At 38.1% G+C, this 140048-nt stretch overlaps 19 protein-coding genes across 23 annotated transcripts; 9 read left to right on the forward strand and 10 right to left on the reverse strand.

Annotated features, from left to right (window-relative positions):
- Nucleotides 1-14796: 14796 nt before the first annotated feature.
- On the forward strand, nt 14797-18649 carry LOC149385373 (disease resistance protein RPV1-like). Its single transcript, XM_089624983.1, has 5 exons — nt 14797-15539; nt 16008-16593; nt 17037-17114; nt 17250-17315; nt 17396-18649. Exons 1-5 carry the CDS (start codon nt 15064-15066, stop codon nt 17477-17479), a joined length of 1290 nt encoding a protein of 429 aa, XP_089481109.1. The 5' UTR covers nt 14797-15063; the 3' UTR covers nt 17480-18649.
- Nucleotides 18650-18990: 341 nt separating this feature from the next.
- Nucleotides 18991-20670, reverse strand: LOC149385374 (F-box protein CPR1-like). Its single transcript, XM_089626317.1, has 3 exons — nt 19577-20670; nt 19403-19457; nt 18991-19308 (listed from the first exon to the last, which is right to left on the reverse strand). Exons 1-2 carry the CDS (start codon nt 20668-20670, stop codon nt 19418-19420), a joined length of 1134 nt encoding a protein of 377 aa, XP_089482443.1. The 3' UTR covers nt 18991-19308; nt 19403-19417.
- A 7187-nt stretch (nt 20671-27857) lies between these two features.
- LOC149385375 (phosphoenolpyruvate carboxylase, putative (DUF506)) lies at nt 27858-29831 on the reverse strand. The gene is made up of 2 exons (XM_089626717.1): nt 29136-29831; nt 27858-28659 (listed from the first exon to the last, which is right to left on the reverse strand). The coding sequence occupies exons 1-2, from the start codon at nt 29605-29607 to the stop codon at nt 28148-28150; spliced, it is 984 nt and encodes a 327-aa protein (XP_089482843.1). The 5' UTR covers nt 29608-29831; the 3' UTR covers nt 27858-28147.
- A 5793-nt stretch (nt 29832-35624) lies between these two features.
- On the forward strand, nt 35625-36505 carry LOC149385376 (uncharacterized). The gene is made up of 3 exons (XM_089626318.1): nt 35625-35831; nt 36060-36313; nt 36448-36505. The coding sequence occupies exons 1-3, from the start codon at nt 35625-35627 to the stop codon at nt 36503-36505; spliced, it is 519 nt and encodes a 172-aa protein (XP_089482444.1).
- Nucleotides 36506-42034: 5529 nt separating this feature from the next.
- Nucleotides 42035-46677, reverse strand: LOC149385377 (phosphatidate cytidylyltransferase 2-like). Its single transcript, XM_089626756.1, has 12 exons — nt 46328-46677; nt 45849-45964; nt 45379-45632; nt 45142-45293; nt 44746-44887; nt 44222-44378; nt 43758-43805; nt 43579-43665; nt 42982-43110; nt 42834-42890; nt 42580-42663; nt 42035-42490 (listed from the first exon to the last, which is right to left on the reverse strand). The coding sequence occupies exons 2-12, from the start codon at nt 45909-45911 to the stop codon at nt 42401-42403; spliced, it is 1263 nt and encodes a 420-aa protein (XP_089482882.1). The 5' UTR covers nt 45912-45964; nt 46328-46677; the 3' UTR covers nt 42035-42400.
- A 6926-nt stretch (nt 46678-53603) lies between these two features.
- Nucleotides 53604-55487, forward strand: LOC149385378 (uclacyanin 1-like). Its single transcript, XM_089624923.1, has 2 exons — nt 53604-53913; nt 54789-55487. The coding sequence occupies exons 1-2, from the start codon at nt 53742-53744 to the stop codon at nt 55187-55189; spliced, it is 573 nt and encodes a 190-aa protein (XP_089481049.1). The 5' UTR covers nt 53604-53741; the 3' UTR covers nt 55190-55487.
- A 656-nt stretch (nt 55488-56143) lies between these two features.
- On the reverse strand, nt 56144-59828 carry RAP74 (transcription initiation factor IIF subunit alpha RAP74). Of its 4 annotated transcripts, none has more exons than XM_089626625.1 (9): nt 59453-59828; nt 59107-59265; nt 58715-58860; nt 58210-58577; nt 57634-57752; nt 57237-57362; nt 56870-57067; nt 56543-56749; nt 56144-56456 (listed from the first exon to the last, which is right to left on the reverse strand). In XM_089626625.1, the coding sequence occupies exons 1-9, from the start codon at nt 59621-59623 to the stop codon at nt 56367-56369; spliced, it is 1584 nt and encodes a 527-aa protein (XP_089482751.1). In that variant the 5' UTR covers nt 59624-59828; the 3' UTR covers nt 56144-56366. The 4 variants fall into 4 exon arrangements, with proteins under 4 accessions (XP_089482751.1, XP_089482750.1, XP_089482749.1 ...); XM_089626624.1 differs by having other exon boundaries at nt 56543-56755; XM_089626623.1 differs by having other exon boundaries at nt 56855-57067.
- A 4307-nt stretch (nt 59829-64135) lies between these two features.
- Nucleotides 64136-68233, forward strand: LOC149385380 (fumarylacetoacetase). The gene is made up of 14 exons (XM_089625597.1): nt 64136-64422; nt 64560-64638; nt 64724-64782; nt 64871-64995; nt 65103-65177; nt 66305-66380; nt 66474-66573; nt 66651-66710; nt 66792-66862; nt 66966-67028; nt 67119-67183; nt 67418-67514; nt 67605-67730; nt 67968-68233. The coding sequence occupies exons 1-14, from the start codon at nt 64213-64215 to the stop codon at nt 68025-68027; spliced, it is 1266 nt and encodes a 421-aa protein (XP_089481723.1). The 5' UTR covers nt 64136-64212; the 3' UTR covers nt 68028-68233.
- Nucleotides 68234-68582: 349 nt separating this feature from the next.
- On the forward strand, nt 68583-69372 carry BAG5 (BCL-2-associated athanogene 5). Its single transcript, XM_089625598.1, has one exon. The coding sequence runs from the start codon at nt 68653-68655 to the stop codon at nt 69187-69189; it is 537 nt and encodes a 178-aa protein (XP_089481724.1). The 5' UTR covers nt 68583-68652; the 3' UTR covers nt 69190-69372.
- A 558-nt stretch (nt 69373-69930) lies between these two features.
- LOC149385382 (mannan endo-1,4-beta-mannosidase 6-like) lies at nt 69931-72375 on the forward strand. Its single transcript, XM_089627398.1, has 5 exons — nt 69931-70601; nt 70768-70968; nt 71054-71176; nt 71460-71671; nt 71755-72375. Exons 1-5 carry the CDS (start codon nt 70227-70229, stop codon nt 72149-72151), a joined length of 1308 nt encoding a protein of 435 aa, XP_089483524.1. The 5' UTR covers nt 69931-70226; the 3' UTR covers nt 72152-72375.
- Nucleotides 72376-72488: 113 nt separating this feature from the next.
- Nucleotides 72489-73114, reverse strand: LOC149385383 (uncharacterized). The gene has a single exon (XM_089627399.1). It carries the CDS (start codon nt 72822-72824, stop codon nt 72543-72545), a length of 282 nt encoding a protein of 93 aa, XP_089483525.1. The 5' UTR covers nt 72825-73114; the 3' UTR covers nt 72489-72542.
- Nucleotides 73115-73225: 111 nt separating this feature from the next.
- Nucleotides 73226-75032, reverse strand: LOC149385384 (V-type proton ATPase subunit e1). Its single transcript, XM_089627480.1, has 4 exons — nt 74909-75032; nt 74670-74818; nt 73989-74036; nt 73226-73601 (listed from the first exon to the last, which is right to left on the reverse strand). Exons 2-4 carry the CDS (start codon nt 74765-74767, stop codon nt 73535-73537), a joined length of 213 nt encoding a protein of 70 aa, XP_089483606.1. The 5' UTR covers nt 74768-74818; nt 74909-75032; the 3' UTR covers nt 73226-73534.
- A 2770-nt stretch (nt 75033-77802) lies between these two features.
- On the forward strand, nt 77803-79217 carry LOC149385385 (uncharacterized). Its single transcript, XM_089626319.1, has 2 exons — nt 77803-78412; nt 78508-79217. Exons 1-2 carry the CDS (start codon nt 77803-77805, stop codon nt 79215-79217), a joined length of 1320 nt encoding a protein of 439 aa, XP_089482445.1.
- A 9309-nt stretch (nt 79218-88526) lies between these two features.
- On the forward strand, nt 88527-89339 carry LOC149385386 (putative long-chain-alcohol O-fatty-acyltransferase 9). The gene has a single exon (XM_089626320.1). The coding sequence runs from the start codon at nt 88527-88529 to the stop codon at nt 89337-89339; it is 813 nt and encodes a 270-aa protein (XP_089482446.1).
- A 2918-nt stretch (nt 89340-92257) lies between these two features.
- Nucleotides 92258-93765, reverse strand: LOC149385387 (putative long-chain-alcohol O-fatty-acyltransferase 5). The gene is made up of 2 exons (XM_089626915.1): nt 93430-93765; nt 92258-93172 (listed from the first exon to the last, which is right to left on the reverse strand). Exons 1-2 carry the CDS (start codon nt 93751-93753, stop codon nt 92420-92422), a joined length of 1077 nt encoding a protein of 358 aa, XP_089483041.1. The 5' UTR covers nt 93754-93765; the 3' UTR covers nt 92258-92419.
- Nucleotides 93766-100046: 6281 nt separating this feature from the next.
- LOC149385388 (acyl-CoA--sterol O-acyltransferase 1-like) lies at nt 100047-101760 on the reverse strand. Its single transcript, XM_089627484.1, has one exon. The coding sequence runs from the start codon at nt 101497-101499 to the stop codon at nt 100360-100362; it is 1140 nt and encodes a 379-aa protein (XP_089483610.1). The 5' UTR covers nt 101500-101760; the 3' UTR covers nt 100047-100359.
- Nucleotides 101761-108393: 6633 nt separating this feature from the next.
- LOC149385389 (uncharacterized) lies at nt 108394-113724 on the forward strand. Its single transcript, XM_089626321.1, has 4 exons — nt 108394-109231; nt 109538-111633; nt 111730-112620; nt 112738-113724. Exons 1-4 carry the CDS (start codon nt 108394-108396, stop codon nt 113722-113724), a joined length of 4812 nt encoding a protein of 1603 aa, XP_089482447.1.
- Nucleotides 113725-128306: 14582 nt separating this feature from the next.
- Nucleotides 128307-131587, reverse strand: LOC149385390 (uncharacterized). Its single transcript, XM_089627075.1, has 10 exons — nt 131499-131587; nt 131059-131371; nt 130739-130983; nt 130512-130596; nt 130189-130374; nt 129932-130099; nt 129662-129835; nt 128999-129170; nt 128750-128921; nt 128307-128652 (listed from the first exon to the last, which is right to left on the reverse strand). The coding sequence occupies exons 2-10, from the start codon at nt 131356-131358 to the stop codon at nt 128556-128558; spliced, it is 1599 nt and encodes a 532-aa protein (XP_089483201.1). The 5' UTR covers nt 131359-131371; nt 131499-131587; the 3' UTR covers nt 128307-128555.
- Nucleotides 131588-135661: 4074 nt separating this feature from the next.
- On the reverse strand, nt 135662-138233 carry LOC149385391 (rho GDP-dissociation inhibitor 1-like). 2 transcript variants are annotated; one of them, XM_089626587.1, is made up of 6 exons: nt 137830-138233; nt 137387-137680; nt 137238-137304; nt 136739-136957; nt 136530-136654; nt 135662-136298 (listed from the first exon to the last, which is right to left on the reverse strand). In XM_089626587.1, the coding sequence occupies exons 2-6, from the start codon at nt 137648-137650 to the stop codon at nt 136221-136223; spliced, it is 753 nt and encodes a 250-aa protein (XP_089482713.1). In that variant the 5' UTR covers nt 137651-137680; nt 137830-138233; the 3' UTR covers nt 135662-136220. The 2 variants fall into 2 exon arrangements, with proteins under 2 accessions (XP_089482713.1, XP_089482712.1); XM_089626586.1 differs by having other exon boundaries at nt 137387-138233.
- Nucleotides 138234-140048: the final 1815 nt, after the last annotated feature.

Here is a 140048-nt window from a genome sequence, read left to right on the forward strand (position 1 = left end):
GCATACGCTTCCGCAAGCTGGGGGGAGAACCCCTTAGCCAGGAAAAGCGTCTGCGAGGCGATCACCTCTCCGGTGTGGTCTCGAACTATACAACCGACACCAAAGCCTCCACGGTCGTGAGCGAGTGCCGCGTCGACGTTAATCGAGAGGGTCCCGTCCCTAGAGGGGGTCCATCTGGGGGTCGAAGTCACCCTCGTGCTCGTCGGAGTCTCCCCAACCGTAGCCGCTCTGTACTCCTCGAGGAAGCTCACCGTCCACTGGACTAGCTGTGGCTGGCTCCAAGCTGATCTCCCGGCCAAGACATTGTTCCTGTGGTTCCAAATTTCCCGAATAATGGTAATGAAAAGCTCATGGAAACGAACCTCAAGGGTCTCCGTCGCTCTGAGGATAGCGTCGAAAACATCGCCGTCTCTGAAAGGCGGAAGAATGTGGCCGAAGCCCACCTCTTTCCAGACTCTCCTGCTCCACCTGCAACCCCAAAACGCGTGGAAAATAGTCTCTCTTGCCTCCTGACAGACAGGGCAGATGTCGTCAGAGGTGATGCTAAGATTGCTCTGGCCGGAATCTGGCCCAAACAGACTCGCCAACAGAAGAGTTTCACCTTAGGAGGAACTCTCAGCTGCCAGAACTTCGTCCACCACTTTTCCATCACCGTCGGATCTGAAGAGCTGGCGACCGGAGTACTGATTCTCTCCATCGCGACACGGAAGCCGCTCTTGACGAAGTACTCTCTGTTCTCAGTGAATTTCCAGCGACGCACGTCAGGAATGCCCTCACCACCACACGGAATGCTCAGGATCGCCGCAGCGTCTTCCTCCCCGAACATCGATGTAATAAGATCGACGTCCCAGCTACCGTCGAATCTCGTAAGCTCAGCTACCCGCATATCGGGGGGAACCCAAGGGGGATCAGTCCAGGTGGCCGGTCTGTCCCTCGGAATCCAACTGTCGCCCATGACCAACACAGACTCCCCGTCCCCGATCCGCCATCTCGAACCGGACTGAATGATCTCAGGTCCCCAAAGAAGACTGCGCCATATGGAAGAGCTACACGAGCCAGGGAGAGCCGTCATAATATCACCGTCGGGGAAGTAGCTTTGACTATAGATTCGTCCTACCAGACTATCCGGTCTCCTGAGAAGCCTCCAGACACTCTTAGCCAGAAGGGCCTGGTTGGACTTCTCCAAATCTCTGAAGCCCATCCCGCCCTCTGACTTGTGTCGCGTGAGGTCCTCCCACTTGCACCAGTGGATCTTCTTCATCGCCGTTCCACCCCCCACCAGAATCTGGCGATCGCCGAATGGATGTGTCACGACCCGCGAGCGACAGCTCGCCCACGAACCGCGACTGATCAACTCAAATCTATACATAACTCATAATATAAACACATTAATTAAGCATAATATCTCATAAGATTATATAATAAAATAGTTTGCAAAAATTCGGGGAAATTTTTCGCTTTTATAACTTAGAGTCTTATAGCGACTCCTATACAAATATGTTCCGGAACGTTTCAACAGAAGACACTAACCCCCGATTAAGAAACCCCATAGTCCATAGGTCAAGGCTAAACGTGGCTTACCGGTAGCGGGACGGGACGGAATCCCCGCTACCGGTAATGAAGGTAACGGGACGGGAGGTCCCGTTAAGACTAACGGACGGGAGTCCCGTCCCGTTACTGTAGCTAACGGGATCCGCGGATCCCGTTAGCGACCGTTGCTTTTATTTTATTTTTTTTTTTTTTTTTTTTAAATCTCGGCCGTTGGATCAAAGATCCAACGGCCGAAAAAAAAGAGCCGTTCGAATATGAACGTTGGATTTTAGCCGTTGGAGGCGAAAATGAGGTTTTTTTATTTATTTTTTTTTTCCCACTTATTTCTAAAATCTATAAATACCCCCCCATTTCATTCATTTTCTTCACACCTTTCACTCAAACTCTCTCAAACTCTCTCAAATTCTCTCAAATTCTCTCAATCTCTCTCTCTAATTCTCTCAAACTCTCTCAATTTTACTCTCTAAAGCTTTCATTTTCTCATGGCATCATCATCCCACAACCGAGGAGGTCGAAGGGGAAGAACTTCCCGAGGTGAACGAATGCACCGTTTTGAAGAAAATTGGTTGCATTTGTCTCAAAACGCCCCCGACCCAAACACCCAATACTCTTTCGATCCAAATTATGTTGCTCCTACTTTCCACAATACGGAATTCACCGAAATTCCAAACACACAAATGCCATATTATCCTCAAATGGATCCCGAGCAAGCATATCAAGCACAAATACCGCCATCCGAAGCCGCTTTTCAAGAGTTTCAAGTGTTCGAGGAACATTATCATCAATCCCAAAATCCAAATGAAGAAGAAGACGACGACGAAACCCAAGATCCAAATGAACAACATGATGACGAGGAGGAGGAGGATGAAGAAGAAGACGTCCCACCGCCACCACCTCAGCCTCGAACTCAAGTTCCACGACCTCGACAACGTGAGCAACAAGAGGAGACCCGACAAAGACGACGTGCCCGAGAAGAACAACAACAACAACAACCACCTCAACAACAACAACCACCGCAACAACAACAACAACCTCAACAAGCACAAGCATCACGACGTCGAGCGAGGTCTGTTGTCTGGACGTTCTTTGAAGAGGTGGTTGCCAACGGTGAAAAAGCCGGAAAATGTCACGTTTGTGGCAAAATCTTTAGCGCTCATAACACTAGAGTTGGGACGTCGCTATTGTGGAGTCATCACAGACACTGCCAGGGGGGGACACAATCTGGAGCCTCTACAACCCAAGTAAGTAACATCGATCCTTTAAGATTTAGACGTGATTTAGTTGAATATTTTGTATCAACCGATCAATCTTTTAGTCATATCGAATCTCAAGGCTTTGTTAGATTCATTAGTTCTTTTATTCCAAACGTACAACTAATGTCTAGGAAAGCCTTGAGATCCGATATCCTAAAATGGTTTTTAGGAGAAAAGGAACAAATGAAAGACTCAATATCCTCTGGTAGATATAGCGTAGCCTTAACATCGGATATATGGACCGGTCAATCTAAGATGGACTTTATGAGCGTTGTAGTCCATAACATAGACGACGATTGGAACCTGAACAAACGTATCATAGCGTTTAGGAGGATAGAAGGTTCGCACACTGGTGAGAACATCTTAGATATCATAGTTAGTGTTTTAGCTGAGTGGGGTTTGAACAATAGGGTTATATCTGTGACCTTAGATAATGCCACTAGCAACAACGCCATGATTAGGGAGTTGACCCAAAAACTTAACGCAGACGAAACCCTTATACATCAACGTTGTGCTACCCACATCATCAACCTCATAGTTCAAGCCGGAGCCGCTAGTTACGACCCTTCGATAAACAAGATTAGGAATTACATAAGTTGGATAAATAGTTCAACCTCTAGAGTAGATGAGCTTAAGAGACGGCTTAGACTAAACGGCCTTCAAGAACGCACATTTCACCTAGATAACAAAATTAGGTGGAATTCAACCTTTCTTATGCTGACCAACTTCTTATCCGAGCGTTACGTCGATGTTATTGTTTCTTACATTAACAGCGTACATGGCGAAAACGCTATATCTGATTTGGATATTAGGATGGCTGAATCATTTGTTTCTTTTCTCGACATTTTTTATAAAGAAACTTGTTATCTTTCTGCTGTTTACACTCCCACTTCTTTTCTCGGTCTTCATACTATGACCGCAATAGCTGTGCATCTTGATAAAAATAAAAACGAAACTATTTTTCAAGATTCTATTCAAGCAATGACAGCAAAGTTTTTAAAATATTGGGGGGCTGGAAAGGTTCCATTACTATACGGTTTTGGAGCCATTCTAGACGTCCGATGTAAAATTGGAGGTTTAAAAAATTTTTTGAAATACATAAGAAACCATTTTGTGGACCAAGATTACGTTGCACTTGATCTTCCGAGGATCGTGCAAGCTTTTTTTGATCTTTTCAAGGTTTACGAGGCGAAACTTCTACCGCAATACCGAGCGCAACCTTCTCAATCACAGACGCAATATCCGAGAAGACACCAATACACGAATGTCTTCGTCAACGCGCCCGCGTACAGCCCGTCTCCTCAACAACAAGAAGCTGGGACAAGTCAGACGAGGTCAAGCGCAACCGACGCACGGTCCCATCCGGAGATCCAAGAGTACGATAGGAACGATTGGGTCAGGTCGGACGACGAAGCCATCGACCTCTTGGTTTGGTGGAGGCAGAATGCGAGGAGGTTTCCGATCTTGTCATCTATGGCACAAGACATCCTCACCATCCCAGTTTCAACTGTGTCCTCTGAGGCGGCTTTTAGCAGCGCGGGCCGGATCATCGACGATAGAAGATGCAGCCTGAAACCGGAGATGGTCGAAGCATTGACGTGCGGAAAAGATTGGATTCAACATCGAAATCGAGCACAAGAAACATTCATGTGCTTCGATATTCTAGACGATTTTGAAGTTGATTTTGCAAACGTAAACATAAATGGTTAAAGTATCGTGTATAACAAAGGGATATCCCGGCCCTTGTCCGGGATACATTTTCAAACATTTAACGAGGAAAGGGGTGCTCTTTTTCCTCGCCGTCGCACCTTTTTAGGGGTCGGTGAGGTTTTTTAGGAGGCCCATTTTTAATTTCACATTCTTCTTTATTGTTTTTTTTACCCATTTTTATTTATTTAACAACATTCATATTTTTCATTTCTACCCACTTATTCCAAATCTTTTCACTTTAATCCTTTCATTTTATTTATTAAATTCTTTTTTTTAATTTTTTTTTTTTTTTATACTGCCTAACGGGATCCGCGGATCCCGTTAGACATTTACCGCCTCCGTCCCGTTATATAACGGGACGGGACTCCCGTTCGGCGAATTAACGGGAGTCCGGGCGGGGGCGGGACGGGAGGCGCGGGAACTCCCGGTAAGCCAGGTTTAGTCAAGGCAATACGCGCTCGGTCTCGGTCTTCAATCTCGTGTCCCGCTTACCAGCTTTTCCCTTATCTACATTACCAAGGGTCATAAAACTGTGAGTCGATTGACTCAGTAAGTGGGAGTCTATCTATAAAGTAAAACGACTAATGCCATGTGACGTGCAAACAAATATACAAGAATGCAGAATGCAGATACATATGATTCAAGAGCATGCCTAACGCGGGGCCTCGCTCTACGCTATCAATTGCCATTCCACAAGGTTATACAACATCCCCTGCTACAACCCTTGGAATGACAAGAAGCCAACCTCAGACTTCGAGCAGTAGTCATCAGTAGCTTAAGTGTTTTAAGACTGTCTGGGATCCACTAGTGGTACCATCTTCATTTGGGCGCCGGGGCTACGTGTCGTCATGACACAGCAAATGGGCTCGCCGGGGCGACCTTTCCCATTGCTAGAACGGGGTGCTCTCAGCAGCTCCCGTGGAGTACTCAGCGCCATCAGGACCGTCTTAGTCCTCAACACGAGTCGGTACTCGTGGGTACCACCGACAACATTATTTATTGTTTGGATACTCTAGCTTATAGAGTATACAACTAATTACAAACAGGAGAGCGTCTCGGGATAAATCCCGAAAGAATTATGGTTTCCCTTTCATGCTCGTTAAGTGTTTTAGATTGAAGACTCAGGATGTGACTCCCGGTACTTCTACCCTCGGCTCGAATCCGAGAGTCTAACATGCTCTCCTGTCACCTCCGATCTAGCCAAACTCTATGGTTAGCAGAGGGATCTAACAACAACAAAGCAACAACGTGGCTGGTTCAAGTTAGCGTTTGAACCTAACGGGCGTACCCGAACTAAGTTTTCAAGCAAGAGTGGCCGAAGCCTTAACTTTCAAGTTTATTCATTTTAGGGCTCTCAGCTACTCTTGTTTACTAACAAGTAAATGCACAAACAAACAGGGTTATTCCCTTGGTAAGTAGTTGACTTATATCTCCACACTTACCCGGAAAAGATCGTCTGAAAATTGGTTGACTTCTGGAGTTTCCTCGCTTTTCACGCTTCCCGAGACTCTACACATCCTGGAGCGTTATCACGTTCTGAGGCGTCGAGAAACTAAAACCCAAAGTTGAAAACTCATTAGCCAATGATCCGAAAGGTGATGACAAGCTTAAGGTTCGTTATCGGGATTCACTGCGAGTCGGTTCAGGGGTTCGAGAATTTAATTCACTTATTTCCCGGCTTTTCGGAATTTGAACTTATTCAAGACTCGTACGAATTCGTACCAGAGAATGAGTACGAAATAAAATCCAAATCATTATTTAACGAGTCTTAAATAAATTAAATGAATAATCCGAAAATAGTACAAACCGAGAATTCTAAATGAATTAACCAAAAATTAAATTCTCGAACATCTCTTAATAAATAATTAATAATCCTTGAGTACAAATCTCAAATCCAAAATTAAGACTCGAGTCTAACGCTATAAAGCGATAAACGACTCACGAGTGAGATCGAGCATTAAAAATCTGTTCTGAATTCACTACTTTTCCGGCTTCAACGCGTTCAGTTCTGCCGGCTCTCGCTCGATTCTATCCGATCTGTGACTGAGCTGTGAAATTCAGAAATAAACATCGAGTCAATTTACAAATCCAATTCCCGACTCGACTTAGAACCCGAAATCAAACCACTGATAACATAATTTGTCACAAAATCTCTAATCTTGTCAACAAATCACTTTAGTTGACATAAACTTCACATTTCTATCTCAAAAAACCACTCATAAAAACCGAGCCTACATATATCACATTTCAAAACAAGTCTCACGGCCAAGTAAACTCACAGCCACAACAAAGAGCCACACGGCCATCATCAAATTCCAAATCAAACCACATCAATACTGTCAAAATCTCAGTTCATCACAGCCTCATACTTCTAGCACAACAAAGATCATCACCAACTCAGAATTTCAAATCAACATACACGCTGAGCAAGAGAAATTCATTCGGCCAAACTCAATGACACGGTACAAAACCAAATCTCAACAATTCGAGTCCAAACCTCAAAATCAAGCTCAAATAACAACTAAACACAATCAATTTCTCAAAATCCTCATAGAACTCGAAATCCCCAAATCAATCTCATGAAACCCTAATCTTGAATTTCAATTTGGGTAAAAGGAATTTCACCTCGTTTCTGGAGGAATTGAACCCTCCGGTGTCCACCCTCTCACTCTCTGGCGTCTCCTCGTGGCCGGCGTGCTCGGCGACTCGCGGCGGTCGCGCGCGGCGACGCTCAGTCTCGGCTGGATGGCGCGCGCGCGGCTCGGAGCTTCTCGGTGAGGACGCGCGATGAAGGAGAAGGTAGAAGGAGAGGGAGAGAAGATGGCGGTGAGGTAGCGCTCGGTGGCGACGATGCTTTGGAGCTAACGAATTTTTTTTTTTTTTCTCTTTGTTATCCTCTGCAGGTCACGCTGGTGAAGAGAAGAAGAAAGAAAAAGAAGAAGGTCACATGAAGTGAAGAAGGGAAGAAGAAGAGAGTAGAAGATAGAAGAAGATAAGAGAAGAAAAAAAAGAATCCCTTATTTGCTCATAGATCCCTCCCATATCCTCCTCTCCAAACCGACCCCAAACTCAAAAATTCTTATAAATGGGTCCCGAACTTTCATTACAATCACGTCCGTTGTAATGTAATTATTTAATTAAATCCGTGACTGATCGGATTTTAATTAAATAACTAAACCGAGAATTTCCTGTTCATTCTCGATTAATTTAAATATATTTAAGGTTTCTCGGAAATAATTCTCATCCTTGAGAATTTATTTCTTAAATTAAATTCCGGAATATATCATCGGAAAATAATTTATTACTCGAGACGAACTCGATAAATCCTTTATTTATTCCGAGATTTTCCATTACCGTAAAATAATTTAAATTAACTCTCTAAACTTCAACGTCCATAATTCATTCATTAATTTAATTGTAACAAACGGAAGCTCGTAAATTTTACAAACGGCGAGATTCAAAAGTTATCCTTTACAGGATGTCTCTAATCAAACGCAGCGGGATCTTGTGGCATGAGGCCACGTAACTGGGGATCGACTGAAGGACGGATTTAATGAGGACCTCTCTGCCAGCTTGCGAGAGGGAGAGACCATTCCAACTCTTAATCTTAGCCCAGACACGGTCTCTCACAAACCCAAAAAGTTCCGCCTTTCTCCGACCAATGAACGCGGGAAGACCCAGTTATCGCTTATGGCAGTCCGTCCTCCTTACACCTAGGATCTGAGCCAGAACCTCACCCTCCTCGTCGCTAACCTCCGTACCGAAACAAACATCGGACTTTTGAAAGTTCACCATCTGGCCCGAGGCCTCTGAATAAGTCCGTAAAATGTCTGTAACCCTCTCACACTCGTCAGGTATCGCTCGGCAGAAAACCAAGCTATCATCCGCAAAGAGAATGTGAGACACTTGAAGATCCCGGAACCGGACTCCTGAAATCTCTCCAGCATCCTCGCTCGCTCGAAAGAGGCTCGAGAGACCCTCAGAACAGAAAAGGAATAGGAATGGGGAGAGAGGGTCCCCCTGGCGGAGGCCTCTGAAAGGAGTCACACTGCCTCGGATGGAGCCATTGATGTTGAAAGCAAATCTGACTGAGGTAACGCATCTCATGATAAGGTGCACCCACCGCGTGCTGTATCCCAGTCTCAACATCATCGACTCCAGGTAAGCCCACTCGACCCTGTCGAAAGCCTTCGCCATGTCAAGCTTGAAAGATGCGCACATTCCATTTCCGAAGCGTTTCCGCTTCATCGTATGGAGAGCCTCGAAACCAACCATGACATTATCGAAGATCAGTCTACCTCCAACGAAAGCGCTCTGGGACTCAGAAATAGCATCGTCCATAGTAAGTCTTAAGACGGTTGACCAAGCACTTGGCCACTATCTTATAGATCACATTGCATAGGCTAATCGATCTGAAGTCGCTGACTCGTCTCGGGTCCTCGACTTTGGGGATGAGGGTGACCACAGTATCATTAATGGTGGCCACCTCGTCCCCGTCGTTAAGAATCCCAAGGCAGGTCTTCAAGACCGATTCGCCTACTACGTCCCAATATCTCTGGTAGAGAATCGCGGGAAAGCCGTCACTACCCGGGGCCTTGATCGCATCCATCGAGAAAAGCGCCTTTTTCACCTCCCCTGGCTCAAAGGGGTGCTCCAACTCAGCGTTCATCACTTCCGAGATCCTAGGTTGTACGGTCGCATAAACTAACTCAATTCTCTGCGAAGAAGGCCGCGCTGAAGAGAAAATGTCACCAAAGTAACCAGAGACGATCATCTCTATCTCAGTGTCTCCACTATGCCAATCCCCGTGTTCGTCCTCCAGTCCTCTGATAGCGTTCCTCTTCTTCCTAGCAGAAGCCTTGCGGTGAAAAAGCTTCGTATTCTTATCCCCGCACCGCATCCAGGACACTCTGCTCCTCTGTCTCCAGTATTGCTCCTTCTTCTGAACTAAGGTGTCAAGCTGTCTCTCCTCCCGTCTGAAGGACTCCATACAGAAATCCGGGCCCGATCGTCCCGCAAGCTCAACGATCTTCTTCTGCCTCTCAATCCTGTCTCTGATCTCTCTGTTCCTCTCTCCGCCCCAGCAGGAGAGTCTCTGTCTGCACTGACTGATCGCATCAGCTAAGCTCGGCCTTTGATCACCACTCTGGCCCGTCCCCCAAGCTCTACGGATCCGCTCATCACACTCAGGCTCACCTATCCAAGACTCCTCAAAGAAGAAACGCCTCGGCCTCCTGCTCCGTCGGCGATCTCTGAAACCCACAGTAAGCAGAAGTAGTGGTCTATGGTCCGATCTCCAGAACCTCAAGTGTCGAACTGTGGCCGAAGGGAAGAGATCGCTCCACTCGTGACTCGCAAGACATCTATCCAGGCGCTCCTCTATACCTCCTCTGCGCCAGGTGAATGGGTCTCCCTCGAAACCTAAGTCATGGATGTCGCAATCCAAAATCATCTCTCTGAAAGCAGCTAACTGGCCGGGACCTCTGTCTCTACCCCTTCTAATCTCTGAGTTAGAGGCGACTTCGTTCATATCGCCCCCAACTAACCAAGGACCCGTGAAAGAGCTCCGGAGGCGACGAAGAAGCTCCCAAGTATGTCTTCTCTGGGCACTCACTGGATCTCCGTAAATCCCCACAAATCTCCAACTCTCGCCTAACTCGCTAACCAGATCTCCCTCAATGTGATGTCTCGAAAACGTCCCGAGTAGGAATTTCACAGGCTCTTTCCAAAGTAACATCAAGCCTCCACTCCTACCAAGACAGTCCACCGTCATACAACCATCAAAACCCAACAACACTCTCACCCTTTCGGCCCCCTCGCACCGTAGTCTAGTCTCCGAAAGAAAAATAAAATCAAGACTATGATCACGAACGTGAGCAAGGAGGGCTGACCTTGTCCCGGGGTTACCCAACCCCTGGACGTTCCAAATAACGCCTATCATCGCGTTCGGCGACCCTCGCTCTCGAGGGGCGCCGCTCTCTCGTCAGTAACTACTAAGGTCGAATCTAGTGGACTAGAAACTTCCAAAGTACGAGTAACATGAAATAATTCTCTCCTCCCTAGGTCATGTGTGGCAGAAAGTAAGTCTCTATCCCCTAGATCCTTAGTGTCAGAAAAATGGTCTCTATCCCCTAGGGCTAGTGTAGCTGGAAATAAGTCTCTATGTCCTGTATCCAACTGTAAAAAATGAGTATGAGAGGTGATATGTGATCTTACCGAAGGATCCAACGAGGCGTGGAGGGGGAAGCTCGAAGTCCTAGGAGGGTGACCCCCTGAGAGGCGCGCCATTTTCTTCAGGTGTCCCGTTCTGCCCCGATCGATCTCTAAGTTATCATGGGCACCGTGGGAGTCATCGGAGTATATCTCTGGGTCACCATTTGCCTCGCCACCGGCCTCGATGAGTCGCGCCATTCTCTTCACACTTCCAACTCTAAGCCGGTCGTTGGGTTTTCTTTTCCCTGCTCCTCCTTCGACAATTCCCATCGTTCCTAACCTCGTGCCGCTGCCCGAAAGCCCTCTATCGCCACCACAGGGCCCCATCTCATTTTTCCCCTCAGCCTTGTTATACCCATCAGAGCTGGGCTTCTGAAAAGAAAGGCCCCACGTTTTTTGTAGAGTGAGCCCAGAATTGAGTCTGGCCCCATTAGCATTCCGGTCCTGGCCCACCACGGTTTGAGGAAGGGGATTTTGCGTGGGCCCCATCTGATAACCAATCTCCTCACCTTTTTGCGTGGACTCTCCAGTGGCAGAGGAAAAAACAAAGCCATTCCCTTGTTTAGCCTCGCGCCCCACGCCATCAGGCCTGCTCCCACCTATTTTAGTAAAAAATACGGAGGCTTCACCAACTTTCCCTTCAACTAAAGGAAAGCCTTCTCCCAGATCCGGATTTACCCAGACTTTGTCATGCCAAAATGGTGAAGAGCACACAACTCCCATCTCCATCAACGGTCTGATTTCAGCACCTCCAGCCGTGGGCCCACTATCAGCATCGTCCGGCCTAGCCCTATCTCGGGGAGCTTCCGGTCTTGGGCTTGGCGTCAGAAGCATCGTCGCCGGCGTGGTCGTCTTCTCCACGTTCTTCACCGGATTCAGCGTCGAAATCGCATCCCTCTGGGTCGGCACCGATCTCGGCATCTGAGGCTTCGACGGCGCCGTGGTCTTCGTCGCCGGAGAGGTCATCATCACCTGGTTCCTTCCCGAACTCAGCAGCTGAGTCTTCCCCTCCGGCTTGGCCTCCATCCCCTGGATCTTCTCCGATCTCTGCACCTGAGGCATCGTCGCCGGCGTGGACACCCCTGCCTGGGTCCTCACCGAGCTTAGCGGCGGTGGCTCCATCTCCGACGTGGGCCCCTTCCCCTGGTTCTTCTCCGGGTCTGGCGCGTGTGGCTTCGTCGATGGCGGTGTCTCCATCTCCCGGTTCATCTCCGATGTCGATGGTTGGGTCTTCGTCGCCGACGAGCTGTTCTCCTTCGGCCGCCCCTTTTTTTCGTCGGGGAATGGGATTCCCATTACCCAACTTCGAAGAAGAGTGTTTGTTACCCGAGCTCCCCATCTCGAACTCCATCTCCGCGGCGCCACGATTCTCCGAGTTCCCCTGTTGGTTGAGGTCGTCATTATCACTCTGATTGCTGTGCTTAGTTTCCACCGGGGGCTTTCCGGAAGAGTCAACGTTCGCCATAGCCGGCTCGGTCCTCGGGGTCGACGGTTTCGATGCCTCAGCCTTCATCGTCGAGCTTCCCGGTCCAGCCCACCCCGTCATTCTGGACGTTCCCACGCCGCTGAAACGCCTGGTTCCATTGGCGGAAATGGTCGGCACTTCTCCACGGAGCCACGCCCCGAACCGCGGCCTCACAGTTTCGCCCTCCAAGTTAGAATGACAAGGGCATTCAGAGCTGCAGTGACTGAGGCTGCCACAAGAGTAGCAAAAGTCGCCGAGCTTCTCGTACTTAAACGAAACCCAAGTCTTCTCTTCCCCGATCAATATGTGGATCCCATTCACCAAAGATTTCCCGATATCAATGGCCACTCGGACCCGGAGAAAGTCCTCCCTGATATGGTCTCCTTTGTCTTTGTCGACTTTGAGAACACGTCCGAGTCTCTTACCAATCAACTCTCCCATTTTTGCAGACCGGTTTCTCGGAGGAACCCCATGGAGTTGGACCCAGAAGTCCACGTACCGGAATTCCTCTTCTTCGACCCGCTCCGGATCTCCGAGAACAAGCAGCGACTTATCAAAAGTCCAGGGTCCCGAGTCCCACACTCTCTGCTTATCCGCCTCCAACTCGAATTTGAAGCGGAACCCACCTTCATCAAAATCGCTGATTTCCAACTTTCCCGTAGTTCTCCAGATTCTCGCCATAACAGTCTTCAAGGCATTTCTGTTGAACGGTCTCAGCCTGAGGAGCCTTCCCACGAGGCATCGCGAAAGGTTCACTTCGGTACTAATTATCTCATCTTCCTCGGGACCAACACCTCATCTTCCTCTTCTCCAATGTCTAGTTCAGACCACCTATCACACATGTCTTCCATCCCCCCAGAAGAAGAGGAAACCGTCGGTGAAAAACTCTAGCTCCGGGGCTCACCAGGAGCAGAGAGAGAAGACGTACGGAGAGTATTTGGTGTAAATAATGAAAACTTTGTCTTGTGTATGTATGACAAAATTATATATGAAAATCTCATTGTTTGATGCGACAGTTTTTGTCGGTGGATGCTATATGAGAAATTTCATTTTCTAGACCCAAAAGTTATGAAAATATCTCAATTAGACCCGTTAGTTAAAAAATATCCAAAATTGGACTTTTGTACCAATTTTGGACGAAAATACCCTTAATTCAAAATAAATCATCTCTCCATCTCTTTCATTCTCACTCTCACTTTCTCTCCACACCAAAGAATACCAAATCCGGCGTGAGCCCCATTCCGACACCCAACCACACCAAATCCGACGAGTTTCAACGCCCACCACACCAAATTCGACCGAATTGGAGGTGAATTTTTTTATTTTTTTTAAGGTTGATTTGAATGAGATTTGGAGGTGAATTTTTTTTTTTTTTTTAAATCTGGGAATTTCCGATGATCTTCATCGGAAATTCCCAATTTAAAAAAAAAAAAAAAAAATTCACCTCCAAAGATGGATTCCGACACGTTCCGACGAGTTCCGATGGATTCCGACACGTTCCGACGAGTTTCCAAAACCCTAAAAAACTATGGAATTTTTTTCAAAAACGATGCGAAACCCTCAAAATCGAAGCTAAACATATACCCAAATTCCTAAAAAAAAAATGAGAGGAATTGTGATGAAGGTGACAAGACCGAAAAAAATGAGAGTTCGACCACCGAAAGTTCTAATCCTAGCGCAACCAATTCGAATGTGACAAGAATTGTGATGAAGAAGATTTAAAAATGAGATGAATATGGGTTATTTGAATTTCAAGGGCATTTTTGTTCGAAAAGTGTCCAAAAATCTAATTTAAGATATTATTAAACTAATGGGTCTAATCTTGATATTTTCATTGTTTTTATGTCTAGAAAATGAAATTTCACTATGGTAATAATATAGTCAGATTATTAACAATAAAAGAACATGGAACATAATTTTTCACTAATAATTAAAATGCCTTTCTCTAAACTTTGTTCATTATTATAACTTAAAAAATCTCAGTGTACTAAGTCAGTTTTGCCATCTACACACTTCCAATTTGTATTTTAAAAAAGGACGACTTAAATGACAAATTGCATTTAATTAAACTAAAAAAAAACAAAAAAACAAAAGACATGGTCCCAGTTACCTTCAAATACCACTAAAAAAAGACAGAGATTAAAGACTCGGTGAGAATGACTTTTCTATAGTGGGGATATATTAAAAAGCGACATGACTAGTTGACCAAGAATCCTAAAAATAAAATTGCTAAAAAATATCACAAGAATCCAAAGTTTTACCGACCAAGCCACGTGGTTTCGCAGTACTATCACTTACCTTTTAAACTATTCCTTCATTACTCTTTAGTCCCTCAATAAAAAAAAAAACACCTTTAATAATAAAATTTTGAAATTATTAGTCCCTCTAGTCTAGTGTTAGTCATTTTAACATAATTGGGCCTCTAAACTAATCTGTACAACGATTTAACTCAAAAAACTGATAAACGTCACATGTTTTTCACAATTTTTTTTACAAAGAAGAGATTAGACCTTAATGAGAATTTAAAGTTGAGCTGCAAAAAGATTAAAAAAAAAATATTGGTCAAGGGTTCCAAAAGCTTTTAAACTCATAGTTAAATAATTAATCACAGCAAAACAGGAGCTTGCAGGGCAAATAATTCATAATTAAGCGAGTTTTTTAAATGACAGTAGGTGCTAAAAACCCTAAAAAAAAATAAATAAATAAATAAAAAAAAACAAGACTTGGTCCTCCAAAATTTGTATCCAAACAAAGTCTCTAAACAAAACAAAACTTTGTTAAATATGAGAGAGATAGAGAGAGAGAGAAAGAGTTCGCTCTGAGAGATTCACATATAACATAACCTTGGATTTGAAAACAGTACATATATATATGGAAGACATGTATTCATCGCCGCCGGGACAAGAATTCGACGTCTACTTCAGCTTCTGCGAGAAGGACAAGAACAGATACGTGGCGGATTACGTAAGCAAGTCCCTAACATTGAAAGGACTAAGCACGTTCATCGACGACGAACAAGTTCTGGAGAGGCGGGTCCACCAGCTGTCGACCGCACGAAAGCAGTCGATCCTGGCGTCGCGCGTTGCGGTGCTCCTCCTCTCGGAGGACTACTTGGGCTCGGACTTCTGCCTGGAAGAGCTGGTGGTGATCATGAGGTGTAGAGAGAGGCTGGGGATGATTGTGCTGCCGGTTTTCTCGTATCTGAACCCTTCCGACATTAGAAAGACAAGAGGTTTGGTTGAGGCTGCGCTGGGGAGACAGACCGTCGGCGGTTGCTGGTGGCGCAGATGGAAGAATGCTCTCCAACAAGCTTCCGATCTTTGCGGTTGGGATCAAACCAACCATCTGTAAGTAATAATTAACCTAATAACAATGAGCTTTTTAAGTTTTAATTGTTCAGGAAATTATAGTCTTCATTCTTTTACGCAATCACCTTTTATTAATGAAAGACGCAACTCTAATATTGCATGTTATTATGGTAAGTGCACTGCATTTGCATTTTTTTGGGTCAACTTTTACCTGAATAGCTAGATACTGAGAAAAAAAAAAAATTAAGACTATTTACTAAATAAGTGAAACTTAATAAAGTTATTTACTATGAAATCTCAATTAATTTTTTTCCCTCCTGTAACGAAAATAGAATACAATCGAGAGGATGATAAAAATAAATTACTTTTATACTATTTGTAATTTGCGTAATATATATGCCATAATGATGAAATGGTGGTTTTCAAAGGCATTTGAGGCTTATGAATTGTCTGTCTGAGGCTTAAGGGGTGTTTTTGAGTCATTCCTTTTTTGTTGGCAAATTTCAGGAGTCATTCCTATTTTGTTGGCGATATTGCTCGAGATATCTTTGAAAAGCGAATTCCATCAAATTTAAAGATTTCGATCTACCCAATCGGATACGATACATGTTATGAATATCTTAGTCTTTTCTTAGAAATGGGTTCAAATGATGTGTTGATGGTAGGGATTGAAGGGGCAAGTAAAATGGGAAAGACAATGATAGCAAAAGCCATTTATGATGACATATTTCATGCTTTTGATGGGAGTAGCTTTATAAAAGACATCGCTCAGAAATCAAAACAACCAAATGGTCTAGTTTACTTGCAGATGAAGCTTCTCTCAGATGTTTTGAAGGGAGAGAAATTAGATGTAATTACTAGTGTCGAAATCGGCATGAATGAGATAAATGAAAGGCTAAGAAAAAAGAAGATTCTCATTGTTCTTGATGATGTTAGCAATCTAGATCAGTTGTATTCTCTAGTAGGAAATCGAAAATGGTTCGGCAAGGGAAGCAAAATCATCATAACAACAAGGATATTGCCATTGTTGCGCATTTTCGGAGTAGATCAGATATTCATGGCCCAAGGCATTACATTACCTCTTGATATCTTTGTAAGCTTTCTAAATCGCTTTTTGCTATCAATATATTTGGACTAATTGGTTGTAATTATGATTATCCCTTAACTACATCATAAGTTTCATATTAACTTCGGTGGTCGCTAAACTCGATAATTTATTGCAATTTTTCATAATTGTTAAAAGATATTAAATATTTGGATGAAAATCTACACGTGCTAAAGTTTTAAATAAGGAACGAATTGAAAGATTCTCGGCCATTTAATATATTTTGCTTGTGTAATTTTCTATTCAAAAACTTAATATCTGATAGCAATTGAGTTAAATTATAATTAAATATCGAATTCAGCGACCACTAGAGCTAATATGAAAGTTAAGGGACCAAATATCATACCTCGTATCCTTAAAGGATTATTACAGCCAATTATTATTATTATTAGCATTATTATTTTTATTATTATACTAAGTTACATGTATAGGAAATTTGGGAACCATATCATCAAAGTAGTCAGCAAATACTTGGGCTCAAAGGGTATTTGGAGAGCTTTCATTATCTGGTAAGCAACAATAGAAAGAAAAATAATTTACTTACCTCCAGCTTACTAATTAAATTACATATAATCTTTCTTTTTTTTTTTTGAGCCGATTACAATGAATCAAAACTAGACATGTTTACTAAATTTGTTATGTAGACCAATGAGAGGATGAAGTATCTTGAAGACTGCTTGATAAGCGAGCGAAAAAAGACTGAAATCCAGGTTTTGATTTTAGGCATATATTGAAGTTCTTCAATTCTCTAACTCAGATATTAAAGCTAATACCGTGGATCATAATGTAGGGCCAAAGAATTTTTGAATTGAAACATAGCCAGGAAGAAGAAAGTCTATCTCTCACATCAACGGAATGTGAAACTCATTTATGAGTTCAAATCTGCAACAATCCCTTATACTGAAGATGCAGAGACTGATTGCTTTGTGTGAACTTACAACCATTAAACCTTATTTTATCCTCACTACAACGAAAATAATAATGATAATTTGTGATTGCAATTAAATATTCTTCTCTCTAATAATCCTTCCAAATCCGTTCAAAGCTTTCCTCATATCCATCGCACTACCACAGTCCGTACTATTTTCCATCCATACCCTAGTATTCCTTCATCATACCAAAAAAAGTGAAAACATAAATGAAAAAAATAAAATAAGAAAATAAAAGGGAAAAAAATAAATAAATTGAGCTTAAGATAAAGTAGTGTTCATCCAAGAAGTACATTTTTAAGCCCAATCCCTTTAGTGTAAATCTGACCAGATATCATAATGTCTACACAAGAATCTCTTCATCCATCATTTCGTTGACCGCTCATATGCGGTTATGTTTGAGCAGCCTCTACAAATTTATCAAAATTCATTAATCGAAAAAAATAATTAGTCACACCAAAACTGCATATAAATGCTGCAGCATCTTAGCAAGCAAAAGTTAGACAGTATCTTCATTGTTCATTCGTGAGTTGTAGAGAGAGATAAGAATTGAGAGTTTCCAAGAGAGAGTTTCTTAGGGAGAGATGAACAAGATTGGGATATTTTTCATTGGGGAAACACGAGAGACTTGTATACAAGCATTGATCGATCTGTGACCAAGATTTGGGAAATGTTCTTTGGATCTCAGTTCTTTGTACTTGCGTTTAATTGAAGCTTAAAGATAGTGCATCGCAATAGGGTTCTCGTGCCCTGACTGGATTAATTAGATCACATTGATCTAAACCAGGATAAATTCCTCTTGTCATTTATCCTTTTTCTTTTCTTGGCACTCAATTAGTCTATATTGCTTGTGCAGGAAGTTATTTTTGTTCTTGTGTTTGATTGTTGATTTCATGTGTGATTTCTGTTTTCCGTGCTGTTTACTCTAACACTCATTAATAGTCCATTTTAATAAATAAAGGAGTTACAATATTTAGACCCACACTACTACATATTTCCCGGTTTGCACGGTGATATTTAGTTTGTACGACGGTTATAAACCATTGTCCAAAAAAAATCGCGATGACGCAAAAGATGTGGAAACGAGAACTATTTTCAGTGTCGACAATTTACATGTTCTTTAGGTCTCTCTATTCCTTTACTGCTAGGTTATATTGAATCAAAACTCACTAGGAGAAAGAGAGACAGTGTGGAAACCGAAGTGGTGGACAGCGAGTCGGTAGAGAGGAAGGGCCGCGCCGCGTGCAGGAAAGAAACGGCGATCAGAAAAACATAAACAATCTCTTTCAGCTAATTTAAAACCAAAGTGTTATTCTTTCTCATATCAAAACCCTTAAATTGATTGCAAGAAATTAGAAAAAGATACTAACACTGCAATAAAAGCAATATGTTATACAATCGGATATGGATCGGTGGGTATGTTCAGTTGTGGAGCCTAAGAAACAAAAGTGGAAAATTGCAAACGACTCAAAAGTGATTCGAGTACAAACGGTAACAAGCCCCCAACAAAAAATGTTCCCTTTTTCATATTTTTATACATTAGTACCTTACATTTACATAACACTAAAAAAGAGCTTTAGTTTGACGACAACTTGAAATATGGATAATAAAGCTTAACAAAATGGGACAAGTCCAAGTCTCACAGCAAGGAGCAAGACTATTTATCAAAAGCTATTTCACTTGAGGTTTTTTTGGTAATTCGAAAACATTAGGAGAGAACAAACTTCCAGTATATCACCCACTTGGAAACTTTACAAAAGAAAAAAGCGCCAACCTGAAATAAACAGAGGAGCTAAGAGACGTGTTATCGCCATGCTGGTAAGTGAAGCCTGCTAAAAAAATCTCTAAAACAAGCAATAATTACTAACCTCTTTGCGGTTCATTCATAGCTTGAGCTTGAATCCTTTGGATAGAAAATCATCCCTATATTAAAACCAACGAATGAATTAGATTCAATAAGCTATGAACGAGTATCAGATCATGACTACTACTTCAAATCAATCAAATTGAAGCACATAACATTATAGAAAAAGATCAATCACCTCTTTTTTCCACTCCGCTTAGGTTTCTCTTTCACTGAATCGCCACCGTCCCAATCCAGTCTCACCAAGCTCTCAACGCACGCCCCGACCTCATTGAACCCGTCCACCCCCGAAATTCTCACAATCTGGCCACTCTTGCTATAAAGATCATACAGGACTAACACGTCGCCGTCCTTCTCGAGCAAAACCCGATCACCCACGAACGCCACGGGGTCCACGCACCAGAAAGGCCCGCCCATCTCGGTGGGCCCCACGGAGAGCAGCTTCGTCCACGACTCCCTCGCGCCGTACTCCTTCATCATCCACACCGTGCAGTGGCTGCGATCGTGGCGGTGACACACCACGCAGAGACGACCCCTCAGCTCCACCAGCACTGCCCAAACACCCTCTGTCGCGCCGTGCTGATCAGGATGCGCCAGCTGGCGGAACCGCTCGGTGCAGACGTCGAACGCGAAGATGGAGCCGAGTTCGGGTCCGTAGACGACGATCCAGTGGAGGGAGTTTTGGACGAGGGCCGGTCCGCTGCGGAAGCATTTCCCGAAGCTCGGCCCATCCACTCTGTTCCACCTCTTGGCCTTCAGGCTGTACACCGTGAAAACGGATTCGTCCGAGAAGAGGACCATCCTCAGAGCCTTGTAGTCGTCTCTCACGGGGTCGTGGCCAAACCCGACCACCTCGTTCAGGATGGGACTGGGCGAGTTCGGGAACTCCGACTCGGCCCTTGGGATGGGAACCCTCCGGTGCCTCCTCGTGGCGGGGTTCCAGAGAGCCACGTCGCCGAGGAAGTTCTGGAGGACGACCAGGCCGTTGCAGGAGCCGATAACCTCCGTGATTTTGGTAGGGCTAGCTATGGGGTTTGGGAGCTGAGCGGCGGAGCTGGGAGAGCTGAGGTAGATCCAGTACAGCTTCCGGTCTCTGACTCTCACGATGGCGCCGCCATTATTGTGGGAGCGGCTAAGGTGGAGTTGGATGAAATCATGGCCGTCGATCAGGGACCGCCACGCCTTCGACACGCTCCGGTGGCGCAGGAGATCCTTCACCGGTAGTCGACAGAGAATCAAGGGGATGACGTCATCTGGTAAGGTCGGTGACATCTTGCTTTCTCGGCAAGCCAGCGTTAAGAAGAGTAGCAATAAACTTGGGTTTTGTATTTGTTGCCTAATGCCTGGTATTTTGTATATTTTTTTTTTTTAATGAAATATTTTGTTTTGTTTAATATAGAAAATTGGATGTGAAGAGTCGCCAACTGACTGTCGAACTGAAGTATTGCCAAAAAAAAAAAAAAAAAAAAAAAGAGGAAAATGTGTTTTCCAATTTTTTTTTATTTCTCTTTTCTCGTTAGTGTTCTTTCTCTCGAGTCTACTCTCAAGTCCATAAGTTCACTCTCAAAATCCTCGTGTCGACTTTGAAACAAATCCTCAAGTCGACTCTCAAGTCATCGTGCTGACTCTCACTCAAGCCATCAAGTCGACTCTCAAAATCCATGTGTCAACTCTAAATTATGTCCATGAGTCGTCCTCGTTTCGATTCCAAATCAAGTCCACAAATCGACTCTCAAGTCATCACGTCGACTCCGAAATCAAGAAACACTCAAGATGGTCTCTCAAACAAAATCTTGAAGACAAATTATCAAACAAAGTCCTCAAGACAATGTATCGAGCAAACTCTCAAAATAGAATCTCGAACGAAGTCCTCAAGTCAAATTCTTTGACAAACCCTTTGAGTCAAACGCACAACTATAACACTAAAGATAAACTTGCAAGGAATGACTCTTGAAGCTCCTCGAAAGGTCATTACACATACCTCCTCAAGTGGCCGCTGACCCCTCTTGGCGCCAACCTAATGATGCCGCCAACTTTCTATTGCCCCCAATCTAATGACGTCGCCAACTTGATGAGCGTCGCCAACCTGATGACGCTGCCAGCCTACCGAGCTCTGCCAACTTGATGATGCCAACAACCTGAAGATGGCCGCCAACCTCAGCATGCCCCCAACCTAGTTTTGCCTCTACTTTCGCCGCCAATCTATTTTTGCCTCTAACTCATGGCCAAGACAGTGCATTATCATGCCTCAAAGGAAAAACTATAAATACATCATCCATTCACATTCAAGGTAAGTCTCCCTTGAATTAGAAAATCTTTCTCTCTCTCGTCTCACTCTATCAACACTCGAGACAAGATGTAGACCATTTACTTTGACTAATATTGAGCGTCGGAGAGCACGGCAGAGGTACCATTCACGCCCCTAGTTCGTGTTTTTTGCTTCTCAGGTAAAGAACACAAAGAACGTGAAGACTAGAAGGCTCGATTTGAAGAGCATGAGGAACGCGAAGAGTTGAAGACATGAGGAACACGAAGCCCAACCATTGACAATGCGAAGAGGAACCGGAAACCTATTTCCGGCGAGGCAATGATAACAAAGATAGAATACTTCACTACATCTCAACCTACGTACGGTCATAGAATCTGACCATATGCCGAACCACAGACAGTTTTTAAGTGGTGACCCAAAAACGGTGTTAACACTTATTGTATTTGCACTAGCATATTAATTGTTCCACTATGTTTGTTATTTTTGGTGTTAAAGATAAAGGCAAATGTAATGAATAAAGAAGAACTGACTAGCTCTGATCGAAAAAGTTAATACATAGCTTATTGAGCTTATATATTTATGTTAATACATAGCGTAGTTCATTGAGCTTATATATTTATGTTAATATATGGCGGTGTAACTTTTTTTTGTTTCAAGTCCGTATAAACATAAAAGTTTTCATTAAAAAAATTACGTATAAAAGTAGCTCATTACATAAATATTTTTCGCAAGCTAGAAATAAATGCATTTAAAAAAAATGCTTATAAATTTATATATTATTTCCGTAGTTGGGAAAAAGAGAAGTTGACGACCATCTTTAAAACAATGTAAGAAAGTAACTGCTAAGGTACGACCATCACAGGAAGTCTGACCAACAAAACACTGATTCTGACAGGGGAGGCCGAGTAATCAACCCACAACCAAGGTTCATTCTACCGTTATCGTACCGGCACTTCAATTTTGGGGGTAAACCGTTTAACGGAGGGGAAACCGAGAGGTAATTCGCTATTATAGAAGAAACCGACAAAAAATGTAGAAAATCGATGAGTATTCAGACAGATATTTTACAAAAATAAACATACTTTTAATAATTCAAACTTCATAGTTCATACAATGAATATATGATATCAATTCATCATCACAAATCATCATATTAATCATATCATATTCAACTCAAGAACATCATTCATCATCATTAAACATCATAAGTATTATATTTATATCAAGAACATCCACTCAAGAACATCATAATCATCATATTCACATCAAATCATTATACAACATAAAATAAAAAATAAAAAAAACTCACATTCGGAAATAAAAATCAACATTTTAATTTGGATTAAACCTAAAACTACATAGAAAACCATACAAAACAACCGATAAACTCATATTCATTGCTCAAACCCAATTGAAATAATGTATTAAAGTAAAAAAAAATGATAAAAAAAAAATCCAAAAATTTCATAAACCCTCGGAACTTATCTACCGAAAACCAACGAAAGTTGACAAAAAAAAGCGTGTGACGCATGAAAAGCACCGGAAACCTTCGGAAACCACCGGTAAATTGGAACGGAAACGGTAAATGTCGAACCGGTACCGGTACTCTCCGGCAAGGCGGTTTTCGGCCGGTTTCTTGTCGATTTCCCCGAAAAGTCAATCTTTGCCCACAACAACCTGGCTACCTTTTTTTCCCTCTTTATTATGTCCTTTTTATTTAAGTAATTTATATGTCATGTCATTTAAATTAGGGTCTATTAGGAAAATAGTCAACTTAAACGTTTGACATTGTTAAATAGCCAACGTTTCGTAAATCTTAGATATATACCCACAAAGATGACGTGGGCCTATCAGAAAATTTTATGCTTTCTAGGTTTGTCTCTCCTTTTTATTTCCGAATTTTCATTTAAATTTTGATTATTAATTAAACAATTTATTTAAGGTAATTTTTTAAAAAAATTTGAATTTTAAATTCTCTCTTATATTTCCAAAAATATAGAAAGCAGTTATTTCTGTATTATTTTGTGGATTCCTGATAGCATATCAATGCCCAAAATATACGCAACAGTTATTTTTCTGATTTTGTGTTCTTTAAAATCCTAATTCACATTTATACGTATTTACAGATATTTACAGAATATTTACAATTATTGACACATATTAATAGATATTAACACATTTATTCTACGTTTTTTTAATATTTTTATGAGTCATTCATTTAAATTTGAATTGTGTTATATGTTTAAATTTAGAAAATAATTATTTGGTTGACTTAATCGTGTTAAGAGTGGCGAATTATCAAATTCATTTAAATAGTCAACGTTTAGGCGGGAATGATATGTATGGATATTATTGTAAAAGTGTGTTTATAAATATAAAAAAATAGTGGCTATTTACTTAAGATTGACTAAACGTTGACTATTTAGGATGTTTAAGTTGGCTATTTTCCTAATTAAATTATTTAAATTATACGATCGCCCCAACTATAACGCATTCTCTCAGTCAAACTTTAATTTGAGATTAGTCTCCCTAAATTGGAGAGACTTATATGAAAGAAATATACGATGAAAGAAAAAGATGATATAGTCGGTTTGACCACCGATTATGCCGGTCAACGAGATGCGGAGATTGTAATATAAATTTCATTTCGCATAGAAAATTTATAACCCCATAATCACCACCAATAAGAAAAACTAAACAATGACGGGGACAATACAAGTTAGGGATGGCAAATTCGTGTTCGTGTCGTAATCGTGTCGTGTTTATCGTGTTTTTGAAAATATGCGATAGAACCAAATCCGACCATTTATTAATCGTGTTTGAAACTTAGATCCAAATCCGACCATTTATTTTTTTACAAAACCATATCCGTTTAAATTAAACCATTTAATAATCGTGTTAAATGGTTAATTTAATCGTGTTTCAATCGTTTTTAACTATTTAGAGATAATTATCTCTTGATTAGTAAACATCATTAATCATTATATGTAGTTAACTTTTGTAAACAACTTTTGATCAATATGATTAATTTGCAATAATTTCAACAAAATAGAAATAGATATATGTGCAAAATAGTGAATACATACACATTTATAGCAACAACAAAAAAAGACCTAAAACAGGGTCACGGACTCACGGGTATACAAACAGTCACAAAACAACATGATATTGATGGTGCTGTTAATAAAATAACAAAATCAACCTATAAACCAAGTTGGAGTAATCAACTAGCTTTATAAATCAACCTCTAGGCCAAATCGCAACCTTTAAAAAATCAACCTCTAGACCAAGCTCGAGTAATCAACAAATTCAACCTCTAAACTAATCCCTCTCAGCTAGCATTATAAATCTTCACTGCCAGGATCACATATAAACATAATTGACTAATAAAATAAAAATTCATCAACAAACACCACACCGTAAAAGGAATAAAGGGAGGCAAACTTTAACCAGACAAACTAAAATAAACTATAGATAAAAAAATCAGCAAAACTTCATGTTTCCCAAATCATGTGTAACAATGTTGTCGTCCACTGAAATCGAGGCCGAAATCAGCAAGCCGGAACTGAGTACCGATGAAGGACCAAGAGTTTTAAGAAAATGAAAAAAAAAATGCATCCAAACAAAAGAAATAAGTAAGGGTTTTAAGCTCAAACCAAAAATTTGACAACGGTGCGAATCGAAGACGGTGGCGATGCGAATCAAAAATAACAATAGTGACGGCGACCCAAAAGCTAGTACCGCAACGGCGACCCAAAAGCTAGAACATCGACGATGAGCTTCGAGAACGGTGGTGATCGACGGCGCTGCCCCACGTCCATTTTACAACCTGTAAGAAAGAAGAAAAAAAAACACATTTATAGTCTCACTGCCAATTTCCGATGAAACACAACCAATTTCAAGAAACAACCACAAATCGAGTCCTATATTCTATCAAAATGCTTCCAAATAGATTGTGAACAACCACAATCAGCTATTGGTCTGCTCGATTCGACCACAAATCGAGTCCTAAAACAAGTAATCCACGAAAATCAAACGAGAACGAATAACTAATTATGAAACCCTAAATACTGATTCAAAATCAACAATATCAATGTTTTATTTTACCTTGTGATTGAGAGAACAAACGAGGCTTCAACGACTCCGACCACGGCGACGAACACCCAACCTTGAAGAAAACGAAAACCAGAGCCAAACACCAGATTTTAGGCGAGATTGAAGAAGAAAAGAAACAACGAAGAAGGACGAAGAAGAGTGAAGAATAACCTAAAGACGCCGGCAACGAACAACGACTCCGACCACAGTGAATCCTTCGCCACTGTGAGCTGGAGGTCTAGGTCAGCGATCGACGCCACCGAGTGGGAGTGGAGGTGAGGAAGCCGCTCCGAGATGTTCGGCGGAGGAAGCCTCTGCGGTAGATCTTGGATCGAACGGCTGAGATTCACCGCCTTTTGGTCAATCTCGCTGGCTAAGATTCTGCTGGTCCGCTCTCTCTCTCTCTCTCTCTCTCTCTCTCTCTCTCTCAAGAATAGCCGATTTTCTTCTTCCCTTGCTTATCTGCGTCTATGGGGTATGGGCTGACATGTCTTGTATTTACTTTATGCGTTTCATTTTTTTTCCCACAAAAAATTAGGCCAAAAAGGAGGGAAAGTGACGAGGGTACAACAAAATAAAAAAATTAGTTTGAAATTTTATGTAGAAAATGGAGGGAATGTATTGGAGGGATTTTAAATCTCAATATTAATCTTCAAATTTATACTTATATGAAATAATAATAATATAAGTTTATAATTAAATGAAATTATAATAGTTTGTTAATTACATAAAAAAAAATAACATTGGTAAAGTAAAGTGAACTAATTAATTTTTTAGGAGAAATCGAAAACAAATGGAAGTAATAAGTCATTGAAATCAAATAAAATTGAATATGATACGTTATTACGAGACTATCATTATTGTGATTGTGAGTTTTGAATTGTGATTGTTCGATGTGAATTGAATTGAATTGAAATCAAATAAAATTGAATATGATACGTTATTACGAGACTATCATTATTGTGATTGTGATTGTGAGTTTTGAATTGTGATTGTTCGATGTGAATTGAATTGAATTGAAATCAAATAAAATTGAATATGATACGTTATTATGAGACTATAGATATTGTGATTGTTCGATATGAATTGCATTAAAATAACAATCAAATAAAATTGAATATGATACGTTATTATGAGACTATAGTAATTGCGATTATGAATTGTGATTGTTCGATAGGAATTGAATTAAAATTGAATATGATACGTTATTATGAGACTATAGTAATTGTGATTGTTCGATATGAATTGACTAAAATTAAAATCAAATAAATATGAATATGATATGTTATTATGAGACTATTGTTATTGTGATTGTAAATTGTAATGGTTCAATATGAATTGAAATCTAATAAAATTTAATATGATACGTTATTAGCAAACTATTGTTATTGTGATTGTTCAATATGAAATTAAATAAAAGAAAATTTGAATATGATACGTTATTATGGGACCATTGTTATTGTGATTGTAAATTGGTTATGGCTCCTTGAATTATATTAAATTGAATATCGTTCTTTAAAATTGAATATTTATACGAATATACTTTATTTTATTACATCATATTTTCTGATATCAATTTTATGTTTATAATTATAATTTTATGTTTATAGTTATAAATTTATAATTTTACATATATGATATTAATCGTGTTTAAATGGATCGTAATCGTGCTATTACTCGTAATCGTGTTAATTGGATCATATTCGTGCGGGTCGTAATCGTGTTTCGTGTCGACCATTTAATAATCGTGTTAATCGGCTTTTTATCGTGTTACCGTAATCGTGTCGTTTTGAACCATTATTTAATCGTGTTAGCGTGTTCGATCCAATTAAGAACCGACCCATTTATTGAGATCCAAATCCGCTTTAAATCGTGTCGTAACCGTTTCGTGTTTCGTGTCCGGACCAAATTGTCACCCCTAATACAAGTTACAACAAACATTATATATACAGATATTTTGTTATCTTTCATACTTCATTTTCAACCAATCATTCTAAAGATAACTAGCCAAAGAAAATGTGTGGAATTGAACTAAAACAGACCACTATCGGAATCAATCAGTCTAATGGAATATACGGATTTTGAACCAAGAAAGTGTGGCAAATCAAAATATGAGATTTCACACTTCAAAATATTTACATTTACAAACTTTTGCAATACATCAAGCACCACCTAGAACATAAATTGCCTCTGCTTTTTTTTTTTCCTCCTTTCAACAAGCACACCAAGACAAACCTATCAACATCGAAATTCATCAACTCCAAAAATCTCAACAAGAGCATTATAAATAAATCAAAAAGACAAAAAAAAAAAAATTAATAATAATGGACTTCCATACACTACAACGTATTTACTATAAAACAATATCGCAGGGTAGGGTCGGATTCAGCCGTTGAGAGCCGCTGTCAAATTGCTGACTCTGAACCCGACCTTGGTCACGAAACCGTCCCTGCAAATATACCGCAATTCCGGCAAGGAATCAAAGTCGAAACCTACCGACCTACTCTTCGACTCCTCGAAAGCTCGGCGACTGTTTTTACCAGACGGCTTTTTGGACGGCAATGGCTTCGTGGTTCTCTTGTACGAACCGAACCATTTGACTTGCATGTAACAGTTTCTCCTCCAAGGTGGGATCGGCATTTCCTTGGCCTTCAACGACTGCCTCATCGCGCTGCTCATCACTCTCACGATCTGCTTCAGATCGCTCACTTTTCCAACGAATATGGCAGGGAAAATCTCGATCAGCGAAGTGTAGTTCTCCGTCGGCCGAGCGATCTCGAACTCTCCGGCGATATTGGCTTCCACTATGTAACGAGTCCCTTGAACGTTGATGTCGACGTACTCGTAGTCGCCGGCTGGGAATCGTTTCGATTTATCCCACTTTGACTTGCAAAGCCCTGGAATAATATGATACACACCTTTAGAAGATGTTCTCTAGAATATTCTTCTAGTTGTGGTTTTGTTAGTTCCTTGTCTCAAATGGCAATATAATGGCATGAGTATAAATGTAATTAAGAAAAAACATTTCAAGAAACGAATGAAGTTGCTCTATTTTTCTCCCTCAAATTCTCTTTTTTTTCCCTCCAAAACCTATATCTAATACGATCTTCGGTGTGAATGTAGTATCATGTAATTCTGGAATTAATTATAAAACTACATTCCGAACTAATTGATTAAAAAAAATCTAATTTTTTTTTATTAAAATAGTTAAAGTTTCAAACCATGTATGAATATATTGATATGGACACTTAATATTTGTGTTTTAGACAAGCATTGCTATTTTGGTAATTTATTAATTGACTATATTAGCTAAAAACAGCTATTTAAAAAAATAATAAAAAAAAAACTTATTAAGAAGAATATTGAAAGTTACCGGCATCAAAGCCTTTTTGTCTGAGAAGAGTCATTAAACGACGCTTGAAATCAGAAGAGCTAACGCCTCCGTTAATAACTCCACAAGCGACTTCAGCTTCGTCGTGGATTTTCCTCTTCACGTCGTCACCGTTATGACTGAGAAAGTTCCTGAGCAATTCCTTCTTCTCCGAATCAGGCAAACTATCACCGCCCTCTTTATCAGACCCGTCTTGAATAATCTTATCGCTATCAATTTTGACCAGAGCTTCGAGATCGCGATCAATATTGTCAAGCAAAGCCTCCTCGTCGGAAGTAGTTCCGTACTCTCTTTCCATGAACGAATTGACGAGATCGGAGAGATCGGCTGGCTGACTTTCCGGCGAGTGCTCGCTGCCGGAGCTCTCGCAGAGCCTCGCCGCTCCCAGAGCCGCCATCGCCGCCGTGTCGAAAGCCGCCGCCATTCTCTCGAATCTCCCCGGAATTCTGGCCATTGATCGTCTGTATGAATTCAGTAAGAACTCGTGTGTGTATATAAATATATTTTTGCTTTTGTCTTTCTTCCTCTATAGTGTCGTCATACTATGCTCATTGTGTTTTCATTTCGTTTTGGTGGAAAAAGTAAAACAGAATAGAAGAGAGAGAAAAATGGGTTTGGTGTCAGATCATTGAGAAAACTAAAATACTGGTTCTTTAATGTACAAATATTTATAGCCTATGCGGTGGTGTGACTCCAAATAGGTTCTGATTTTAATCGATTTCACTTGGTTTCTTGATCGCTATGTTACTCAATGTATGTGGTCCTTCGTCATGTCCCGGTTCGTTTCGTTCTAATCACGTTTTTACTGTCGTAGTTATTTGTTATGACGTGTAATTTTGCGTGCGCTAATAAGATAATACTCGTGGATATTCTTCGCCTTTACTAACCCATGAGAAAAAAAAAAACCTGTATTAATCAGTTTTCATTTTTCTTATTTTCGAATTTATTTTAGGTATTATTATTTGCTATTATTGGTATGTAGAGATAAGGATCTCGAATATAAATATGGCACCAAAGGATTATACCGTTTTCGCATTCTTATCGCTTTAGTTATTATTGATGGAGTACTCTCTAATAAAGCAAATTGTTAAATTTACCTGTTCTTGTACGTTGACCCACAACGAAATCAGCGGTCTCAATTGAAACTTTAGAAACTGAAGTACATATCTTTCAGTATTTTTATTCTCTTTATTTTTGCAATTTATTTTTGCTCATAAATATCAGGAAAACTTTATCACCTCAAGACATCAACTATTTTCCATTGACATTTCAGATATAGTAGTAAAAATGCAGCTAAGGAGTGGTTATTTAATTTGTGATTTTTAAAGAATCTACGAAACAATTAATAACAATTTGTTCAAGAGAAGTTATGTATATTCAATACAAATAAAAAACCAAAAACTTTTTTTTTTTTTTTTGTCTAAAAAATCTAATAATAAACTGATAATGATGAATTGTATGTAATATTGGAACGGAGTTTATGTCAACACTGATTAGTGACCGTCAGATATATTTCATGTACCGTACAACGGCTGCGATCATGACCTTGTTAATCAGCTACATTTGGATTTATTTGACTGAGTGGCACGTTAACCAAGCACATAATGCCACGTGATTAATATAGACTCTCTTGTGCGTCCCTCGTGGACCATAACCTCCACGTGTGTCACTTTTAATCAGACATGGGACTCCAACGGATGGCCGCGTGTCACTTTGCTAGGTGCCGCCACGTCAGATGAAGTGGAAAATAGACGCGGATTTTTTAAGTTGTCCAGGTTCATTGAACCCGTTAAAGAGGTTATATACCAATATTATGTACGTGTCTAGGTGCATTGAACCTACAATTTCAGACAAGAAAAATAGTTAAGATTTTGGTTGCAAGGAAATCACTAACAGCCGCCAATTTTTTGTTGTTGTTCAATTTTTAAACTATTTTTATAATTCGAACGTCCTTTCTCTTCTCTTCTCTCATTTTTTAAGTGATAGTAGTGAAGCCAAGAAGTTATGCGTAGTTGTTTCACTATGTCATATCAGAATATCATAAATTATCTTCAATAAACATGCAATTTGACCCTTTTCCGGCTAATATGACTAGTATAGTAGATTCTAAAAAGACACTTGCTTCACGAAGCTTAGCATATGATTATTTTTTGTTGAAACTTGGAACTGATCAAAACTATATTTAACTTATAATACTATATCCCAAGTCAAAGGGTTTGTGATGTTTACTCAGGGAAAGAAAAATGAACCGTACGTAAGTGAACGGTTGTCCACAAATGAGTATGTGCATTTTTGTCACATTGCAAAATAGATTTGCCTGTTTTTTTAGTCATTTAATTAATTATATATTTTTCTATTCCATTTTCAGGTTAATGATTGATTTACAAATGAGAGAGAGAGAGAGAGAGAGAGAGAGAGAGAGAGAGAGAGAGAGAGATGATCATCATCATCATGCAACTTAAAAGGATCTACCCGGATTTATGGTCACATGCGTTGAAACCTCTCTTTATTCATGTCGGCCTGACGTTTCCCAAATATAATGCTAATTAACTATATATGCCAATTAATTTTTATATAAAAAGAATTTAGCATGTGTGCGAGTGATAACTTCAAATCGAAAAAAGACACAAATTTGGTAATTATAAAAAGGGGAAAAAAATCGTTGTAATTACACTATATGATTTAACCCTTTATATGGATTCTTTTGAAATAATTACTCTTTATTTTTTTTATAATATATTATTGTTTTAATCGGATATGATGAAAGGGGAAAATTGCCACACTTATATTATTAGACTTAGTGACTATTTATTTTTAGTTTCTTTTTTTTTTTTTTGAAAATCAAAAGGTGGAGACGGAAGTGGTGACCTTGCCTCCCCCGCTGGCTCATGTTCGGATTTTCTAGGTCGTCCATATCGGCATTTGGCGCAATCCACTAGAGCGACCTACCAGCGCAAGCACTGGCCCCGTCAAAGCAGCCCCACCGAATGCCTAGTATAGTTCCAAAAGTCGGAGGTCACCCAGTCTCAAGCGATTCTCACCCCTCACAATGTCACACAAACAATTATTGATTTTTGGGGGAATCGAACTCGGGACCAAGCCCTCCAAACCCTTAGGAGTTAGCTTGGAACCACTAGACCACAACACTCGGTGGTATTTATTTTTAGTTTCATGTACAATAACTTTATTTTGCTACACTTTGTAAATTAATAAAATATAAAAAAAAAAAACAAAAGTCAACTTTCGACTACAATTTTAATTTTTAAAAAATAACTACTATCCAGCCAACAACGACCAATATTGCTTACCTTTGAATCGTAAGCTTACAAATATTTGCATTTTGGTTACAGTTATTCGGGACATATAATCTCCTCTCAAGTAAACTTCAAGAAAAAGATTATTAAACATTATTTATTTCAAATATATATCTATTTAACCTTGTTGTTTCAAGCAAGGTTTGAAATTCCGGGGAAACCGGACGGAAACCGGTCCGGAAACCGTTTTTTTCAAAGTCCCGGTACCGGAATGTACAAAACCGTTCACTTTCCGTTTTTTTCTTGGATTCCGGGGAAACTGTTCCGGTTTCCGGGGAAACCTTCCACTTACCGACAGTCTTTAGGCAATTTTTACGCATACCGACGAAAACTTACCGGTAAGTGGTCAAATACCGACAATTCTTAAAATCTGATGATATTTAGTGTTCTTCACGAAATTTATCGTTATTTTTTGATGATTTAGTTCAAATTATTTATTTTATGTTGAATTTGAACTATGGTATTTAGTGGATTGTGTTGAATTTTATCATTTTTGTTTGTACTAATGAACTTTGTCATTTTTGTTTGTACTATTGAACTTTGTGTTTGTAATTTGGTAATGTATTGAAATATTGTACACTATTTTTAATTTTATGAATTTTATCCTACGTACTATGTATGTTTTTTGTATATTTTTTTCTGGATTCCTCTCGGTAAATACGGTATTTGACGGTATTCCTCAACGGTAACGGTAAGTTCAACGGTAACGGTTTCCTTTTTTTTCCTGCTTCCCCCGGTATTCCTTTACGGTACAAGCCGTTACCAGTAAATTTTAAACTTCGGAACGGTAACGGTAATGATATTTAAATCCCTGGTTTCAGGTATCTTGCAGATCTCAGAATACATAGGGTCAAAAAACCAACTCAAATTGTACAAGAATGGAGAGTAAAGCAGCATCAGTGCTTTGTAGCCTACAGTTCTTCCACAGAGGTAAAGGAAGGCAACTAGTACTTTGACAGTGGTTGTTCAGGGCCACATGATCGGTGAAAAAGATTGCCTAGTAAGTATCAAGCCATGCAAGATTTAGAATGTGACATTTGGAGATGGAGTAAAAGAAAGAATTGTTGGGAAAGGAATGCTAAAGAAAGAAGGACTTCCACAACTTAAGATTGTACTTCTTATAGATGGCTTGAAGGCAAACTTGATCAGTGTGAGTCAACTGTGTGATGCAATCAATCATGTAACCTAGACTGTTAGGTGTTCGATAATAAGAATCAGTGTGTGTTGGAAGGGGAGAGATCCTCAAATAACTGTTATCTTCTAGGAGTTGGTCAAACAACTTCTCGAACAATCTACCTAATGAGCAAGTCGAATGAGATTGATCTTTGGCACAAGAGGATGGGTTATCTCAATATGAGAACATGAAGAAAGTTGCTTCAAGAGGACTTGTCAGAGGACTTCATTTACTTCAAGGAGATCTTAGCATTTGTGTGTAAAGATTGCAAGATGGGTAAACAGACCAAGGCAGTTCACAAGAACACTACCCAAATCAACACTAGGAGACCTCTAGAACTCCTACACATGGACTTGATGGGCTCTATGCAAGTCGAAAGCATTGGTGGTAAGAAATATTTATTTGTGTGTGTTGATGATTATACTCAATATTTTTAGGTGAATTTTCTCAGGGATAAGTCAGATGCTATCAAAGTATTCACTACATAATGCATAAAGCTTCAGATAGAGAAGAAAATCAGTGCTGAACATATCATGGCAATCCGAAGTGATCATGGAAGAGAGTTCGAGAATAATGGGTTCACTGAATTTTGTGAAGCTCAAGGGATTGCACATCAATTTTCATCCCCCATTACTCCATAGCAAAATGGAGTGGTTGAGAGGAAGAACAGAACTATCCAAAAGATGGCCAGAGTAATTATCATAGCTAAGAAGATGCCACTGAAATTCTGGGCCGAAGCAGTGAATACAACATGCTACATCATCAATGGAGTATCCATCTGATTCGGAAATGAGAAGGCCTGCTATGAACTGTGGAATGGAAAGAAGCCTACTATCAAATACTTTCATGTATTTGGCAGTACATGTTACAATGACAGAGACTACATGAAGAAGTTGGATCCAAAGAGTGATGATGGAATATTCCTTGGATACTCCACCACCAGCAGAGCTTATAGAGTATAACAAGCAAACTAACACCGTCATAGAGTCCATAAATGTCTCAGACATAGATGATGAAGGAAGAAGGGAAGTTGAAGATGAAGAAATTGTTGATCTAATTAGCCCTCTTTAGTTTGTTTTTGAAGTTGGTCAACTAGACTCTTCGAAGGATATTCAAGATAAATTTCCTAGCTCATCCGATGATGAACTTGTTCAGGACTTGAATACAGTTGCTCCACATACTCCTTTACTTTTAACCTTTTTCCATAATTCAGAAGAAGCATCCAATCTCACCAATCATCAGTAATCCTCTAGAAGGAAGAAGAACTAGAGATAAGCTTCGGCTTAACTATTGCTATGATTAATCGGTCATGTTTTATCGTTAGTGTTGAACCAAAAAACATCAAAGAAGTTATCATTGATGAATATTGGGTTGGCAGGAAGAACATGGTGAGTTTGAAAGAAACGATGTATGGGATCTACTTCCCTGTCCACCTGATGTCAACGTCATCGACACAAAATAGATCTTCAAGAATAAATCCGACGAGAAAGGAAACATTACCATAAATAAAAGCTCGCCTTGTGGCCCAAGGATACTCCCAAATTGAAGGTGTAGATTTTGAAAAGATGTTTGCTCCAGTTGCGCATCTGGAGGCAATACATTTACTGCTCGCCCTTGCGTGTCATCTCGACTTCAAGCTTCATCAAATTTATGTGAAGAGTATGTATATTTCTCACTGAAGAAGTCTACGTAGCACAACCTAATAGTTTCAAAGATCCAAATCACCCTAAACACGTCTACAAGTTTAAGAAAGCTCTATATAGGTTGAAGCAGGCGCCTAGGGCCTGGTGTGAAAGGTTGATTGTGTTTCTGGTCGATCATGGCTATTCTCGTGGGAGAGTAGACAAAACATTGTTTATGAAACACACGAGGTCATACTTCATCATTGCTCAAATTTACATTGATGACATTGTATTTTGTTCAAGTTCGCAGAAGATGGTTGAACAAATGCAATGAGAATTCAAGATAAGTATGGTAGGTGCAATGTCTTACTTTCTTGGGCTTCAAGTCAAGAAAAAATCAGAAGGTATCTTCATCTCCCATAGCAAATATGCCAGAAATTGGATGAAGAAGTTTAAATTAGAGAAAGCTGCACACAAGAGAACTCCGGCAGCGACTCACATCAAGGTCACCAAAGATGACGATGATGTTCCAGTGGATCAAACTCTCTACAGAAGCATGATTGGGAGTGTACACGAGATATCAAGCTAATCAGGAAAAAAAACCATTTATCTAACGTCAAAAGAATAATTAAGTATGTGTGCGAGACAATTGATTATGGAATTTGATATACCAAACAAACTAGCCCTTTCTAGTGGGCTATTGTGATGCAGACTGGGCAGGGAGTACTGAAGATCGAAAAAGTACATCAAGAGGGTGCTTCTTTTGGGAAATAATCTTGTGTCACGGTTTAGCAAGAAGCAGAACAGCATCTCATTCTCTACAGCTGAAGAAAAATACATTGTTGTTGGGAGCAGCTATACTCATATGATCTGGATGAAACGGATGTTGTGCGAGTATGGTGTTCAACAAGATGTTATGCCATTATACTGCGCCAACATGAGTGCTATAAGCATTTCAAAAATTCCAGTGCAACATTCTAGAACAAAGCAAATTGATATAAGGCATCACTTCATCAGAGAATTAGTGGAAAATAAGGTGATTGAGCTGAAGTACATATCCATAAAGCAGTTGGCCGATATTTTCGCAAAACCTCTTGAAAGTGTGCAATTTGAGACACTTAGATCCGCCTTGGGTCTATGTGTTATATTGAGAATTAATTTCTCTAATTGTGTCCATCAACCAGGTTCTCATTGACTATATTCCTTAAGGTTGACGTGTATTTCAGGGGGAGTGACAGCTGAAAAAGCCACATGTCTTTTTTTTGAAGATTTTTGGGATAATTGTTTAGAGAAAGTAGGTTTTAATGTGTCTTGAAATGGGTCAACCGTGCTTTAACGTGGCAGATGTGAAAGAAGCGAATTGCAACCGTTCTCGTTTCCTAGAGAAAATAGAGTTTACTCATACACTCACATTACGTTACCTCACTTATTCAAGAAAGTATACAAGAAAAACCCTAGTCTTTATTTGTCTCTAAAAAATCAGACAAGAAATTTCATAATTCACTTCTCCGATTCGCATGAAAATGATGGCAACACGCGCAAGAAGAGCTTTTTCGACTCAAGCCCCCACTCCGATTGAGTCTCAACCTAACACAGACGTCATTGTCACACCTCTCAGCATCATCGCCGATGTCACGAGCATGGAAAATATCGAGAAGACGATCCAGAATCACCCAAACCTAGTAGAGGATTCCAATAAAGCCACAACTCATGTTAGCCCCAACCTTGTTTCCATTAATGTTTGTGAGACCTCAAAACCTGTAATGGATTCTCAAACCTCGATAGAAGTGCCCGATGAGGAGCATGCAACTCGAGGGGGGATTCCAGAAATCCCTAGCCATGTTGAAGCTAATTAATCAACATTGAGAATGATTATGAAGAAATTGAGAAAGAAGACCAGCAATATCTTAGTTTCTCCATGGAATAGGGTTGAACAAGAACATGAAGAAGAGGAAGTTTCAGTTGCTGAAAGCGAAGGCATCATCACCACTCCTAATATAACAGAGATTCAAAATGAAGAAGAAGGTGATCACGCCATGGAAGCTTTAGAGAGCAAAGTTGTTAGGCCCGTGTACACAAGTGATGAACAAGTGTATATTCTTGATCAACCTAAGAACAAGAGTACGAAGAAGAAGGCTAAGAAGAGTTCAGAAGATGGTGAAGCAACTTTGAGTGAGGAAGAGCCTCACAAAATGAAGATGGACTACCCATCTAGGAAGAAGAAAGTTGTTGGTGCTCTATAGAAGAAGAAGAAGAAGAAGAAGAAGAAGAAGACTCAAGACTCGAATCCAGATGTGTCTAAAGCGGTTCCAGAAGATGTACGAGGAGATGTACCAGAAGATGTTCCATAAATTGTTCAGGAAGCAGCAGCTACAACAGTTTTACAAGAAGTTATAGCAGCAGTAAGCCTCTGAACCTACCTCGAGCAAGAGCAAGAAAAAGAAGAGCCCGGATAAGAAGAATATTGATGAAGAGAAGTACGCAGTCCTTGAGATTGTCACTGCTGAAAGAGCCCAAATTATGGAGTGGTTAAGATCACAGAAAAGAAGTTGTCCATCACTCCTGATTTGATTAATGAGTTTATGGATCTGTGATTGCTAAAGAAGAAGCTGACTTGGATAAGGTTGCTAGATATCTCACTGGGCGAAAGAGAACAGTGTGGGTTGATCAGGATATGTCATCCACATACTTGACAACTAATTTCTCATTGTTGTATGGAATAACGATCAAGAACTGGCTTCTTTCTCTGCACAGAGTAAGCTCTATGGCTTAGCTGCTGTATGCTATTGGAAACAAAGAGTTTGTTGATATTGGACAAATCATCTTTAACCAGATTGTTGCTCACGGTATTTTTGAGAAGGTAAACCCCCATATTGGTTTTCCATCTCTCATATATGAGCTGGTGTTGAAGCAGCGCTCATGGTTGAAGTTGAGTCAGAAGAATCTCTCCCTAAATGCCAAGTTCATCTAAGTAGATCCGTAGCTGTTCACAGGGAATCACAAGAATGACATCGAGGGGGAGAAACCAGCTCCAAATAATTTATGCTAGGGTTCATAATTCCGATAAAAGAACTATGAGAATCAATACGCTCATAGACAAGCATGAGTGTGGAATAGTTTTTCTATAACAAGCATGTGACCAGTATGTGGTTAGCCAATCACTTCCTCGGCCACTTTAGATCTAACCCAAATTTGGACTACCAAAACTTCAAAGAACTGAGTGTTGCATCAAAGTTTACAAATGTCTTGAAGATTTTACAGAGCCGAGAAAAGGGCAAGACGGGCTTTAGAAGGTTCTGTTAAAGACCAACATGCAATTCTTGAAGATTATTGCTAGCAATTAATAGCAACAGATCCAGGTTCAATGGCTATAATGGGAAAAAAACATGGACAATGGCAAAAAAGTGTTTGAAAGGGTCTACATTTGCATGAATGCTTGTATAGAGGGATTCAATAGAGGGTTGCATAACCTTGGTTGGGATTTGATGGGTGCTTTCTTAAAGGCTATTGCAAGATGTTACTAGCTGATGTGGGTATTGTTCTAAACAATACACAATACTTGGTTGCATATCTAGTGGTTGAGAAGGATAATACAGAGACCTGGACATGGTTCATGATGTTGTTGAGTAAAGATCTTGGCATTCACAACCCGGGTAAATTTACTATGATTAGTGATAGAAAGAAGAGGCTAGAGAAACCCTTGGGAGATGTGTTCCCTGGTGTAGAAATAATATTATGTGTTGGGCATCTGCATTCGAAATTCAAGAAGGAACACAGTGGATTGCTTCTCAAACAGATGTTGTGGGCATGTGCTAGAGCTTTTATAGATGCTGAATTTAAGCAGAGAATGAGTGAGCTCATGAAAGATGAAGTGTGAAAGCCTATGAATGGCTTTTGCAAAATAACCCCAAGGAGTAGAGCATGTCACATTTCAAAAGTAATGTCAAATGTGACATGCTCTCGAACAACCTCTGTAAGAGCTCTAACTCATCAATATTACTTGCAAGAGACATACCAATTATGATTCTATTGGAGAAGATCAGATTTTGGCAGATGTGTAAGTTTGCAACAAAGAGGCATTCTGTTGAGAACTGGATTCATCCAGTCAGCCACAGAGTCATGGCACAAATTGAGAAGTACAAGAATGTTGCTAGATACTGTCAGTCAACAATAGCTAGAAATGCCAAGTTCTAGGTGATGTGTCTAGGTTATGAGTCATTTGTAGTTTACTTGAGACTTAAGGTGTGCACTTGTAGAATATTTTAGTTATCTAGAATACCATGTCCACATGCCTTAGCATATATTTGGACATCGAGACTTGATGTCATGAACTATATTGATGACTGGTACAAGAAATAGGCCTATGTAGTATGTTACAGTGGGATCATTGAACCCATGACAAGTCCATATAAATGGCCAAAATCTGGTCTCAATCCCATTATGCCACCTCCTGAAAATGCATTACCCGGAAGACCCAAGAAGAAAAGGAAAGAAGTATTGATGAGCCAGCTCCCGAGTTTGGTCCATTTCCATATTATGCCACAAAGCATTCTGGGAAGGGGCAAGAAAATTATTGCAGCAATTGTGGGCAAACAGGGCATTCCAAAGTCACATGTTCTAATCTAGCTTCAAGTCAGGTATAGATATGTTCAAACTGCCAAAGTAAATTATATGCTTTATGTAATTTTTTCTAATTTATATGTGTGCATTTTATTGACAGCTCAAGTCAAAAAGAAGAGATGCAGACCTGTTAAAGTCAGGAAAGTAGAGAGGCAGACATATCAAGTCTAACCCAACACCTGAGAAAATCAAGAAAGGAGAAAGAAAGAAGAAACAGAATGCAAAAAAGCATCTTCTTCTCATCCAAGTCAAGGCTTCGTCAAAACACATAGACAGTGGTCATTTTGATACTGCTATTTTGGTTTAACTTAGTTTAGATTTAAACATCTTTTGTGTGGTACCATCAACCAATTTGTTATTTTGGAACTGCTCTTTAGTTTTATAACTGCTCTTTATGCAAAAATATATGTACTGGCTCAGATAATGCATGTTGCTGTATTGGTACCATTATCAAATGTAATATGCTTTTGGAACTGTTTTATGACATTTTGCATCACTTTCATATTGCTATTAACACACATTTAACACCACTGATCATGTTGCTATTAACACTCAAAATAACACCTTCATTCCATTTAACATTATGAACCAATATAGCACTGCGATCAAACACAGATAAATATGATCAATAAGCACGTAAAAATAACCATTACAACAATAACATAAGACATCATATTCCTAAAGCCTTTGATTATCGAAGCTTGAGTTGTGAATTGGCCATTCTCCATTTCCAACAGATTAATTCTTCTCAGCAGACCGGAAATCACTTGTTTTGACTTTGCGCACATTTTTGGGTCAACCCACATAAAGCAGTTGCAGCCACCATCTAACTGTATAACATAAACAACGAAAACCACAAAATTCTCATATACACAATACCCCCAAAACAGTCACCAAAATGACATAAAAAACTTACTCTTTTCTTGTGACATCCGACGAACTTTCGACAAGGGTTTGAATCCGCCCACGGCGTCCTTTGAACCACTGCGACACCACATTTGCAAACTTCAAGAGCTAAACCCGCAGAGTTTCCTCACGTCGACGCTCGTAGTGATTTGCTACCGAACGACGATGATGTATGTTCATCACCAATTTGATGTTTGTGAGTAAGAATGGTAACGGGTACGGGTATGAAGGGATGCACATAAACCGGTACTCGACCTGTTAATCCGTTTTATCATACGGGTCGGGTAACGGCTAATACCCGTTGGGTAGCGAGTATGAAATTTCAATACTAACAATAAAAAAAAAATTAAATACTCAATAAATCTAAATATAAATTATAAACTACAAGTTAGAGTCAAAATATAATTTAAAGTGGGAACACTAAAGCAAGTTAAAATTCATACAAAACAAACAATTTAGATTTATATTTAGATTTATTGAGTATTTAATTTTTTTTTATTGTTAGTATTGAAATTTCATAAAATAAAAACTTGTAACGGGCCGGGTTAACGAGTTAGCGGGTCGGGTAAAACTATACATGTACCCTTACTCATTTAAATGTTAACGGGTATTACCTGTTAACCCGTTTCAAACGGGTATTACCCAACCCGTTTAGACCGGGTAACGGGCGGGTTAACGGGTATCGGATAATAATGTCATCCTTATTCGTGAGTAGGTGATAAACCAGAAGAAGAAAGACAAAGTTTAAGGCTTTCGATTTGGGAATTTCTTTTCTTCGTCGATTTTCCTTCTTTTTTCCCGGTTTAAATGAATAATAATTCACTCTCTCTATTAAACCCATTAATATATTATTTAGTATTTATAAATAAATAAATAAAAACATCTTATTATCATAAGATGCTTACACGTGGGTTCCCGTTTGCAATTAACGTGTTCATCTGTATTAGGGATTTACGGCGACTCTAAAAACAAAGATTAAAGATTTTACCCGACAAAAAATAAATGGGTACTAAATCGTTTCCAAAGAAAAATATTAAGAATGTATGCCGCCAATGTCCCCATTGTTTCCTTTGAAAGAAAGCAAACATAAATGTGGCTATGAAACTTAAGCCCATGCTTTGCTCGAAGTATAGGGCCTCACTCTGCTATCTGAATCGCTCAAGGAAACCCGTTTGAGTACTAACTTCTAGAAGGATTTTTACTCTCTATGCAATCCAAGTCCCAAGATCAAGATAATATTCGTAGTAAATATGGTCGAATTAAAAATAAATAAATAAACGTTATATTTTGGGTGCATGAAAATAAAATAAAAAATAAACAAAAGTAATCCCTATCTATCTCATGTGGGAATGTTCACATAAATCCCAATCAACGCATGAAGGAAACAATTTTCCAAGTGCAACTAAAGTCATGCAATAGGAAAGCTACCAGGATAAATAATTACTATACACAGCATGCATGCACGCAGAAAATAAAATCGTCTCCACCTAAAATAATCAATTACTTGAGACATTATGCCAATATACACTTCTACAAAGACATTTTCTGGATATCTTTTTCTTCATGTCTTCTTCTACCCAATTTGAACGATTATTATTATTATTTCGGCATCTACGACTTCCCGAGCAACCTCTCCTGCAAGATGTCTCCAAGCTTTGCGTATAGGGCTTGTTGCTCTTGGATACTTAGATTCATCAGTACCTAGACACAATGCAGAAACACAAATTATATTTTAACATTCATTATCATCATCATCAAATGAGGTACAATTAGCTGTGCCTAGTACTAACCTGAGCAAATATCGTATCAACCGACATGCTTTGGGGCACGACAAAGGTCTGGTGATACGTGTACGCGAATACGGCCATAACCATCTACAAATAGAAATGGACACATCAGTTTAAGGGGTTCAGCATAATCGCCTGTGAAATTTTACCCACCTCTCCTAAGTGAAGTGCTGATTTTCACAGAACTAATTTTAAAGAAGATTAAATATGTACTATGTAAGGATTTCATGAAGTTCATTTGCGGAAAATAGACAGACCTGACAGTCCATTCTGTCAGTTATGCCTCCATGCCCAGGAATACTATCCCCAAAATCCTGTAGCAAATGGAAACCAAGCATTATTGTTTACTTCATTGAAGCTCGTGAGCTGAAAATAATAAATTAACAGTAGGGCTAATTAGCAAACCTTGATTTTGAAAGCTCTCTTGAATCCACTAGCAAAGAAGCCTCCGAAGGGTGCTATTATTGATGCAAATAAACCAATACACAGGGCATGCCATTGAACGGGCAATACTGAGAATTCTTTCCAAGGAAACTGCACATCAATGACACGTTGATCAGCACTAGTTTTTACTGTTTCTACACAAATCACTCCACAGGGAGTCAAAAGTTCAACAAATATCCCACACGAGCAATACTTCTTTTAAAATAAAAATTAAGGGAAAAAAAAAAAAAAAAAAAAAAAAAAACAGACCATATTTATAGATTTCCTACAGCCGGCTTTTTACATAGACAAGCATGTAGCATTTTTTACGGGTAGCAATGCAAGATCTAAAGACTCCAAAGGCATAAATTAAAATGCAAGTAGGTAGTATCTTTGTTTGATTACCAAAGATAGGGTATTTTTAAATAACACATGTGTTCTTATGAGAGCTAGAAATTAAAAAAGATAAAAATTAAAAAAAAATGTGTTTAATACTTTAATTTTAATAATCTAATAATTTTTTATTAATAAAAAAATCTTTATGTATAAACAAACTAGATAGAATGTAACTTTGCGCACCCATTGAGGAACCCACGCAGAGAGCGTGAAGGGATATGGCTTAAACAGTGGACCCGGATCACATTGAAGCCACCCAGTTGATAAATCCTGCAAATATATAAATTTTAAGTTCCTTCTGAATAAAATACGGTGGCCCCCAATTCATCTGTAAGCAATAGTATTCGTTCTGGTAAAGTTACCTTTCTTGGGCAAGTCAACCACGGATATTGACCCATGATATTTGCTAACTGCAAACAAACAAGTGTTAATACATTAGAAAAACTCAGCCTGCAAATTAAACCAAGCCTTTCTAGAAACCATGAGTCAAAGTTGCAAACAAACATAAAGTAATCAGTCTATGAGAAAAACACTAAAAACAGAAAATAAACATGCACAAAATGTTACGTAAACATCACGTACAACTTATGTAAGCACAGCCACAAACACACAATTCATATCCTTACAACCCATGAAAGAACTTTGCACCAGAGTCAGGTCCAAATGGCGTATCTTGTTTTAGTGGATTTTCAAACCTATTCTGAAACTTAACAGACAACTTCTTTTACTCAATTCACTAACAGAAATTGTATCTTCAAGGCATGAGCTCAGCTAGAGAAACAAAGCTATTTCATTACAGCAACCACACTGGACAGAGCATGCTTACCAGAAACGCAGAGATGATAGTTGTAACAGAAGCTCCAATAAATCCCTCCCAAGTTTTCTTTGGAGATAGTTTGATTAAAGGAGTCTTTCCAAAGAAGAAACCAAAGATATACGCAGCAATATCATTGATAGCAATCAGTGTTGCTGGAAGAAGAAACCTGAATTCACATTTGAAAATTGGTCAAGTAATGATATAAATGAAAGAAAATATTCAAAGGGGCTGGAACATCCTGGAAGAGAAAACACTGTCCACATAAAAGAGTACCAAAGACAATTTCTAGTCCTAGCTTAAGATCTTACTTTTATTTAATTACTTGCCTTAAAAAAAGAAAATAAAAAATAACAACTTATTTAAGTGGCAGTTAATTCATCTTAGAATTAAAGAAATATATCATTAATTCACGTGCCGTGAAAGTCTATGTTTAAGCTTCCAACTCTGGAAAGCATCAAAGGTCTGATTCATAGAGTCCATAAATTACTTAGTGAGATCCTACAAAGATTTAATTCCAAAGTACGCTGTTTTACCAGATAATTCCTTCAAAGATGCTGGCTACAGTAAAAGAGGACTGTGTAAACACCACAATCAGAATCATGTGTGTCCATGCATACTGGCCAAATTGATATTTATACATCCTCTTCTTTAGTGTAAGGATGAACCACACAAAACCTGGGTCAAACAACAAAAGTAAGTCAAAACTTCTAAGCTACGCGCTGGAAGAAAAAAGATCATGGAGAACACACCAAAAGGAAACAAGCTCACAATAGAAGATTTCAATAACCAGCTAGAGTATGAAACAAAAGCAATTAGCCCTTTTAAAAGTATTTTGTACAATACACAAACACTAGCGAAGTGAAGGAACCAAAATCACATCTAAAACTCAGACCAAAGCATCTATAATAAGAATTACAAACGCGGCTGACCTGTGATATATAAAGAGTAGCAGATAACCATCTGGTACTTATTAAAGTTGCTGACAACATGGTAAAGAAGCTTGTCCGAAGATACGGTGTTGACAAGTCGTTGACCGAGAATTCGACCATAGACGAACAACATTGCGGTGAAGAAGAAGTGCCTAGTCCAACAAGTCAAGGGTAACTACAGGTTTGACTTTATCCAACAACGAAACTATTGAAAATGACAAAACAAGAGTGTCTAACCAATTTAACAGCCTGAATCCCGGGAGATGCCTATCTTCATGTGCTTTCCTTAGTAGGTTGAAAAGCTCCTTTGCCATAAAAATTTGGATAACCACAACCATGGTAGTAATGGCGAGATGTCCTAAGTAAATAATCAATACAAACCCGCCGATCATCCAAACAGAAGAGTATGCACGGATCAACATGGACTTGTACTTGTTACGGTCATTAACGAGTAATTTGCCTCCATTTTCTTTACTTTCATCCTGACCAGCCTGAGAGTCCAAGAGAATATCAAACCATTACTGATTCTTGCTCCACTATCACTTTAGAATATTAGTATTACAAAAACAAAGTTTCACGATCTTCTACAGAGTACCATATACTATAATGCCAGAGGAATAAATTACCATATAAAATCGCATAATTAGACCTCTCGTATAAGTACTTTGTTTTTATTTGAACATCAAACTTTTAACTAACAAACCAACCTCACTCGAGCGCCTACGATGCCTGAGCCGAGGAGTTGAAGAACTAGAATTTTCCCTCTGCATGACTCCCTGATTTTATTTTTCACTCATACGCATAGATATTGCAATTCCCACACCTAAAACACAAAATCAACTTTAATCGACCGGTCAAAAGAAAGCCGTACCAAACTTACAGTATTATTAAAGTCAAATCAAATAAATAAACATTCAAAAAGAAAAACACACAAGCGCACTCAAAAACAAAAACTTGTCCCCTATAATTACAGATTTTCATTCATACTCAGATTCAAAAAACGCTTATAGAGAAAACGCCACATCCAAATTCAATAAACCATATATCGAACAACTTCGACAAAAGCAGCCAAAGCACAAACTTGAACTGGACAGCATTCAAGAGCATGAAATTTCATTCCGACGCTCAAATCCAAATAGCAGAACTTAATTGAAATCGATAACGAAATATTAGAAGAGATTTTTACACTCAAATCTGAAGCGATAACCGAAGGCGCGAGCGAACGAGCTAGCGAACCAGAGAGAGCTTTCTTGTTGCGTGTGGTTGAGTGAGAGAGATAGGTAGGTTCGAAAGCCAAAAGAAAGCAGCGAAGAAAAGGGAAACGAATAAGAATTTCACGCCGAGAGGGATTTCGAATATAGCGAAAGAAAGAAAGAACAAAGGGAAAAAAATAGCCGACCTTTAATTATTTTAAGTTACTAATATATTAAGGAAAAACAGAGAAATTGAAAAAATATTCGCTATATTTTTTCGTGTGTTTGTGTGCTGTAGTAGTATTATATGATTATCGTTCTGGAGGGTTGCTTCCTGATTCCTCCAGGATTACAGGTAGATCTATTGATGCCAAAGATACAGCGACCGTCTGATTAGTGTTATATGGGTCTCTGGATTATACGTGGGAGAATCTAAACCCTACACGTGGAAAACGTTGGTTTGTATAGTATTTTGAGGTTTCATTGATAGTTTTTGGGAGAATTTTTAAATAATCGGCTAAGTTACTAAAGGCACACTTTTGAGTGTCTTGGCATTTTTAAGGTGTCAAAATCAAGGGGAATTTATTATAAACAAAAAGAGGAACATGAGAATAAAAAGTGGAATTTATTTGAATGGAAAATATCTATAAGATTATATGGTTAAATTATACACATATGTGTCTCTCTTAAATTTTGAACTTTTCTTAGACATAGATGGAAAACTACAACGAATAAATTATATTTTTGACCTTGCTAAAAAATAGGTATGCGACATAAGATTCCCATATTTGTTAATTTTATTTTTCTGTAAACTTTGATATTTTTTATAGTTTGTGTACATAGAATATCAAGGTAAGGGAAAATGACGCATATATACTCGATGTTTAAGTTAACTATTTTGGTTAACTTTTTTATTTTTAAAATGTCGAGTTTGTATTCTATATTTAATTAAAATGACGAAATCATACTCTAAAATAAATGATTGTGTCACAAATATTCATTTTATTGATTTTTCATTAATATTGACTTTGATATGTATATGTAAATCTCATTTCACCCTTATTCATTTGCTCCTTATAGACCTATATATAATTCATTGTAAAATAAAACAAATTAAAAAAACAATGATCTCTGAACTCTGAAATCTGAAATATCGTGAAGAACACAGATAGAGAAAAATATAAAAATCAACATTCGAAAATCATCAAAATCACTAATTCGAGCGTGAAATCCAAGAATCAATGTCGCAGTTTGAGATGTAGGAATTTTATTAGTCTATTTTGATTTAGTTCGATTTCAAAATTTGGGATTGGGGGTTGTTTTTTAATTTTAAATATATAACATATAGGACTATAAGGCACGAATGAAAAAAATGGTAAAATGGTGTTTACATATAAATATCGGAATCAACATTAATGAAAAGTCAATAAAAGGATGATTTGTAGCACAAGTATCTATTTTATGGTATAATTTCGTCATTTTAGTTAAACAGAAGGTACAAACTCTACATTTTTTAAAACTAAAGGTTACACTCGACATTTCACATAAACACAGTATATATTTGTGTCATTTTCCGAAAGATCAGACCGATTAATTGACAATTTGGTTAATGATTTTGTTAGAGAAAACTATTATATAATAATTGTTTCGCGAAGAAAAACTTAAATGAACTTGGCATAATTGACCGTAAATACAAAAGAATCTAAATTAAAGAGGAAATTAATTGAGGGTCGTGAACAATAGGTTAAGTTTATGGCGTGGGTTGTTGTGCAAAAATTGTTCTATCCTTCCTCATTCTTTTTCTTACCATTTATAGGTGTTGGACTTGTGTTTTTGGGTTTATCAGACCCAACGATCTGGCAATTATCTCGTAGCCTCTTATATGTATCAGGAGTGGATTGTTAGGTGAGATAACTGATGAATAAGTTTGTTTGGGGTGATTGTCCAATCTCGTGCTCTTGGACAGTTATTTTAATAGCGTGGCCGCATTATATTTGACTTGACTAGTGTTTAATTTTCTACCTTCTCTTCTTTTCGAATTTCTCCTCGGAAGGGTGGACTCTTATCATACGAGCAATTAGTTCCTCTATTTTACGATCCTAGAGTCTACTTTACTCGATATGTGTGATTTGGGGAGTAACTAATTTATTAGTGTTCAATCTCCATGCTACTTAGCACTACAATAAATATAGATATGTAAAAATAAAATACGTAGGAGTATATAAAAATAAATATCATCTTAATAAAATGTAAAAGCAACGTTAGTTGCCCTCACTTTTAAAATAATAAGCTTATATGCCATTTTTTATATTTTCTCATAATAATGTTTTATATCCACATATATTTTTATACTAAAAATGATAGCTTTGGTTAATAAACTTAAAATGGACATGTCCACCACAAAAATATAAGACAACCATGTGCCAATCTGTGTAATACATGACGGTCTTAATATCTCAATGTTGCCATCCTAGTAAAATCAAACGATAATATATGACCATACAAATCTAGTTTAAAATGTGGTTAAAAATCATCGTCTAAACTTTACACGACAGTCGTTTTCCGTCATGGAGAGTTTGCACGATGGTCTTTAAAAACCGTCGTGGAAAGTCCGTTGTGTAAGCGGGCATTTGTACTAGTGAGAACGAAATTGCCTTTGAAAAAAATTGCATATCCATCTTTATTTTCTTAGCCTTTTTTCTTGGATTATGTTGTAAACCGTGTGGCTGCTTTGGACGAAATTTACTTTAGCTTGGTTCTTTAAGAGTCTGTAATGGTGTGCCATATTGTATTAGTTATTTGGCTCTCACGAAAAACTTATGGCATGTTTAGTCCTAGAAATTTCGTTTTTGCTTTATGAACATTCCCACAGTAATGTTTAGTGTTTATGTTTACGGTGTTATGTATGTCTGGTCCCTAAATAAAACCTGTTTTTTTTTCTTTCTAAATTAGTAGGACTGCATATGTTTTGTCCATAACTGCTCTTTAAGTCATATCATAACGCTTTGATAGTTCAAAAATTCAAGTCGGGTCAAAATTTAATGTGTGTTAATGTCGATTTTTGGATTTAACACTTAGAATCCACGTGTTTCGATCTAGGGCTGGTCCCTATGACCGTGCGTGGGTCAGATGGTGGTAGAATTCTCTCGCTCATTATTCACGTTTCATCATAAGGAGGTTTTCGACCTCTCATCACCTTAGAAATTAGAGAAACATGATCTCAGAGGGCGCGAAGGGGTTTTTCTCAGTGCACACTCCGACGCTCAACATTAGTCCAGTAAGTTAAGTGAGGTGGGGGATCTAAGTATTGTCTCTAAATTTACAGCGAAGAAGTATGTTTAGTGAAAGAAAGTGAGATGAAAGAGAATGAGAGAGAGATAGGGAGTTTTCCCACGTCTATAGAATTTTCATTCACCTTATGCAAAGGTAGATGATGTATTTATAAAGGAGCCACGAGACTCGGTCGGCCTACTTCAATGAGTGGACTTGTTGTCGGACCCAAGGTCAAGGAAATGATGGGCCCTTGAGGTTGGTCTCCCGTTCAAGGGGCCCCTTAAGGTCGGTCTCCCACCGAGGATAGGACCGACCCTTGAGGGCTAGTCTCTTGCCTGATGGTCAAGACCGGGCGTTGAGGCTGGTCTCCCGCTCAATGACAGGTTTGGCCCTTGAAGTCGATTTTCTGCTCTAGAGACTATGACCTTTTTTGAATTCTTGACTTCATTTCTAGTTTAAGATATTAAAATATTTTTACGTTCACTAAAATGTCCTTTTAAGTAAGAGTGTCGGTTTTTTTTCCCAATGATAAAACAATGCTATAACATAACGTTCTGCTATAAGATAGCAAAGATTCTTACGTTCACTATTATATATTAATACACTGGAAATAAATGTAAGATAGTTAAAGCCAAATTATGTAAAATAAAAATGTTAAGTATCGGATATCCCGCAGTTTTGGAATCCTTAGATTTTGTTCACTTCCCTACAAAAATTAGGCTAGCTTGTCCAATTTGACTAGGCATATGGCATATGAAGGAGCTATCGGTTATCTTTAGAAAGGTTACAATCTTTTTTGGTTCTTTCCCACCACAATACTCGTGGAATCTGTCTTATCTCCAATACTAAACAACTTTCACATTTTGTCATGAAAATGGATTCAATGTCTTTTTTAATATAGAAAATTAAAAAATAGCCAATTTAAACGTTTGACACTGCTAAATAGCCAACGTTTGATAAATCTTAATTAAATAGTCGTAAATAAAGACGTAGCCTAATATATGGAGGTGACTATTTATCTAAGATTTACGTATCTAAATACATAAAAATGACTATTTGCCTAAGATTTACCAAACGTTGACTACTTAGCAATATCAAACGTTTAAGTTGGTTATTTTCCTAATGAACACTTTTTAATATTAGAATTGCCTTCGGTTATCAACATTGGCAAGGTATTTCTTTTAGTAATCACGAGTTTTGTAACCCGCCCTATCGCCGCGGCTTAATTAAAAAACAAAGTATTATCTTAATATTTTTTTGAAGTTTTATAAAGATAATAACATCTAGATGTATAATAATTAATAAATATATAATTTTTGACAGAGTCCTTTTTTTAGCTTAACTTTACGCAATGTAGACGCTTAGCAACAAATTCCTTTTTTTTTTTTTTGAGGATCCACTATAATAATGAAAAATAATTCTGCATATACGCGCAAATCGTATATATATATATATATATATATATATATATATATATATATATATTATATTGCAGTTTAAACATATACAATGTACGGGTTCATGAAAATTCCTTTTTCATATATATATTGCACATACCATGTTTTTATTATTTCTATTATATTTTCAAATGTAAACCAAAATGTTGTTAGCACATAAATTTTATCTATTTATTTGGCTGTAAAAGGGAGTTATTTAACACTTAAAAATTATAGGGCGCTCTAACTTACTAACCTTTTTAAAATTAAGAATTGTGAAATAGCCAACGTTTTAGTAATATTTGGTAATTAGCCTATCTTTAATGCAATAAGACAAAATTACCCTTATTAATTACCCTTATTTTTTTTATCCTCATTCTTTGTCAAAAATTAAATGAAAATAATTTATCTATACCTAAACTCTCTCTCTCTCTCTCTCTCTCTCTCTCTCTCTCTCTCTCTCTCTCTCTCTCTCTTCATTACATTTTTAGCCATGACGGAGGTAAAAAAATAACAATATCGCAGTCAATAGTCGGTAATAGGTTTCTGGTAAAAACTTATTAACAGTTATTACCGACTATTAGTTAAAGCAAAAACCTATTAACCGTTAGGAAAAATGGTACGAAGTAGCCAATTCAAATTATGACTTTTGCAAAATAGCCATAGTTTCATTAAGTATAGCAAAATAACCAATTGAGAGTACTATGACTTTTAATCATGTCTCGATTAATTTTAATCCAGTCTTCATAAAGCTTACATTCTGTCGTTATAGTTCGTTGGGATTAAATTTAATTCAGCCTAGATTAATCTTACTTTGGCTAGTTTACTTATAATTGGCAAACTATGGCTATTTTGCAAAAGCTTAAGTTCTATTTGGCTATATAGCCGCTTGACCCTAACAGTTATTAACGATTATTAATTGCGCTTTTAATGTTTTTGACATTTGTCCATGGCTAGAGAGATAGAGAGTAAACGTGAAAATATAGAGATATATATATATATATATATATATATATATATATAACTGAGATCCTAATAATTAGGGATTTTGAATAATAAATTAGATTTTATTGATTACGAAAATAAATTATATTAACTGATTAATAAGGGTAAAAATGGTATAAACAATGTGCCACATAAGTAGAATGACTAAAAATAAAAATAAAAAAAATCTTAAATGGGTGACAAAATGAAATTTTTAAGTTTAGTCAATTACAAATTCCAAAATTATATTTTAAGATTTTACTGACGTCGAGTGACAATTAAGAGATCATTCTCTCTATGGCGGTTGATTATTTAATAGTGTCTTTTGCATATTAATGGAAATAAACTACTGGGATAACTATTATATAAGATATAATATAATAATATGTTTCAAACAATCCAAAAAATGGGCTGCGTTTGCGATGTGAAAGGAGAAATCCTCAATGTGATGACCTCGCGATGTGAGTGTTGTGTCGAAAGTCTTCTTGACAATGATGATGGTCAGACGGCGTGTCCCGTTGGTGTCAAACGGTGGTACAAGATGATTTCGTTGGAAGTGAGATCGTGTGTACGTTGTTCTTAGTTTGAGGGGAGGATTCTTTGGGTACCCAAGTTCCACATCGCGGAAGAGTAGACAAGAATTTTCTTAGATATAAAAGTGCCACAAACTCTATTAGTAAGAGGTACTTTGGGAAGGTGGTAAAAAACAAAACCGTGTGAGCTTGGGTCCAAAGTGGACAATATCATACTAATGTGGAATCATGATGAAGTAGCAGTCCAACGAGATGGAAAAACGAGAGCCTAAAAATTAACTATCTAAACTCTATACTTGGACGAGTTATCGAAATAACGGAGAATGTGAAATACTCACTCGTACCGATGCGAAGATGCTGGTAGAGGGGAATCATGTCACTTGGGCTAGATAATTTAGATAACTAATATATTGCATTAATGCCATATTCACATAATGTCGATGTTCAAGATCGCGGATCTTTGATGTTTCTCGAAGACATATCATAACCAACATTAAAGAAGGTTATAATTGACAATAAGATAAATAATTTATACATATCTTTGTTGAAGCTAGTGGATTAACAAATAGGACTCTCGAACCCTGACTTGGATTATAATTCGAATATGAACCAAGGATAAAAACACGTATTTTTTCTTTCTATTTTTAGTTATTTATGTTCCTCTCGCTAAAACCTACAATAACTCCATGTGCAAGGCTTTTTTTTTTTTTATGTTTGACTTGATATGCTTCGAAAACGTATTTTCCTCTAAAGATCTCAACACGCTGTAATGATTTTATGAGAAGCACATGCTCGAAGGTGAGCTTTTAGGCCGGACGAGCCTGAAGTCACGGTGCTTTAATTATGTATACGTATAATCATATTAGTCTACGTCCATCCCATTTTATTGGTCCACCAGTGGGTAGGAGAAATGGCAAAAACGCACACGTGTGAGCCACCAAATTAGCGAATGTGGAAATTGTGGGTGGGCCCGGGAAAGAGCAGTAGAAACTAAAAACCTACCAGTCTCACTTGGACCCTTTTTGTAGGAAGTTGCGTGGAAAGTAATACATTCTACTATCGCCCAAAACCAAGCGCCTTTCGCCTTTGGCCTGTTATTACCACCCACTCTCCGTCTCGCGAATATAATAACGTAGCGAGAGAGACCAGTGAGTGAACGCAAAGGGTTTCGTTTCATTGACATGACGGGAATAATGAAGGCAGTGGCGGTATTTGCGGCGGTGGTGGCGGCGGTGGCGGCGGTGGGAGAGGCCCAAATCCAGCACGTGGTGGGCGGGGACCGCGGGTGGGACCCCTCTTCTGGCGTCGCTTCTTGGTCCTCCCGGAAAGTCTTCAGGGTCGGAGATCGTATCTGTGAGTCTATTCACTCCAACTCTAGTCGAGTACCCAAATTATAGAAACTAAAAGAGGGCGTATAGGAAACGGACATTTCTAAATCCAGAAGAATCAAGGGTTGGGAAAGTAATACAAAATATGTGTGTGTGTGTTTTTTTTTTTTTTTTTTTTTTTTTTTCAATTAGGTGAGTTGGTTAATTTCCAAGAGATATTTTGGAAAATTTTGGCTTGTTGTAACTATTGACATTGAATGCTTTACTCAATATTAAAAAATCGAAAAGATATGACTTATTGGACCAAAATATCCTGGAAGATCAAACAAATTAAGACAATTAAGATTCTATATGATTTGCCTTGTATTTCTCAAATTTATGACATTTTTCGGCTACAAACTAAATATTTTTTTGAAAAAAAATTGTACAAAATAATCATTTGAAATTTATTTATTAGCGAAATAATCAAAGTTTTAACTTTTCAGTAAAGTAACCAAATTTACGTTTTCAAAATTTTTTTGACGGTCAAGATTAAATTTTTTTACGATTATTATAAATAATTTATCGTTTTAAAAAAATTAATCTTGGGATTAAAAAAATGAAATCTGCACATTTTGTCTATTTCATTAAATTAAGAAAAAAAACTTAACTATTTTGCAAATTCACAACACTTTAAATTGACTATTTAACTACATGACCCATGATATAATGAGAAGAAAGCTGCTTTCCGAGCCTAAATTAAATGATCCTCATTTCTTGATTGGAATACTTCTATGACTTCTATGAACTAAGTATTGGAGTATCCATAGGAAGAAATTTTTTCCGTTCAAAGTAGAATTAAAACTAATACAATTGGTCCCTCAAAAAAAAAAAAAAACACTAATACAATTGGGGGAGCAGGGTTTGCATACTCTGCAGCGCAGGGCAGCATAGCGGAGGTGAGGACGAGGGAGGAGTACGAGGCGTGCAATGTGAGCCACCCGATCAAAATGTACACCGACGGTATGGATCACGTCCCTCTCGAGGCAGAAGGGACTCGCTTCTTTGCCAGCACAAACCCCGACCACTGCAAGGATGGCCTCAAGCTCAACGTCCAGGTTCTTCCACGGATGAACAAACCGACCTATCCCGGCCCTGGGATCCTCCAGGTCACTGCATCGGACGATCGCGAGCCGATCATCATCGACGCCGTCGCTGCTTCCGGGCCCACGTCTCCTTCTGCTTCCGGAAGGCTCGGGACCAACACCGGCGTTTTCGCCTTTGCATTTCTTCTAGCTGTTGTTATCAACGGTCTCAACTAGAGACGTACGCGTATATGCCTGCTTTGATTGTTTTTTGATTTTTTTTTTTTTTTGAAAGCCATTGTGGTAAGTGTTTTACCGTGTTATGTTGCAACTTTTAAGAATTTCTTTGGGTTTCCCATTGCTCATGTAAAATATGTTTTTTTTTTCTTCTTCTTCTTCCCTCTCTTCGTCTGTTTCGACGTGTAAGTGTTAACATGTAATAATCATGACCCGAAGAGTGTAATCTGAGAGCTCAAAATGGAATGAGTAAAACTCTCATTTGGAAAATTAATCCATGCGAATGCCCGACTGAATATTTGGCACGACTCAAGCTGTTATTAGCGTTGTAAAATAAACGCGATTTTACCCTTTACCCAACAACCACCAAAAAAACACGATTTTCCCTCCAAAATAAACACGGATCCTTGCCGATTGTGGTGTAACTGTCAGTGATCGATCACCCCAATATATTATTTAAAAAAAAAAAAAAAAAAAAAAAAAAAAAAAAACAACAACTACTAAAATGATGCTGCGGAATCAAACCCTGGTGGTTAAGGATAATTAAAGACCTTTAGAGCATGATTGTCCTACAATCTGTTCATTGACATATTTGTTTCCCCGTTGTCAAACAACAGATAATATTTTTTTAAAAAAAGTAATACATTTTAATGTGTAATTATGAACGAAACTATGTACTAATTTTTTTTTTTTCTTTCACGTGCAATACAGATCTATGGATGACCATAGGAAGTCGAGAGAGAGAGAGAGAGGCGTGCCTTATATATGCATGCTTCGATTGTTTTCCTGGTGGAGTTTTTTCACATGCTTTAAACATAATGGAAATTGTTTTATGCTATGATGCAACTTGATAGATTTCGTTTGGATTTCATATGAAAGATCTAACGTTTCCACGACTAAGTTTTACCATATCAACGATCATGACCTGAAGAGTTATGAGAGCTAAGACTGGAATGCGTAAAACAGTCATCTGGAAATTTAATCCATGCAACTGACTGACTATATATCTTCGTTATAGGCACGACTCAAGCTTACAGGATTTAGAGTAGCATGGTAGGTATACACGAATTTACCGTCCAAATAAAAACGGTCCTGTTATTCCATACTTGCCAATTGTGGTGTCTGTCAATCACCCCAATCTAACAACCGGAAAAGTTTGAGCATATGTATATGAGAATCACTTTTCCCTCAACACAACAAAATTAGATCCGCTTATCCTCTGAATCTTGGATATTCTCCTGAGGATCTCAGCAAAAGCATTCTTCTCCTGCAGAGTATAAAGAAACAAAGGATGAATTATCCTTCCAATAAAAGCATAATAGTGTTAGTGAGCAAGGGCAAGTGAATCACTACCTCAGAACACCTTAATCTGGCCTTGAACCTAGCAACAAGATCCTGCGTAGTCACCGGAGTCTGTTGCAGAAAAACAGCTCTGATCTCTGCTTCCGTGACTGGACCAGTGGACGATGACGCCGGCGCCGCCGGCTTAGCCGAAGACTGTATTGTACCCTTCACAGAAGACGTGATGCTTTTCGAGGAGGATTGAGGCTCCGAAGTCTTCTGTTCCTGATTAAGTCGTATAACATATTCCAAGAAATATAACTTGATGGGAACTGACAAAATAGACCGGAACTGAGCGAGGACAAGAAAAATAAAATGGCATACATTTTCAGTTTTCACCTTCTTCGGAGGTGCACCGTTGTTGGATGGCTTGGTATCATCGCCGTTATTCTTGCGCTTTCCTTTTGCCGATTTGGAGGCTGGTGGGGTCCCCTTAGCAGACGACGAAGTGGGTTTCGAGGGAGTGGTTTCGGTGGGTTCGTCTTTTGGGGTCTCCTTCTTCACAGCCACCGGAGGAGTAAGAGCAATGTCCTCTTCCTGTACACAAACCAGAAAACCACCTCTTCAGAAGATTCACAACAAATCAGATATTTATGAAGTTATATAGATCATATGGCGGGTGATATACTACATAATACACGCGTGCTTGCCATGGTGGGAGATTCTATCATTACGCATAAAAATCTCCACAAATTAGACAACTTACATCATCATCATCGTCGTCGTTTTCTGCATCTGATTCAGACATCCCACTAGAACGGCCCAGCAGCTTCTTCAGCTCTTTTCCTGATTTACTTAGTTCTTCATTTTCACCATCCTCGTCCTCTTCATCCTGAAATTAACATATGTGAAAATGGACACCTGAGGAAACATATCCTAATTCAGTAAAGTTCTTGCTTCTCTATTTTTTTTTTATAAAAATTGCAGCCACATGATGTGCATAGCAAGGCTGAGATATGTCGGCACTTCTTGTTTAATGTACAGAATCCTAAATGATCTGATTATCGAGGTATACGTCTTCTATCGTGTACAGTTTATTAAAAACGGAGGCGCTACCCTTTTAATCTCTTTCTTTCCAAAAACAAATATTGTATCTAGCAAACCTGCTTAATTTCAGGAGGTGCTGGAACTTCTGGTGCGAATAGATCTTCCCTTTCTTCCGGGTCATTACCAACTTGTTCGTCGTCATCTGTAAAAATCTCTTCATGTTCCCAATCATCACCTAGAACAGATTGACACATTTGAATAAGCAATAGTATGCATAACTTATTGCATATATCTAAGAAACGATTGTGTACTCAATGCACTTCTGAAATAGAGATATCTTGGAGCTTCACAACGATCAAGGCGGTGATAAGTCTTAAAGGTATTATTGCAAGGGGGGGCAACATAGGAGCAAATGGAATAAATTATACAGAACACGATTAAGATCTTTGGTTAAAACTTGGTGTTAATGGCCGAAGGTGGGTAGCTTGTCCATAAAAAGAGGGGAATAGTGGGAAATGGAACTGTTTTTCCACATTGCAGAGATGAAGAGTTATTTAAAAGTGACAATTGTAGATCAAGTTTAAACATTGATTTTGATTTACTAACAATTCGATCCACTAGGCATGGAAGTCGAAGCGAATCAATAGCCTTCTATCTACAGCAAAGCCTAAACAAGTATAAAATCAATGTACCTTTCTCAACATCATCATCAAAATCAAAATCCTCTCCCTTTGGACCTTCTTCATCATCGTCATCGCCGCCTTTTTTGTTCAAGCCAAGCCTGCTCTTTCTTGCTGCCTCATCTTCGTCATCCTCGTCCCCTTTGTCCGACACATTCCCTTCACCCTCGTCCCCTGATGCTTTCTTCCGCCCCCTCCCGCCACCTGTCCCACTCTCTTTGTCCTCTCTCTCCACTTCACCAAACGCGGCCGCTCCGTTGTTCGCAGCTTTCATCATCCACCGTTGATACCCGTCCGCGGTCTTTTTCCTGTTCTTCATTTTCTCTTCCGCTTCCTCTAAAGTAAGTTGCTTGTACTGCGCAACCTTATTGAAATTGTACCTAAAAAACCATACGAATAATCTTTTTGAGACGATAGCGCAGTAACACCGGAATCGGGAGGTAAAGAACTTCAAAATACGGAGCTGCGAGCATTTCTACCAAACCAATGAATGTATTACATGGTCAGATATATTTACCATGAGCCGGCAGGAATAGCAGCAAACTCTTTCCCTTGCATCACAAGCAAGTAGTAAGTTGCTGATTGTGCGCCTTCAAGATGACCCTGGAACTGGAACTGACCCGTTTCATCTTCCAAGTTCCAAGGCCTATTCTTGAACTTCTCCTATTAGAAATCACCAAAAAATAATTAATTTGATTTCAAGATGAAATGCGATGCTTAGACATACTTGATATTATTTATAACTTCCGAGTAGAAACTGTCCAAAATGAACCATAATGGAAGGCCTCTGTAAACCCTCTGGTTAGTACCATTAGTTCCATGATACCAACTCACTGTTCAGTCACTACTATCTAAGAAAGGCTTAAGTTGTAATGATACCACAAATAAACAGAGAATAAAAATGTATACCCTCAAGGTATCAGTTACTTGGCGTCCTTGCAATCCCTCTTTATGCAGAGACCACCGATTCTCGGCATTTTTCTTCCTCGAAAAACTTGGCAGACCCGACACAAACCGGCCTATAAAGTAGTTCTTGTCGTGGCTTGAGCTCGCACGAACGTTGTATTCCTGGAACCATAATAGCCAAGAAACCGATAAATTCACAATCACGCAGTAAGACTAGCGTGGTTCAACATAAAAAATGATCGAATGACTTTGAATTGACGATACGCGGAAAAAAAAAAGCCAGATACAATCATTTGATGGAATGAAATCCCAATTCCTTAGAGCGAATGAAGAGGGAAAGAAGACGAACCCGAATCAAGCGCGTGACTATGGCACCGCAATCGTAGCACTTTCCACGCTTCTCGGCCATGTTCTTGCCACATGTCAAGCAGAGAGTCATGTGCTTACAATTGCTACCGTACAGCTCGGTGGTGGATCCACAGCCACTGCACGACGGCTTCAAAACCAAATCCATCGACATCTTCGTTCCTCCTCCGAGGTCCGACCTAGCCTAGGGTTTGACGATTAATCTTGAGAATCCGAAACAAGAAAGCCGATCCAGAGGGGAAAATGGAAATGGTATTTCTCAGCTTTGGTTGGGCTTTAATCACATCAATGATCGCCGTCGTAAAATTAAATAATTAACCCGGTCACCTCATTTCGTATCTACGGGTTTTTTGTGAACTTAAATACAGAACTGAATTGCATAAAAATTTCGTGATCATTATTCATTAACTTTATATATATTTTTGCTTCAAATTCATTAAAGGTCATTAAATTTTGAAAAAATGGTACAAAATAATCATTTGAAACTTATTGATTAGCAAAATATCCAAAGTTTCAATTTTTCAGCAAAATAATCAAATTTACGTTTTCGAAATTTTTTTGACAGTCAAGATTAAATTTTTTTACGAATATTATAAGAAATTTATCACTTTAAAAATAATTAATCTTTTGATAAAAAAAAATTTTAAAACCAGATTATTGCACATTTTGGTTATTTCATTATATTAAGACAAATCTTTACTATTTTGTAAATTCATAATTTTAAATTGGTATTTAGCTACATCATCCTTAAATTTATATAAAGAGAGATATTTCTTAGAAATTTGTAATGGACTAAGCATATTCAAACTTAAAAAATTTCATTTTATCATCAATTTCAATTTTTTTTATTTCTAATCATTTTATTTACGTGACACATGATTTATACTATTTTTACCCTTATTGATTAGTTGATATAATTTAATTTCAAAATTAATAAAATCCAATTTATTATTCAAAATCACTAATTATTAAGATCTCAGTTATCTCTCTCTCTCTCTCGTCACAATTTTTGCTATGGACAGAAGTCAAAAACATTAAAAATTATTAACAGTTAATAGTCGTTAATATCTGTGAATAAATTTTTGCTTTAACAAATAGTCGATAATAAATTTTAATACATTTCTAGTTCCAAAAACCTATCAATAGTTATTTTCGGCTATTAACTGTGATGCTATTATTTTTTTACCTTCGTCATGGTTAAAAATACAACGAAGAGAGAGAGAGAGTATGTATAGATACATTATTTTCATTAAACTTATTTTTGGCAAAGAATGAGGGAAAAAAATAAGGGTAATTTTGTCTTATTGTAATAGAGATTGACTAATTACCAAATATTACTAAAACGTTTGATTTTGCTCACAGTTTTAAGTTTTAAAAAGATTAATAAGCTAGAGTACCCTATTTCTTATCATTCTCGAAGTTATATTTCATATTTAATGCTAATTTCATCACTAACGTAGCTACTAGCATAATAATCATACAAATTTAAGCAACGATAAAATAGTCCAAAATTATTCAATAGAAAGTTTTCCTATTAGACACCAAATTTTCTTAAGGATGAAATACAGTGAATAATATCTTAGAAACAATACGAATTTAGATCGGAATGAATTTAATACTAAATATACGTGTTCGCTTATTTTATACATACTATAATATGGGACTATTTTGCTCAATAGCCTAATTGACCCACCAAAATTAAGGGACTAGCCCAAGTTTCAATTTATTAAGTAAATAGCCCAACATTTAGACACTTCTTAAACTACTCCTAACTAAAACTCGTTCAATTCGCTAAAAAAAACTCTGTTCTTCACCTACGTTCTTTCTTCTCCCGGTGAACATCGGGTCTCTACGTGGTAATCGCGATCTTCTCTCTCTCCCTCATCGGAGCCCTAGCCCTAGTAGTTCTCCTTTGCGCTCGCTCCCGGAGCTGGAAAACCAGGGTGAAGCACAGCTCCAGATTGCCGGAATCGCCGCCTCCGTCTCCGACGACGCGAAGCTAGGCGCCGGAGCGACGGCGACGATCGAGGAGAGGAATATCGCAGTCCTCCAAGGCCGTGATGTCAGAGTCGAGTTTCCGGCGGGGAAGAGAGGATTTCGGCGAGGGATTCGATGATTATTTGGGAATCGCGATAAGTTAATTTAATTAACTCACGGAATTGAGTTAGGTTAATTAAATTAACTTATTGGTTGAAAAAATTAGATTAGGTTATGAATTTTTTTGTGAGTAAATTTAATTTACTAAATGATTGAATTAGGAATTAGGTTAATTAATTGAATGCTTTGAATATCAATTGACTTAAGTTATGATTTTTGTAATTTTTTTTAGAATTTCAAATGGATCAGTTAATTAATTAACCTAACTCACTCAAGTAGGTTAATTCAATTAACTTATCGCGAATTTACCAAGGGCATTATGGTCTGAGCAAAAAATGTGGACTATTTACTTAATGGAATGAAACTTGGACTATTCCCCCAATAAGAATGACAAACTTGACTAGTTACAACAAATTTTCTTATATAAGGACATTAAATTGGAGCACTCATTTAGCAATTTCGATCGGTGGAATTACGAAGCGGAGGATACAACAAAGCTATGAAAAGGGTGGCGATGGAGGATCCGGGGCGGCGACCAGCCGTGGAAATGCCAAAGCTCCCTCCGAATGAAGAATGGATGTGGATCCAAGTGGATGCTAGCTTCAGCTGCGTCCCCTCTGGAGGCGGAATTGGCGGCGTTGATTTTGGTTTGGCCGAGCGATAGAGGACGACATAAAGTTTGGATTCAGGTGGATGCTCGAGGGCTGGTCGAAGCTTAATGCAGGGCAAACTGGGCTATAGTTTCAAGAATGTTGAGATCATCGAAATGAACAAAAGACTAGTGTTTTCTGAGTGAAATCGACCTAGTAAACAAGACCCACAAAGTGGGATCTCGGGATTTAAGCCGAATTCTGACGTTTAGGCTTTCAAAATGACGTTTTGTGTTCTTCTCAATTAATTTAATTATAGCTTTTATTATTGTGTTTAAGTAGATTTAATTTATGCATTAATATTCAGTTTTGGATTATGAAAAGTCTCTTGATGAATCTATAAATCATGAGCACCTATTTTGTAATGGATAGATTATGAATGAACATTTGTGAAAACACTTTTGTGAGAAAATACTATCTAATTTCTTAGGTTCTAAATCGTTGAACTTATCAAGACAAATAACTTTGTGGCGTTCTTCGAGTTCTAGACTTATCAATAGTTTCATTCCATAGACTATTGTGGCGTCTTTCATTCCCCCCTCAATCTTATCAATAGTTCAAATTACAAACTATTGTGGCGATTATCACTCCACCCAAAACACCAAACCGACCCTTCCTTTTAACCTATCCAAAAACCACCAAAAATTTCCTACAACAACAAAACCGCAAACCTTCATCCAAATTGAAGCAAAGACTTATTGAGGCAACCCACGTAATTCCGCAACGATTTGAGCTTCGTTCATCGCAAAGGCAGCGAGGTTCTCATCAAAGCTTGCAGCGGAGCTTCTCCTTGTCTAGATTGGATAGCGTCGGGAAGATTTGAATATTGTTGCAATTTATTTTCTGCTTTTGAAGATTTTTACTTATTTTGGATTTCCAAAAATGTTAATGAGCTAGCTCATTTGGGTTGTAAGTGAGCTATGCTGAACAAGTTGTTTGAGGTTTTTCAAGCTCATGATTTCTCAACTGAGTTTGAGAATACTAATTTTTTTTATTGAATGAAGCTCATCATGGCTATCGGTACGAAAGATAACGGGAGTAAGGACTTCCATTTGCTCAAATTGCCTCACGAAAATTGTCATTTTCCGTGCTTGCGGAAGTGACAGGAAGAATTTCGATACATGTCGGTAATGGTAGTTGACCCAAACGGAAGAAATGGTTTCTGCAGGTTCGGCTTTTTTTTTATTATTATTAAATCTGGGCCGTCGGATGTAAAATTCAATGGTCCACATTCAATCTACCATTAACAGTATCTGTAATTTTTTTTCTTCTCAATTTTTCTTTGATTTCCGATAAGACTTTTATGGTATCGAAAATCACCACTTCTGATAATACATAAGTTCCGATCTTAGCATAAAAAATTTCGTTTTCGTAAGCACCGAAAATATAGATCATCGGAAACGGTTTTTTCGTTACCGTCCAACAGCCATGATGAAATGAAGCTACTACTTTTTGAGGGGAAAAAAAATTCCCAATTTAGAAAAAGTAACAAAATAGCGAACGATTTCCCGGTTAAAAGCCAGATTTGATGTAAAATGGCTAAATTGTGACAAAAGAAGCGTTGACGAATAGATGACACGTGCATCAGTTTCAAAAAAGAATAGATGACGCGTGCATGAGAATCACCGGTACACCAGTAACCACAATTTTCATACAAAGTGATGTTTTCGGACTTTCTTTCTTCATCAATTTATGTCCCACGAGCATCAACCACTTTCGACTAGACAACCTCACAATTTAGAACTTAATCATAAATTATTACCATAAAAAATTTAATAATCATCATGAGATGTACTTCAGTCCATTTAGATAAGTTTAAAATTAAATAAATTACTTTACTAATTATGATATGTATAAAATAATAATTATTCACTTTATTTTTACACTGATTCGGACAGTTTGCTAGACATTATCTATTTATACCCAGACCAGAGTCGTCATTTTCTACGCACACTCTTACCGTTTCCCTCTCTGTTTTAGCACCTTCCGAGCGTCCATGGCTTCTCTCAAGTCCTTCGTCGAAGTCGGTCCAGACTCTCACTTCCCTATCCAGAACCTTCCGTACGGAGTGGTCAAGCCTGACTCGGCCTCGCCTCCTCGGCCGGCCGTCGCGATCGGTGACTATGTCCTCGACCTCTCTGAGATCGCCTCCGCTGGGCTATTCGACGGTCCGATCCTCAAAAAATCCTCCGACTGCTTTCATCAGGTTTGGTTCGGACTCTCGCATGGAAATCTACGAGTGACGTTTAGGCTTTTCGATTCTCTTGCAATTTTTATTTTCCGTCGGAGAAGTTAGGATTCGGTTCAATTTTTTTTTTTTTTTTGTTTTATTTTTTATTTCAGCCTAATCTGAACAAATTTTTGGCGCTGGGAAGGCCGGCGTGGAAGGAAGCTCGAAGCACTCTCCAAAAGCTCTTGTCATGTAATCCGTGACTATTCTAAGTTAAATTTATTCTCTGTGTATTGTTACAGGCCTTGAATCGTTGTTGTTTGTTTGTGGTATGAAGCTACTGAACCAACATTGCGCGATAATGCAAATCTGAGGCAGAAATCATTGATTCCGATGGTAAGAGGAGCTTAATGGTGTTTGATTAGATTTATATAAGGATATTTTATTTTGATTTTATTTGATTAAAAATAGTAAATATGACCAGAGCAAGGTGGAGTTGCTAATTCCCATGGCTATAGGCGACTATACTGATTTCTTTTCCTCTAAGCATCATGCTAAGAATTGTGGGACCATATTTCGTGGACCAGAGAATCCGATGCCACAAAATTGGTATGTTTGTTTGATGTTTATGTTGGATGAATTAAACACTTCACTATTTTGTTTCTTTCTATTTTGTGCTATTTTTCTTGTTTCTGAGAGTTTTCTTTGGTGCACAGGTTTCACCTTCCTATCGCATATCACGGACGAGCATCATCGGTTGTGATTTCTGGAACGGACATTGTTCGGCCAAGGTCTGTATTTGTTAATCTATTTTCTTATAGTTCTCTAGATCTTGTTTTCGCACTGCATTCTTAGGATGTAGAAGAATATAGATACTTAGATTGATAGGTTAGAACTTTGGTATTGCTCTAAATACCTGTGCTGTATTTTGCTCATTCAATGATTGCTATAATTAGCAACAATACTGTTCTTTACATCCTGAAATTATATATCCAGTGTACTTTAGACATTGATAGACAGGTCATAACTACGGTATTGCTCTCAAAGCATGTGATATATTACCTTTTTAAATGATTCTTATCTTTATTAACAACAATGTACTGATATGATCTCGTGTTCTTAACCATTTTTCAATTTTGTGATTTAAATTACAAATTAGGCATCCTTATGAATTCTATAAACTTAACGCATTTTGGGAATAGTGATACGTCCTGCTTCTGGTTGTATCGAGTGAGGGTGGACTAAACCAGAGATAACACAGATATCATTCAGGAAGAAAAGAGCTGGAAATTTTTTATTTGCATAACCGTTGTTCAGAACTTTTGTGCAACACATAACATTCCTTCATCCCTCTTCTAACCGCTAACAGAAAAAGCAACATTTTCCAATCCCATTCTGATAACATGGTACAATAAACTTAAAAGGAAAATGGTAATTTATTGAATTCGTATAATATCTAGTAGTCTTCCTGAAGAAATTCTCCAGCATCGGCATACGAAGCCTGCCATCCAAAATGAATTTTTCGAATGGCATTTCACGCGGTCTATTTGAGCCTCTTCTTTATCTTCAATGTGACTATCTTCTTGGGCTTCCTCCATTCTATCCTATCCCTTTTGGCCGGGGTCTTATCAAAAGCAATTATGTCACTGTGTAGGAAGCACCTGCACCTTGAAAAGCATTTTGTTTTAGATCATTTGTGGAGTTTATTCATTTTCTTTTTATCTGAGTATTTATAGTTTGATTATGGTCAACGCTACATTCAAGCACCAAGAGAATGATGGATACGCTTTTTTTTTTTGTTACTGACTGACTAGAATTTATCTAGACGAAATTTAGATGGAAATATATACTCTTAGTCAGCATTCACATGGTTTTTTGTAGTAATAAATCCAAGTTATGACCTTTGGTTTTGTGACAGAGGTCAAGGTCATCCGGGCAGCAACCCCCGGCCATATTTTGGTCCATCTTTGAAGCTGGACTTCGAACTGGAGATGGTAAAGCTTGTTCGTCATTTCTACATTTGGCGTATTTTCTTCTCCGAGTTTGAAATGCGTTTATGATATTATCCTGAGTTGTGTTATTTGTAGGCAGCTGTAGTTGGTCCAGGAAATGAACTAGGAAAATCAGTGGATGTTGATGAGGCTGCAGATCACATCTTTGGACTTGTGTTGTTGAATGACTGGAGCGGTACTCATGCTCCGTTTATCTTGAAAGTCATAGATATTATAAACCATGCTCATTCAAGACATTTTTGTTTTTGACAGCCAGAGATATCCAGGCATGGGAATATGTTCCTCTCGGGCCGTTCCTAGGAAAAAGCTTCAGTAAGAACTGAATCAGTAGGCTTTAAATCTAGCGGCAGAGTAGCAGGACTGGGCTAATTAGTTCTTATGTAATTATCACAGGCACTACAATATCCCCTTGGATTGTGACCCTTGACGCTTTGGAACCTTTTTCGTGCAATGCTCCCACACAGGTGATTAGCCATTTCAGAACACCATAGACCATTAAGCCATATAATCCCTGAGTTTCTTTGTGTTACATTCAGTGTGCTAAATAGATGATGGTATATTTTTCAGGATCCCGCTCCATTGCCCTACCTTGCTGAAAGGGTATCGAAAAACTATGACATTTCGTTAGAGGTACCCAGTAATTTTATGGTTCCAAACCCAAACTTCAATAATGCCCAATGGTAATCTGAGGGTATACAATTAACGGTTTCTTTCTGTCAGGTTGAGATTAAACCGGCTGGAGCAAAAGATTCAAGTGTGGTCACCAGGAGTAACTTCAACCACTTGTAAGCAACTGTTTGTTCTTTCATTGCCAATATTTATTAGACTACCATGAGCCAATCTAATTTATTACACTGTTTTTTAGATCTGGATTTCCCGTAGGTTATGGTTTTTTTTTTTATTTACTCATGTTGGGTATGATTGGAAGTAATGCTTGTATATAATTCTCGGCACTATGTTTCACAAACGTGACAGCTCATTATTATCTTTTTATATGATTTTACGAATTCGTATTACAGGTATTGGACATTGACTCAGCAGGTAGCGCATCACACCATTAATGGCTGCAACTTACGGCCAGGCGATCTCCTGGGAACGGGCACTATCAGTGGACCTGTATGGTTTTGTTACACTTCAGTATTTTATTTATTTATAATTTAGATGTTTGATAAAGAAAGATAACGAGGACTGTGTATCTCGAAATAGGAGCCTGAATCTTACGGATGCTTGCTGGAGTTGACATGGAATGGACAGAAGCCGCTGTCTTTGAATGGCGTTGTCCGTAAATTCCTCGAAGACGGAGACGAGGTCGTCTTCACTGGCTTTTCCAAGGTTTGTTTCTGATCTCGAAGCAATAAATTATTTTCTCCAAGGGAGTGTTTCCAGAATCGAAACGCAGATGACTGAAAATTATGGACCCTCTATTTATCAAGCACGCGTCCACAATTGAAGCAATAAGAAATCGTTTCAGTTTCTGTATCAAGATATCATCATGTTGTGTGCCATATATATATATATATATACATATAAACATTTTTATTGACCTCTGACACGTTTTGACCATTGCAGGGTGATGGATACAAAGTCGGATTCGGGACATGCGCGGGGAAGATTGTTCCTTCGCCCTGAGGGTGTTGCTTTAGCTCTGCATTACTGGAGAGTTTAGTGGAGGAATAACTAATCACCCAGCAACGAATAAAAAAAGAAGGGAAAAAAAAAAGACTAATCACATAACATTAGTATTCTAGTGCGATTCTTCGTATGGATTTTATGGTCCCATTTATCTGCTCGTTTCATGTATACGCAATTACGTAATGGGAACTGATTTCTGTCTAGTCTCGAGCTTTTATGTCTGTGTGTCCAACCAAATCAGCCAAAAGGCATTTTGTAGTCTATAGAATCGAAGAGAAACTTAAAACTGAAACAAGAAGAGTGTGTCCAAAGAACGACACTTCGAACTTCAGTGGATTTTGGCGACTCTGTCCCATATTTGAGCCTGACTGGTCCGAGGCAACATACCTTTATCCATTCCAAACCCCGAGTCTTGCATTACTTTTCAGCTTTACTTTTGTTTTCTTTGAATATGCCAAAAGCAATCGCTCCGTCAAAAAAAAAAAAATGTCCGTTACCCGCCAAGACAATTCAAGAAACCTCTAAACAGTCCGCTAAAAACAACCATTCCCATTTAAAAAAACAGAAAAGAGAAAACCCACTAGATATCTCAGCCTCATGATCTCATCTCACTAAAAAGATAATGAAGTCCTCCGTCAGATTCACCTTTGCCTCGTCCTCAACAACCCACCGAATGGACCAAACTACCCCTTCCTCCGACCCCGCCGCAGCGGCTTCCAAAATCCAGTCGGCCTACAGAGCCCATGCGTCTCGCGGCCTCTACGAGAAAATCGCCGCCGCGGACTCCGCCGCCGACGAGCTCGAGCGCGCGATCCAGCGCCAGGAGACTGTTGACGCGGTGAGAAGCGACGCGCGTGAGCGCGTGAGGATGAACGAGGCTCTGATGGCTTTGCTTCTGAATCTCGACGCCGTCCCCGGCCGCGATCCGGCGGTGAGGGACGCCCGGAGGAAGGTCAGCCGTCGGATCGTAGGCCTTCAGGAGATCCTCGACGCCGTCTCCGAGGCCGATATCAGAGATTTCGCCGCCGGCGACTGGAGCGACTTTATGGCGGAGATTGAGGAGCAGGTTTGTTTGGAGAGAGGAGGCAAAGAGTTAGAGGCTTTCTGCGATCAATATCTCGGGTTTCGCTGTCTCAGTAGGTTTCTCAGCCAGCCTTGAATCGTGTGCTTCTTCTTCTTCATAATTCATAATTCATATCCATCTACTTCTAGTCTGTGCTCTTCAATGCGAGGACACGTGGCATGCGCGCGTGCTTTATCTTGTACATATGCCATAGCAGTATTCAGATTCAGAACGAAGGCCATAAGGCATAATATAGAGATAATAAATGCTTGTTTTATTTCTCGTTCACTCGCTATAACTCGAGAGACAGCTTGTCTCTTACGAGTCATGACTCATGCACTAATCATACAAGATACCATCTGTTGATTGATTATGATTTGCCATTTTTTTAACCCGTCCTTCGTTTTCCTATAAAGACGTCTGGTCTGGTCTGGTACATACGGCACTTAGATTTTATGTATGTAAACGCAATTCGGGTGTTCAATACACAGAAAAAGGAAATTAAAGAAAGAAACACAATGAAATTTACAGTGATGCCCTCAACCATGGTAGGTGACTCGTAAACCTAATTAACTATTTGTTTTACAGATTTTATCAAACTTCTCCTTTCTCTTCAATGTCTCAATCACTCACTGACTTACTGTTGATAATGCTTTTCCTTTTTCTTTCTCTAACTTATGAACCGTTGAAAATGTTTTGACTGCATATAGACCACTTTTTATTTTTTATTTTTTTTATAATGGAAACTATTAACACAACACGCCAACGTTTTTAAGCAACTAAACTAATTCAGCACGTCATTTGACCACAATTGACTATGAATCGAAGCCACGTGGCACGCAGCGAGTGGCTGAACTGCGTAAGGTGAGTAGACCAGCACGTACCTGAAATCAGGATTCAGAACTTGTCGGCAGGCGCGTACGTAACATAACACAACAATAATATTACCGCCATTAATACGCTCGCTTTCAAAACAGTCGCACGCCAGAAAAGCTGTTGAGAAAGAAGGAAAGACACGCAGAGAAAAGAAGAAGGAAAAAAAAAAACAAAAAACACAGACGACAAATCTCGGTTCGGTTCTAAGTTCTAAGTTCTAACGTAAGCCTAAAGCAACAAAGAAGAAAAAAAAAAAGATGGAGAGAGAGTGGAGAGACAGAGTTGTGTATCCACTTCTGGGAATGATCTCAATAACATCTCTTCTGTACTTCAACTTCAACGACCACGTCAGCTTGCCGGTGATGTGGCAGCCGTCGATGGGCTTCGTCGGCGTAAAAGAGACCCACTTCGTGGTCTCCGGCGAAGAGACGCCGATGTACGTCAACGGGTGGAACTCGTACTGGCTGATGGAGAAGAGCATTTGGGCTTCGTCGCGGCCCAAAGTGGCTAAGATGCTCAAAATGGGCTCCAAGATGGGCCTCACCGTCTGCCGGACTTGGGCTTTCAGCGACGGCGCTCAGCCCTCCTCTCTCCAGACCTCCCCCGGAGTCTTCAACCACAAAGTCTTTCGAGTAAGTAAAGCAATAATAAAAATTTGGACTCTTTTGCTTCCACAACTCTTTGGCTTTCATTATCAACCTGACAGAAAATGCTTGGCTTTTGCTATAAATAATTTTTTTAAATGTGAGCATGGAAAATTTATGGGTTGACTTTTTTTTCCTTTTTGGGAAAACTCAGGCGTTGGACTACGTGATCGTGGAAGCGAGGAAGAACAAGGTGAGGCTGATTCTGAGCCTGGTCAACAATCTGAACGCCTATGGCGGGAAAGACCAGTACGTCCGGTGGGCGGAGGAGACCGGAGCCGGTGACGTGTCATCTTCTGACGACTCTTTCTTCTCTCACCCTGTCATCAAAGACTTCTACAAGGCCTATATCAAGGTAGGAATAGAAGAGAAGAGAATAGTGTATTATATCAAGTAATTATTAGAAGTAATCCAAGCCGATTGGTTTGTGAACTGTGCAGGCGATTTTAACGCGTAAGAATTCATTCACGGGAGTGAAGTACTCGGAAGAACCGGCCATCTTTGCTTGGGAGCTTATCAACGAGCCCAGGTGTTCTTCCAATTCATCCGCTCCGGTTCTTCAGGTCAATATCTATCCATCATTGAGCACAAGAAAAATTGAAAATAATCCCCAAGCGTTCATAATATGTTTGGAACCTGAAAAATTGATAATTCATTCTACTTTTTCTTGTGTTAGTTTGGATTATGGAAAAACGCAAACGATACTAAAATTAAGATTTCAATTTTTTTTTAAATGTGTGGAAAATGAAGACCCAAACAAATCAACACACTGTGGATTTTGAGTCAAATCGTAAAATCCGAGTTTCGACGTAGCCAAAGTCTCAAGGGTATTCTGTTCTTGGACAGGCATGGATTGCAGAGATGGCTGGTTATGTGAAAAGCCTGGACAAGAACCACCTCCTAACTGTTGGGCTTGAAGGCTTTTACGGCACGAAAACCACCGAGAAGTCCACCGTGAATCCCGGAGAATGGGCCGCCAAACTCGGCTCCGATTTCATTCAAAACTCTGCGATCGAGAACATCGATTTCGCCTCTGTTCACGCCTACCCCGACAGCTGGTCAGAAAAAAAAAACTCTCCCAACTCTCTCTCGTAATGCATATTTCTTATACCAACAACTGATTATTTTGCCTTTGGTTTAGGATTCAAGAAGGTGACTTGGAGAGCAAGGCAAAGTTTCTTTCGCACTGGGTCGACTCTCACATCAGCGACGGAGAGACTTCGCTGAAGAAGCCGGTTCTGTTCACTGAGGTCGGATCGTCTCTACGCACAAACAACAAAGTAGAAGACATGAACGTTCTGTTAAAGACGGTCTACGACAGAGTGTATGAGTCGGCGAAAAACGGCAGAGCCGGGGCCGGAGCTCTGATCTGGCAGCTCTTGGTCGAAGGCGTCGAAGAGTATTCCGACCAGTTTTCGATCGTGGCTTGGCGTTTTCCTTCCACGTATGAGTTGATAAAGAGACAATCTTGCAGACTAAGAAATCTTTTCTCCGGCGACCAAGTTGTTGGAGAAGATCCTTGTGGATTTAGGGCATAAGATGGGATTGAAAAAATGATACATAGTGTGAGTGAATGTAAACTTTTTTTTTTTTTTGCATAGCTTAAAAACAGGTCTTGTTGCTTGATTCCATAGAATTTTTTTTTATCGACGATGGAAATACAAGTTCAATAATCCAAGCTAAAAGCTAAACAATGGGTGTAATAGTAATAGTGAAAACTTTCTCAAACAGGTAATGAAGTGTGTGAATTCTTGCAGTACAAGTTCAATATTGCACATCTCTTCGGCTTCATCCTTTATTCATGCGTTACACTAACTTCATTTAGTTTCCACATATATTTCAAGAAGCTAAAACCCAAGTACACAAGATTTCCAAGCAACTCAAATCTCAGCAGAAATAAAAAAAGGAGCAAATTCAAAGACAACATATCTAGGAAACCATGCAGCTACACTTGCACTTGGAGATGCACTTTTTGCAGTCTGAGAGCTTGGGTTTGGAGTGAGCACAGTCACATCTCTTGACACAGACGGGCTTGGAAGTGCCGGCCCAGAGGCACCGCGCCACGCACTGGAGCAGCGGCGAGCACGCCGGACACTCACACTTCATCTGCTTCGCTATGCAGTCTCGGCATTTGCTTCCTTCGTTAGGACACGCCATTATTATCGCTGGAGACACTATTAGCCACAACACCATCATCATCATTCTCGCCATGCCTGTGGTTTTTGCATTTCTTGTCTTGCTAGTTTCACCAGTGTTTTATAAGCGTGATGTGAGAAAGAGAAGCATCGTTTTAGTTCTTCTCTGCCTTCTCATTTAATGACATATTCAATGCCACTTCTCTCGGGTTGCACAAATATTATCATCTTCTCGTGGACTTTCTTACCATTTCTGCTTCTTTACAAGGGGTGTGTGAACACCTCAAAGTCATACGCACAGAGTCGTCTTAAATGGGTGAGACAAAATGGAATTCTCCAGGGGTGTTTTTGTCATTTGATCGATCCTTGCTTGATGTTTCCGAGGTCATTCACTCGTGAAGTAGATAAGAACAGATAATAAATAATTAAGGGGAAGAAATAATACTGCAACGCTTATTTTTTAATCATACACAAAGCTCCAGGATCAATCTTTTTTTATTTCACTCAGATGCTCAAAGGCACATAGTTTACATACAAAGGCACATAGTGATCGACTTGTTTCCAAGAATAAACTGAACGAATAGTGATATTATAGGGAGGCAAAAAATAAATTATGAAAAGCTAATAAGCTGATATGGCATGGCAATCCAATTCTCTTCCGGAAAATACACACCTAAACCCGAAATGGACTTTGAATAAACATTATAAATGGTTTCCCTGGAGTATCTCAATGAAACATCATATCAATTGAACATAAACTTGAGGTGTATTCCTTCATTTACGACTTTATTCTCCTTCGCTCAAGATCGGTACAATTAGTGGATTCATTTGCGCAATGTAAACAATCGCCCACCTAATGGAAAAAAAATAGATGCAACAGTGAGTACATAATCTAAAAACACACTAATCTGGGAATTAGAGTTTTCATGAGCTCAAAATTCCTCTGTTTTATTTCAACAATGCTCAATCCTATAGTTTAAACAGCATGATCATACTTTCGGAAAGAATGGTCTATAAAATATAGTTCCGGAAATCCTTATATAAGATCAAGAAAATTCTCTCTAGGGTGATTTATAATACCATTGCAGCCAATTGTTGTCAAGTTTATGCTATCAGGTATTAAATTGCATTTGTGTTATTGAAATCAAAATGTGCCCTTATATCCTTATTGGATGTCAAATTTGAACAGCAAAGTGTCAAAAATCAATGCAAAAAGGAGAAGCAAACAAACACAACTTACATCATCCAACAGCACACTACAGCTGTGACAACCAGTGTCAAGTGAAGCCTGTCAAAAAAAAAAAAAAAAAAGTTACGAGTTTAGATCATAGATATACAGAATATTGGAAGTCCTAAAACCAGAGCTTCCTTCTCATTCATGTTTACATCAACACAGATTCGATAACCCCATAGGAATATCGTTAGCAACATGATAGGGCCGTGATATTTAAGAGCTCAATTTGACTATACTATTGAAGATTACGCAAACTAGAGTGGCTGACCAATGTTTCTCTCTAACAAAACTCCTAATTTGTCTTAATCGGGAACACCTACACAGCTACAGATCATCTGGCATTAGATATACAGCGACGGAATCGATTCACACATATTACCGAGTCTCAAAACCAAAATCAAGAACCGCCCAAAACAGGAAACGATAAACCCTAAAGTTCAACAGTTCTTAGACCACCCACTTCAATTCACGGACCTAGTTTCTGACCGGTCATATTATATTAATCTGCCTAAGAATTCACTCTATCTACAACCGTACTAGAGAGCGTAACACCAATCTGATCAGGCGCATAACTGTGATCAAAATCACATCGCAATCAAACATTGTACGAGTGGAAAAATATTAGATCTTTGATTAGGATCGTTAAAAAAATTAACACGCATTATTTATATATACTCTTATACGTACAAATTAGTGGACGCTCCTCTGCTGAAGCAGATTCTGACCAAAAGAGAAGCGATTATTCCCACGACAGCAAAGATTAGGGTTGTCACGACGAAACCCATCGCCTCCTCTCTTATCTGGTTCTAATCCCTTACTTGCCCCAATTAGCTGATCTGCTCATTCGAATCCTCGTATTTTATCAGTGAATTCAACGAGATTCCGATCAGACGATGAAATTTCAAGATAAATCGCGGAAGACGTACCTGGACTTTGACACTACGATCGTCGTCTTCGTCGTTCAGGGACCAAGTTTCTGGTTCAATGTGATGATATTATGATTATGAAGTAGATCTTGCCATGTTGCCATTCATGATCAATGTTGGGCCAACTTCTAATAAGGCCCATTTGGTTCCCCTGCCAGCCTGCTCGGTAAAAACAACTAAACCCCAAACTCTCGCTTCTTCTCTTGTTGTTCGTCTTAGATTTTTATTTTATTTTGGGATTATTCCTATTCTATGACTTGTACCATGATTTTGGACAAAAATCTACTAAACTCAAATAAATCCTAAACTATGACTTAATGAAATGAGTAATTACATATTTATCCTTCATATTTAGTTTATTTTTATTAGTTAATTAATAAAACAAAAACAATTATTTAGTTTATATTATGAAAACAAACATCATTACAAAAACCCGGAGAGCAGCCCTGGGAATCTCCAACGCTGAAGCTCTTGGGAACGACGGTCATGGCCGTCGGAGAGCAGTCCATGGTCATCCCGACGGCGGCGACCTCGAAGTGTCCACCGAAACAGCCCGCCATGGATTCCACGTAGAATTTTTGTGGTTTTTAAAGTTAAAAAACAAAGAAAAAATGATTCTCGGGATTCTGGATAATTTTGAAAATTTTTTGAAAATTTCTGGGTTTTCGTTGAAGATTTATTGACGTTGATGTCAATAAAAATGCATATTTATTGACATCAATGTCAATAAATCTTCAAAGGAATTTTCCAGAAACGTTGAAGATTTATTGACATTACATTAATGTAAATAAATCTTCAACGTAATGTCAATAAATCTTCAAAGGAATTTCCCAGAATCGTTGAAGATTTATTGACATAAATGTCAATAAAAATGCATATTTATTGACATCAATGTCAATAAATCTTCAACGAATACCCAGAAATTTTCAGAAACCTTCAAAATTTTCCAAAATCGCGAGAATCGTTTTTTTCTTTGTTTTTTAACTTCAAAAAACACAGAAATTCAACGACTTAAAAAAAGATGAACTCAAACAAAGATGACGAACTGAAAAACGAAAAGAGAGAGTGGAAGAGAGTTGAATCCAAACCTTATTTTCTTGAGTTGAAGCAAAGAGAGAGACATGAGAGAAAACATGGAGATATGAAATGCGCAGGAAAAGAGAGGGAAGAGAGAGTGACGTGAATAACTCATCCTATTAATGCACAAATAAAAAAAGAAAGTCAAATAATTAAATAAGAAAGAAAATCAAATGTTATTAAAAGTAAGGGTATTTTTGTATTTAGTGAAAAGAGGTTGTCATAATTTAGGATTTATTTGGGTTTAGTAGATTTTGGTCCAAAATCTTGGTATAAGTCATAGAATAGGAATAATCCCTTTTATTTTTATTTAAATTTGGGTACTTTAGCATATAGTTATATAAATAAAAACAGTAAACTAACTTAGGTCTAGCAAGCTATAAATAATTGGAGAAATTGCATCTAGTATTATTTTTTGAAAACCAATCGCAAGAATAATATGGTTAAAACATTTATTACGATAATATTTTTTTAAGTTATAATTAATAACTTTTCTTGATATTTACATAATTTTTTTAATTTTTTTTATTGTGTTTGACTTCATTTAAATTTTGTATATTGTTTACAAAATTATTTATGATAAAAAAATACTATAGAAAAAATTACATCAATTACTAAAAACAAAATTTTGAAAATATATATTGTAATGATAAAAAGGGAAAAAATTGACTATGTGAGATAATAAAGAATAGAATTATATCGGACTAGTGTTTTTGCATATGATTAACTGTGCGAATAAACACATAAATGTAAGGATGGTTACCGAGGAATTCCAGTACCACCAACTAGTATTAGCCAAGGATTTAAATCCCGGGGGAATCGGACGGGAACAGGTCCGGTTCCCCCTTTTTGAAGCTACTCGGCACCGGAATCACCAAAATCGGAGTTTTCCGGTGGTTCCGGGGGAACCGGACCGGGATCCGAGTAGGAATCCGGTTCCCACTTCCCGGTCGGGTCCAGCTAAAAAAAAAAAAAAACCGGGTATAAATACCCGGTTAACCTAAAAAAAAATCATTTGGACGGTAAGCTCGAGACCAAATCCCGGCGCGACCCAGAGCAAATTTTCCAGCTTCCCGGCCGGATCCCGCCGTCTCGCCCATTTCCCGACACGCCGAAGGCCAAAGCTGCCCAGATCCCCCCGGTAAACGACTTCCCGACCAATTTTTTTTTTATTTATTTATTTATGATTTTGAGTTTAAACCTTGGAAATTTCTTGATAATTTTTGAAGATTAAGTATAAATTGATAGTTGTGAGCATTGATATAGTGTTGATTTAATTTTGTGTTGATGTTTGTAATTTTTTTGGATTTAATCCGAATTATTTGGTAATTTTGTGATTAGGTAGTGATGATTAATGTTATGATGAACTTGTTTATTTATTTATGAAGAAATTTTGTGACTTGTTTTTAATTTTAGAATTTTTGTGTTGATGTTTGTAATTTTTTTTGGATTTAATCCGAATTATTTGGTAATTTTGTGATTAGTTAGTGATGATTAAGGTTATGATGAACTTGTTTATTGATTTATGAAGAAATTTTGTGACTTGTTTTTAATTTTAGAGTTTTTGTGTTGATGTTTGTAATTTTTTTTGGATTTAATCCGAATTATTAGGTAATTTTGTGATTAGTTAGTGATTAAGGTTATGTTAACTTGTTTCTTGATTTATGAAGAAATTTTGTGACTTGTTTTTAATTTTATTTATTTATGGTATATTGTTATGAATTGTTTTTAATTTTAGAGTTTGTGTTCATGTTTATAATTAATCCGAATTATGTTGTAAATGTTATTTGTTAATTTGTAGATTACAAGTTGCAAGAATGTCGGCCCTCGACCCAGCTAGGAAGTATTGCACACCCATTCCCGGAAAACGTAGCGGCCACCAGAGCATATTTTGCGAGCACATTATGGGAGGTGGCGGCATCATGAGAGTGAAAAACCACCTAGCCCATGTAGACCCAACGAGGAGTGTCAAATTCTGTGAGAAAGTCCCTCCTGAAGTGAAAACAAAGATGCAAGCTTTACTTCAAGGCAATGTCGTAAAAAAGAAGAGCAAACAGTCGTTGGATTCTACGCTTCACAAGACATTGACTAAAAATGTTGGCGTGGAAGAATCAGAAGAAGAAGACTACGAAGCGCAATTACGAGCAGTTATGAAGAGGTCAAGAAAAGAGGCAGCTAAGACGGAATGGGAGGCTCGGATGATGTCGGGACCCGGCAGTGGTTCTACGGCAAAATCTCCACCAGCTGCTCCATCATTATATAAGTCAGCGAGCGCGAAGCAAACAAAAATTGATGAGATAGTTGATCCGAAGAAGAAAACGTGGCTCGGAAGACACATAACAAAATTTTTTGTTCACCAACATGTGCCGGCGAGTAAGGCCGCCTCGCATGAGTTCAAAAACATGATAGCGTCCGCTCAATATCTAGGTAATCCTTAATTCGTGATAAGTAATTGTACTTTTATATTGTCGAATCGCATGTGTTCTTGAAACGTTAACATGATGTATATTGGCATATTGCAGGTCCAGGCGTTTCTATACCAACTCCGTATGAAATTCATAACAAGTACCTTGATATGGAGGTTGCAGACGCGGAGAACTACCTTGAAGAACAAAAGAAGCGGTGGGTAAAATACGGATGCACCATACTCACTGATGGTTGGACGGGGCCGACCAGACTGAGCATCATAAACATTATGGTTTATTGTGCTGGTGCAACGGTGTTCTTAAAGTCCGTTGATGCGTCAAAGCATACGAAAACATGGGACTACATCTACGGAATATTGAGGACAGTGCTCAAAGAAATCGGAAAACACAATGTCGTCCAAGTTGTGACCGACAACGGTTCGAACTACAAGAGTGCCGGGTTGAAATTACAACGAAAGTACCATGTGTACTGGACACCTTGCGCCGCACATTGTCTAGATCTTATGTTTGAAGATATTGGGAAGAGAGATAGTGTTAAGCATACTATCAAAGCTGCGAGGGATGCGACTAAGTTCATCTACAACCACATCACTGTGTTGTCCAAGTTACGGGAGACATCGCCAGGTGAAATCATCCGTCCCGGTGCAACAAGATTTGCCACGAACTATCTAGCTCTCAAAAGTCTCCGAGAGAAGAGAGCTGCGTTGAGGACGATGTTCAGTAGTCAATGGTGGGATGATTCCAAATTGAGTGCAACTCCTACAGGTAGATCCGTATATGAGACTTGTTTAAATTCCAGATTCTAGCATTCGGTGGACGAAGTGTGTGCCATATTCGAGCCGATGTACACCACTCTTCGATTAGTGGACACTGAGGTGCATCCCACGATGGGATTACTATACTACTGTCGGGGATGATTCCCCCATATAACCATATTAATGCGGAAAAGTGATTAATTACGCTAATCATGAGCTAATTAATTCAATGATTATATGACAAGATCTAGATTTACATTAATTAAAAATTATACGAGAGCATATATGTCAAGCAACCGAAATAAGAGTAAACGAGTACTTACATGGGAAAATAACACATTTATACCCTGTGTTTTAGTGAAATGTCGAGTTTAACCCTCAGTTTTCAAAAATGTCGAGTTCATACCCTCTGTTTAACTAAAATGACGAAATTATACCCTGAAATGAATAACAGCGTCACAAATCTCCCTTTCATTGATATTAACTCTTATATAAGAAAAATCGAATCAAATCTAAATCAGTACCCTAATTTCCAAATTCTCAATTTTGAAATAAAAATAGCCTTAAATTGAAATTAAATAATAAAACTCATACCGCCTAAGAAATGACTTCATTCCGTGTTCGAATTGTAACTCTAAATCTTGGATTCTCTGTTCGAATATGCGATTTTGATGACTATCAACTATCGATGTTTACCCCTTTGCCTCTTTCTGTGTTCTTCACGATTAAGAAACTGTTGTTTATTTTTTAGTTTTTAAATAAATTACATATATGACGCGAATGAATAAAGATAATTGGTGTTTATATTATAAATATTATAGTCAACGTCAATGAAAAGTCAATAAAAAGAATATTTGTGACACTGTTGTCTATTTCAGGGTATAATTTCGTCATTTTAGTTAAACAAATTGTATAATTTCGTCATTTTAGTTAAACAGAGGGTATGAACTCGACATTTTTGAAAACTGAGGGTTAAACTCGACATTTCACTAAAACACAGGGTATAAATGTGTTATTTTCCCTACTTACATTGATTTTCGGTTCACGAACTGAAAGCTTTCACAATCCGTCTTCGTCTTGAACGTACAAGCCTCCACACGATCAAATAAGGGACTCTACTTCAAGGACTCGATGTGATGACATCTTAGTCTTTCGAAACGTAATCTCCGAGACGAATAAGAAAGATGAATGGGCACAGTCTTTATCTCACTAAATCACGAAACTATGTGTTTCGAGATCTCTCTCTTATTTTACTAAGAATGGAAACGAATTTCCGAGGGGAGGGAGAGGCAGATGCACGGCCAAGGAGAGGCTAGGATGCACGAAATTTTCACCAAATAATTGCTTATTTTTGTCTTCTTATGAACCCCTATTTATAGTAGTAAAAAGAGATATTAATGGAATCTTCAAGAATATTTTATTTCCTTTTATTGTGTTCACACTAGTGGATTAAATCTAGGCCATTGAATCTCAACAAGTGAATCATACTTTTTCTCTCATCCATCAGATCAATATCTATGGGATATTATTCTCTATTTAAATAGAGAATATTTTATTTAGTGAGAGAATAAATGGGAATATATTATTTCCCTTTAAATATATTCTCATATATTCTCCTAAATACTTTCCTTTAAATAAGGAGAAAATATAGGACAATATCTTATATTATTCTATCTCCTTTATTTAAACAACTAAAGAGAAAATATTGGTAAATACCAATATTGAAAAAGTCGAATTTTAGGCACACGGCCAAGGGGGATTTGCGCAACTCCTATGCCGAAATTCCCAAATCCGATTTTCATATTTTGTGCAAGGCCCAATTGTTTAAAACTCAATTAATCATTTATTTACTTGGTCCAACAATAAACAAATAATTAATAATTGTTTATTTACTTGATCAAACAATAAATAAACAATTCTACCATAAATATTTATTTAATTCTGCGAATACCTGTTTTCCAGAATTAATGTTGTCAATCACAATTACAGCAAGTGAGATTAATAATGATAAACATTATTATACAAAAGTTCTTATCCGCCTTTATCAGAGTCGAATCGGGGACTATGGACCTAGTAATAGAAGCTTAACAAATCCGATGAAAAAGACGAAATAGTCCTTTATCTTTTTCCATCGATTCGTTTAATCTTGGTCAAATACTCCACCTTGTAAGCCAAGACTGAACTCTCCTTTATACTAGAATTATATTTACTCATCGTGACGAGTGTCCACTGATATAGTCAGTTCGTGATCAAGATCCTCCAGGTTCAACCCGTGTCAAGAGAAGTCAATTTTTCCGTTATACTTCTCTTGATACATATCAGCCCTAAGCATTGTTGCTTCCCCAGCGAAAGATTATTTCGAACGTTACTTACTTCGAAAGTGCGCGCAATCTATCGGTTCTGGAATCAACCCTTAGGTGAGAGAACATTAACCTTCTTTCAGGAAGACTGGATTCCGTATCTGTAAATTATTTCTCACTCGAATTATGCTCTGAGAAAACTCCCAAGACATAAGCTGTGATTAGCATGAATAGCCTTTTAGCGAATGAGTCAAAGAGCTCAGTAACATAACCCAGTGTCCATGATCACTTCAGGATTTAGATCAAGTCTCATTGTGACCATCATAGTGGCCTCGGTTAGTGTGTCGTAACGGTCCTTAAACGACACATCTACACCAAGACCTGTCCGGGTCGTACACTTACCACAAGTGTAGAATGCTTCCACATAGTGATCAGCCTTCACACATGTGTTCCACATAGATGACTTTAGATATAGTTTTCCAGGCGTATATCAGTCATCGACCATGTTTTAGCACACTGCCCGAACTCAGTTGCCCAGCACGTGACTCAATTAGATACGGAGGCTATGGAATAATGAATGTTTAATAAATCTCATTAAATAAGAAATAACGCTTTCAATTCAAATAGATAATAAATGTCAAACTTTATTTTATTAATAATTTCAACAAGAATTTACATAAGTATCTTCTCGTGGGCAAGAATTCCTAACAACTACGTCTTCCACGAGATGAAAAAGAAGTTGGAAGCGATGAGTGGGAAGAAATGGGTTGTCGACATCGTGAACCACAGATAGAGTACTCAAATGGAACATCCACTACACATTGAAGCTTTCTTCCTAAATCCAAAGTTGCTGTTTAACCCCGATATAACCATGAACAATACTCACATGGCCTCTGTCACAAAGGTTTTCGACTTCTTGCATCCGGATCTTGATGGGTCAACTCTTGGGAGAGAGGTATAAAACTATAAATTGTTACAAGCTATATCACATTATGAATATATGAGTCTTATTTGATTTTCTAATTACAGTTAATCGCATTTTGAGACGCTCGAGGGGACTTCTCACAAAGAAGTGTTGTTTCGGCACGAGGCACCCTTTGTGCAAGTAAGCTTGTGAGATGAATTGTATGCATTAACTATGTCATGGAATGGTAAGAAAGGACATGATATGATTTATGTCACATGACTGCATGTGAGTGGTGGGAGCTTTACGGAAATTGGACCCCGACTTTACAGACGTTGGTCATTCGAATTTTGTCACAAACTTCATCCGCCTCCGCTTGTGAGAGGAATTGGAGTACATTTGCCCTCGTCCACACAAAACAAAGGAACCGTCTAGCGTACAGCAGACTCGAGAAGCTTGTTTTCTGCTCATACAACATGAAGTTGCAGCTACGTGAAGCAACTCGGATTCACGACAACAACCTCAACCCGATAGATCCTTTGGATATCATTGAACGAGCTTTCGAACGCTCGGGGAATGACAATGAGGGAGACGACGAAATGCTCCACTGGATTGACGAAGTTCACATGGACGACGTCAACCAGAACCCGGATCCGACAGTAGCTGAAGCGGCTCGAGAGCATGGAGTTGATCCGGAGTGAGTGCTGAACGAGGACGTCCAACCTCAACGCGGATCCGGAGACAGTTCGGATTCAGATGGCGGAGGTTTAAGCCGTAGATCAAGCGGAGCAGGTGGAGGTGCAGGTGATGGTGGATCAGGGGGAGGTGATGGAGGTTCCTATCGGTCTGGGGGTTCCTTTACTGCTGGAGGCATCTCATTTGGTGATGTCAGCGGTGCTCAACTTGGATACGCACCATCGCAAGAAGATTTTGATCGTCTTCATCACCCTGCTTTTTTTGATTCAGGATACGGGCGCGGAGGTCAGGGCGGAGGTATGAATGATGCCATGTCATTTACGTCTAGCAATGACGTTGATGACTTGTCCTACAACTTTGGATCGGTATCAATTAGTCCTTAAGGCACAGAGTCATCTTATGATGACGGATCTTCCAGTTACAACCAGGACGCCTATGCATCAACTCACGCTCCCGAAACGGTGCGACCATATCCAGGTTATCCAATCTACTCCATGTCTGTTGTTCATCTCAGTATGAGTACGACTATCACTTGGACAGGTACTTTCGTGCATGTGCTCATTATATGACTTGGTATGATTACTGTATGACCGGTGCATACGGTCGCTTTGAGTAGTCATTTGTATTCCTCCTTTGTTGAATTTGTTGAACTATAGTATTTGATGGATTGTGTTGAACTTTATCATTTTGGTTTGTACTATTGAACGTACTTTTTGTTGTGTTTGTAATTTGATACTGTGTTGAAACAGTCTACACTATTTTTAATTTTATGAATTTTATCCTACGTACTTTGTATGTTTTTTTTTTTGTATATTTCTTTTCTGAATTCCCCTCGGTAAATATGGTATTTGACGGTATTCCTCTACGGTAACGGTAAGTTCAACGGTACCGGTTCCCTTTTTTTTCCCCGCTTCCCCCGGTATTCCTTTACGGTACGGGGGGTTACCAGTAAATTCGAAAACTTGGAACGGTAACGGTAACGGTATTTCGATCCTTGGTATTAGCAAGCCAACAAAATAAAAATAAAAAATAGTATAACATGGATAAAATAAATTTTGCGAATCCGCATCCATTTTGTGAATGGTAAAGCGTGACATGCATACAAAAAATAATAAAATAAGAAAAATAGTAAACTTAAACGTTTGATATTGCTAAATAGCCAAAGTTTGTTAAATATTAGGTAAATAGCCATAAATGATGACGTGACTTAATATGACAGTGGCTATTTACTTAATATTTACGACTGTAAATATATAAAATTGTTTATTTACCTAATATTTACCAAACTTTAGCTATTTAGCAATTCCCAACGTTCAAGTTGACTATTTTGCTAAATTACAAAAAAAAAAAAAAAAAATTTGTCATTGTCATATATGTTAATAAAATTTTAGCCTCCCCTAAACAAATTTTTTGGCTTCGTCCTTAGATATTCTAATTAAGTAAGACCTCATGAAGCTCTTCTGGTATGTCGCATCTCAGACGATCAAGAAGGTCAAAGTACGCCACGCTCAGGAGGTTACCTTGAACAGCCTCGCTATAGTTACTCCGAGAACTAACCCACTCTTAAAGGAAGAAATGAAGGAAGAAATATACGTTCAGCAAACTACTAATTTGTGTTGTGATATTAAGGAGCTGAAGCTTATTTGCTATACTTAATAACTGAATTTTGTAAAGTTTGATTTTAAGTGGGTAATACATGTACATTGTAGAACAGATTGTGTAATGGAAGAGCCAACATTTTACAATAAAAAAGGCGTTGTAACATTAGAAAGAGCTGCCTACAGAAGAGTTTGAGCTTCAACTTGTAGCTGCAATTTTTCACCTTGATGGTGTTTGTACCTGAACGATCATGCTATGACCTCGATCGGTCAGTTTTTATGCAAAAGTTTAATAAGATAGTTAGACATTAAAAGAGACTTAAAAAGTATTTCAGGTTTGTAATTTGCATCTTGTTTGTGCAGGGTTAAAAAGATTTGATATATTTGTTGAACAATTTGACATGCATTTTAGTTAATGTAATGATTCGCGAATGAAGACTTAAAGAGCACAGCGCATAACACAGTTTGATATATGACCGGACTTTATGACTACAATTGAACTATAAGATATGACGATGTTTTAGTACAAGCCAAAGTTTGGTTAATTTGGTGTGTTTTGTCCCATTTAATTGTTGAAATTGTATACATGGAGCGTACTAGGTTCGAGAATGGTTTAAAGGCTCGAGTTAAGAGACAAATGATTGCTTAATACGGAGATTCGTGAGTATCTTAGACTCGGGTCGACACCTTACGTGTTGTTTCCTCAATTTTTCTTGCATGCCTCGTCTAAAAGTGATTTCCGATTCCTTTTCATTGAGAGAAGGAAAGGAAGTGAACTATGAGGCCATTGAGAGATGTTCTCTGAGCACTCCGATGTTCAAAATTAATCTTTTTGTTAAATGTGAAGTCGGGGGTGTAATCTCGTCTTTACGGTTAGAGATAGATAGTGAGGTGAGAGAGGAATACTTTTGAATTGGAAAGGCATTTTTGACAAAGTGCGCTTAAGTAAGAACGAACTTACCTTAAACTTTGGACGTGGAGTGATTTATTTATAGACTAGATGAGTGTAAGAACGAACTTACTTTAAATTTGGTGGAGTGATTTATTTATAGACTAGATGAGTGAGACCGAAGGATGACGCATGATGAGAGGGCCAATGTCAAGGCCTATCAAGAATTCGGGGCAAGCACAGATGTAGTACTTTTGAATTCGACTCGAATTTCATTGACTGCTACAGGATTAATAGATTAAAAATATATAAACAAAAAAAATCATGTTCTTTAAAATTATTGATGTAAAATACAAAACTACAATATATATATATATATATATATATATATATATATATCACACTAATTTGAAATTGAATGAATTTTAAAGATATGAAAAGAAAGAGAGAAAGAAAAAAAAAAATGTATGGAACAATATTAGAAATTCAAACAAAGCCAAATGTAATCCGACCTACCTTTTTATTTATTTATTATTCTTGATATTTGAAAGTTATTTAACAGAAAAAATTATAAACCAACTATAATCCAAACGATTTGGTTAAGAAGAAACATAAAACTAGAAAAATTAAATTTTGAAAGCAGTGTTGGAAGTTTTCTAGTGGCAAGAAAATCTAGTTGGATTTATGGGTAATTTGATACAATTACTAATTTATTGACTAGTTTAGTTTACTCTAAGTTAGGGTCAGTAGCTAAAATTGAGCATTTAAAAATCCGAGTCTGCATTATCAGCGCGAAACGTCGACTGAGGAGCGCGTCGGTGGTTGACGCATTGTGTCACCTCAATTTTTTAGCTTTCTCTTCAAATAATTTCTGAATGACTTCAAATTGTTTCACTAAAACCTTCAACACCTGAAATATCACTAAAACCTACAAAATATAATCAAATTACTTGGAAGCTAGTAATAAGTGTAAATAAATCACACTTATCAACATCTTGTAAATAAAATTTCATGTAATATTACACATGCTTAATGAAAATTCATTTTTATTGAACCAGCTGTGACATTTTAAATTATCAACTACTTTTGAACAAAATATTCATTAAATCATTGATAATTGTATTTGAACAGTTAAAACATATTTATAACCATCCCGAGTTAGTTTTTATTGGGGTTAATAGTACGACTTCACGTGTACATACTAACATGGCACTGATTATTATTTAATATTTTTAATTTAAAAAATATTAAAAGACGATAAATGTAAATTGGGAATTTGTGATGTTCACCATTCTCGTTCCTTCTTTCCAATTTGTTAATTCTTCTTTTTTTTTTTTTTTTTTTTTTTTTTTTTTTTTTTTTTTTACAAACATCTCAGATTTTTCATCCTTAATGAAGAAAACTCCACACGAAAAATATTATTGTATCCCTTCAATTTCTTTTTTGTTTACTTCCCAAAAAATACTCCGATTTTCATATTTAAAGTTTAAACAACCAACCAAACTTTTTGAAATGAATAACTTGTTATTCTGGCTGGCTATAGATTTTGGTTTGAATGATTTGTGCTAGTCTTATTTAGTCTAGCCGTGGTGGTTTTATGTTTTTTTTTTTTTTTTTAAAGTTCTGCTTGCTTTTTTTTTCTTCCAAAAATGGTGAATTAAGAAGCTAAGCAGTACAAAAAGATGGGGATATTTAATGAAGAGATAGAAAATTTATTTTGAAAAATAAATAATAATTATGATATAACAGGTGTCGTATTATAAATGGATCGTTATACACCAAAATTACTCAAGCTGAATAGCATTCCTCTATTTATAAACCTCATCAATGGGAAATATATCATTATTTGCGTTCGAAGTTAAGAAAACATATTCCAAAAGTTTCACAAGCAAACCTGTAAAACCCAATTTTTTATTTTTATTTTAGTTGTTTATGGTCATGCTTTGATCATTTGTTTGAATTGACCAGGCTGGCTGAGGTGGTTCCCTCACTCCCACATCACTCTCTCTCTTCTAACTTTTTTTTTTTTTTACTCTTTCTCTTTCCGGCGGTTTTCCAACCAAACCAACGGAAGGTGAAATACGCTCCACCACCATCACCATCACCAAGTCCTAATCATATGGATCATTTTGAGTATAAATTTTACCCGTGGAGTCGCAGCCGTCCGCCGAAAAAGCTCGGCCAAAGTCGGAGAAAGGTGAATTCGGGATTGAAACTTCTTTTCGATATATCTCCTCCGTCCGAGCCTCAAATGACATGATTCTTTTTGCATTAGCTTTGTTTTGAAAAGGTCTACGGATCTAGAGAATTTCATTTTTCAAATCGGACCGAAATTCGTTTTTCGGAGCATCGCCGGTAAAACAGTGAGAGAAGTTGATTTGTAGACTCAAGCTCACTTGTTTGGCTTCATTGTATAAGTGGTGAGTTAATATGTGAATTGCTTGACCATTTTGACATAGATTCTTCGATGATATTGTTGTCTTGTGTCTATTTTGACGTGATACTATACTAAACTGTAGTCTTATTTTGAGGGGTTGTTATCGTATTTCTTTTTGTGGATGTTGAAGTTGTGACGTGTCTTTGTTATATTTTGAAACGTGTTTACATCACATAAGTGAAATTTTTGTTAACTTTTGAAACTATGTCCGATTTGTCTATTTATTTTGTCGTTTTGTTATGAAATTGTCAATGAGTTTGTTTTATTTTATTATTCTACTAGACAGTGTTACAAAACCTCAAAGTAATATAGTAGTGAACGTTATGAATTAAAAATTGTTTATTAGGTTACAAAACTATTCATGCAATTCAAATGACTAATTAACGTGTCTTCTTTAATGGCATCACGAGGTACGTGCTGCAGCTGAAATTCAGTTCACCCAATCCACACCAAGAAACTCCATTGCCGTTGTACAAAGCTAGCAGATCAAGTGAAGGCCCAACGAAAATAACATTATTGTGAAGCGTAAAATTAGGATGGACCCAATACTAATGCTCATAGCCTCGCTAAGCTATTGCTATTACTTGGCCAAAAAAATCCCAAAGGGCAAACCAAGGCTCGCGTCTCTCATTCCCGTATTCTATGTCTTTTCACGTTTTCCATGGACTTTCTCGTCGGCTTTCGGCCGAGGAATGTCTTCCTTCTTCGTCACGTGGATCACTTCCTTCAAGCTCATCCTCTTCTGCTTCGACCGCGGTCCTCTCGCTGCCGTCGACGCCTTCCCCGACTTCGCGTTAATCTCGATTTTGCCACTCAGGCTCAGAAAAACCGATCACCACAATCACGCGGACGATCACCCTCGGAATCCGCTTCTCTCTCTGTGCTCGCGGTACGAGGCCGTGCCTCTCATGAACCGTCCGTACTTGGCCACGTCGCTGAAGGACTTCTGGGGCCGGAGGTGGAACCGGATGTCCTCCGACATTCTGCGCCAGACCGTTTACGACCCGGCCCGGGAGGGCTTGTCGGGCCTTGCGGGCCCGGGCCTGGCGGGCCCGCTGGCGATGGTGGCCACGCTGGCGGTTTCCGGAGCCATGCATGAGATTGTGTTCTTCTACATCACGTGCGGAGGGAAGCCCACGTGGGAGGTGGGACTGCTCTTCGTGTTGCATGGGATTTGCATGGTGTTGGAAGCCGGGTTTAAGCGGGTGGGTCGGGTCAGGAAGTGGGGCCCGATACACCCGGGTTTTTCCGTCGTTTTGACGCTTGGGTTTGTGGTGGGGACTTGCTATTGGCTCTTGGTTTTGCCCGTGTGGAGGAGCGCCCGAAGCCAATATGAATGCGTATTCTAAGTATGAAGATAGTTTAAGAGTTGACATCGAATGATGTTGTTACGTTAATTGTTAAGCATGGTTTTTTTTTTTTTTTTTGGCATATTCCAATTTCTCTACTCACAATCAAAGGACGGATCCAAGTAGGCTAATAACAAAAAAAAAAAAAAAAAAAAAAATCTTAAAGGGCTAATATAAAATAAATGTAAAATAGTTAAATAATAAGAAATGCTCACAATAATAAAATTATAATAAATTACATAGCAGATATTTTTTCCTAAATTAAACGGAACATTTTATTAAAAAAAAAAAAAAAGTGATTCCGGCATAGATATATACATTTTGAGCATCTATTTTAACTCTTCTAAAATATTAATAATTAATTGTTAAGGAACCGCAGTTAGATTATTATTAAAATAAAAAATATATATATATAATTAAAAAGTATTATTACACTTGTATATTCAACAATCTAGATGACTAACAAAATACTATTAAACGACTAATTTGTCTTCAATCTAGAACAAATTATTTCAAACACAACACTCATTTTAACCTGGAATTTTATGCATATTTTTGCCAAAATATATTTGAATTAACCTGGAATTTATCATAGATACATAGGGATAACGAACATACAATTTTTAAGAATAAACTATATCAAATAGAAATGGCTATCTTAAATTAAAATTATAATCCATCTATTGAAATATTAAAGATATAGCTTAATTTACGTCTATGTGTCAGTACTGTATTTTGTCTTAATTTTGACTATTTTTTATTTATTTATTATATACTTAAACTCAAACTTTTAACATAAGGTCTAAAGTGGCCATACTCTCTGTTTTTTAAAATAAGGATCTACAAAATAAAAAAAAAATCACACAGATTAGAATACTCAAAACGTTAGATTTGCAATTTAACTAGCCAACGATTTGAACATGTTTAGAATCTAGGCAAGTTTGATGAAGTGGCCTCAATAATCAGATAGTATTTGTACATGGTTCTCCCTAGTTAGTATTTTCATATGTTAATTTTGGTGAATGACTGTTTATAAAAATAAACAAAAAGTTAACTAATTCTTTAAAATCAAGTTTGAAATCGACAAAATAGCTAAGGCGCCCTACAAAATAACTATTTGAAACTAATTATTAGAAAAATAATCAAAATTACATCATCAAACTTTTATTTTTTTTATAATGTAACTACCATTTTTGACTATTTATATAAACAATTCATCACTTTAAAAAAAAAAAATTAATCATCGAGTTAAAAAAATATTAAAATATAATACTTCCACAGTTGAGCTATTTTCTAATTTTAGACAAATTTTAAATATCTTAAAAATCTATTAATTTCGATATACTAATTAGTCAAAACACTTTTTTTAGGGATTGGCGAAAATATAATTAGCTGTGCACTATATTAAATGGCAAACTAATTAAAGTACAATAATTAAGAGTTTCAAATTAGAAAAATTGACAACAATAAAATCAATTGATTATCACTTATTAAAAATCAACAAAAAAAAAAAAACTAAATATTGGCACATTTAGTACCAAATGTGTCACATCGTGACAAATGTGTCACAGAATAAACTAATTCGTGACCGATTTAGTATTAAATGTGTCAATATTTGAGTTTTGGTTTATTTTTTTATAAGTGTTAAGCAATTGATATTATTGTTGTCAATATTCGTTCGGATTAATGATATTAATTATTTATCAAAAAATAATAATTAATGTAATTAATCTGAAACTGATAATCATATCACACTAACTAAATTTTATGTAACTAAATCTTTTTCACTCTGTTCCGCTAACAATAATTATTTATTTTGTCGTGCAATAATTATTTATAGAAAAATTACACGGACTAAGCTAGTTGAAACATTGGTATTACAATCTAACCAACGTTTCATTTAAGTTTCAAATGTAGCCAGATGATGTGGCTTATTAGTCATTTAACAAAGTACTACATTAATCTTTATTAAAAGAGATTTGTACGTAACTAATTAGGCCACTTTAAACATGTGATTTTAGATCTAGCCTACGTTTGACAATTTTTAGGGATATAGTCAAATGACTTATGTGACAATAATTAAGGTCTGATTTGCCCTTATTTATTAACAAATTCGTCACTTTCTCTCTCCTTTTTTTTTCAAATAATTTTTTTTGCATCAAAACTTCAAAAATTCGTATCTTTCTCATACAAACTTGAAATTGAGTGATTTCAGATCCTACAAATTCGTGACGTCGAGATCTTCAAAAATAGACTTATTGTGTTTGATAAAAAATTATGTTTAATGCTTCATATTTACGCTTCCATTTATATTTTTTTATAATTTCAAAAAATTTCAGTTATTTCCATATTTAAGGTAGTAACGTGATTTTTCATCAAACATAGTAGATCTATTTTTGAAGATCACGGCGTCACGAATCCGTGGGATTTGGAATCACTCAATTTCGAGTGCATATGAGATAGATATGGTTTCTTGAAGTTTTTATGTAAAAAAAAGTGTATGAAAAAAGTAGGAGAGAGAAAATGATGAATTTGTTAATAAATAAGGGCAAATCAGACCTTGATTATTGTCACATAAATCTGTTGGCTATTTCACTAAAAGTTGTGAAACGTAGGTTAAAAACAAATTTTATAGTTTCATTTTGACTATTTTACTACACTGCCCTTATTAAAATTGGTTGAACATAAACATGTAACCAACGTTTTGATCGCATCGAAATAATGCAGTTTCAATACACGTTAACTTAATTGTTCCATAATATTTTCTTTCTTTTTTAGTAGTTCAATTAATTGCGATATCAAGTTTTTTTTTTGTGAACTTCAGTTAATTTCTGTTTATTTTGTTTCTATAATTTACTTATGGATATTTTCAATATTTTATAATCGTTTATTTCTATAAAATGACTAGATTATAAAAGTTATCAAACGTTGACTATATCTTTATAACCATATTTTAAATTGACTATATTGCTATATTACCCTTATTTATATTTGGCAAAGGGATCGAACATCCGGCAGCCCAAGGCCTAATTAGCTCATAGATCGCAATAATTAAGCTATACATATCATCATGAATACCATTACTTTTGCAAAGTCGATAGAGAGAAGGCAATGGGCCGGTCCAAAGTTAGGCAAGAGGCGAGACCTTTCACAAACTCAACAAACGCCACGATCTCTCTATGAGCCATGACGTCAGCCCGGCACCTCATCACGAGCGCCGGCAGAAACAGCCACACCGCCGTCGCCGCCACAAACCCCACCGCCGCCGGCCCCCAAACCTTCGCCGGAATCCCCCTCAGTCCCCTCTCCGCCGCCACCTTCTTCGCCGCCACCTCGGCCGCCACGCAAACCCCGTGCAGCGCGAAGAACGCGGTCACGGCGCCGTCCGGCCTCGCCCGCCCGATGTTGTACATCACGAGCTCGTGCATGGCGCCGGAGACCAAGAACGCCGCCACCACGGCCGGGATCGGGGCCCACCTCCGGCCGAGGAGCCCAGCGGCGAGGCCCCGCACGGGGACGTAGACGGCGGGGCGGAGGACCCTGCTGGCCGCGAGGTTCCACCGCCGGCCCCAGAAGTCTTGCAGCGACGAGGCCATGTAGGGCTCGTCGAACTGAGGCTCGAGATCTACGCCGAGGATGGCGTGAGAGGCCGCGGCGAAGGCCGCGAGGATGAGCTCGAGGCCGGCGTAGGTGTAGACTGCGTAGAGGAGGAGGAACGCCCTCGGGTGGATCGCCGACTTGTTCAGATAAGCCGGGACCACCGTCGCAAAGATCGCCGCCTTGGCCGTGTAATTCGCTACCGATTTCCCTTTCTTCTTCGTCTTCTTCTCCGGCTGTTCAGGACAAAATATGAATTTCAAGATAAAGTTTTAGAATTCTTTTAAAATACAATACGTAAAAACAAAAATAAAAACACTTCCCTCTTTTTCTTCATCTGAAAAACAAGGACAAAAAATTAGGATAAGAGGGACCAAATATTAAGTGCACATAATTTTTTTAGATTTTTTCCATAATTAATGTTCTTAAATATTGGTTAAGAGGAGGATTATTAATTCTATTACACAAAAAAGGTTAGGGGTGGATCAGCAACCTCGGGATGGTTGATTTGGATGGGGAAGCAGGCTAAGGCGAGGAAGCGCGGGAGAGAGAGGTCGGCGGATGAGAGGGGACCGAGTGCGAATGAGAAGAGGAGGAGCTTGAATGTGGCGAGCCATGAGACGAAGAAGGAAGTTGGGCCACCGAGGAAGATGGTTCGGAGGCTGAGCGGAAGAACGAGGAACAGAACCACCACCGGGAAGACAAGGAGGAGCCTCGTGGGGCCGGGCTTCGTGATCTTTCCGATGACGTGGCAGTAGTAGAGCGACGCAGCCACTACGGTCCACACCATTGCAAAGTTCCTCATCTCTCCCTCCATTTTCTGTGTAGGATTTATATCACTCTCAAGCTTTGTAGCGTAGCACCACCGGGGTGTGTCTTATTTTATTGTTGTGATATGGGAACCTTCTTCCGTTAGTGCTCGTTTCATCAATTGGCGGCTATATACGTACACGTACGGGTGGATCACATTATAGAAAGTAGAAAAATGAATTTAGTTATACGTCAGTTGTAGAGCTAGAGTACGTAACGACTATATATGTCATGTAATTATGTAAACATGCTCTTTTCTTGGCCTCATTAATCATTGGTCAAAGTTATTTATATATACACACGCGAAGAGTGGCTTATTATACTAGCTGATCTAAGTGGACATTTGGACCAGTTAAAATTAATCGTTCATTTTTACCGTGTTTTCATTTCAGTGTCTTAAGTAATACCGTGCGATCGATGTATAAGATATATCTATTAAAAAGGTGTCACAAATACAGAACATTAATACGTGAAATTATGAAAACATGCGTGGATATAATAAAAAACAAAGCAAACAAAATTATAGTGGGACAACTAAGAATCACAAAAGCAAAATTTGATCGGTCCACACACACAGTAACTTCAAATGTGTCACGTTGCGTTCACGTACGACCAGTCACATCAGATCTAATATTGTTTTTGAGGAGACAGTGGTAGTAAGTTAAAAGTCTCTAAATGAGTCACTAAGTTGATATTGTTTTATAATATAATAGATCTATATTTTCTTTGGTTTGTTCTAGATATTTCAACGTTCTAGATTATGTACAGTACTCCCACTTTTTCCTGATGATCAGATGAATTTTGAGTGCCACGGAAATGTGTTGGAAATGACAAATATTCGAATGGGATCTATTCAATTGATTATGAAAAGTTTGCAGATTCTTATTAGGTCATGTTTGGTTCTTATCTCAAAAACAGTTTTTGAGTTGAAAATTTTGAAAACAAAAAGTGAAAATGTGTTTGTTTTTCAAAAAATTTTGAAGTTGTTTTGTAAAAAAGTAAAAAAAACTGAAAACAAATAAAATGTGTTTTTGGAAAAAAAAAATTTCTCTTCTCTCCTCCTTCTCCTCATCTTCTCTTTTCATTTCTTCAAAAACAAAAATGAAAACTGTACCAAACACTTTTTTCAGTTTTTTCACTTTCTCAAAAACAAAAATGAAAACTGTACCAAACAGTTTTTTGAAAACAACTCCAAAATAATTTTTCAGTACAACTACAAAAATTAGAAAATAGAAAACAAAAACTTTTTGAGTTAAGTACCAAACACTTAATCTTCGATATAGTCGAAAAAAAACTAAAATTGTATGAAGCAATCTATACACATAGCTTTAATTTGAGCTGCGAATACTCTAGAAACAGAAATATCCACATTAATCGCGGGTTTGATTCCAAAATAAAATCTCACAAAAGTAAAAAAAAAAAAAAAAAAAAAAAAAAAAAAAAAAAAAAACTCACTTTGTAGAATTTATATAAAATTACTTTGAATAAGCTTTTAGACTCTCTAAAAGTCACTCGATTTTGTAAAAAAATTAGGATGCACCATATTATCCTTCCTAATAGTGTCGTGTATCAGAATTTAGACTCTCACGTACATTTAGATATTCATCGAAGATCTAAAAATCAACAAAACAATTAGAAAAATAGTCAACCTAAACGTTTGACATTGTGACGTGTCATAATATATGGAAGTTTTATCTAAAGATTTACGTCTGTAAATACATGAACATAGCTATTTACTTAAGATTTATCAAACGTTGACTATTTAGCAATATCAAACGTTTAAGTTGGTTATTTTCCTAATGAACCCAAAAATCAAATTAGGATATCAACATATGAAAACAAAAACTTAACTAACTGATAATACATCTTAGTTAGACGTTGGCAATGCTAGCTTTCTCCTTTTAAACTCGACATTCATTAAACAAGTTTTCATCTCTTTGACTTTGCCTCAATGCGTTGTTTAAAATAAAGGTTAATAATGTTATAAATACCTACTGCTTTCGATTTGATACACGTAAATATCAATTATTTTTTCAACAACAAATACCGAACGTTATGTTTTAGGATCACTGTTAGCATTCTTGTTGTTAAAGGACATGTGAAAGTGAGATTTTAAAAGAATGATTACACGTGTATAAACCAAAAAAAAAATCACTATTTATAAGACAACGTGATCTCAGCTACAACAATAAGATAAAGCCCATTAATTGCAAAAGGCCCAAAATTTCCATCAGCCACAAAAAGTCAGCAATAAAGCAGCCTATTAGGCTGCAGTTACAATTTTAAGGCTGATAATAGCTTTTTAACGTTAAAAAATACTAAGAAACCAAACGTTTTTTTACAACATTTAAAGCTATATTTTATCCTCCTATTTATACATTCCTGATTATATTTATTTTAGAAAAAATGGCATGAACTAGCCAATTCAAACTATGGCTTTTGTAAAATAGTCATAGTTTCATTAGGTTAGGCAAAATAGCCACCTCTAATAGGAAGAAAAAAAATAATCCACAGTACGAAGAAGAACGCCGGCACCACCGCCAGATTTTTCCAAGAGCTCTTCTCTGCAACTTCGGACTCATCACTCCGAAGAAGAACGCCGGCACCGCCGTCGGAGGCAAAGTCCGACGAACCTTTCCAGCGAGGAAGCCCTCCTCGTCGCTGTAGCGTGACGGAGAGTCCCGAATCTCCGTCGATCTCCTCGCCTTCGCCGCCGTGACGGAGAGTCCGACGGGAGGTAAGATCGACGGAGCGATCGGGACCATCGCGAGCGTCGAGGACGCAAGAATCGCGTCGCCGAAAAAGGAGATGTTTCGGTTCTGCTTCAGATCCTCGATTTCCAGATTGTCATTAAATTTAATCCTGCCTCGATTAATTTTAATCCAGCCCTCATAAACCTTACATTATGTCTTTATAGTTCGTTGGGATTAAATTTAATCCAACCTAGATTAATCTTACTTTGGCTAGTTTGTTTATAGTTGACAAACTATGGCTATTTTGCAAAAGCTTAAGTTCTATTTGGCTATATAGCCGCTTGACCCTTTATTTTATAATATCCAAATAACAAAAAAAAAGTGATTAAAAGTCCAAAGAAAGATATAAAGTAATTTAAATAAAATTGAAATAGGCCGCATTTTTTGTCTCTCACCCAAGACTCCCGATTTTTTTGATCCGGCTCTGCCAAGAACGTTGTTGCGGCCGTTGGGGCAAATGACGTAGATCATGAAGCATTTCGTTGCTTTGCGAAGCGCAGCCATGGATTCTTGTCATCTTTCGATATGTGCAACCTCACGATGAGGAGATGAGTAGGAGGGCGGTGTTACTACGAGGTAGGTGAGCCCGATAGTAACGTATGATTTAGCACTCTATATTGATATACATGAATGTTAGTTACATTGATATAATATATACAATTTCTTATGGACTATGATTCTCTTAAAAAGAAGTGATTTGCAAATTACGAAATACGGATTATTCAAAATAGAAATAATTTTAGAAAACTAAATAAAGGCTTAGTTAAATAATAAATTAATACGTAGTTATTTTTTATGGGTCCATTATATTTACACTTTGAAATTGCTATTTAGCCAATGTTTAGTAAATATTTGGTAAATAGTCACATTCATGTATTTACACGTTTAAAGTGACGTAAATAAATTACCATTTTATTTTAATGAAATGAAAAATAAAAATGTCGCGTCATGTTTGTAACTATTTATCTAATATTTATCGAATGTTGGCTATATAACAATTCTAAACGTCTAATTAAACTAACTAGTTACCTAATTTTTTGTTTTTTTATTCACCGCGGTTAATTTAAAATATACTATGTATGAGTAAGTGTCAAAAGAATCGTGTCGAGTCCTTCATGTCGATACCAAGTGTAACAAAATGGTAGCAAAGATCAAGATTTGTGTAATTTTTAGACTCAATGGAGAGCATTTATTTAATTTATTAAGACCTTGATTATTAACTTTCGTATAAAGAGAGAATTGGACTTATCTCTAAATTTATGAAATATGTGATTCAGATTAAAGACTACAATTGGTTACTAACGTAATCTGTAATTATGTTAAGTAAAAAAAAAAAGGGTTATGTTGCTATACAGCAAACGTCAAAACCTTAAAATTTATAAATAACCAAAGTTAACTTAAACCAAAAAAAAAAAAAAAAACCAAACATAGCGCACATCAAGAAGTAAATCTTAAAAACACACAAACAAAAACATTACGTAATATTCAAAAACAACCAATAAAAAAAAATAAGAAAGAAAGAAAAAACAGAGTTCAACGCTTGACTACAATAAAAACAAAACCTAACATTTAATAGTTGTTAATTGTGATTAATATGCATTACAAACATAAAAACGAATAAAATAGAAGGAGCAAAGATAAAATAGATGTCATAATTAACAGTTAGTACATGTAAATAGTCGTTAATATGCATAGTAATGCTTTCTCCATAATAATAATAAAAAAATAAAAAAATAAAAAAAAACTTATGCAGAGAAATAGAAGAAATGATAAACGTACGCTGATTTTTTTTAATAAGAATTAAAAGCTGCAAATGGTTGTTAAAAACATGAATATGCATTAGGATCATAAAAGCGCAAAAAAATGACGAACGAACACATAAACATATTTATTTGAATCTGAAACTTATAGATGAAGCGGGATTCGCTTCATCTGTCAAGGGGTCAAAATTATAATTTCTATCTTATTTAGATTTGTTGGTGGAGAAAAAAGAACGGGTCTCGATCTCGTCAATGGATTTGAATGTAATGAATTGAAACAAGTGAAAATAATTCATGAAGCCTTATTGATAATAACTTGATAATGCAAAGAGAAGTGACTATGGAGACGTGAATAAATGTAACCAAGTGTGCTTCAGAGATGAATGTGTGTGCGATTTTCGGAGATTGAGGCTCTATTTATAGCCATTATCACGTTTCACGTCATCCCCTGTCTTCGCTGCCACGTCCCCATGATCTCCCTTGGTCGCTGGATCACGTTACACATGGTTTTGAACGGGCATTCACGTGTGAGATGAAGGTAACGTCTCTTTTTCAATTTGTAACCTCCTCCACGTGGTTCCACTTCGTACGAGCATGATTGGTAATACGTCTTCGAGCGTTGAACTTGTCGAGCCTTGTCGAACTACGTCATTGGCTTCAGTCAGGTGTTTGTCACCTCGTCGTGTCTTCGTAAGCTTTTCGAGATGGCATTCAATCAGGTGTCATCGATTTAAAATGACTAAGTGCTATTTCACAAACCTTCGAGGTCCAAGGACTAGTGATTTCGAGGTGGACTTAAGCTCTTTAGGCCCACGTGTGTGACTTGACCCAAATAAGACGAAGTTCCACATCAACACTTATAATCATTGACCATATTCGACAAAGAGAGAAAGATGATTCCGCCATGCTATTACACAGCAAAAAACGATTGTGAAAAACAAAGATATCAAAACAATAGAGAATGTTGCTAAAAGTTGAAAGAATAAATGATTGCTATAATTTTGGAAATAAATAATCAATTAACACGTAATTAGTCAATTAAATAATTAATTTTCAAACTATTAAATGCACAATCGACTTACATTTAAACTATATTATAGAAGGGGCAGTAATGAAATATTAAAAATGTGTAAATGTTGTCACATTATCCTAGTGACAATTTTTCGTTAAAAAATGAAAGGTGAGTTATTTAGCAATTCACATAATTTTAGTGGCTTAGTTATTTACAAATTAAAAAAAATAAGAGCTGCTTTTTTTTTTTAATAAAAACGAATCTTAATTATATTTTCTATTTACGTTAGTTTTCATAAAACACAATTTAGTTTTTACACACACAAAATTGATATTAAATTGTTCAACTCAGCTTCAACCAAATAATCTACTACAAGATAATATAAATACTAACGGGTTCAACTCAAATAGTCAAATCTCTCTCCCTCGCAAAGAACCCACGTTTTGTGTCTAACCAGAGAAATCTTGCCCTTTGATTGGTCATACAGATACCAAAAATATAGTCTTTTTCGGAATCCAAGCAGACAAAAATAAGGTTAAGTAGGTGAGAAAAGTTTCTATACATACTTGGTTTGGTTGCAGAAACGTGTATGCATTGTGATTGGACAGCGAATAAACTAGAATCACGATATTTAAAACTATTTTTGCCATTAGAGAAGAAGACAGAAAATCCACTTTCCCACCCACCTGCATAAGGACACGTATTTTTATCATGTATCAATAGTTTGAGTTCCAAAACAAACAAAGATTTGAATCCAGATTACGTACAAAGAAGGGGAATGAAAACTTCATGTACACGGTATTATTATTGCTTCACCATGTGACAGCACAAGTTCACGGTACAAGTTGATCAAAAATCCATGGAATTTTAGCCTAAAATCCTACAACATTCTCAAAAATCACTAGTTATTATGAATCCACATGAACAAAAGTAGCAAAACGACAAAAGAAGAGCTGTCAAGTGAAGTCTATGATTAGCCAGGGCCTCCACGCAGCCCAAGCCCATTTAGGCCCATTCAAACGTCAAACGACGCTCTCTCTCTCTCTCTCTCTCTCTCACACATACAACACACAGTTCGGAACTGAATATCAGAAAAGCTGTGATTCAACGCGCGGCAACCGAGATCCCGTAAAATTAAAGGCAGCATCGCCAAGACCCTTAAAGAAAGCTCCCATGGCGGCGTACTCCTCAAACGCCCTGACGTCAGCCTGAAACCGGAGGAATGGCGGGAAGAAGAACCAGAACCCGGTGGTGAACACGAACACGACGGTCAACGCCCCGGAAACAACCCTCGGAAACGCAAACCTCCCGGCAACGACGCGCTTGACCTCGATCTCCACCGCGAGGCAGAACCCATGAAGGAAGAAGAAGCGCGTGACCTCCCACGTGGGCCTGAGCCGTCCCATGTAGAAGAATATGAGCTCGTGCATCAACCCCGACACCGCAAAAGTCCCCATCACGGCCAAAAGCCCCGCCAACTTTTTTCCGACGACCCGATCCGCCGCGGCGAGAACCGGGTCGTACACGGTGGGTCGTAGAATCCGCGTCACGGTCAGGTTCCACCTCCGACCCCAAAAATCCTGAAGCGACGTGGACATGAAGGGCTGGTCAAACTGCGGCTCGAGCTCGGCGCCGAGCACGGCTCGCGCCGAGAAGGCGGCGGCGGCGAGGGCGAGGTCCAGGAAGAGGTAGATGTGGATACTGTATAGGATGAGCACCACGGTCACGCCCATGGCCTCGCTGTAGTCGTAGGCTCGGATCATCGCCCCTAGGGCTAGGGCTTTCAGCGCGTAGTAGTGGCGGTGGTGGCTTCGCCTCTTCTCATTTTTGTTGCTGCCGATCTTGATGGGAAGGCAAGCGACGGCGAGGAAGTGGAGGAGAGAGAGGTCCGGCGAGGAGAGGGGACCGCGGCCGAAGGAGAAGAGGAGGAGCTTGAAGGTGGCGAGCCAGGCGAGGAAGAAGGCGGTGATGCCGCAGAGGTGGACGGAGGTCAGGCTCAGAGGGAGAGCTAGGAATAGGGACACCACTGGGATTACACACAAAAGTCTACGGACACCTTTTCCGACGAGCTTCCCGACGGCGTAGCAGTAGATTAGACACGCGTACGCCGTCACCCATACTTTGATGCAGATCATTATTTGGTTCTCGCTTTCCATTTTTTCTTTTCTTTTCTTGCTTGATTTCGTCTTCGCTGTGCTGTGACATTTATGTATAAAACATACAAACATCTCTTTCACATGGTCTCTGATGTAAAGCTGTCGATTGGGCCTTGGCCCAACCCGGCCCAATAATAAAGGGGTCCGGGTCGGCCCAACCTAAAGTAGAGAACCATCAGGACCAGCCCGGGCCCAGGCACAAGGCTCTCTGGGTCACGGGCCGGGCTTGGTCCTGGGCCGAGTCTGGGCCTGGTCTAGGCTTGGTCCTGGGCTTGGTTCGAGCATGGTCTTGGGTCTTGTTTGGGGTTTATTTTTGGGAGATTTGCACCAAAGTCACTTCTTATGGACAAAATTGCATCTATGTCACCACCAAAAAATGTGTTGCAAGTACGCCACTTTTATTTATTATTAGACCAAAATACCCTTAAAGTAGAACCATAGTTAAATATTTACAAAACAAAAGTAGACTAGAAGAAGAAAGTAGAACCACAGTTAAATATTTATAAAACAAAAGTAGACTAGAAAAAAAAAGTAGAACCACAGTTAAATATTTACAAAACAAAAGTAGACTAGAAAGTTGAATCTGTGATTTCGGCGAGAGCTCTGGCGAGGGTTACGGCGGCGGTGGCCTCGTCGGAGCGGCGATCGGCGCGGTAGTCGGAGCTTAAGCTAGAGATATTAGAGTTTGGGAGGGAATTTGATGAGAGATTAGGGTTTGAGTGTGGATATGAATTCTTGTTGGATATAAAATAGAAGGGTAATTAAGACATTGTATATGTGACAAATATGCAAAAAATGACGCGAATGCAATTTAGACTCATTTGTGATACAAATGAAATAATGTGCTGTTGTTGTGACTTCAACAGCAAATTCCACTTTATTTTTGGCATGTTTGAGTTGTTTTGGGCTTTTTTAACGGTCCTGTTTTGGGTTCTTTGTTTTTTTTTTAATTGTTTTGACAACTTAAAGGCCTATTTTGAGATTGTGATTGATTATATGTGACTGCTTAAAGAAGCAGAAACTTCATCCTCTAATATTGTAAAGTACGTCGCAATCGAATCTTCATCTCTGTTTTGTTATCGCCTTCTTACATCCTCTCAATCCTTTAAAACACATTAGGTCTTCTAGAATATCCGGACTCATTGTTGATCTTCTGTCGTCGAGTACACGGTTACTTGCACTAAATGCTTGCTCTGACGCAACACTTGATACCAGAGTGACAAGAATGTCTTGGGCAATTAAAGACAGTGTTGGATAATGCCCTTGTTTGTTATTCCACCATTCTAGAATATCAAATTCGTCTAGATTCTCTGTGTAAAATTCAGTTTCCAAATATTTAACAAGCTTAGAAAATGATGTTTGAGAAGATGACGACGACGAATGATGTCTCGAATTATGAATCAAATTTTTGGCAATATCTTTTATTTAACCATCAGTGCTAACTAATAATTGACATCTAGGAACTAATGAAGTTGCAATGACATATAAAAACGGTACTCCTTCTCAATAATTTGTAAATTTTTGTTCATAGGTAAAATAATTAGCTTAATAGATCGTATGGTCTATAAGTAACAAAAACGTTTGAAATATTAAATAATTCATGTAACGCAAGATGAGCAGTTGGATAGTATACACCTGATAATACTTATGTGCATTTGCAAAATACTTCAAAAAATCCATGGAAGTAATAAGCCGGATCCTACTCGTAGTTCTTGAGAAATTAAGATGTACAATAGTATCAAATAAATCTCTTGAGTTTATATAGAGAATATTACATAGAAAATGAACGAGTTAGAGAATTAAACACTAGGAGCTAGAATATTTAAAAAAGTACTTAATGTTAAGCAAGTACAAGTGTTATAGATAATATTATATGTATAATACATATATTTAGAGATTAAAAAAAATTGGGCCTTAAACGGGCTTGTGCCTGGGCCGTGCCTGGTCCGTGCTTAAGCCGTGCCGGTTCTGTGCCTGGGCCGTGCCGGTTATGTGCTTTTCAAGAGCTTCGGGCCGGGCTCGGATTTTGGGCTTAAAACGAAGGCCCAAACCAGGACCAATTTAAAAACCGGACCGGCCCGACCCTTCTTTAATCTGGGCTGGGCCGACCCAAAACCAATTAAAATAAGGGCCAGGCCGGGTGGCCCGGCCCAATTGACAGCTTTACTCTGATGTGTATCATATTACTTTATAATTTAAAAAGTCTTCCGTTTAAAGCGGGTCTACCAATTTTGAAGATGTGAAAGGAAAGGAAGCGGGACAAACAAATATAAAGAAGTGGCTTCTAACTGATTCTGCACAAAACTCTGTTTTTGTTTTTAGAAAAAAAAAAACTAAACTGCTTATCTAGTATTTGGAAAAACTGTTTTTACATACAACTTCAAAAGCGATTTTAGATTTTGTACATAAGATGGAAAAGTTAGGATTCTTAGCTTTTAGAAAAAAAAAATTTAAGTTTGGTATATAAATTACTGTAATACACTCGTACAAAATATTATTCATATATATGTATATAAATAAACATATTAATAATTATTATTTAATTATTAAGAACATATCTATTTTAGTCTTTTTACTATAATATATTTATTTTACCAAACGCTAAATCATTTTTTATTACCAGCAACAACTGTTTTATAAACAGTTTACCAAACACCTTGTCAGTTTTCAAAAAACAGTTTTTTTTCAAAAACTGAATCCAAAAGTACTGTTGAAATTTAGATAGCAGAAAAAAATCAAAATATAAATGGCGGAAATAATAAATAAACATCAGAGTTGATAACCCAGTTCGACAAGTCGTGTCTATGCTTGGAGAGCCTTTGCCCAGTGGAAAGAAAGTTATTATGATTACGTAATACAATAAGGATTTACACTTAACAACTCTCTCGCTAACTACTCGACTTAAGTATATCCTCTTCAATAGCTATTTAGACTCCTCCTAAATACAAGATCCCCTCGATTCCCATAGCAAATCTCGGGAGAGACTTCTAAATGTGTTTCCCAAAAATTTCAATGAAAAAACCTAACCTCGTGCTTCTAATATAATCACTCGAATATAGGCAACAAAAATAGGTAAAATACACCTTAAGAGTTTGAGCACAATTCATTATAAGCTTTTTTTTAATCACTCAAGTAAATCTCTAAAAAGGCGTGAGTGAATACGGTATGGTTTTGTCCTATTTATAGAGAGCGGTAGGTCAAAACGATTCTTGAAGTTGGATTAGGAGTACCAGCCTATTATCTTATCAATCCACGATGTAATACTACTTCAATTCGGAATAGCTAAGCCCAAAAGTGAATGGGCAATAACTATTGCACAAAACAACAGAAGCTGCAACGCTTCCATAAAATAATTGAAATAAGGCTCAATAATATCCAAAATTAGATTTCACGATTCTTTAATTATTTCTCCAACATTAAATTGTTGTCAATGACACCCACAAGAAGAGTTGTAGTCTTTATTTTGTACATTTGATGTAATAAAGTCTCACGAAGACTCTTGCTTGTAATTGCTTATTCATTTAATAAAAAGTTGAAACATTCATTCATTCTTCCTTGTCTGTTTGAAGCTTTATGATAAAACATTAGTCTTTAGTCCATAAACAAACTTAACAACTTACGAAGAGACAAATGTAGATTTGCATTAACAAACTCTTCGTAGTTTGCTTAAAACGATATATTCGCAATCTAAGGGTCAAAGGACTATTGACCTCAGTACGATTGCTAGGAGAATCTATGATGTCTGGTTTTGGGACATTGAGAGTTGGAGACTCTATAGTTCTTCTAGGTATCTTTCGAAGGTACTGAATTGACCAGTGCACTTCTAGAGACAAGATAAGAACAAACCATTTAACCTCTTACGTCTCGAAGTCACTACGTATGAATTGCATCGTGCTTACCTCAATCCTGAAATGAGACATGCCATTTCACAGCTTACGTATTCTCATTTGAGAAAGTCAGAGTTTGGACTCACTATATGATTTTGAACAGGACCTATTGGTGAAGTACTAAGTTGTGAAGATGTCATGAGTAACTTTATGAAGTTCTCATAGATATGGAATTCATGTACAAGATTGCTGAAATGCAATGTATATCACCTCATGCTTTGTTCCTTGGAATGTGAATAAATGAACTGGGCAGTGTCCAAATTGAGTCTTGACTCTTTTGGATGAAACAATGTGACTTGTTAGCTCCTCGTCAATACATTTTTTCTAACTTATTCACAAGCGACAAAGGAGTTTAGGAAATAACAGCTAGAAGGGTAAAATGGTAATTTTGTAAATCCCGACTAGCTGATGATATTCATGAAGGGTAAACATAGATAATATTCGGTGGATCCACTCATTACAATTAAGTTGAATTCTTGAGTAGAAAATAAATTCATTTGAACCGAGAGATTTTCAATGTCAACTCCTTAGTGGAGTCAGTTGACATTAAGCTAAACTTAGAAAATGTTTGTAAACTTTTGAGTCCAAGTATTTAGCTCAAGCTTTGTTTATTTGGATCCATGAGGTCACTGTCACAAATCATATCGAGTATGAATAGTTAAACTAGAAGCTAAGTCAAAACAAGAACGATACAAGTTTTACGAAAATTGTCGAAAGGGTAATTTTGTCTTTTTGGACATGGCATGAAATGAATGTCAATAAATTTTTTGACATTGTCATATGATGACTTAAATCATTCGGCCATGATGTGTTCATTGAGCCTTGAGAATTAATTTCATTTCATAGAATTTTACTTAAAAATTCTTAATGGGATTTTCTTATGTTGTCATGAACAACTGAAGAAAAATCTAGAAAGCCTTTCTAGAAGCCTTTTGGCCGTCTAACCCAAGGGAATGGGAGATAAAATTTCGTGTAGCCCTAGTTGAAAGAGAGATTATTTTGTGCATTAATGTATGAAGATACTTGCCAAAAGAAAAAGAGGAAACAAATTACCTTTAAGAGGAATGAGGGATTTCGGCCAAGGCTTAAGGGAAGCAAAAGAGAAAACAAATACAAAGCTTCTAGAAGCCTTGTTTGGCCGCCCAAATTAAAGATAGAAAAAGGGAAATATTTGCTCATGAATATGTGATATTCTATAGAAGAGGAAACTACTGATAAGTGAGATTCATTCACACTTATCTATGACTCTTAGATAAGAATCGAAGCTTGTTCTTAATGTTTTTGATATTATTTTGTAGTTTTCATTGCATTTTCAGGTTTGAGAGAGTATGAGAAGGTGGTGGTGCGAAAACGGGCTGAATCGGAGCTAAATCGAGCAAGTTATGGTCATTTGAAGTCAAGTCAACAAAAGTCAACGGCGGTCAACAAGAAGTCAGCTTCTCAAGGCTGGCGCGCCGCGCCTATTTATTGGAGCGCCGCGCCCCTGGTGACCAAATTTTCACCCGAGAGCTCGAGCGGCCAACGCGCAAGAGAGGCGCGGCGCGCCTGTTATGTGGCGCGCCGCGCCAGGTGCTTTTTCAGAATTCTTGGAGCTCGTCTTTTAAATTATTTTTGGCCTTTGGATCTCATCCAAGGGTCCATATTTGCTCCGAAAACCTCTTCTAAACCCTCATATACACTTATTCAAAAAAAAGAAAGAGGAGGCTTTAGCATAGAACACTTTAGTTTTTGTTTTGAAACCTTGAGAGAGAAAGTGAGAGAGAGAAAGCTAGGGTTGACACTCATTTTTGTTCTTGAGCTTGGAAGTGAAGAAGAAGAGGGAGAAGTGACAACCTCCATCATCCTCATCATCTCCATTTGTTCATCTTTAACTCTATCTCTTTTATTTATTGTTATTTACTTATTTACTCCACTTAATGCTTTGTTGAACATATTTTAAGCTTTCAAGCATTCTATTGAGTTTTGTTGATTATTTTTATCTATTGAGCATTGAGTATTGTGATTACTTTATTGTTTTATCTTAGTGGACTATTGAAGTAGTGCTTGAGTTAATGAAAGCTTTGTTTGGTTGTTGAGATTAGCATTCAATGTCTTATTTCTTTATTGTTTTGTTTCTTTTACTTATTTCAATTTTACTTTGTTTATTCTTAATTATGAGTAGCTAAATAGATTTGGGGTGCGATGTAGTTGAGTAGTTGAGTTGGTTAGTCAAACCTTTAGATTAGATTTTGTGCTTCATGGTTGGGTTGAGAGTGAAATATTATGGGTATGGGTTGTGTGTTAACGCTAATTAGAGTAGCTAACTAATTAGTGAACCTTAGACGAGTTTAGAAACCGAGAGGTAATAAACGAGTGAGCTCTACCCGTCCCATCATTAACCTTCCTAGAGCTATAGAAAGACTAGGGGGTAGATGTAGTTGATTGAAATCCCGGGCTAAATGCGGTTTTGTGTTTTAGTAGGACCCAAACCGAGAGGTGTAAGTTCGACACGTAACTAGATTCCTAAAGACTCGAGAGAGATTAGTGAATGTTTTAAGAGGGATTGAGACTAAATTTTACAACTCTAAACCCGAGCTTAGAATCGTACCAAGACCGACCGACTCGATGAAATAACGAAATCGCGCCCCTTCCTTTTAACTTGTGTTTAAATAGTGTTTTCACTTTTGTTTACATTTCATCTTGTTCTCAAAACAATCAAAAACCCCCCATTTTTCATTTTCCATAACTCGAAAAAGAAAGCTAGTGAGTTTGCTTCGGAAATAGTCTAGAGTCCTTGTGGGATCGATATCCGTGCTTTTGCACTTTATTACTTGACGACACGTTCGCTTGCGTCGTGTAGAATTTTTCTTTAGTTAAGAAAATTCACATCAAGTTTTTGGCGCCGTTGCCGGGGACTTCGGTTCTATTTTCGATTGAATTATCTAGTTTAATTTTTGAGTTTGTTTGTTATTTTTGTGCTTATTGTGTGCCTCTTATGTTTTAAAGGTGTATGCGACGACGTAACCCTCCGCTCATTCCTATCAATCACGAGATCGAACGGACTTGCCGACGGAACCGAGCGGAGGCAAGGCGAGCCGCCATGGAAGGAGGCAATGAAGCACAACATCATGCTCGTCGAAACGCGGAACATGGAGAAGAACGAAGGACCATACTCGACTATGGTCAACCTACTTTCGACGAGCACCAATCGGCAATACGAATTCCGGAGATGGAAGGGAACCCAAACTTCGAGATTAAAACCTCGATCATCCACATGGTGCAAAACAACCAATTTGCCGGTTCCCCCTCCGAAGATCCGCAAGACCACATCAACAACTTCTTGCGGATTTGCAACACGTTCAATCTCCCTCACTTATCCAAGGAGGCCGTGTGTCTACGACTCTTCCCGTTCTCCATCCGAGACCGCGCACATGGGTGGTTATCCTCTCTTGCTCCGGGTTCGATCACCACATGGGATGACTTATGCTCGAAGTTCATCTCACGATTCTTCACTTTTGAGAAGATGACCCGGAGGAGAAACGAAATCCATAACTTTGGACAATACGACGGAGAGTCCCTTTACGAAGCGTGGGCTCGCTTCAAGGACATGATTCGGAAGTGTCCGGGCCACGGTATTGCGGAGTGGGTGCAACTCCAAATCTTCTATAGCGGGCTTATGGCCTCGACGCAAGACCGAGTCAACACCGCATCGGGGGGCTCACTTCTCGACAACACCACCACCGATGCATTTGCACTACTCGAGAAGATGGCCCAAGTGAACGATCAATGCCCGGTCGAGAGAAGAATTGCCGCGAGAGAGCCGATAACTCCGGAGATGGAGCTCCTCAAATCGTTGACAATTGAGGTAGCCAAACTCGCGAAGACCGTCCACGGAAAAGAAGCGGTGAAGGCGGTGGGAACATCTCACCACAAGTGTGGTTTGTGTGCGGGTCCTCATCCGACGGACGAATGTGGCGAGATAGAGGAGTCCAAGTTTGTGGGAAACCACAACAATCGTCCCACGTACCAAAACTCGGGGAATTATTACACGGGAGCGAGGAACAATCATCCAAACTTCTCATGGAGAAATCCTCAAGACCAAGTGGCGATGCAACCGGCTCCACCTCAACACCAACAACCATACCTTCCACCACATCATCAACAACATCAACACCCACCGCCTCAACAACAACATCAACAACACCATGGGAGCTCACAATACCGGAATAATCCTCCTCCTCAAGACAAGAGACCAAATCTTGAAGATTTAATTGCCCAAATGGCAATTGAAAACACCAAGTTCATGACGAACACCACGGCCGCACTCGAACGCCAAGAAGCGGTCCTCAAAAGCAACTCGGCCCAAATAAGAACTCTTGAAGTTCAAATGGGTCACTTCGCTAAAGCCATGAGCGAGAGACCGCAAGGGTCCCTTCCAAGCAATACCGATGTCAACCCCCGATCACAATGTAACGCCATCACTTTGAGAAGTGGTAATGTGGTTGACAACTCGACCGAGAGCCAAGAGAAAAAGAAAGGAAAGGGGCATGTAGACGAGTCTTCACCGACGGATCAAGCTTCACCGACGCGACTTCCGATTGCTCCACCAACCACCAAGGTTCCCGTTCAAGTCCCGTTCCCTCAATGCCTCAAGAAAAACAACATCGACAAGCAATTTGGTAAGTTTCTTGACATCTTCAAGAAACTAGAGATCAATATACCATTTGCCGATGCGATAGAGCAAATGCCGAAATACGCGAAATTCCTAAAGGAGATCATTTCCCACAAGAGACGGATAAGCGAAGAGTGCGATACTATAGCTCTCACCGAGGAGTGTAGCGCGATTATCCAACGGAGGCTACCCACGAAGTTGAAAGATCCGGGGAGCTTCACCGTTCCTTGTGATATTGGAGGCTCGAATCTTGGGAGGGCGTTATGTGACTTGGGAGCTAGCATCAACTTGATGCCGTACTCAATCTTCCTCAAGCTTGGAATCGGAGAAATCAAACCGACTCGCATCACGCTTCAAATGGCGGACCGGTCAATCAAGTATCCTCGTGGAGTGATTGAAGATGTACTCGTCAAGGTTGATAAGTTCATCCTCCCCGCGGATTTTGTTGTGCTCGACATGGAGGAAGATCGGAACATTCCGATCATTTTGGGGAGACCTTTCTTAGCGACCGCCGGTGCGCTCATCGATGTGCAAAAAGGAGAATTGAAGTTGCGGGTCAATGGCGAAGAAGCTCATTTCAACGTCTTCGACTCGGTGAAGTATTCGAGAGCTAGCGATGACGTGTTCCGAGTCGATATGTGCAACGCCATCATCAATGATTATGCTCACCAATCCACCGACTCACTCGAGGTATGTCTTCTAAACTCAATGGATTTTGCTAATGAGTTGTTGAGATGTGAAGCTTTAGGTGAAGCAAATTACATGGATAGCTTTGAGCCAAACCGAAAGAAGTATTTTGAAAGTTTGGGAGAGAGACCACCACGAGTCCTTCCATCCATCGAGAAGCCACCCGAGCTAGAGCTCAAGGAGTTGCCATCGCACCTCCGATATTCCTACCTAGGAGACGAGTCCACACTCCCGGTGATCATTTCCGCTCACTTGAGCAAAATGGAGGAAGAGAAAATCTTGGAGGTGTTGCGGAGACACAAGACCGCTTTAGGATGGACTTTGTCCGACATCAAAGGCATTAGTTCATCCTATTGCACGCACCGAATCCTCATGGAAGACGACCACCGCCCCTCGATCGAGCATCAAAGACGACTCAACCCGGCGATGAAGGAAGTGGTGAGAAAGGAGATTTTGAAGTGGCTCGACGCCGGAGTCATTTACGCCATCTCCGATAGCCCTTGGGTGAGCCCGGTTCAATGTGTGCCGAAGAAAGGAGGCATAACGGTGGTGAAGAACGCCAACAACGAGCTCATTCCGACTCGAACGGTGACCGGTCACCGCATTTGCATGGACTACCGAAAGCTCAACAACGCAACTCGGAAAGACCATTTTCCGTTGCCATTCATTGATCAAATGCTCGACCGTCTCGCCGGCCACAACTACTATTGCTTCCTCGACGGCTATTCCGGGTATAATCAAATCGCCATCGCCCCCGAAGATCAAGAGAAGACCACTTTCACGTGTCCCTACGGCACGTTTGCTTTCCGGAGAATGCCATTTGGGCTATGCAACGCACCGGCGACTTTCCAACGGTGCATGATGGCGATCTTCTCCGACATGGTGGAGCGTACCATCGAGGTATTCATGGACGATTTCTCGGTGTTTGGTTCCGACTTTGACCAATGCCTTGAACATTTGTCCATGGTGCTTTCGAGGTGTGTTGAGACCAACCTTGTGCTAAATTGGGAGAAGTGTCACTTTATGGTGAAAGAAGGCATTGTGTTGGGTCATCGAATCTCGGCGAAAGGATTGGAGGTTGACCGAGCAAAGATAGAGACGATTTCTAAGTTACCTCCTCCAATATCGGTGAAGGGAGTCCGAAGCTTTCTCGGCCATGCGGGTTTCTATAGGCGCTTCATCAAAGATTTTTCAAAGATCACTAAGCCTCTTTGTGGCTTGCTCGAGAAGGACGCGAAGTTTGTTTTCACTTTGGAGTGTTTGGAAGCTTTCAACACTCTAAAGAAGATGTTAAGCACGGCCCCGATCATCACCGCCCCGAATTGGGACTTGCCTTTTGAGTTGATGTGTGACGCGAGTGACTTCGCGGTTGGAGCGGTTCTCGGTCAAAGGAAGGACAAGGTCTTCCACACCATCTACTACGCAAGCCGAACTCTCAACGAAGCTCAACTCAACTACACCACCACCGAAAAGGAGCTCTTAGCCGTGGTGTTTGCCTTCGACAAGTTCCGGCCGTACGTCATCGGAAACAAGGTGGTAGTCTACACCGATCACGCCGCGATACGATATTTAATGACGAAGAAAGATGCCAAGCCTCGGCTTATTCGGTGGGTTCTCTTGCTTCAAGAATTTGATGTGGAGATCAAGGACAAGAAAGGAACGGAGAATTTGGTAGCCGACCATCTCTCGCGTCTCGAGACCTTTGAGCACGTCCATGATCGTGCCAAGCCCATTGACGACTTATTCCCCGACGAGAAACTCATGGCGGTTCAAGGAGTCGCACTACCATGGTATGCCGACTATGTCAACTATTTAGTCGGCGAGGTGATTCCGGAAGACCTCAAGTCGTACCAAAAGAAGAAGTTTCTCTCGGATGTTCGAAGGTACTATTGGGAAGAGCCGATTCTCTATCGGCAATGTGCGGATCAAATCATTCGTCGGTGCGTTCCGGAAGATGAGATGGACTCGGTGATGAGGCATTGCCACAAGTTGGAATGTGGAGGGCACTTCGGCCCGACACGCACCGCGGCTAAGATTCTCCAAAGCGGTTTTTATTGGCCGTCGATCTTCAAGGATTGCCGAGAGTTCATCATGGCGTGCGATCGATGTCAACGGACGGGAAACATCTCCAACCGAAACGAGATGCCATTGACAAATGTTCAAGAGATCGAGCCGTTTGATGTGTGGGGGATCGACTTCATGGGCCCATTTCCATCGTCCTATAACAACAAGTATATCCTCCTCGCGGTGGATTATGTAACGAAGTGGGTCGAAGCTAAAGCGACACCGATGAGTGACGGGAAAGCGGTCCTAAACTTCCTCAAGAAGAACATCTTCTCTCGATTCGGTACCCCTCGAGCCATCATAAGCGACGGTGGGTCTCACTTTTGCAACCGCCAATTTGAAGCGCTTCTCACCAAGTATAGCGTTACCCATCGGAAAGCGTTGGCTTATCATCCTCAAGCCAATGGCCAAGCGGAAGTGTCGAATCGAGAAATCAAGCAAATTCTCGAAAAGACGGTGGGTAGTTCGTTGAAAGATTGGTCTAACAAGCTCGACGACGCTCTTTGGGCTTACCGAACCGCATTCAAAACGCCCTTAGGTATGTCTCCGTATCGACTTGTTTATGGAAAAGCTTGTCATTTACCTGTTGAGCTTGAGCACAAGGCCTTGTGGGCGATGAAAAAGCTAAACTTCGACTACCAAGCGGCGGGGCAACAACGACTCCTTCACCTCAACGCCCTCGACGAGCTAAGAACCGACGCGTATGAGAACGCAAAGATCTACAAAGAAAAGACCAAGGCGTGGCATGACAAACATATCGTGCGCAAGGAGTTCGTAGTGGGTCAACGAGTTCTTCTCTTCAACTCTAGGTTGAAACTCTTTCCCGGGAAGCTGAAATCTCGATGGTCCGGACCGTTCGAAGTCACTCAAGTGTTCCCGTACGGCTCGGTGGAACTCAAGGCCGCAAATGGATCGGTATTCAAAGTGAATGGACAACGTGTGAAGCCTTACTACGGTAGAGTATTCGAGAGTGAGCGGGTAGTCACTCTCCTCGATCCCGAACGATGAACATCAAAACGGTACCCCGTCGAGCTCTAGACGTTAAATTAAGCGCTTATGGGAGGCAACCCACAAATTTCTTTCATTGAATTTTCATTTGATTTTCTTCAATTTTATTTTCTTTAAATATTCTGTGTGAAGTTTTCTTTCTTAGTTTTTATTCTGTTCTTTTTTTTTGTATTTCAAAAAAAAAAAAAAAAAAAAAAAACGAGCTACAGGGAGCGGCGCGCTTGACAAGTGGCGCGCCGCGCCTAAAGAAAAAAAAACTTACCGAGAGCAGGCGCGTTGAGGCGCGCTCAAGGGCGCGGCGCGCCATTGCTTTTCTGGACATTGGCGCGGCGCGCTTGATAAGTGGCGCGGCGCGCCTACGCGTTTTAATAACCCCGATTTGGCTCAAAACACCTCATTTTCAAAATTTTCACAAACTCTCTCCTCTTCTCTCCGACCCATACTCATTTTTGCTCGAAAATTTCTCATTCCAAACACAAAATTTCTTCAAAATCTTGCATCCAACATCATCATTTGTGCGTTTACTCCGGATTTCATCGTCGATTTCAACTCCTTTTGGCATTTTTTCACCCGAATTTCAACTTTTGAGGTGAGTTTGATTTCGAATTTTTATGAGTTGTTTGCACATTTTGAGCTTGGATATTGGTATAATAATGTGTTTAGGATGTTTTTAGATGTGTTTGGGTGATCAAAACTCTAGTTTAGTGTGGTGTTCTTAGGAAAATCTCATGCACGCTAGGTGTTCGTAAAAATGTCCGAGAGAGAAATTTTGTGATTTTTGTGTGTTTTAGGCCGAATTTGAACTTGTTGTTGACTTCATATAAGGTGGTAGTGTGGTGCATAAGTGTTGATTTGACAATTTTGAACATAGGGTCGATTTTTAATTTTTTCCATATTGTGACCCGTTTTCCCGGACGCCGCGTCCCGGCGTCGGGAGTCTAATGCCGTGTCGAGTTGTGATTTTCAGGAATGGCACCAAAGCGAGCGAGGGCGGCGTCAGCCCGTGGAACTCCGTTGTCGAGGCTCATCGTAGGAGCCGACGCTAAATGGGCAAAAATCGTAGAAAAGAACTTCATCCCGGAGAGGAAATTCATACCGAGCCCCGACAACGGCAACCTCATGGCTCAAATCGAAGAGCGCGGGTGGACAAAATTAGCGACCATCGAGACCCGCGCTATCATGGACCTCGTTCGTGAATTTTACGCGAACCTTGGGGCCACCGAAGAAACGAGCCCTTCGGTAACGGTTCGGGGGGTTTTCGTGAGCATAACGTCGAGGGCAATCAACGAGCATCTCGGCCTCCCTAATATACCCGACGACGACTACCACAACTTAGCCCTCAACCCTCCATTCGACGATATTTTGACCACGTTGTGCGGCCCCGGAGCGTCGTGGAAGCGCAATCAAGCGGGAGAACCGCTCGAGCTCAAGACAACGCACATGAGCAAGTACGCAAAGACTTGGGCTCATTTCATAAGCTCGAACATCATGCCGAGCACGCACGCCCACGGCCTCCCGATCTCCAAAGTGGTGCTCTTGTATTGCATCGTCACCGGGCGTAGTGTCAACGTCGGGAAAATAATTCGAGCAAAGATGTTCGATGCGGCAAAGTGTTCTACAACCGGCGGTCTCGGTTTTGGCGGGCTTATCACGAAGATGTGTGAGACGGCCAATGTGAAGACGTATGACGACGAAGAGAGGGCGCCGAAAGGGAAGAAGATCGACTCCGCCTTCATCAACGGTCTTCCTCAAATGGCCGGGCTAGCGGAGGCGAATGGAAGAGGCTTCCTCAACATGGCTCCCGACCTCGAGGAACCCACCCGCTACCGACACGCGGCTCCGGAAGCGCCTATGCCCGAGCCCGACATCAATGAGCCACAATACGCTCAAGTGCTCGCAATGATGGGGAACCTAGGTGTCGCCTCTCAAGAGCGATACCAAATCGAGGACCGAAGGTGGGATGACTTCATGCGTCAAGAAGCCGAGCGGCGCTAACAAGACGATCAAAGATGGGAGTACACCTCCCAATTCATGCGCGAGGAGACGGAACGACGCCGTGTCGAAGACCAAAGATGGGAGCAATCGGAGGCTCGACTTGGGCAACTCGAGAGGAGCATCGATCAACTCGGTGCGGCGCACAACTCGCTCGCCACCTTTGTCGAGAATCAACACTCGTGGTTCTCGACCACGGCGGAGTTCGGCTACAATGCTTACAACCAATGGGCTCCCGGAGGCGCCTCGGCAAGCTACCCCGACACTAGTGGATCCGGCGCATCGTCAAGTCTCCCCGACGGTTTCTTCGACCCATTCCCGCCATGTTACCGATACCAAAGCTACTACGACGCACCTCCACCACCGCCGGACAATGATGGCGACACCGCCATGTGATCTCCTAGCTCCGCCCCCCTCCAATGCGCGCCATCGAGGACAATGTCGAGTTCAAGTTTGGGGGGGTGTTTCCACAAATTGCGGGGGCTTGTTGGTACTCTATTTTCTCTCTTTTCTCATTTTTCATGGATAATTTAAGTTTTATTGCTTTATTTTCGTTTTCGTAGCATATGTTGTTTTGGATAATTTAAGTTTGTTTGTTGTGTTATGTGTGTTTTTGGTTTAATCTAGTTTTTTTTTTTCTTTTTAGGTTTTCCATAATTTGTGTGATTTGATCTTAAGTAGCTTAATTTCATAATTTATTTATTTTCTTTCTTTTTTTAGTGTTTGGATGTGTGAAATGCCTTGGTTTTGCTTGTGGAATATGAATGTTGATGACCCGTAGAGTCTTGAGACTTAGGAGTAATAGCAATGTATCTTTCTTGCGCTACAAGTCTTGTGCTTGGCCAAAACTCTATGGTGGCTTTGCTTAGCTTTTAGTGACCCGATGAATCTTCATCTCACGTTGCACGTTTCGAGTCCATAGAGAGTATTTAGGAGTTTTGAAAATCTAACCTTAGCAAGAATGCATCTCGGAACACTAGAACCGTTTGATCCTTCCTCGAGGCTCAATGGTAATAGGAGAGAAGCGTTAGGATGAAAAAGGCATAGGAATAGCCAATCGAGCCAAAAGCCAACCCGTTCTACTTCCACTTAGAACCATTTTCACAAAAAGCCGAACGTAAATCAACTCTTGATACATAGTCACAAAGAAGCCTAGCCAATGAATTGAAATTCCCACAAAGAACCCCGTGAGCTAGCGACTCTTGAGTGACTCTTTGAGCTTGTGTGTTATATCTTGTAGAATATGTGCTCTTCTTGCTTGTCGAAATTTGTGCCGCGCCGGCTTTTGTTAGATCCATGTAATTATTATTTTCCTTTATTTATTCAAGTTAGCATCTAAAGTAAAAAAAAAAAAAAAAAAAAAAAAAATGAAAAAAAAAAAAAAAAAAAGCACAATCTTGTCTAGTAAAGAGATGTACATATTCATATACCCTTTTGCATTTTATTTTATTTTGTTTGTATTTGGCGTGGTGCAACATTTTTTTTTAGACGAGCAAGCACATAATCTAGACTAGAGTTTGAAAAGTCTAAGTTTGGGGGTATTGGTGAAGTTTAATGTCAACGAAGAAATGAATGTAAAAGAAAGTTTTGAATATTGCTCTTTTGGTGAGTATGAGTCGCTAGGGTAGCGTGTTAGTCACTTAAAAACTCCATATCCTACCCTTGACCTAAGCCTAACGTTACAAGCCTTGAAAGACCTTTGGACTAGCGCTTACTCTCCTAAACCGAGTGGAGAGTGTTTGGTGAAAGCCTTATGGTGTTCCTATTTCATCATTGAGTATCCATTTTGAGTTTGCATGCTAGGAAAAGGTGGAAAGAACTCCGAAGATACTTGACTTGGACTCGATGAAAACTTTTACACGGGAAGCCTCAAGCTAGGTGAAGCCACACGAGAATTGGTTGAACACTTGTATTAATTGAGCTTTACATGTGATTGTTCTTACTCTTGAGTCGATTTTGTCTAGGAGAGATGTTCATGCGAAACCAAGGCCATAGCACTTTCAACACTCATTTTTTTTTAGTTTAGCGTAGCATAACTTCTTTCATTCTTCGGTATAGCTTTGTGACTTTGTTAAGTTTTGTGTGGTTGTGTTGTATATATTTTTGTTTTGTTACTTGAGGACAAGTAACGGTTCAAGTTTGGGGGTTTGATAAGTGAGATTCATTCACACTTATCTATGACTCTTAGATAAGAATCGAAGCTTGTTCTTAATGTTTTTTATATTATTTTGTAGTTTTCATTGCATTTTCAGGTTTGAGAGAGTATGAGAAGGTGGTGGTGCGAAAACGGGCTGAATCGGAGCTAAATCGAGCAAGTTATGGTCATTTGAAGTCAAGTCAACAAAAGTCAACGGCGGTCAACAAGAAGTCAGCTTCTCAAGGCTGGCGCGCCGCGCCCCTGGTGACCAAATTTTCACCCGAGAGCTCGAGCGGCCAACGCGCAAGAGAGGCGCGGCGCGCCTTCAGAAATTCAAGAGTGGCGCGGCGCGCCTGTTATGTGGCGCGCCGCGCCAGGTGCTTTTTCAGAATTCTTGGAGCTCGTCTTTTAAATCATTTTTGGCCTTTGGATCTCATCCAAGGGTCCATATTTGCTCCGAAAACCTCTTCTAAACCCTCATATACACTTATTCAAAAAAAAGAAAGAGGAGGCTTTAGCATAGAACACTTTAGTTTTTGTTTTGAAACCTTGAGAGAGAAAGTGAGAGAGAGAAAGCTAGGGTTGACACTCATTTTTGTTCTTGAGCTTGGAAGTGAAGAAGAAGAGGGAGAAGTGACAACCTCCATCATCCTCATCATCTCCATTTGTTCATCCTTAACTCTATCTCTTTTATTTATTGTTATTTACTTATTTACTCCACTTAATGCTTTGTTGAACATATTTTAAGCTTTCAAGCATTCTATTGAGTTTTGTTGATTATTTTTATCTATTGAGCATTGAGTATTGTGATTACTTTATTGTTTTATCTTAGTGGACTATTGAAGTAGTGCTTGAGTTAATGAAAGCTTTGTTTGGTTGTTGAGATTAGCATTCAATGTCTTGTTTCTTTATTGTTTTGTTTCTTTTACTTATTTCAATTTTACTTTGTTTATTCTTAATTATGAGTAGCTAAATAGATTTGGGGTGCGATGTAGTTGAGTAGTTGAGTTGGTTAGTCAAACCTTTAGATTAGATTTTGTGCTTCATGGTTGGGTTGAGAGTGAAATATTATGGGTATGGGTTGTGTGTTAACGCTAATTAGAGTAGCTAACTAATTAGTGAACCTTAGACGAGTTTAGAAACCGAGAGGTAATAAACGAGTGAGCTCTACCCGTCCCATCATTAACCTTCCTAGAGCTATAGAAAGACTAGGGGGTAGATGTAGTTGATTGAAATCCCGGGCTAAATGCGGTTTTGTGTTTTAGTAGGACCCAAACCGAGAGGTGTAAGTTCGACACGTAACTAGATTCCTAAAGACTCGAGAGAGATTAGTGAATGTTTTAAGAGGGATTGAGACTAAATTTTACAACTCTAAACCCGAGCTTAGAATCGTACCAAGACCGACCGACTCGATGAAATAACGAAATCGCGCCCCTTCCTTTTAACTTGTGTTTAAATAGTGTTTTCACTTTTGTTTACATTTCATCTTGTTCTCAAAACAATCAAAAACCCCCCATTTTTCATTTTCCATAACTCGAAAAAGAAAGCTAGTGAGTTTGCTTCGGAAATAGTCTAGAGTCCTTGTGGGATCGATATCCGTGCTTTTGCACTTTATTACTTGACGACACGTTCGCTTGCGTCGTGTAGAATTTTTCTTTAGTTAAGAAAATTCACATCAACTACCTTATTGAAGGTAAAACCTCTCCTATAAATAGAGCATTCATTCCTCTCATTTTATTCATTCCACATAAGTTAGAGATTGAGAGCTTCTCTCTCTAGACCTTGTGGTGGCCGACTTCTCCTCTCTCTCTCTCCTCTCTCTCTCTCTCTCTCTCTCTCTCTCTCTCTCTCTCTCTAGTTTTCTTTCGTTTTTGTTTTGGCACCTAGGTCCTCATTTGACCTAGCATTTTTAGCTCTTCGACTTTGAGACTTGTTCTCGAGCCGACGTGTTTAAAAGTGCTCACTCACTAATTCCTTTTCTCTCTAGTGATTCTTGTGATAGAAACTATCGTGGTTGCTCGTGTTGCCGAGGAAAGAAGAGAGACGTGCTGCAAGGGGAGACGAACATTGCAACTTTCCAAAAGCTTCTCAACGTTCAAGCTTCTAAAAAGGTTAGTAAATTTATAATGCTCATAATAGTTTTATTTACGTGTACTTGCTCTTTGTCTAGGTTAGTAAAATTGTTTTACTAATCAAAAGAAAATTTTTAAAATTCCGCCGCTTACCCGAAGCGTTAAACTTTTTCTTAAACCCTAGATCAATTCCAACATAAATCGCCCAGAAATGTAACACACACACACACACTCTCTCTCTCTCTCTCTCTCTCTCTCTCTCTCTCTCTCTGAGGTAAAGAATAACTTTATTAACTTCTAAACAGTGGCACAATCAGCCATTAACAAAGAGTTGATACAATGATGGAGTTTTGAGACTCGAGTGTTCGATACAGGTGTAGCCAAACCAGCAACAAGGAGAGAATGAGCCACGCTGTTACCTTTTCTTTTAATGAAGCTAAAGGAAAAACCAGCCTTTGCTGTTCTTGATGTCATCCACAATGAGGCCTTCTTTGAGATTGAATGATCTAGTGTTGTTCATGAGCGCTATAGCTTGTTTGGAATTGAACTCTATTTCACACGGAACAAAGCCAAAATGCTTTGCAAAAAGAACACCTTCTCTTATCGCAATAAAGTTTAACTCTGAGGACCGAGTTAATTTGTTGACAATTCCTATTGAAACACGCTACAAACGCCCAGTGATGGTCCCAAGCACATCCTCCAATGCCGAACGGGCTGATGGAGTTACGAAACCTGGCATCGGTGTTGATTTTCCACGGTGAGTTAGTTGTAGCGTATATTGAAACACGCTACAAATGCCCTGTGATGGTCTCAAGCACATCCTCCAATGCCGAACGGGCTGATGGAGTTACGAAACCTGGCATCGGTGTTGATTTTCCACAGTGAGTTAGTTGGAGGAGGCCATCTCTCTTTGTCTGCAGAGCACCTTGACATCACGGTAGTAGTGTTGAAGAGGTTGTAGTCTTTTGTTAGAGATACAGCTCACCTAAAAGCACCATGAAATCAAGACTCCTATTTTCATGGATGGTTTTGTTCCGACAATTCCAGATTTCCCATATCAACACAATTACGAGACAGAATTCATGGCAAGATAGGGTTACCTCCGCCTAAAAATAATGCCCCATAGATTCCTTTGTCGGTGAGACTCTCGAATTCTTTCAAAAGGCGATTTCGCCAAACCTCCTTGACAAAATGGCAGAAGATAATGGCATAAGCTGAGGACTCCACCATGGCACCGCATAAATTGTAACGAGCAGAGATCGGGACGTGATGAGCCTCTATATTACAGTGAATAGGGATAGTATCCTTGCAAGCCCTCCATGCAAAGATCCGGATCTTAGGAGAGATTTTCAGATTCTGTAGATATTTAGAGAGAGAGGGAGAGAGTCGAATCTGAGAAATATTCTGCTTATATTGATATGAAATTGTATCACCTATTTATACATATGGTGGATACAATAAACTAGGCTAGATACATGATCAGTGTAATAAATATGCGTAATAACTACTTCTAGGAAATATAGAATAATAAATACTACACAGAGAACAAGACATAGAAAATATAATGAAAAATAAATGAAACAGGATGAGTTCCAAGAAGTGAGGGTTCCCGAGACACGCCTGTCAGGAGGAAAGGCGAAGTGACGGCGCGACGAGGTGAAGCTTAGGTGAGGTGACAGGCTAGCGAGGTGACGAAGTGAAAAGAGAGAGCGAACTGCCGAGCTAAATTTCAACAGATTCCATAACGTAAGCCATTTATAGCGGTGAGCATTGGGAGAAGAGCGTGTTGCCTTGTGATAACCACTACTCACTGTGTATTTACCTTTGGCATCAAAATGCCAAATAATTTGATCATGTCAGGTACAAAAAGGCCTAGGCATAGCAAGAGTTAAATCCACTTCAAAAGGAAGAAAAATACTCACAAACCTTTCGCCGATTCCAATATCCAAAAATGAGAAGACGGTCACTGACCTTTGCGTCCAGCTGGAGTGTTCTAGGAGATTTTACCTTGAAGCTCGACGGCGATGGAATCCATTTGTCGTTGTAGATGGAAATCCCCCGGTCCGAGCCCACATACTACCTCCAACCAATATCCAGAAGTTCTTTATCCCGCAATAGACTTTGCCAAACGTAAGAGCTATTGTATTTCGAACCCACTGCAAGTATGTTATCGCCTGGGAAATATTTACCCACCAATATGCAGGAAGCCAGAGAGTTTGGGACAGAAAGGAATATTTATTTAATTATGTAATGTGTTTATATGATAGCATAATAGATTCTTATATTTGTTCAATCCCTCATATTTGATGAAAAAGTAAAATAATCCGTAACCCAAACATAGTCCTCTAAATTTTCTTTCATTGGAACAGAAGGTTTATGTGTTTTTCTAAATTGTAACAAAACAAACGTTATAATAAATGGATCATGTGTAAAAGGAATAAGAATTTTGTTTTTTGTTTCCGTACTGTTTGATTTTTGTTTACTAATACAAAAACTAAACGTTGATTGTTACAAACCTTCAGTTTTATGCTCATTAATAAAATAACTTAAAGTTGTTAGTTGTGTTAAAAATAAAATTAATGTTGTTTGTTAAAAGACTGATTTTAATTTTTTTTGTTAATACACTAACAAAACGAAATTTGTTAAAAAAAAATGACTGCTTTTTTGTTTATTAGTAAGCTTTGTTTTTATAATACAAATTGGCTATAGACTAACAACTTAACGTATAGTAGCTAGAAAAAAAGGAAATACTAACCACTAATTCTACAATAAGTATGATTTAAAAAAAAACGTATAGAAACTTAAGACCTGTAAATTAAGAAAATCAACACTTAAAAAAATTATGAACGGTGAGACTTAAAGGCGTGCATATACATATATATATATATATATATATATATATATATATATATATATGTTAGTGTTTTATTTAGTAAAAATGGAATAAAAAAATTATTATAAAATACTTTTGAACGAGAAATAACTAATTATTAATTAGTGCCCTAGAATCCTTTGAAATAGAAAAATCAACTAATTAAATCAGATTAAAATTAAAACAAAAAACAAAAAATAATAGAAAGACAAAAATGGAAAGCATTTTAATAAAAATTGCCTAAATAACTCATATTGCAGTACTGCAAATTTCATTTTCTGGTGCAGAAGGGTATTCGGTGCGACATGTCGCACCTAATAATATTAGGTTAAAATTATAAACTACCGCTCAGGAAAGTGCTACTGAGGAAACTCATTAATATTCATTACCTCTTCTCTTGCATTCAATGTTAATAACATAAGATTTGTTTCCTGATTTCAATGCTTGTCAAGTCTATATCTTTTCCCACCCAATTCAAATAGAGAGACATGTTCCCGTACATTCATCTGTTCATGAAATTTATAGTTATGTATTTTTTTCCTGTCTTGTTATAGGCTCCTCTTTCTTCTCCTTTTATGCTTGGGTTCATGTATTATCGTTATTCATTGTTATAACTCTTCAATCTCATGAACTTGTTATTGTTGGTATGAAAAACCAACTCATGACATGACCTCATTAAAGAATTCTATGCCCGGTCGATGATAGTTCAATTATCTTATCTCACATTCTCTTTTATGTCCGTCATTTCGATACCTTCAATTATTGAATGTTGTTATTAACTATGAATTATCTACATTCTCTTTTATGTATGTCATTATCTCACTTTGTCGTTCAAGAAATGAATACCATTATTGTTGAATGCTGTTGAATGTCGTTGTTATTCATGCAAGTCTGTGTTGGTTTATATATGAGTTAGTTCTTGGCGTTATGAACCGTACTAACTAGGAGAAGCATCCGACTGCACACTTAGAACTTATAGCCAATGATTTATGAGAAGAAAGTAGCAACAATGCCAATTAAAGAGAACATAAGATGATGAATAGAATAATGTTTTTGGTCAATAGTTCATGTTAGAATAGGTATTGTATTCTGTATTCTTGTTATCATCCATCGTTACTGTTGATAATTCTTTCTTCTGTTACTTTCTTTTGTTAATGCTGGTACACGGTCTCAGCGAAGAGGTATCAAAAGCCTCGAAGTCTTTGAAGAGGTATCAAATCTCTTGATCAAGAGATATGTGGTATCAATTCTTATCGTGAAGACAACTTGATCAAGACTTTCTTCTTCTTCTTCTTCACATAGTCTCTCTCTCTCTCTCTCTCTCTCTCTCTCTCTCTCTCTCTCTCTCTCTCTCTCTCTCTCTCTCTCTCTCTCTCTCGTCCCTCTGCTCGCCGCCCATCCGGAGCTCTCTGTTCCCGCGTTGTCAAACACGATCTCCTCCTTCGACCACTTCCGCCGAGCTCCTCCTTCGAAACCTTCGCGCGCCGAGCACCTCTGCGTCTCACCTCCGCCACCCAAGACCGCGACCTCTTTTGCTCTCCGCCCTCCAACAGAGCACCTACGCCATCCAAGACCGCGACGGCCGTGTCTGCCCCATCACAGCGCCAGTCTCGCCCTCGCCGCCCCTCCTCTCTCGCGCTCACCGGCCTCGCCTTCGCCAGCCTCAGCCCTCACCGGCCTCAGCCTTCGCCGGTCTCGCCCTCGTCGGCCAGCTCAGCTTTCGCTGTAAATTTGTAAAAAAAATTAATTAAAATAACGTATTAGGTGCGACATGTCGCACCTAGTACTCGTTTTTTGAGATTTTCTGAAGTCAAATAGGTGCGACTTCGGGTGCGACATGTCGCACCTAATGTGCGACATTTTTATGTGTGACATGTCGCACCTGAAGCCTTTAGCGACGGAGTTTTGGGTGCGACAATGTCGCACCTAAAGTCGCACCCTATGCGTATATTTATAGTAGTGTTGGCTAGTTATTTAAAAATATATAAACTTTGGTTATTTATTAATAGCCATAGCTTCAAGTGGCTTAGTTTGTGCAATTTCTCTTTATTTTATTTGTAATTTAAAAATTATGTGGATTTTACTAAGAAAAAAATTATATCCAATAACCTAATGGTTATTCTCATTTAATACTATAGCTAATTTATTCAAATATTAAGAATACAGCTCAACTCATACCTTGTATTACATGATGTGCCGCATGCATCTTATATTAATTTGACTTTTTTATTATTATTTGATAGTTAAGCTAGAATTTAATGTAGAATGCTTAAAGAGGCCATCTAATAACTATCTGTTACTAAATTACTTTTTTTTTTTAAGGGATTACTAAATTACTTTTGAAATTAGTAAAACTCTCTCATTGCACCGCAAGACACCTCATGATACCACACTATGATAAAAAAAAATAAAAAAATAAAAAAAAGTTACATGAAGTGCTGTGCGGTGCAATCACGTGAGGTTGTCATGAGGTGTCGTGTCGTCTAATGATTTTATTAGTTTTAAGGGTAATTTAGTACAAATGAGCATAAAATGCATATAGTCTTGGACATCAAAACTTAATTAGACCTATTTTTACACATATAAAGTAAAATTTCATATAGGAAAGGGACAAGTTACGGCTATGGATATAAATCGGTTATTTACCAAAAGTTTGCCAATTTACAATTCATATAGTTTAGGTCGCTTACGTAGCCAATTTTTTGTATATATATATACAAACTAAATTGAATACGTGGGTGGGTGTGGGTGTGGGTGTGTGTGTTAAACACTTAAACATAAACATCTTATAAATAAAAAAAATGTACATTTATAAAACAATAAATAATAACAATATCAATACATAATAATATAATATAATAGTTTAAAAGAAACGATTATATAAATATAATATAATAGCGGTTCTACCGTTATGCTTAATGGAAATTAGCATTTCCGCTAATTTCCGTTAATTTAATTAAAAAATAGTAAAAAAATCAATTTTAAATGGTAATTCAAAAGGATTAAAATGTATAACTTTCCATAAAGAGAGTAATGTGTAAAATTTTGAATCGTAGATGGTACCACACAAATTTTATTAACTGTCCTCACTTGTGGCGGAGGAAAACCGTGATTACAATAATTATAAAAAAAATAAAAGAAAAATATTATAACAAGATTATGATAAATAAATAAAAAAACATTACAATAAGATTATGAAATACTCATGTCTTGGAAGTTTAGATAAAAATTATCAACAAGATCAAAACTATATAACATAAATTGTAATAAAAACTTTAAGTATATAATTTTTAGAAAATCAAAACTATATAATACAAATTGTAATAAATACTTAAGTACATAATTTTTTTTAAAATCAAAGTATATAATATAAATTGTATAACAAAATTTAAGTATATAAATTATATACAGAGATTTGGTTGTAGAGAAATGTAGAGGTAATTGTAGAGAGAATTGATGGAGAGTGTTGTGAAAAGGTATTATTCATATTCTATGACTTGTACCGTGATTTTGGACCAAAATCTACTAAACCCAAATAAATCCTAAACTATGACATAATGAAATGAGTAATTACATATTTATCCTTCATATTTAGTTTATTTTTATTAGTTAATTAATAAAATAAAAACAATTATTTAGTTTATATTATGAAAACAAACATCATTACAAAAACCCGGAGATCAGCCCTGAGAATCTCCGACGCTAAAGCTCCTGGGAACGACGATCATGGCCGCCGGAGAGCAACCCATGGCCATCTCGGCGGCGGCGACCTCGAAGTGTCCGCCGAAACAGCCCGCCATGGATTCCGTGAGAATTTCTGTAGTTTTTAAAGTTAAAAAACAAAGAAAAAACGATTCTCGGGATTCTGGATAATTTTGAAAAGTTTCTGAAATTTTTTTGATTTTCGTTGAAGATTTATTGACGTTGATGTCAATAAAAATGCATATTTATTGACATCAATGTCAATAAATCTTCAAATGAATTTTCCAGAAACGTTGAAGATTTATTGATATTGATGTCAATAAATATGCATTTTTATTGACATTAATGTCAATAAATCTTCAACGTAATGTCAATAAATCTTCAAAGGAATTTCTCATAATCGTTGAAGATTTATTGACATTAATGTCAATAAAAATGCATATTTATTGACATCAATGTCAATAAATCTTCAACGAAAACCCAGAAACGTTGAAGATTTATTGACATTAACGTCAATAAAAATGCATATTTATTGACATCAATGTCAATAAATCTTCAACGAAAACCCAGAAATTTTCAGAAACTTTCAAAATTTTCCAGAATCGCGAGAATCGTTTTTTCTTTGTTTTTTAACTTCAAAAACCACAGAAATTCAACGACTTAAAAAAAGATGAACCCAAACAAAGATGACGAACTGAAAAAAGAAAAGAGAGAGTGGAAGAGAGTTGAACCCAAACCTTATTTTCTTGAGTTGAAGCAAAGAGAGAGACGTGAGAGAAGACACAGAGACATGAAATGCGCAGGAAAAGAGAGGGAAGAGAGAGTGACGTGAATAACCCATCCCATTAATACACAAATAAAAAAAGAAAGTCAAATAATTAAATAAGAAAGAAAATCAAATGTTATTAAAAGTAAGGGTAAAGTCAAATAATTAAATAAGAAAGAAAATCAAATGTTATTAAAAGTAAGGGTATTTTTGTATTTAGTGAAAATAAGTAGTCATAGTTTAGGATTTATTTGGGTTTAGTAGATTTTGGTCCAAAATCTTGGTACAAGTCATAGAATAGGAATAATCCCTTGTGAAAATTGTACTGAAATGAGTTGTATTTATAGAGTTGGAGGATGAAAGTGCTTGGAGGATGAAAGTGCAAAAAAAAGTTGTTATTTCCGAGCTCAAATGGTAAAAAACAGCCATATATTTTCATCCATTGATTTTAAAAACGGTAACATTATGGACGCCTGAGATTGAAAGAAGAAAAATAAATTAAAACCCATCTCACCAACGGTAGGAAACGGCTACCATTTCCACATGTGCCTCGTCTATTACTCGCCCGACACACGGTAGAGTAATTTCCGCTACCGTCTTCATGGCATAAGGGTAGCTAACAGTACACTAAGCAGCGGACGGTAGCCATGCGTACAGTTACCGTCCGTCTGTCCAGGTTGAGTCAAGAGGGAGGTAAGAGTTCCAACATACATTATCATCTAAAAGAAGGCTCTTACTAACAAATTTATGAGCCAGACTATCACAAGCTTCAGAATGAACAATATGCCAATGAAAGTTGAAACTTTGCTTGCCACTAAACTCGGACGGATTTCACATTGGCTCCGACTCTAATAAATACGTCATAATATTCCAATATTCTTAGTATGGCACCGGCACCGGCACGTACATTCCATCAACGCATCAATCATAATCGGCTCTTGTCATGTCTGGGTTTTGGAAAACAAGCAAGCTCGTGATTTATTATTATTATTATCTCTAATAGCATGTAAACAATTTGGGTATCATCACGAACATTCAATATGAAAGAATGAAACATTCTAATATTAAAAGACCTCTAGTTCTAACAAAACTTTAGAAGATCACTATGGCATTTCCATCAATGTACACCATAAACTCCACACATCCGAACCTGCTCGTATCTATAATATTCAGTAGAAGAGTGACCACAGACCAAATCGAGGAATAAGCTGTGTCTATTACCGTCAAAAATATGTATTGTAAGAGTTAAATCTACTAAAATCAGAACAATATGAGCAGAACTCTTCATTGTTAGTGCTGATGCTGTTCATATATCTGTACATAAGCCTCGGAGAGAGCAACCATTTGAGGAAGAGTATCTGCAACATGCAGATCTTGCATCTCATACCTGCAAAGAATTGGACACAATAAGTTACCCCAAGCAGTCATATATAATTGCAACAACAAAAAGTTAAACAAGTCATGCTAAGAATGGCATTAATTACCATTGTTCCTCCGACTTTCTCTGGACAAATACCCTGTAGGAGCCCTTGTCGGGTTCACCGTCGTGAACTATGTTTGCAATCAAATCATACTTCGTCTGTGATTTCTCGCTTTCCTCGGTGGCTGGCAAAGGAATGTAGTCCTTCAGCTCCAGATTCTTTACAGGAAAGTTCACTACAGCAAAGCTAAATATGAGATCCCGTGATAGTACAGCCGTAATAAAGTGCATTTTGAGGAACAAGTGGTCTCACCTAGAGTTGGATTCTTCTCGAGAAAGAAGTTGTTCTTCGTGAATCGACGCATGTGAAGGATCATGTACTTCGGTAACTTGGTGATTCGGTACCTCATTCTGGCTAGTCGTGGACGCACTACCTCTGTCACCATCTCCCCATCGAATTTCTTCAGGATGTTGAACAAGGGGACCTACAAATTTAATCACATTTATCGTATACTGATGTGAGCGAGCAAACAGTAACGAAAGCAAGACAAAACTAGACAGACCACATTTTTTTTTTTTTTAAACAAGAATCTTATATTAACAGGCTAAAAATGCCAATTTACAAAAATTGGCATTTTTATCCTGTTAATATAAGATTTTAAATTTTAAAAAAATGACCACATTTTAAAAAAATGACTATCTCCATGGTTGCAAAGGATTTAAATTCGTATTTCTCTTGGACTAAAATCTTGCTTTAATTGCCAAAGGGGAAAAAAAAATGACGTATCATAAACTAGCTTGATGTTACGAATGAATAAGTACACAAGGCAAACTTAACTCGGGTATTACATCTGCAAGAGTTTTTCAGAATCATATTACCGTTTTTGCACAACTTATATTATTACCAAGCACAACTTAAATCAAACTCCTTACACATAAAAAGAGAATAAACAGTATTAATATCATTCTAATTTACCTGTGGTATGATGTTCTTCTCCATAACATCTTGGAAAAGAGGAGGCGGTGGCAAATCAAGCCCGAGCATTAAGAACGGCATCCGGTGACTTTCTGCCGTATCCTTATTCCCACCATTTTCTCTCCTTTCAGCAATAGCCTTGTTAGGATTCTCATTAAAAACCTCCAGCTCTCCCTACAACCACATACAACTTCATATAAATCCAGAGAGAAGCGCATTAGCAAAGCAAGCAATACAATTCGAACACGTAAATTGGATGAGAGACAAGACCTGAAAGCACTCGTATATAATGCTGTTGCCTTTCTTTGAGCTTTTAAGGTCAGAGTGCAGGGTGTTAAGAAGCCACGATATGAATTCAACCGGGTCAGATCGTGCCCCTATTCTGAATCGCTTTTTACTGGATTTCATCACTGCCTGGAGAAACTCGTGCGGGCTCACCTACAGGGAATTGGGAATCATAAAATCATCAATTTCGGTATTATCGAAAAATAGTACAACTTTCAATGTAAACTCGTCAACATTCAGACCTGTCCTTTGAAGTTACGTGAGTGCCAAATCTTTCGTGTGAGCTCTCCGTATCGTTGAACAAGTGGAGATTTGCAATGCTGATAGTTCTCGGGAATGAGGAAGAAATTTCTCAGGGGTGTTACTCTCATCAGCGACTGAATCGTAACATTCACAAAGTCGGTTTCTTTGATGTTGTTAAGCCCCACCTGCAAATTTGCAAAACCAGGAGCAAAGATTAATTTCTTTTCCAAAATATTTCCATAACAAAACTAGCATATAGTTTCACATACAATAGAAACAGCCACAAACATATAAAAACTATATCTGTATGTATACTCCGTACCATTCCCGGAAGATAATCTGAACCATCGAAAGCCCTAGCCCAATGCCTAATTTTGTCAAGTTGTTCAACTTGCTCGCCAGAGAACCTGAAATCATAAACAAAACAAATATCGCTCCCGAGCTCACACGTTTATAAGCACACACACACATTCCAAAAAGAGAGGGAACCGAAATTCGTCAAATCAATGTGAACAGCAATAGCAATAAAAAAAAAAAAAAAAAACTAACCTCGGGTTTAGAACATGTCGAATATCTTCCAAAGACGGGTCGCTAATCTCGTACCCATCAGGGAGGCAATAAACTTTCTCAGTCCGGAGATTTATATAGACATGGTGACCCGCCTCCAAGCTATGAGTGTAGGCATGCGATTTCTTCCCTCTTCCTTGGTAATACTTACCACAAACCAGGCACGCATAAACGTTCAAGTTGGATAACGAAACTGAACAGAATTTTTCGAAATCGAAGTCCAAAACCTGTACCGAAAATATCACAAACAGATAAAGAACACAACACAAAGAGGCATCCAAAGACCTAAGACAATAATATACCTGGCGATTGACCGTATCCAAGTACGGACAGTCCCTTCTAATCTCCACGGCGCGCTTTACCAGGGCTAGGTCTTGCTCCGACGAGCGGTCATCTTCATCTTCATCCTCAACTTCTTGTTCATGACTCCCAATTTTCCCATTGATAGTCAATCTTTTCGCAGCTTCATCGTCTTCCTCATCGTCTCCGTAGCTGAAACCGGGAAGAGCGTTGTCGGAATCTGGTTGCTCCGAAATCGTCTTCTTCCTTTTCGGGTCAGAATCGAGCTCAGCATCGCCATCGCGCCGTCTCTTGGAATTCATGTTGTCCGAAAAACTTCAAAAGAGGTGATTAGATAGTGACTATAATGTGCAGAGTGCAAATCAACAGCGTAATTTCACGGAAAGAAAGATGAAATGCAAGTTAAAGAAAAACTTCGAAGGTTGGGGAGGAGATTTCTAACCTGTACTAAACAGACTTGCGAATTCTCTCTCTGGTCCGAAAGGAGGGAGTGAAGTGAAACGAAAAAACGCCCACATCAAATGTTCGGATTCGGGCTCTTCTAAAGTCATCTCAGCCGTGGGCTTTTATGGCCCAGCACTTTGACAAGCTAATTCCCAAATTCAATTTCCTAAACTACGACCACCTCCATATTTTTTTAACCAAAATTCAATATGTCAAAATCAACTAAAAGTATGACTTTTTCATATTTTTTATTACAAAAATACCATCAATAAAATATTATATTTTTTATATTTCATCTGTGTAATTTATTTACACAATCGTCAATAATCTACATGATTTATTGACATTGTCGACGTTACGATTTCTTTTTTTCGAAACTTGAAAAATCTGGAAAAAAAAATATTCAAACTAAACAAATGAGAATCAACAACTACACATCCGAAATCAATTTAGTTCCGAACTTCTCTCCATTTACCGCGATGATTTAGGTTTATTTGTCATGACTTTAACTTTAAGGTTTGGGTTTTGGTATTTCTTTGTCATTTTGGGTGAAGAAGAAGAAGAAGAAGAAGAAGAAGAAGAAGAAGAAGAAATCATGACGGAGAAGAAGATGAATTCATGTGAAGGCAGAGAGAGAGAGAGAGAGAGAGAGAGATTTATGTCCTTAAATGTGATTTACGATTCCACTCCCTCCAAAGCCTCGTATATACCTAATAATTTGTAAAATTTGAAAAAAAAAATGGTTGTAAGAATCTGGAAGTTTGTTAGAAGATTTATTGATATTTTGTCTTTTTATTGACGTCAATGTCAATAAATCTTCAAACGATTATGAGAAATTCTTTGAAGATTTATTGAAATCGATGTCAATAAATCTTCTGGATGTCAGAAAATCTTCAATGAATTCGGTCTATTGAAAATTTATTGACATACATAAAATTTATTGACCATGATATCAATAAATCTTCAAAAAAAATTCCATAATCGTTTGAAGATTTATTGACATTCATGTAAATAAAAAGACAAAATGTCAATAAATTTTCAAACGAACTTCCAAATTTTCAAACTAATTATTTATTTCTTTCTTTTCAGATTTTCTAATTCTCCAAGTTTTTTTTCAACTTCATATACCAAACGAAAAAAGATCTCTAACTTTGCTGTTGTGACCATTAAGTAAATAACAAAATTAAATAAAAAAAAGAATATTTCATATTAAGGGTATTTTTGTACCAACACATATATGGAAGTCATACTTTTGGATTAATTTTGACTAATTGGATTTTGGTCCAATATGTTTTTCCCAAAACCCAGAACCTCCAACGACGACTCTCTCATCGACTATGATTCAAGCGAGAAGGATTATGGGAGGGACATGAGGGATTTGGAGGATTTGTTGCCGAAGCTGCATCGATAGCCGGTACGAGGAAGCACGGTCTCATCGCTGGAACTCCGTCACCGATGAGCTCATTCGTGATCCCCTCTGTTCAACTAAAATGAAAAAAAAAATCCCAAAACCCAAACTCAAACTTTAGGTGTTTGATTGCTTGCTTGACATTGCTTAGGCACTTTTTTCCAGGTGTTATGATTTTAGCTGATTTTAGAGTCGTCTGTCTGATTTATTGACATTGTTGACATAAATTTGTTTTGTTTATTGATTATTGTCAATAATTTTTATAGTTTATTTACATGGTCGTCAATAATCTATATGATTTATTGACATTGTCGGCATTACGATTTTTTTTTGGGCAATATGGAAAAAATGGGAAAAATCGTTTGAAAATTTTGGGAATTCGTTTGAAGATTTCTTGACATATTTTTCTTTTATCGACAATGACGTCATAAATCTTCAAAGAATTTTCTAGAATCATTTGAAAATTTATTAACATCGATGTCAATAAAAAGATAAAGATGTCAATAAATCTTCAAAGATTTCCCAAATTTCTCAGAATTTTATTTCCAAATTTTCCAAGGTTTTTAAAAGCGTTCATTCATTTTTTTTAACTTACAGATCGCATAAAGCGAACAAAAATACGCTAGAAGACTGAAAAACTTCTTTAACGAAAACCTCTAAATGATAAAGTGAACGAAAATGAAAACAAAGCTTGCTTCCGTGAGCATTCATCAACTCAAAAACATAAAAAAAAATACTCAGCCACACACGAGAGAGAGAGAGAGAGAGAGAGAGAGAGAGAGCTTTTTCTTCTTCTCAGCCACGTACGGTTTGTATGTTATTTTGCTAATATATTAGGTAAATAAATTAAAGTAAATATAAATGAAAAATCAAAGATATTTCATTGACGGTATTTTTGTACCGATAAATATAAAGAAATCATAGATTTAAATTAATTTAAACATTTTAGATTTTGGTCCAAAAGTAGTGTGGATGTCATTATTTAAGAATATTCCCTTGTACCAAACTTATCCCAACTAGTTTTTACCATTTAAAACCTTCTTTTTTTTTCCAAAATATATTAATTACTTCTAATTTCAAAATTATACCTATTTATTGACAAATTTATTAATAAATAACAACGTATATTGACGCTCATAAAATTATCCCTTTTATATTATAAGGAACATACCCAAATTCATTAATTAGTGGTAATTACTTCTGATAACTTTTTTGTTCTTTATCACAAAAATAGCATATCTAAATTGTTTATTGCGAAAATAGCATTTATTAAGTTGTAAACATACATTTATTTTTTATGATTATAATTTTTAAAATAATTTTGTTATTCTTTTGGGCTCTATTTAACTTTATTTATTTTTTACAATTTAATTTATAGAAAAATAACTATTAATCATTTGAATTTTTTTTGCTAATTTTGAAAGGATTTAAAATAGCCACTATTTTAAAAATATTACACTCTGAAATCATTCTATTCGTAATTTTCCATTATTAAGAAGATGCCCGAAGACATTTTAAAATGTGATAAACCACTATTTTTAACAAAAATTAAAACACCTAGAGACATTAGATGGACCGTTTGGTTTAGTATTCTAAATTTGTTTTTTTGTTTTTAAATTTTGTTTTCTGATTCTAATTTTAAATTTAAAAAATAGATTTATAATTACGTTTCAGAATATTTTAAAATGTTGTTTGATTATGTTTTACATTCAATTGTTTTAGAGTTTAATTTAAAATATAAGAGAGATAAAATAGAAAACACTTTTTCATTGTTTTCTGTTTTCTAAACAAATTTTAAAAAAAAACATGATTTAAATTTGTTTTCTAAGTACTATAACCAAACATGTTCTCTTAAAGTGTTTTCTAGAATTTAGAATTAGAAAACAGAAAACAAATTTGGAATCACAAACCAAACAGCCCCATATCCCATATTTCTTTTCATATTTTTCACAATTTCTTATATAATTTTTTATTTCCTTCACAATAATTTTTTGTTTCTATTTTCTTTTTAGTTTCTACCTCATTTTGCATCTAGTGGTGGCAGTGACACTATTGATTTTCATCAAAAGCATCACAAATCCGCTCATGCGACATACCTTTGGGAATTGGTCAATACATGGTAGTATTTTGATTTTTCATGCTAATATACAAATATAATATATATATATATCAATAAGTGAGCAAGCTTGGAAGAAGTGAGAGGTTCGAAATGCATGTATCCGGTGTTGTCCGCAGGTGCCATCATGAACTAGGATGTGTTCATGATGTGGATCTTAGTCTTTTTGTTTGAGTCCTTCTTTTTATTGAAGTGTCTTTTTTTCATAGTGAAATGGGATGTAGATGAGAAATATAGGACATCCATGTCATTTCTCAACCGAAGAAGCAGAGGCTGCGAACCCATAGTTTTGTTGCTAAAAGTCAATCCCTTCAAGATGAAACCGCACTATCTCAGTAGATTTGGTCCTAATAAATGATGCCAAGACATAACGCCTGTCATTAATTTCTTTATTGCTTTGTGTGAAAATAAGAAATTATATAGCTTTGTAGCAGATATAATTTCGGACAGCACAATAATGCTATTTGATTTTACGATACTTTTCCACGGAATTAAATCATTTGTAAGTTACATATCAACCAATCACTGATTTTCTATCCTCTCCGGGCCCCCGGGTAAAGAAAATTAGAATGCCGGGAAAACGAAGATTAATCAATTTTGCTGTGCACTTTTATCTATTGTGCTAGTCCAATAAATCTCAGGGAAAAAAATATTTCTACTAACAAAAACATGGGTTACAACTTGGAATCTCATCAATATAATCCTTCAATTTACATAACTTACAAAAAAAAAAAGTAGCTTATAGTGCCCAACTCCACACGCAGTTTTGCATATTTTGCATGAAATGAACGAAACAATGTGAGATTTAGATTCAGTCTTCTCATGAGATGCAAATGTTAGCTTGAACAAAACAAATAGTCCCGGACAAATCACAACGAGATCTCTGAAAGGCTCTCTAACTAAAACACAGATGGCAAGCTTTGGCAATGATGATCATCAAACCAAACCCTTTACTTTACACAAACATATCTACTTGAAAAACAAAAAACATAATCTCTAAAAGAGAAGATAAAACTGACCCTTATTAACAGACAATAAAACTTAAAACTAGCAAATGACCTTATCGTCGACTCGTCACAATCTCGTTCTAAGACTTGGAATAAATACGGCAGTCGAACATGAGAAACTAACACACTGAATCAGGTCTCAGCTTCGCAAAACAACGGACCTCGGAGAGAATAAATTGGTGCAGAGGCTTAAGACGAGTGCCAATCTTTCCGAATGTCGAATGAGTAGTTGATCTCCAAATAGGATTTCTTGTCGTCGTCGATAAACTGGAAAAAAAAAAAAATTAAAGAATAATAATTAGATTAGATGACTCTATTCAATTTGAAAAAAAAAAGGAAAGGGACACATGGGTGAGTGAGTGGGTGTGACCCACAAATTTGAATTCCAAATTTCCAATAATACAGACTTGCTTTTTTTTCCTACGCACAAATCACGCAAGGGACACACCAATGCCATCAACATCGAATTCAGAGCTGTTATGGAGTTTCGGGACCCACCTTGCTTCTCGCAGAATAAGATCCTCTGGCGAAGATTCCCGACGGGGTTGTATCTTCAGGAATCTCGAACGTGTACGGATCGGATTGAGGGCTAAAAGTCCCGAGCATTTCCTTGGTGCTATCCACTGAAACAGCCTCGCTCGTGTTAAAACATTCGAATCCAAAGCCAAAATAACGAGAACCACATTTCCTATTTGATCCAGTTATACCTTTGACGCCGGTTTTCCAGACAGTGTTGGTGTATCTGAGCCCCGAAACGATGTTGTTGGCGACCTTGAAAGTGAACACGAGGCTGTATCGGCTTCCTTCTTTCAGAGTGAACCACATTCCTTTTGGGTTTCCGTTCTCGGGAATCGTCAGAACGATATCGCCTCTTCCCGGGGATTTGATCGCCAGGCTTATGATCTTCACTTCCGGTTCCAGATTTTCTGTTTTACAATGAAAAAAAAATAAAACAAAAAACTGTTCCATTAGAGATAGATTTGGCTTCCTTGCATGAAAAAAAAATTAAGGAATAGTCAAAATCAACAACAGGATACAAATCTTGAGCCAAACCCATAATAACACTTAGAATCTGAGAAAGAAGCTATATCAATGAATAATTCAGGTATTAAAGATAGATTCTTCGGCAAATTTTAACCAATTGAGACTGAATGTGATATAATTCAAGACGAACCGAATTTGGAAATTTTGAAAAAAAAAAATTACCTCCAACGGAATTGATATCGACGCTCCCGAGAAGCTGTTCCTTCCATCTCCTCAAGCTCTCATCATCCTGAAACCCAGAAATCATCGCACTCTCAAAAACAAGAAAGGGATCAGAAACAGAATATTTCATTCAAAGAAGAGAAAATTGCCTTGTCTTTTTCGAGCTGTTGTTTGAGAGTGAACTGAGGACCGAGCTCGATGTTCTTTCCTTCGTCGTCTTCTTCGTCCTCAGTGGCAGACATAGAGCTCTCACTCGCCGTTCTTTTCAGGCCAGTCGTCTCTTTCACGGCTTCGATCTCCGTCGTTTTCTTTGCTTCTTCGCTGCTCTTATTCTTCTTCTTCTTCTCTGCACTGTCGTTTTCGTCGAAAGCCATGCTCTTTGAACTCGAAGCCACTCCGACGGCCAAAGACATCAAACAGTTTTGTGCAATTTGTATGGGTATCTGTGTGTATATAACATATATATATATATATATATATATAGGTATATAATCTTTCTCTCTCTCCGAAGTGACCAAAAGTGAAATTCTTGAGAAGGAATTGTACGAAAGAAAAGAATAATAACTGAAAAACAAAACAGTCCCGAAATTACCAACTCGGAGAGTCTGAGTTTGGAAAGAAAGAAGAATCTCTCTTTCTCTCTCGCTCTGTAAAAATACAAAGAAAGGTACAAAAGAATTAGTGGACCGAGAAAGTTTTGGGACGGAGAGAAATTGGGTCAATTAAATTTAAAGTAACCTACCGAAAGTAAATTAAAAAAAAAAAAAAAAAAAGCAAGAAAGGAAAAAGAGAACCCAAGAAGGGTTTTATTTATGGAGCGAAAGATAGAGCCGTTTCGAAGAGAGTAAAATAGAGAGAAAAGGTCATATGGTGATCCGAATTCGTGAAGTGTTGTGTTGGTTTGAGGGGAAAAAAAATGAAATGAAAAACAAGTTTATAGAAATCGTGAAGGTCAGTCTTGAAGCACTAGCTTCCACGAAGACCAAGATTCGAGGAGAGCTTTTTCTTTTTCAATTTTTTTTATATATTTATTAACGGTAAATTCCACGCTGAGAGAAGAACGCTAAATAGGCATGAGATGAGATGAGATGCGAGAGATTGCCCAGCCTAGGATTGGGTGGGTGGACCAAAGTTAATCTTTGACTCTTTCTGAGTTATCTTTTTCTTTTTTCATATTATTATTACGTGAGTTTTATGGTTTGACATTGATAATTTGATATTGATATTGTACGTTTGACAAAAGTGGTGTTTTGGTTTATTAGTGTTTTTGACAATGGTTCGACGACCATCTAGCATGATTAGAGCTTGAGGAACTTAGTTTTTTTTTTAATTCAGAGGAACTTATATTTGTAACATCTTGTGTTTTTTTTTTATGTACTTTTGAGAATTATAATGGGCTCTTGCGTTTTGCTGCAAGTTTAATTAAATTTAGGGTGTTCAATAAAGTTAATAAAAAATAATATATAATGTTTTCTATTTAAATGTTTTCGATTTAATTTAAATAATTATATGTATTTAATCTAAATACATAACTATAAGATATTTCTAGGCATGTCAAAAATATATTAAAATGGATGTCTAAAGATTACAAATAATAAATCATAGTTTTTAGTGACATAAAAAAATATATATATTCGATAAAAGAACATAAAGATACTTGAAATTAAAAATTAAAAACATAAAATAAGTGAGGAAAAAAGTATTTCAGAAAACTTATCTTAAAGTACTAAAAAATATTTATGTACAGCTTTTTGGTTTAAAATGAAGAAATACTCTTTATATTTAAAATAAATAAAAACTATTTTACCAAATACTCTAGAAAGATTAAGATTAGAAACAAAATTAAAACTATAGCAATAAGCACACAATTAATTATCTTGATTAAATACGGAAATTTACCTAATTCTATTATATGCTATATTAAAAAATAGATTATCATTATGAAGAAAAATTAGACAATTACTAAGTTTTCCTTCTGACATTAAGTTGTTGACTTCTATTTTCAAACTTTTACGAAATACGATGTTCGGTAAATCGTGGAACTTACCTAATCTTGTATTGTATGCCTACTTGGTGGTAGACTTAGCTTGAACACCGCAAACAATTTAAACAAATGGTAAATCAGCGTTAGCATTCATTTCAATGGCAAATCCGTGTATTATGATCTAAATTCACTCATTCACATTGCCAGTCAAGCAGAAAATGAATTATTATGTAGGGTAAGTTAGATATGGAAACTCTTAGTACAAAAAAATCAACGAAATACTTTCTCGACTATATGAAGGATATAAAATAGATACTCTCTTATTTACTTTTATTTTTAGCTTGTACGTGCATAAATAATATATTCATTAAAGCAACTACGTAAACGTAAACAGATATTTATAAGGAATGTATGCAATGTTGTGGTATTTTTATGAGAATAGATATTTGGATCTCTTATATATATATATATATATATATATATATTATATAAGTAGATGAATCTCCTTTATTCACAAAAACACACTGTTCAATGAACAATATATTTTTTATACATTTTTTTTTAGAATGTAAAAAAAATATATATATATTAGACCCTAGATACAATTAGTATTCATTCGTACCGATTTTTTTTATCATAAATATAAAAATGTCTCCAAAAAAATTTAAATACATTTTATCAAACCTAAATATTTTTAAACATGTCTCTATATATTTATTTTTCCAAATTAAAATATATTAATTATTCCGCATCAACGCACCGGCATACTACTTGTGTATATATATAATAAAGTCGGAATTCGCTATCTCAGCACACGCTATAGTCTA

Source organism: Urtica dioica, chromosome 9, assembly GCF_054948205.1.
Source record: "Urtica dioica subsp. dioica isolate 48M chromosome 9, U.dioica_male_clone48M_v1_H2, whole genome shotgun sequence".
Taxonomy (NCBI): domain Eukaryota; kingdom Viridiplantae; phylum Streptophyta; class Magnoliopsida; order Rosales; family Urticaceae; genus Urtica; species Urtica dioica.

Bases quoted from the DNA above. Each gene is read 5' to 3' on its own strand.
- LOC149385377 (XM_089626756.1), bottom strand. From the start codon at position 45,911: ATGCAGAGGGAAAATTCTAGTTCTTCAACTCCTCGGCTCAGGCATCGT. The intron at 45,294-45,378 runs GTTAGACACTCT...TTGTTGGACTAG, and splicing joins GGATTCAGGCTGTTAAATTG to GCACTTCTTCTTCACCGCAA. The intron at 42,491-42,579 runs GTTAGTACTAGG...CATTGTGTCTAG, and splicing joins TTGATACGATATTTGCTCAG to GTACTGATGAATCTAAGTAT.
- LOC149385373 (XM_089624983.1), top strand. From the start codon at position 15,064: ATGGAAGACATGTATTCATCGCCGCCGGGACAAGAATTCGACGTCTAC. The intron at 15,540-16,007 runs GTAAGTAATAAT...GGCAAATTTCAG, and splicing joins TGGGATCAAACCAACCATCT to GAGTCATTCCTATTTTGTTG. The intron at 17,115-17,249 runs GTAAGCAACAAT...TTTGTTATGTAG, and splicing joins TGGAGAGCTTTCATTATCTG to ACCAATGAGAGGATGAAGTA.
- LOC149385375 (XM_089626717.1), bottom strand. From the start codon at position 29,607: ATGGCCAGAATTCCGGGGAGATTCGAGAGAATGGCGGCGGCTTTCGAC. The intron at 28,660-29,135 runs GTAACTTTCAAT...ATATTATTCCAG, and splicing joins ACAAAAAGGCTTTGATGCCG to GGCTTTGCAAGTCAAAGTGG.
- LOC149385383 (XM_089627399.1), bottom strand. From the start codon at position 72,824: ATGGCGAGAATGATGATGATGGTGTTGTGGCTAATAGTGTCTCCAGCG.
- LOC149385391 (XM_089626587.1), bottom strand. From the start codon at position 137,650: ATGTCTTTGGCCGTCGGAGTGGCTTCGAGTTCAAAGAGCATGGCTTTC. The intron at 136,958-137,237 runs GTAATTTTTTTT...ATTGTAAAACAG, and splicing joins CGATATCAATTCCGTTGGAG to AAAATCTGGAACCGGAAGTG. The intron at 136,299-136,529 runs GTGGGTCCCGAA...TTTTTTTTCCAG, and splicing joins CTTATTCTGCGAGAAGCAAG to TTTATCGACGACGACAAGAA.
- LOC149385389 (XM_089626321.1), top strand. From the start codon at position 108,394: ATGGAAGGAGGCAATGAAGCACAACATCATGCTCGTCGAAACGCGGAA. The intron at 109,232-109,537 runs GTTTGTGTGCGG...CTCCTCCTCAAG, and splicing joins AACATCTCACCACAAGTGTG to ACAAGAGACCAAATCTTGAA. The intron at 111,634-111,729 runs GTTGAGACCAAC...AAAGGATTGGAG, and splicing joins CCATGGTGCTTTCGAGGTGT to GTTGACCGAGCAAAGATAGA.
- LOC149385390 (XM_089627075.1), bottom strand. From the start codon at position 131,358: ATGAATTCCAAGAGACGGCGCGATGGCGATGCTGAGCTCGATTCTGAC. The intron at 130,984-131,058 runs GTATATTATTGT...TTTTCGGTACAG, and splicing joins TGGATACGGTCAATCGCCAG to GTTTTGGACTTCGATTTCGA. The intron at 130,100-130,188 runs GTCTGAATGTTG...AATTCCCTGTAG, and splicing joins CACGTAACTTCAAAGGACAG to GTGAGCCCGCACGAGTTTCT.
- LOC149385374 (XM_089626317.1), bottom strand. From the start codon at position 20,670: ATGTCACCGACCTTACCAGATGACGTCATCCCCTTGATTCTCTGTCGA. The intron at 19,458-19,576 runs GTGATTGATCTT...GTTTTAATATAG, and splicing joins AAGCGGAGTGGAAAAAAGAG to GGATGATTTTCTATCCAAAG.
- LOC149385378 (XM_089624923.1), top strand. From the start codon at position 53,742: ATGACGGGAATAATGAAGGCAGTGGCGGTATTTGCGGCGGTGGTGGCG. The intron at 53,914-54,788 runs GTGAGTCTATTC...TTGGGGGAGCAG, and splicing joins CAGGGTCGGAGATCGTATCT to GGTTTGCATACTCTGCAGCG.
- RAP74 (XM_089626622.1), bottom strand. From the start codon at position 59,623: ATGTCGATGGATTTGGTTTTGAAGCCGTCGTGCAGTGGCTGTGGATCC. The intron at 57,753-58,209 runs GTACATTGATTT...AATCTGTTCTAG, and splicing joins TGATGATGATGTTGAGAAAG to GTGATGATTGGGAACATGAA. The intron at 56,756-56,854 runs GTATGCCATTTT...CGACTTAATCAG, and splicing joins AGAAGGTGAAAACTGAAAAT to GAACAGAAGACTTCGGAGCC.
- LOC149385386 (XM_089626320.1), top strand. From the start codon at position 88,527: ATGGACCCAATACTAATGCTCATAGCCTCGCTAAGCTATTGCTATTAC.
- LOC149385387 (XM_089626915.1), bottom strand. From the start codon at position 93,753: ATGGAGGGAGAGATGAGGAACTTTGCAATGGTGTGGACCGTAGTGGCT. The intron at 93,173-93,429 runs GTTGCTGATCCA...TGTCCTGAACAG, and splicing joins TCCAAATCAACCATCCCGAG to CCGGAGAAGAAGACGAAGAA.
- LOC149385382 (XM_089627398.1), top strand. From the start codon at position 70,227: ATGGAGAGAGAGTGGAGAGACAGAGTTGTGTATCCACTTCTGGGAATG. The intron at 70,602-70,767 runs GTAAGTAAAGCA...GGGAAAACTCAG, and splicing joins TCAACCACAAAGTCTTTCGA to GCGTTGGACTACGTGATCGT. The intron at 71,177-71,459 runs GTCAATATCTAT...GTTCTTGGACAG, and splicing joins CATCCGCTCCGGTTCTTCAG to GCATGGATTGCAGAGATGGC.
- LOC149385376 (XM_089626318.1), top strand. From the start codon at position 35,625: ATGTCTTACTTTCTTGGGCTTCAAGTCAAGAAAAAATCAGAAGGTATC. The intron at 35,832-36,059 runs GTACACGAGATA...CGGTTTAGCAAG, and splicing joins ACAGAAGCATGATTGGGAGT to AAGCAGAACAGCATCTCATT. The intron at 36,314-36,447 runs GTACATATCCAT...TCCATCAACCAG, and splicing joins AATAAGGTGATTGAGCTGAA to GTTCTCATTGACTATATTCC.
- LOC149385388 (XM_089627484.1), bottom strand. From the start codon at position 101,499: ATGTTTGTATGTTTTATACATAAATGTCACAGCACAGCGAAGACGAAA.
- LOC149385385 (XM_089626319.1), top strand. From the start codon at position 77,803: ATGTCGGCCCTCGACCCAGCTAGGAAGTATTGCACACCCATTCCCGGA. The intron at 78,413-78,507 runs GTAATCCTTAAT...GGCATATTGCAG, and splicing joins AGCGTCCGCTCAATATCTAG to GTCCAGGCGTTTCTATACCA.
- BAG5 (XM_089625598.1), top strand. From the start codon at position 68,653: ATGAAGTCCTCCGTCAGATTCACCTTTGCCTCGTCCTCAACAACCCAC.
- LOC149385384 (XM_089627480.1), bottom strand. From the start codon at position 74,767: ATGGGTTTCGTCGTGACAACCCTAATCTTTGCTGTCGTGGGAATAATC. The intron at 74,037-74,669 runs GTACGTATAAGA...TTTTTTTGACAG, and splicing joins AGAGGAGCGTCCACTAATTT to GCTTCACTTGACACTGGTTG. The intron at 73,602-73,988 runs GTAAGTTGTGTT...TTTTTCCATTAG, and splicing joins GTAGTGTGCTGTTGGATGAT to GTGGGCGATTGTTTACATTG.
- LOC149385380 (XM_089625597.1), top strand. From the start codon at position 64,213: ATGGCTTCTCTCAAGTCCTTCGTCGAAGTCGGTCCAGACTCTCACTTC. The intron at 64,783-64,870 runs GTAAGAGGAGCT...AAATATGACCAG, and splicing joins AGAAATCATTGATTCCGATG to AGCAAGGTGGAGTTGCTAAT. The intron at 65,178-66,304 runs GTCTGTATTTGT...GTTTTGTGACAG, and splicing joins ACGGACATTGTTCGGCCAAG to AGGTCAAGGTCATCCGGGCA.